At 49.4% G+C, this 141231-nt stretch overlaps 5 protein-coding genes across 13 annotated transcripts; 1 reads left to right on the top strand and 4 right to left on the bottom strand.

Annotated features, from left to right (window-relative positions):
• Positions 1-48190: 48190 nt before the first annotated feature.
• MYBL2 (MYB proto-oncogene like 2) lies at positions 48191-68854 on the bottom strand. Of its 3 annotated transcripts, none has more exons than XM_074842903.1 (14): positions 68791-68854; positions 62387-62480; positions 61163-61234; positions 60681-60773; positions 58726-58946; positions 58413-58569; positions 57373-57642; positions 55726-56112; positions 53934-54073; positions 52830-52929; positions 52102-52215; positions 51418-51534; positions 51058-51204; positions 48191-48951 (listed from the first exon to the last, which is right to left on the bottom strand). In XM_074842903.1, exons 3-14 carry the CDS (start codon positions 61217-61219, stop codon positions 48823-48825), a joined length of 1932 nt encoding a protein of 643 aa, XP_074699004.1. In that variant the 5' UTR covers positions 61220-61234; positions 62387-62480; positions 68791-68854; the 3' UTR covers positions 48191-48822. The 3 variants fall into 3 exon arrangements, with proteins under 3 accessions (XP_074699004.1, XP_074699005.1, XP_074699003.1); XM_074842904.1 differs by lacking the exon at positions 68791-68854 and adding an exon at positions 66877-67002; XM_074842902.1 differs by lacking the exon at positions 68791-68854 and adding an exon at positions 63232-63266.
• LOC141931409 (uncharacterized) lies at positions 65473-66237 on the top strand. Its single transcript, XM_074843495.1, has one exon. It carries the CDS (start codon positions 65480-65482, stop codon positions 66230-66232), a length of 753 nt encoding a protein of 250 aa, XP_074699596.1. The 5' UTR covers positions 65473-65479; the 3' UTR covers positions 66233-66237.
• IFT52 (intraflagellar transport 52) lies at positions 68099-84445 on the bottom strand. Of its 3 annotated transcripts, none has more exons than XM_074842905.1 (14): positions 84163-84445; positions 83220-83307; positions 82827-82956; positions 81887-81962; positions 81729-81800; positions 80758-80884; positions 75390-75476; positions 74645-74713; positions 73790-73944; positions 72685-72772; positions 71507-71615; positions 70863-71008; positions 69650-69689; positions 68099-68925 (listed from the first exon to the last, which is right to left on the bottom strand). In XM_074842905.1, the coding sequence occupies exons 1-14, from the start codon at positions 84279-84281 to the stop codon at positions 68855-68857; spliced, it is 1377 nt and encodes a 458-aa protein (XP_074699006.1). In that variant the 5' UTR covers positions 84282-84445; the 3' UTR covers positions 68099-68854. The 3 variants fall into 3 exon arrangements, with proteins under 3 accessions (XP_074699006.1, XP_074699007.1, XP_074699008.1); XM_074842906.1 differs by having other exon boundaries at positions 68099-68910; XM_074842907.1 differs by lacking the exon at positions 83220-83307 and having other exon boundaries at positions 84163-84267.
• Positions 84446-84744: 299 nt separating this feature from the next.
• Positions 84745-104271, bottom strand: SGK2 (serum/glucocorticoid regulated kinase 2). 4 transcript variants are annotated; one of them, XM_074843350.1, is made up of 15 exons: positions 104149-104271; positions 100030-100170; positions 94466-94535; positions 93106-93163; positions 92274-92323; positions 91614-91671; positions 90929-91012; positions 90491-90622; positions 89614-89726; positions 89032-89068; positions 88434-88520; positions 86985-87080; positions 86675-86830; positions 86218-86307; positions 84745-86000 (listed from the first exon to the last, which is right to left on the bottom strand). In XM_074843350.1, the coding sequence occupies exons 2-15, from the start codon at positions 100079-100081 to the stop codon at positions 85845-85847; spliced, it is 1239 nt and encodes a 412-aa protein (XP_074699451.1). In that variant the 5' UTR covers positions 100082-100170; positions 104149-104271; the 3' UTR covers positions 84745-85844. The 4 variants fall into 4 exon arrangements, with proteins under 4 accessions (XP_074699451.1, XP_074699453.1, XP_074699452.1 ...); XM_074843352.1 differs by lacking the exons at positions 100030-100170; positions 104149-104271 and adding an exon at positions 97409-97423; XM_074843351.1 differs by lacking the exons at positions 100030-100170; positions 104149-104271 and adding an exon at positions 97227-97365.
• Positions 104272-108703: 4432 nt separating this feature from the next.
• Positions 108704-115939, bottom strand: SLC32A1 (solute carrier family 32 member 1). 2 transcript variants are annotated; one of them, XM_074843348.1, is made up of 3 exons: positions 115787-115939; positions 111699-112472; positions 108704-110867 (listed from the first exon to the last, which is right to left on the bottom strand). In XM_074843348.1, the coding sequence occupies exons 2-3, from the start codon at positions 112074-112076 to the stop codon at positions 109680-109682; spliced, it is 1566 nt and encodes a 521-aa protein (XP_074699449.1). In that variant the 5' UTR covers positions 112077-112472; positions 115787-115939; the 3' UTR covers positions 108704-109679. The 2 variants fall into 2 exon arrangements, with proteins under 2 accessions (XP_074699449.1, XP_074699448.1); XM_074843347.1 differs by lacking the exon at positions 115787-115939 and adding an exon at positions 115538-115592.
• Positions 115940-141231: the final 25292 nt, after the last annotated feature.

Below are 141231 nucleotides of genomic sequence, written 5' to 3'. Positions count from 1 at the left end.
TGTTGAAATGAATTTTTTACAGTTGTATCAAAAAGGCACTCTGAGAAGGGGTACATGGCAGTTTCAGCCTCTGCTGCCCATTCCCCTCTTCAGGACCTGTCCCCCCAGCAGCAGTCCCACTCTCACCACAGCCAGGCTCAGGAAGGCAGGGGACAGGGTCACATTGCTGCCTGCCAGCTGCAAAGTGCTCCAGCTTTGTTCAGAGCTCGCTGTCAAAGTGTTTCACGTTGTGCCTTGGTTTTGCTGCATCTTCATTGTTGTTCTTCCCTCTTCCTTCCCCATTCCCCACTTTACATCTCCCCACTTCATATCATTCTTCCCCCTGTTTCTTATAAAAAATGCATGAGTTTAATTTCCCTCAGATGCCCTCTTTGTATCACTTCAAAATTTCTTATTAGGCATTCGGCATCATGTGTATCTCAGTGCTGCTCTGGAGCTGACCTCCCTCGGTGTTCTCAGCAGCTGCTCTGTCTAGATACCTTTTTCGAAGTTGAGGCACATGCACATACTGGGTGGGCTGGTGTTCTGGTGGTTGGTTTTTTTATCATAGTTTATGAAACATCTGCTGTTTATAAATTATTTCTTTTTAATGTCATAATCTTTTCAGTTGCATGAGCCAACAAGCACCCCCGAGCAGCAGAATGGCGCTGCTAGCACTTGGAATTGGCTTCTTTTGCAAACGCTGCACTCAGACGAGGTGTGCAGACCCCCACCCAAGCACACATACACATGCACAGCCCTTTTCTGTGCCATGGGATACTCTTCAGAGTCACCTCCAATCCGCAAGAAGCCCCAGAGACAACCACCGCCTGGGCACAAACTCCAGCCTACATCAATCCCCACACCCAAGTCCAGCACAGACATATACAGTGAGCCGACGCACAAACACACACACGTATTTTGGGAACTCATCAAAACATAGCTAAGACCTTATCAGACAGGCTAATGACCCCCAAAGCAGATCCCTAAAAGCCTCTGACACAAGCACCCAGCCAAGAAACAAACCCACTCGTGCCCAGCCCAGCTCACACTCCTCCATGCAGGGCTGGCAACGCTCATGGACTGTTAAGCCATGCCTGATACTGAAATCCTGCCTACGAAAAGTTAGGAAAGTGAGTACAGGAAAATTATAAGGAAAAGAACCAAAACAAGTAACTGATACATTTGAACATCAAAGCACTCCCAGCCAGCTCTACCCAATTATTTACGGTTTACTCATGGGTTTAATTTTTCTGCTTTGTTTTTTGTTTATTTATTGTTGTTATTTCCTTGAGAGAACAAGAGGAACAAGAGAACCCTTCAGGGGATCAGAAGATTTTCTCGTTCTGCTTAGTGAAGATTCTCAAACGATTTTAAAAACAAGGCAAAATCAAAAGAGGATTATTATCTGCAGTGATTCAACCACTCTCTACCTGAGTGACAGTGGCAGCTTTGCCAGACTGTCCCCCTGACATTGGCTCCTAGCTCTAGTACAAAAGTGGAGAAGAAAGAGCAAGCACTCCTTTTTCACCAAGGAAGGCCTATTTTAACTCACTTTTAATTCTGGACACAGACAGGGGTATTTCAGCCCCACATCAGAAGTTAGACCAGCACATCACTGCAGGCAAAGGATGTAAAAGCCAGCTGGAGCTTACACCAGCTGGTAAGAGCTAGCTGGAGCTAACTGGTTGGAGCTCACACCAGCTTGTAAGCCTGGGTCCTGCAGAGGACTCTGCAATTTGGCTACTTCTTTAAAAGAGCCTCTAAGTCCCTCTGCAAAGGCAGCTGGAATAGGGGAAGGAGAATCCATCCCTGCACTTCCAAATATATCCATTGACGGTCACAAAAGGCTGCTCTGTGGATGATTTCCTTTCTTGGTTTGCTTTTTTTGGGGTGTGACCATTTGTGCCCTGTGAACAAAGGCCAAAATATCAACACACAACCTTCTCAGAGGCAGGAGCAGATTCTGCAAATGCAGGTGGATTCTTTAGAGGCAAGGACAAACTCGGTTAGTTAAACACCCACTGAAGAAGAAAATCACATTTATGCCCTAACCCTAAAACTCTTGTCAAGCAGTTCTCACAGAACAGCTTCTCTAGAGACTCATCCCTGTGCAGTGTAATATCGTCTCAAAAGCCAGTCAGACAAGGCGAACACAAGAACAAAAATGAATTAGAGGCCTTTCATGTAGGCGGGGGGAAATAACACACTGCAAGTGCCAAACCTCCCAGTCTTTGCTCTCAGGGAGGCTGAGGAGAGGTTTGTGTCAGCAAGGACTCCGGAAAAGAAATGCATGCAAAAAACCTCCCAAAATAAGTCTCTTGAATGTCTTCAAATAAAAAAATATTAAAGATATTTTACAAATAAAACAATCAAACAATGAATGAGGAGTGGGAAGAGAGGCAATATAACAAATAATTGACAATTAGGCTAATCCTCAGGAAATTAGCTAATTCCCAGGTAGACAGCAGCTGGGTACTGATTAATTGTTATGCCCCGGAGGTGCCATGCATGTGGGAGGCAAGACCTGCTTCAGATTTTCCATCATGGGCTGAAAATGAGCTGAGAAAAGTACATCCTAGGGGCTTCTCCTCTCTTCCCTCCTGGGACCTGGGCAGCTCGAGGTCCTGCCAGGGCTCAGCCCTCCTGCACTGGAGGGATGATGGAGGGGACGGTGCTGCAGGAGGTCATCGCATGCCTCCAGAGCCCACAGGAGCAGAAGCAGAGAGTAGGATGTGAGCAGTCACTCAGCCTAAATGAATATGCCATGCAGCTGGGGTGAACTTAGCTTTAGTTGAGCTCAGTGCAAGTTATAGGACCAGAACACGTGTGCATGGCAGGGATGAGGCAACACTTCCCATGGACTAACGGCTAGGAAAAACAGCAGAAGCACCATCTTGCCAATAGGCATTATTTTTATCTCCTCAACATTAAGACAAAATGTTATTATCGCATTTATCTTGCATCAATGGAGATATATTATGGACATAAGAGGAGTCTGGTGTTCAGATATGAATTCACCACATCAGATCTGTGTTGCGTTATTCTTTATCAACTTCTTGTATGACATGATTAAGTAACATAATTTTAGTCTTTTAGCCTGAACACCCTTGCTGGGATGGCTTCTTTGAGCTCTTGTGATTTTTTTTCAGCTAATTTCTGAGGGTCAACACAGGCGCACAAGGAATAGGCTGCCCAAGTCACTGGGAAATCTGACAGCTGAGTCTTTTTCTCCATTAGTCCAATCATGAACTTACTGATTAAGGCCCGAGCCCACCCAGCTAGTCATTTTGGATAAGCAAAGAGATGGCCAAGCATCTAGAGCTCGCAGGAATTCCTCTGCTCCCAGGTGGAGGTACCAAAACACAGGGGGAAGCAGCAAAACCAAAACACACGATACAAGCACCAGGGTGAGGTTTTCTGTGCCTTCTGGCAGCCAACAGCTGCCAGTCAATGTAGGTCCTTGTTAAATTGCTCGTTAACATGCCAGGTCTGCACTGCTCTGACTCCTGCCCCCGTTGCTGCCCCAGCGAGACCTCCTGACTCCACATACCTAGACAGCAATTTTTAATCTTTTTTAATTTACCCCTCACTATTTTTCCAAGTAGATGGAGTCTCCTGTAAGCAAAATGAAGCTCCTGACAGTGGTTCTGCTTTGCTGTAGCTCTCAACAGGCTCAGCTGCCTCCAGGCCAGAGCTGCGGTGATGGTTTGTTGTGACAGCGATACTGGATGCCACCATCCTGCCATCATGTTGGCAGACACAGCCAAAAGCTTTGCTGAGGGTGGCCATGCAGCTGCAGCAGACAAAACCCCAGCGTGGCAGGATGTGCAACAAATCCATCCTCTGCAGGAGCTGCCAACGGTTCAGCTCCTCACTAATACGGAGATGAAAGGGCTAATATTTCTTTGCCCCATCGTGAGGTTGAGGATTAATTCTAACTCTGATATAAGCTTCAAAAACAAGTAAATTGGCTGTTTGGAGGAGGGGAAGGGGTAAGGCCAAGGACACATTTGCTCATTGCACCTGCTTTGGGTGTGCGATGCCTGGCCACGGGCACAAGCATCCCAGAGTGAGCTCTTGTGTTTGATACAACGATAATGATTTGAGAGATAATGAACACATCTATTCCAGGACATGGGTTCCTACATATTTAATAGTGATGTTGTAACATTGATTATTTTCCATTTTTCCCTCTCTCCCATTTGAATAGCTTTCCCTTGCACATCTGCCGAAAGTCTGTCTTGGAGATCTCCAGACGCTGTGTGTCAAGAAGTGTGATAGAAATGTGTTTGAGCTAACACCTGACAAAGCAACCCATCCCATCCTTGTGTCAATGGGGTAGGTCTTGTTGTATTTACATTCATTTGCATAAGGTTATCCAGAAAGCTGAGCAGGGGGTGGTGTCGCTGTTACCCCACACACACGAGCAGTCAGTTGGATGCCAGCCGAACCCAGGGACCACACTGCGGATGGCCTGGGAGGTCCATGAGCACGGCTGCACAAACAGCCTGCTCCAGAACAGTGAGGGAGAGGCCAACAAGTCTCCTTGTGCCTCCACTACTGGGTCATATGTCCATGAAAACAGCTATGGCTGCTGATGATGAGGTTTTCACAGGCTCAGGCAGCTTTGCAAAGGAGCCGCGATAGAAGGATGCTGGGGTGGGAGAAGGATCTGGGATTTTGACACAATTGCTGATGCAAAAACACCTGCTTAGGGGTGTAACTTTCACTGTAGGCAGCTCTTCCACTTTGTATTCAAGTGCAGAAATAGTCTTTGCTGAGCTTTTCTGCCTTAAATCAAACTACATCCAGGCTTGCGACACAAGCAAGGTTCTCCCCAGGCCTTCAGCTGAACCCTGGGACCCAAAACTCACCTGTGTGCAGTCTCAGCTTGACAAGAGATAGTACAGCACCAGGAAGGGAAAATCAACCTGTTCTTCAAATATGCAAAGGCACCAACACGCTCTCTCCAGCAGCAGTGCCACCAGCTGTACTATTTGGGGCCATTATAGATAATGGCTTGATTAAGAATTTATACATGAGTTTTATCTTGTTTCTATTGCTGCTGGCAGAAGCAGCCCTCAGCTGAGAGCTAAAACCTCACAGCAGAGAAAATTCAGGTTTTAGCTAAAGGTAAACTCACTTTATTTGGAAATCCCTCCAGGACAAAGTTTCTGGATTGTCTTTCCAAGGGGATGCAAGGTCTATGCCATGGCATAGCCTATGGGGAACACCTTGGGCTCTCACACTGGTGTGGGGACAGCAAAGCCTCTCACCAGGGACTTGCTTTAGTGTCCCCAGTGGGCAGTGCAGATGGGACGTCCCTCTCCAGGGGTTATTGGTGACCCCAGAGGCCAGACCCTCCCTGTCTCGATCCCCACCTCACCCAGGCAGGGGAAAACCTGGCCCTAACCTGTGCCTGGATGCAACATGGATGCAACGGGAGAATCAAGAAGCCAAACAGCTTTGACAGTGTGCTTTGTCTTGCCAAGATGAAAAAAAAAATGAAACACAGACACATACAAGAAAATTCAACTGTTCGGTTTTTTTCTAATGAACACCAGTGGGCTTGCTTTTATTTGGTACTTTAGGCATTTACATATAAATTGCTCTATAATGGCTTTGCCCTCCTTCTCTTCAGCATTTGTTGCTAATGAGCTGTACAAAAGGTCATGGGGCTGAGCTGAATGCTGCTGCGGGGCTGTGGTGTGATCCTGTCCATCAAGCTGAGCTGTGCTGCAGGTCCCTCCTTTTTCCCTCCTGTGCTCCCCACTGGCTCACCAGGCACCCAGGCTACCAGGCACCCAAAAAAGCAAAGAGTCATCTCAAAGATGCATGATGAGTCCCGTCCCAGTAGCATCCCATTCCCAGTGAGATTTGGTGCCATCATGTAGATGACTGTGTGTTACAGTGGCACAGCTGGTAAAGGGGCTTGGGCTCTGCTGGCATGAGTGGCAAGGATATCACCTCAATTTCTTACAAGCCTCCTCCAGCCCAGCATGCTCGTTGCTGCCAGCCTGATGAACCCCATCCTGGCAGCATCAGAGACCAGCATCACCCTGAACAAAGATGTTTGCCTCAAGACATCTCAGGGCATCCCAAGATAAAAGGGAAAAAGCTGCTGTCTGGGCTGCAGAGCCTTGCCCCAGGGACTCCCCAAAGGCAGGAGGAAGGTGGCCGCTGCCCCCCACATGCAGAAGAGGCGGGGGGCAGCCCCGTCTGCCCAATGGCAAGCGCCACAGAGCTGACCTAATTTCTGCCATCTCCCCAGGATGCGCTTGTCTCTGGGACCGGATAAGGCTCCCTTTGATCAAAGGAGACTTGTGCTAAAGTCAGCTTTTGTCCATAAAGAATTAAGGCGGCGGGTGCAGGAGGGAGGGGGGGCTGCACCCACCGCCATAGGAGAGATGGGCAGGAAGGGGCTGGAGAGAAATGCCATTAAGGGCGACAGGCTTTGAAGTGACAGAGCCAGAAGGCCTGTGACATTACCCAAATGCAGAAATGCCTCCAACGACAAGGAAAAAAGAAATTAAAAGGAAAAAAAAAAAATAGCAGAGCAGCTTCATCTTGGAGTCTAAGCTGGAGATCACCTTCGGGGGGGTAGCTGCATCTGCAGGAGCACAGCTTCACCAGCATCTCCTCATTGGAGGTCAGCTGGTGCTTACAACACATGGAGCCCTGACACCTGCTCCCTCATTGTCCAAAGGCTCATCTCTGCACCATTTCCATGTGCTTAAAAGAAGACAATAATTAGCTGATGGACTGGAGAGGAGGGAAGGTGTTTAGGTTTGATGGCATGGGACAGGACAAGGTTGTGTTAGGAAAAGGCGGTGTTGTTACCCAGTGGCTCCAGGTGCCTGGGGCATTGGTGTTTGTCTCACCTTAGGTCTTGCAGATGACCTATAACTTAAAGAGGAAGCAAGAGATAGTGATAAGAAAACCAAAAGTTTTGGAATTACCCTGTAACTCCAGCGAACTCTACCTCTTTGCCACCCAACCACACCTGCATGCCTGACACAGCCAGCATGGCTCCTCCACTCACCCACGAGTCCCTGCCCAGCCCAGAGAGGACTCTGAAACACAAACAAACCCTCTGCCAAAGAAGAGAAAACAACCCCTCTGCCATCGGATGAAGAGGTTTCTGGAAAACTCCTGCATGGACAAAGTCAGACAGTTCATATGCTTATTTGTGTCTCTCGAACACAAGGTGCTGCAATGTATTCACAAGATACGTAACTGTAGGGTATTGAGAATTTTTGCAGAGAATAAGGATTTTTTTTTTTATTATTACAACATTGGTTTAATCTAATGCCTGGATTTGGTCAAAAACACATACCCTGTCTATTTAGATGATTAAGTCTGAACTGAAGATTAAACCTTTAATGACAAAACAGCAAAGGAGAGAGAACATCCTATATCCTCCACAGGGAACGTTTGGCCAAACAACAAAACTGAAAAAAGGCAGAAAATATCATTTTCCCCCTGCTTTAAGCCTAACTTAAGCCCTTGGGGGGTTTATGTAGATGCTTCTGAAAAACACATGCCAAAATGCCAGTGGCCTCTGCTAGGGCGGCTGTCTGCAACACAGCCAACACTCCTTCCTCACACTGCGAAGGTTTATAGCAGATGAGTGTGATGCTCTGTGGATCCCAGGTTTAAGATCAGAACTGTAAGAGTGAGCAGGACTGAGGCATATTTCTCTATGGAAAATTTGATTGTCACCCTAGCATTTTTTCCAGGTCAGCTGCACCATTCCCTTCTTCCCAAATGGAAAGATTTTTGCTTAGAGAGATGTCCCTGTGGCTAATCAAGAAAAACTATATTCTGAATTCTTCCGTACCAGCTTCAGTGCTTATTGGCAAGAAAACTCAAACTATAAAAAATGGTGCTATTATAACACCAAAAAGACAGTCACCCATCAACTGAACAGAATCAACAAGGACATTCAAAAATTTAGTTATCTTTTAAAAAAAAGACAGAACCAAAACATGCCAAAGAGAAAAAAAAAAAAAAAAAAAGAAAGCCTGAAGAGGTGAAAAATAAAAGAACGGTTTCTATTGTTTTAAGAGGGAAGACATACAACTGGGATAAATTTACAATAATAACCTGAAACTTCAATTGAGAGCCGAAATAAGATAAAAGGCAAGCAGGGAAAAGGCACATGTTGGTGCTGAAGGCACAGGCTACTTCAAGGCTCTGCCTCTCATTTCCAAGCGAGAGAAACCTGCGGGGGTGGTAAGAGGGCAAGACCTCATCCCTGTACCCTGGCACAGAGCTGGCTGCACTCTCGCCCGAGGGTGCTGGCAGGGGTTGCCCAACTCCCAGGGTCTCCTCTCCACATGGATGTGCCATGCACAAGACTTCTTGCTCTGATAGCTGCCTACAGCTACCCAAAGGGCAGTTTCGAAGATGATTCTTCACTGTAGTGGTAGACTGTAAATATCAATATATAAAATATAATGTTGGGCTAGATACTAGGGAAAAAAAGGTCCCCTGGGAGACTGGTGTAGCTCTGGGACAGGTCACCAGAGGTGGTGACGTCTCCATCCTTGGAGATTTCCAGGTCGTGGCCACACAGAGCCACATCTGACCAGACCTAGTGGTGGTAATAGCCCTTATTCGAGCAGGAGATTGGACTGGAGATTTCTAGGTGACAATTTATAGAATCATAGAATAGAATCATAGAATCTTTTAGGTTGGAAAAGACCTTTAAGGTCATTGAGTCCAAACATTGACCTAACACTGCCAAGGCCACCACTAAACCATGTCCCTAAGCGCCACATTACGGGTCTTTTAAATACCCCCAGGGATGGTGACTCAACCACTTCCCAGGGCAGCCTGTTCCAATGCTTGACAACCCTTTCCATGAAGAAATTTTTCCTAATATCCAATCTAAATCTCACCTGGCACAACTTGAGGCTATTTCCTCTCATCCTATCACTTGCTACCTGGAAAAAGAGATCAACACCCCCCTCACTACAAGGTAGTTGCAAAGAGCAATAAGGTCTCCCCTGAGCCTCCTTTTCTTCAGGTTAAACAACCCCAGTTCCCTCAGCCGCTCCTAAGATTTGTTCTCTAGACACTTCACCAGCTTTGCTGATTTTCTCTGGACAAAATTTTAGTTATCTTTTTCTTTATTTTTTTCTTTATCTTTTTTTTTTTTTTATCTTTCACCCAACACCTCCATGAAATAAGTCAACCAGGAGGTTGGTTAAAAAGTCTGAAAAAATTCATTGCTGCAGTATTTAAACCAAGTGGTAGCAAGAGGTATCTCAGAGATGCGGTGCTTCACGCAGTGCTTTGCTAACTCCACTATGGGTAATTTAGGAGTTTAAGAAAATAGGGCAGGCATTTAGCAAAAAGAAGATAACTTGTAAGAGATACCTGCTCCTTCTTCCTTGCAAATAAACTGGAAATGCCAGCAGAGGAAGCTACCCCAGACCTGCCAGGGAGCCTACCACCCTGGGAAGCAACGGGACAGTGGAGGTCAGGTCCCAGGAGCCTGGCCACCTCGGGGTGCACAGCCATGGCTCTGGAGGTGCTCTGGTCCCTCCAGGACTGCTCAGCTGCAGAGCTGAGCATCTCCAAAAGCAGTCCCCGGCAGGAGGATCTGTAAACAGCAAATCACTACTGTACGAAGTGAGAAATATGACATAAATTACCACCAATTTAGTATAATTTAGAGGACAAACTTGTCCAAGGAGACAATTAATCATTCCTCAGAACAAAAAGGGAGATAAACAGCCTGAACAATAGATTCCCAAAGCTGGCAAGAGTGTGAAATCCCTTTTTATTAGTAGTATCATAGTATTGCAATTAAAATAGTTGCCTGAAGGAAGGAAAGGGAAGTTTTAACCCAGCCTGTTGGATGATCCCATCACAGCTCCGGCAGGACATGGGGTCTGGATTTCTGACCCTCAAAAAGGCACTGAGGGACCCAAGTGATGGTGATTTCCTGGTGACCACAGGCAACCTGGCCAAGGCAGTTACAGAAAACCCCAGGAGAAGGAGCCTGTGATGGCAGTGGACACCTCAGCCCTTCCCGACAGCAGGCAGCCAGGGGCCAGCTCGGGACCTGCGAGTCTGAACCAGAGCACAAACATCCAAGGCAAAGAGGCGCTTTGGATGGCTGAGGACGGGCTAGTTACAGGCTGGTGAGGGATGCTCACGTCCCACTCATTAGCGGTCTCCCAAACCCTCCCATCTCTCAGTTGATTAGCAGAAAGCTCGTTTGAGAGGGTCAGGGCTTCTCCCTCCCTTGCCCTCCCCCTGCATCCTCGCAGGAAGCAAACCCTCTTTGCTATAATTGATGGACACAATTCACTGCAATTAGTATTTCAGCGGCAGGTATTTAACCCTCAGGGCAGAGCACGGTTGTCTCTCCGGCTTGCTCTGCCTCACTGTGAATTTAGAGCAAGCTCTTCAGATTAGTGTTTGCTTGCTGAGCCATCAGAGCAGGCAGCCCTTTCTGCTCCACCATCCAAAGAAAGCTCACTGGCCAGGGCAGCAAAACGCTCCCTCAAAATCCCCCTTGGCTGCAGAAGCCAGACCAGCAAAAATCCTGGGCCACAATTGTCTGCCTGCTCCAGTAAAAAGGCTGAGGTCCTTTCCCTGCTAAAAAGAACCGATACAGGTCATAAATGTGGGCACTAATGCAAAACACCTTAATGGCCCCAGCACCCAGACTGATATTTAGACAAAAACCAATTTGTTTGTCCTTTAAGTTCCCAGTAATCTGCATTTATTTTAATTGGCACTCATGGCAAGAGCATTTACAGACAGCAGCTGGGAAGGTATAATTATGTTACTATCTTAGGCATACATACAACCTAAGGGTTTTCTGCTCACAGACAAAAAAGAAAAAAAAAAAAGCAAAGAGAAAGAAAAGGGACAACCATGAAGCCATGGACTTCTTGTGATCTGGACTGGACCCAGGACAGCGTGGAGAGCTTTGCACATTGCAAAGGCAGCACACCGAGTGCTGGGAAGGGATTGATGTCTGCCGAGACTCGGAGGGCAGTACTGCTAACGGGGCAGTACCATCACAGAACTCTGCAAGGGAGATGAAAAAATGGCAGAGAACCTTGCAGGGATGAAGAAATGCAAGGATTTCCCTGCAAATAGTAAATGTCTGAGGGGCCTCTTGGGGAATTTGGAACAGAAACAAAAGTCACAGAGAGCTCAATCACATGTTGCAGAATTACAGCAAGGAAGTAAAGTTTTGCAGGCAAAGGGTTGAGTTTCGGGGACTCTGCACTCTCCTCTCTGTCAGGCACCCCTGCCCACATGATGCTGTCCTAAAAGATTTTTCACTCACTGAGACCAGGAACACAGCGTCTACTCATGCACCAGCTGGCTCTGGGAAAGAGCAGTGGTCAAGGGAAAAAATCCTTTAGCCATGCATCCACAGATACAGCTAACCCTCCCACCATCATTTTGAACCCTAGTCCTGTTCTCCAAGACCCCTGCAGCCCTCCTCAGCTTTGTCTCTCCTGCACGCTCAGTTGTAAGTCTCTCTGCCCACACTACCCGCAGGCTACCTGCAATATTTAAGCACAGACACAAAGCCCAGACTGGTGCTGCCTGCCTGCAATTACAGGAGCTGCACAGGCAGTTCAAAAGTCAGGATGAAAGCACCAGCACAAAGTCCAGCTTCATGGCCACCCCCTCCATGCACTAGGCACAAAACCAGCCCTGTTCCTCTGTCAGAGGTGCAGGAAAATATCTCCGATTTCTACCTCTATATTGTGGCTATTGGCTCTCCTCCTGCTCTCAAACACAAACCACAAAAGTCCTCCCCACCATGTAGACACTGTTCTTGTGGCAAAGAAAAACTGCCCATAGGGAACATGATGGCAGCTGACAGACACTGCTGTGTACCACCACCCCGCACTGCTCACTGCAGAGGTGGGCTCTGTATCTGTCAGGTTTTTTCCAGTTATTTGACTGGAAAAAAATCTTCAAGCTTTCCAACTCACATTTCCTTCCGCATTGGGCGGATGCCTGATGACATGCAAACATGTTATGGCATTTCAGGGGCTGCTAGTCATCAGCTGCATGCTCTTGCTGCAAATACAAGGTAAAGCATGTTGACTTTAAACTTCAGGGAAGGCAACTTAAGCCAATACCTTGTTTTTTGCAGTTGGGTCAGTCTAAGAGCATGCACAGAGCCCACATGGTAGCTCAGCACCAGGAGTGGCAGCTCATTGAGCTGCTGTTATCCAAACCACATTTAATCATGTTCGTACCTTTCATCTTTTAATGAGAGTTTGGTTTTCTTTTCCCCCCCTCTCAGAAAATAAATAGCCTGTCTTTACCAGCTTAACTCTGTCCTAGAAAACTTTCTGTCTGCGAATAATAATTTATATCCACAGATTGTTTTTAACAATATCACAACATGCCTCAACAGCTGCCTTAAATCCTCTCTGTCCTGGATATATTAACGATGCAGCTGAAAGCCAGCCTGGCCAGGATATTTAAAACTCAAGTGGAAAAAAGCACCAGGTTAATCATTGGTAATGAAACGATCACCCTGGACAAAAAGCCACGGACCAAAAATAAACCATCACTTGCCCAAATAAATGAGAAGCAAGTGCCAGAATACAAATGGGGGGGTTAGCTGCACGAATTGCCTCAGCCCCCCCATACCAGGGCAGAGACAGCCCCGAGGCTTGGGGCCAGCACAGTGCAGTACCAAATACTGGGGCCAGCCTGCTCCAGGAAATCAGAGGCGATGTCCCCCGCTCCCAGCCCCTCCCCACCACCCAGCTCAGACATCCTTGTGCTGCCATCACGATGTCAGCCAGGCTCGATGGAGCTGACTTTTAAAGTGTAATTTGTTATTCCGTTACGGTCATTTTCTATATTAATTTTATGCGGCATCAAAAGCCCTTTCATATGTTAAACTCTAATTCATATGCTAATACCCAATTTATAGCAAGGTAATTATTTTTTGTTAAATTTATTATTCGGCGTTCATTGAGGAAGGGAGAGGTGGGCAGCAGGTGAATTTTGGCACTCTGCAGCGTGGATGGGCAGGACTGAGCCAGGTAATGCCCTCCTGCTTCCCGAGTATAAACAGGAGCAGGCACCAGCCTTGCCTCCTGCCGAAACCCACTCCTGTGACCGATATGGGCATCCCAGTGACATCTATTTATTTCCTTACTGGTGGCATCTCTCGCAGAGAGCTTGGAACAGTCTGCTTCAAAGCTTTGAAACAGCACCACTCAGCCTGCCAAAGCTGTCCCGCGCCCAGGGCTAGGGCTAGGGACTACTCTAACTGCTCCAGAGCATGTGCCAGGGAAGCAGGGATGGGAGATTTACTGAGAGGATGGGATTATCAAAATATATAATGAGGAGTAACAGAGCGATCCAGGCAGAAATTAGACAAAAATTAAACAGGCAACCACTTCTGCTCACAACAGTCACATTTTTGCCCTGTGCTGCTTTGTACAGTAACCATGGAACAGTGGCTGCAGTTTTCCCTGAACACCTGGCTCTCAGCTGCCCGTGACAGGCAGGAGGGATGGGGACAGCCAAGGATGCCCCAGTCCCTGACCTGAGCACGCAGCCCATGTGCAGCACATTGCTCTACCCTCTCCTCCCACCCCAGGAAGAGTTTTGCATGTCAGCCCAAGCACCCACACCTCTGCTAGAGCGTGTGATCAGAGCTGCATTCAACTGGACACGTGGGAGAGAGCTCCCCTTACAGCTTGCCCCCGTTTCGCAGCCCGCCATCACCGTGACCTGCCCTGGGTGGCATCACCCACCCGGCACCACTCCAAGGGGTCTGGCAAGAGCCGAGCGAGGAAACGTGCGGAGGGGGCAGCGGAGCAGGGATGGGGAGCATATGCTAAACATAAACACGATAGCAGTTTAGCCTTCACCAATTTTTTTTAACAGTCTATTTTCTGCTTGAGGAAGCAGGTGCATTTCCCATCCTTGCAGCATCAACAGCCGACAGGCTGTCGGAGGTGTGATGGCTCCAGGACAGTTACACTGCCTTGGATTTCACATTCCTGACACATCCGATAATTATGCCAAATGAGCTCACCTCATCTTCAGCCTTCTGAGCTGCACATATGAAATTAAGTGAAAGCTGTTAGTGTCGCAGTCGAGAAAGGCAGGAGGCAAAAAGCACCAACCCGCCATGCAGCGGGGATGGGACGGGGCTCATGGAGTCCCCACCACAGCTGCCTTGCCAGATGATCCACCCAAAAAAAGTGAGGACCAGCCCTTTCCTCCCCCCAGCTCAAACCATCACCTAATATCTACCAGCACTGCCCATGGGAGAGACGGTGCAAGCTGCAGAGGCACCGCACTGTTGCTCTCCCCCTTCCCCAGGAGCCAGGCAGCAGCTTCTCCCCATCTCCCCATCTCTCTTTTCAATTAACCCTTTTTCTCAAATCCTGCACTTAATACCCCACCCCATCAGGGGGATTTTGCACATATATATTTTTGGTTCTCCATCTTACATTTTTAACATAAAAACCCCCTATGATTTATTCCAACGATATGAACTAACTCCACTAGGCAAAATGAAGCTGTAACTCCCTCAAGCTAAATTCCAACTTCATTTCATAATCCTTAGATAAAAGCTTAGAAGCCAGAATATTCATTACCAACTTGGGCTCCACAAGCAGCCGGGGTAGTAATAGAATGGAGCAGATTTGACACAGGGGATGTTGCTACAGAAATTAGCCTGTCATAAGATTACAGGGACTAAGTGTTATTGGGTGATAAGGTGTGATGTGTTAATATTAAATTATCTCACCAGTTTGAAAAAAAAAAAAGCAAAAAAAAAAAGCACTGATGAAACTCACATTTATTAAAAGCCCTGAATATGATATTAAAAGATCTCAGATAAGCCAGTTTATTTCTGTGCTGGAGACCAAATTGAAAGAATTCTCCAGGAGGGATTTCTTTGAATGGAGCATTACAACAATAAAACAAAAAAAAGAGTTTTTAATAAATGTAGCGGGACAAAAGAAGCCTTAAAAATTCTAGACTAATCTCTCCAGGGAGGGTTCATTAACCCTTCATTCCCTTTCTTGTTGCATCAAAACAGGGATTAACTAGAGAGTGTTTCCATATGAAATAATGCTCTGTACATCCCAAATTCTCTCTCTGTAGTGAGAGGAGATTAACCCTGCTGCTCTGTGTGACACAAGGCTGGGATAGGACTGTAACAAAGGTTTCTGGAAAAAAAACCAACACAACCAACCACGAGCACAAAGCTTAAGTGATTTGTCCAAGTCACCAGGACCAGCAAGATAACAATGGGGCCATATAATATCCAGTTTGCTTAAAAATTTGATTTGTTGCCGTCAGACAGCAACAAATAACACTGACACCTAACGCACATTTGTTCTGAAGCCGCACGGTTACATCCATCACACACTGTCCCTACTCGCACACTCGCCGGTTCAAGCCAACACTGTGAAGCCCAGAGTGAAAGGACGAGAGCTAAAGCACAGCAGAATTAATGGAGAATTAGGAACAGGAGGGATTTATGAGGCAGCCACAGAGCAGACGGGCTGCTGCAAGGGGACGGCGGCAGTGAGCCTGGATGGTGCTCCGGGGAGCACAGCCTCGGTGGCAGGTTTTAACCTGGATAACTCATATATATATATATATGTATATACACACTGCAGCAAATGCTGAGCTCAGGGAGCTCCCGTCGGTGTCAGGGGGCACCAGCCTTGCCTTGCCAGGAGGATTCGGCTGGAGTTACATCTAGGTTGGAAATTAGAAGAGGTTCTCTAATCTCTTGGAGCAATAGAGCGAGAAATGTAATTAGCTTTAAAAGGCTGCTAAGTTCATTAAAATAAAACATGAGCCAGTACATTCAAGTAGGAGAGATGGAAGCTTCACTGGCGAGGTCCCCCAGCCCCAGGTCCCCAGTCCCCACAACCCCTGTCTCTTCTGCTAACAGCGAGCTGTCCCCCAGGGCAGCCAAGGGATCTCTGGGGAGGGGTCTATAAAGGGCGACTATAGTCCTAGGCTCCCTGGGTCCCTAAAGAGACCTCTAGGAAGGGGTCTATAAAGTCTATAAAGTCCTAAATAACCACTTGTGGTGTTTTCTCAAATCCCAGCTCTTTTTCTTTTTCCCCTTAAAAAAAAATTGTTTTCACCTGATGCTTGAGGAGGGAGGTGACAGTGCTCAGCACGGTGGTGGAGGTCAGCCCTGTGAGGGGCACACGAGCAGCACCTTGCTTGGGGAGGGCAGAGGTGAGCAGACAGACCGCAGCTCCCTCCCTGCCCACTGTAAGTGGTTCCCACCAGTGCAGGTGCCCAGAGGAAGCTGGTTTTCAGATGGGGTCCAAATTACTGCATCCACTTCAATTCCTGAACCTTTAAGTGTTTTGTCCTGCTGTCACCACCACTTGGTCTCTCCATCCCATCATGTTGCCCTCTCCTTATCTAATCCCTTGTCATTGTACAGAGTTGAACTCAAGGCACAGACCCCTCTCTCCTGAGAGCTAAAATCACCTCGGTGGCACCCACAGCAAGCTGGCAATAGGGACTGGCTGTGGCAGCATCCCTCCATGCAGCTTAAGGAAAGCCAAGGACCTTCCCCACCTTCTGCCCTGGGACGAATCACAGCCCTCAGGCTTTAACACAACTTCAGAGGTACCACAAGTGGCCTGTTCTGCCCATGACCCAGCCAACTAAATTATTCAAATCTTTTAAAATCCAGCTGCATTACATCTCACTCCTCTTTGCTCTGATGCACTCAGTGCAGCTCCAGCTTCATGTGAAGCAGGGGAGCTGCAGAAATGAACTCACACTACTCCTGTACCGACTTCTGACCCGCAGATTATGCCATCCTGAGCTGGCTGAGAGCCGTCTTGAAATCAAACCGCTAGGAAAAAGAAGAGATTTTTTTTCTCTGCAGTTACAGCAAATTTTACAGCAGTGGGATGTTTCTGTTCTCTTTGTACAAAGGATTACATTTTTTTAAAATATTCTTTCTGTGAAATCTTTTGTGACCTACGAGCAGTATAAAAATGTAACTCAGGGACGCCAAACAAGGCTATATATCCATTGGGGGATTTGGAAGCGAACAGTGTCGGCACTTAACAAATAATAAATAACCATCATTAATTATTGATCACAACCCCAGCTAATCAAGTTTCACCCCTGTGGTTACCATGATATCAACAAACCCCTTTGATACAGCCTGTGAACGGCCTTGCAGCGCACGCTCGCCTGGCACACGGCTCTCCTCCTCTCCACCACGGGAGCCCGCCGGCTGCTTTGGGGAGGGCTGAGAGCTGATGCCCCCACACACAGCCCATCCGCCACCGGGCTCCCAGAGGATGTCCGCACATCCAGAGCATGCAGAGCTTCCAGGGAAGCAGAGATGCCTGCAATAACAGGCAGGGCACGGCAGGGCTGTAATGGGGTGGGAAAGTCTGGAATTCCAGTGGATGGTCTGCGCTGACGGGCTAAGCACTGAGCCAACACCGGCTTCAGCTATGCTGGGGGTGTTTGGTTGTGCAGCCTGGGAACGGGTCCAAGAGCATCCCCATGAGAGCATCCCCATGATTTCAAGGATGTTCAGCCCAGCCTTGGCAAGCCTCTCCTCCAAAGCCAGACCCCATGACAGAGCCCCGGCCCCACCAGCCACCAGGTTGCTTTTGGCTCAGGGCAACTGTCCACAACGGGACAGACAGGGAGCTGGGCCCCCCGCCGCCCGCCGCAGCCAGGCAGACACTGCGGGCTCTCTGCACATCTGCAGCAGCAGGTCCTGCTCCAGCTGGGAAGCAGGAAGGGACAGCATCTCGCTCCACTGCTGCCTGACCTTATTTCACAAGCAATTTGTGAAAGTGTAATACAAGAAAGCTCTATCTTGCAGTTCTGACAACAGATGACTGCTTGCTCTCTTTACAGGGACGTTAAATCCTGTTATTAAATGCAAGCCATTATCAGGATGTCATCAACGTCTCTTGATGAAGCTGTATACCTGTGTAGACAGCTAGCCCATGTTTGCTTATTTACTATTCATTATAAATGCTCTGGATTGATTTTCCTCATTTTTATCTCCCTGTGGCTGGAGGATTTGTTTTCTCTGTGTGAGTCCAGGGCACTAGACCTTGCTCCCTCCTCCCCAGGGGATGTGTAGGGATGCAAAGCTCTGCCATTGCCATCCTGGCCCAAAAACTGCCCAATATTTGGGCAGGTTGGCAAACCCACTGCTTCTGCTGTTTTACTGATCGCTTGGCTGTGCAGAATTATGAGCTAACCATAGATCACTGGTTGCTTCCAACCAGTATTTAAGGGCACTTCTCACAACCAGACCCCAACCAACCCCAACCCCACCAGACTCCTGTCTTTCTAACCATGACTCTCCTTTCTAATAGCTGTTGGCTGTTAAAGCCCCTGGGGCACCCCACGTGTCTGGGTCTCTTTATAAAGTCTTCCCTAGCGTTCAACCCCATGGTGGGAAAAGTGCATCCCTGTCCCCGCAGGGGAAGAGGAGGGTGCTGGGGACATGTATGCTGCACAGAGGAGACAGGATGGGGCTGCTCAGGGACCAGGCACCATTTGCACCCCCTTACCACCCAAGGCAAAGCATTTTATCCTCCACAGCAGGCCAAGCAGGACTGGGAATTTTCCTTCTCCCCTCCTCATGCCTTTGGTCCATGGTGCATCCCCAAGCTCCACAGATCTCACATTGCTCCAGGGTTTAAGGCAGATTCTTGCTGCCTGACTCAAGGGATGTGGAAATAAGCATAAAATGGGATTTAGAGAGCAAAGCTGTTACTAGGGATAACAGGGAGAAGAACAAGGGATGTCTCTCAAAGCTGAGGACCCTGCCTGGGTGCACACTGTGCTGCCGCCTTGCTATGCAGGGCATTTCGTGCCGGTGTGACAAGGATGCAGAGAAGGAAGAGGGCATCCAGGAGAGCATTTCCCCCAGCCCATGGGGCTGAGCATCCCTTCTGCCCCGGTGTCCCCACTCGGCTGACTCCTGGGGGACAGGGACCCAAGCCCTGGCTCCCACAGGAGGAGAGCAGGGAAGAACCCGGAGCACAGGCTCTTTTCTCTCAATGGCATCGATTACTTCTGTAATCAGCACCTCATTGCCGAAACTGAACATGCATTATTACAGGATTCTAAAACAAAAATAACCTAAGGGAGGGAAAAAGATATAATTCAGAAGCTGTCCTGCTCCCAAACTGTGCGCGTTGGGTCAGTGCCATCTAGAGGCAGCAAACCAGCCGAAAGCACCCAAAAACACCCACAGCCCGGGGTTCACCCAGCGCCCAGAGGCCGTGTGACACCAGCATGTTGGGGAGGGAGACTGGAGAAGAATGCTGCATCTCGCCCCAGCGATGGAGAGCCACCGGCCTTGCTGGAGGCTGCCCCATGGGATGCACAGGCGGGGAGCCAGACCCTGGAGAGCAGGCAACACCGCATCCCGCGTCCTGCATCCCGCATCCCTGCCCAGCACCGCAGAGCAGCGAGGGCAGCCACAGCCCTGCACCACCAACAGCAGGATCCAGGCGTAGCCAAATGTGTTCCCCGCTCACAAGCAGCCCGGCTATTAATATGCATGCAGCTGTATTAATAGAGCTGGCTAAACACCGCCTCGGGCCAGAGGAATATTTCAGCTTTTCGTTTTTATCCCAAATTAGACTGAAACAGCTAAACAGGAACTTTTTTTTCACTGATGGAAAATTCAGGAAAAATATTGAATGAAAAAATGAGAGATGAGCAAATATCACATCTTTCCCATCAGTGGGGTCCAGGTTGGGGGTGTATTTGCCCATGTCACCCTGCCCCATGGGCACCATCTGCTCCTGCCTTTTGCTCAGACACCTTTATGGCTGGTGCCTTTATTTCAGTGTAACAAATCTACTCATGGGACCAAACTGGCTCCCCCAGCCTGGGAATCCTCCACTGAGATGGCTGAAGACACCCCCAGAGTTTATAGCTGGTCTGTAGATGAGTCTGGGACAAAGCTCACACCAAACCCAGCTGCAGCCAGGAAGGGTGACAACAGCTCCAAAGCTGGGACCAAACCCTGTCCCATCATTGAACCCAAAGGAGCCCCTGGTATGGCCCTGAGGTCCCTGCCTCCATCCCCCCAGGAGCAGTGAGGGTCTCCCTAAGTATCTCCATGGTATAAACCTTTCCATTCACTTTTGTTCACTCCTTTTTACAAAAAAAATATGAATTTCTCTTCAACATATTTAAGAGTGAGGAGCCTGCATAATGAAAGAATAAAATTGCCTTCTACCCCTGGAAACCCTGTCCTATTTTGCAATGATTAACTAACTGTATTTGCATACTGTCCATTCCTGGTTAAAGACTCAGGGGGAAAATTTCCAAACACTTTCTAATCTTGCAGAGAGCCTGCATGCAGTGTTGTCATTTCCTGACAACCCCCAGCTTGGCTACATCTGGCAAGCTCCCCTTTTGCTTCCTTTTATTAATATTATTTCGTATTTCCAATTGCCAGCTTGCCCATAGGCAGGGCCCCACCATGCTGAGTGCTGCACTAATGAGAAGGATGATGCCACTATCCATCATATTTGAGAAGTCCTGGCAGTCCAGCAAAATTCACACTGACTAGAAAAGGGGAAACATAACCCCCATTTTTAAAAAAGGAAAAAAGGAAGACCCAGGGATGTACAGGCCAGTCACTTCACCTCTGTGCCCCGCAAGATGGTGGAGCGGATCCTCCTGGAAACTCTGCTAGGGCACATGGAAAATAAGGAGGCGATTGGTGACAGCTAACAAGGGCAAATGGTGCCTGACAAATTTGGTGGCCTTCTATGATGGGGTTACAGTGCTGGTGGATAAGGGGAGAGCAACAAACCTCATCTACTGGACTTGTGCAAAGCTTCTGACACTGTCTCACACAACATCCTTGTTGTCTCTAAACTGGAGAGACATGGATTTGATGGATGGACCACTCGGTGGATCAGGAATTGGCTGGATGGTCACACTCAGAGAGTTGCGCTCAACAGCTCCATGTCCAAGTGGAGAGCGGTGACAAGTGGCGTCCTCAGGGGTCGGGGTTGGTACCGGTGCTGTTTAACATCTTGGTTGGTGACATGGACAGTGGGATCGAGGCACCCTCAGCAAGTTCACCGATGACATCAAGCTGTGTGGTGCGGTGACATGCTGGAGGGAAGGGATGTGCCATCCAGAGGGACCTGGACAGGCTGGAGAGGCGGGTCTGTTTAAACCTCATAGAGTGCAACAAGGCCAAGGGCAAGGCCCTGTACATGGGTCAGGGCAATCCCCAGCACAAAGACAGGCTGGGACATGAGTGGACTGAGAGCAGCCCTGCAGAGGAGGACTTGGGGATGGAAAACTGCCTATGAGCCAGCAATGTGTGCTCACAGCCCAGAAATCCAACCGTGTCCCGGGCTGCATCAAGAGAAGTGTGGCCACCAGGCCAAGGGAGGGGATTCTCCCCCTCTACTCTGCTCTCATGAGACCCCCCCTGCAGTGCTGTGTCCAGCTCTGGGGCCCCCAAAATAAGGACATGGACCTGTTAGAGCAGGTCCAGAGGAGTCCACAAAGATGATGAGGGGGCTGGAGCACCTCCCCTGAGAGGACAGGCTGAGAGAGTTGGGGGTGTTCAGCCTGGAGAAGAGAAGGTTCTGGGGAGACCTTATAGCAGCCTCCCAGTACTTAAAGGGGCTACAGGAAAGGTGGGGATGGACTTTTTACAAGGGAATGTAGTGACAGGACAAAGGGTAGGGGCTTTAAACTGAAACAGGGTAGATTTAGATTAGATATAAGGAAGAAATTCTTTACCATGAGGATGATGTGGCACTGGCACAGGTTGCCCAGAGCAGCTGTGGCTGCCCCCTCCCTGGAAGGGTTCAAGGCCAGGTTGGATGGGGCTTTGGGCAACCTGGGCTAGTGGAAGGTGTCCCTGCCCATGGCAGGGGGGTTGGAACTAGATGATCTTTAAGGTTCCTTCCAACCCAAACCATGCTGTGATTGTTTCTCCTCATGGTGGAACATTGCTGCATAAATCAATTGGCTTTGCATGAGCAGTGTGCTGTTAGACCCCTGACCACACAGGCACATGAGGGCATCACGTTTTTTGCTAAGTTTTTATGCTGATGCTGCCAGTTGGGGTATTAGGGGCACTGGGAATCGCTGCTGCTTTTCTCCCCATAGGATTCGCATGTGAAGGTTTCCCAGGATGGGGTCTCCCTGCACACACCAATGTCAATGGGCTCTTCAAACCACCCAGACATCCCAAGATGGTACCTATCTACTGGTACCTATTAATGAAGCAGCAATAGGTCAGCCCACGCAACCCCAAATTACATGATCTAAATCTTAGACTGTCCCTCAAGGGAAATGCAGAAACTGTGGTGTCTTTGGGGCTGGGAATGTAATCGGAAATCAAAAGGTTTGGGGACTCAGTAATCACCATAGCAGGGTTTTATTAAGCAAATTATTACCGAGCAAGTAAATAAAGCAGCAGGATTCAAAGCAGCAATCAATAGCACAGTTCGATCTGGGGCAGCCTAAGCATGGCTTCACGCATGATTCCACAACACTGCCAAAGCCCAGTGCCACAGCCAGCACCGAGCAGGGGGACACCCCATTGCACGGGTGCTTAAATGGGAGCCAAGTAGAGATTAAAAAAAATAAACACCCCAAAAAACAGCTGGATGAGTGCAGGCTGGAATAGGAGCTTCTCAGGGGTCTTTGCTCTCTTTTACATTGCACTTACCCGCTGGCCCCATCGCTGCCTTTCCCATGATACAGTCCCTGTGTTGTGGCAGCAACACGGGGCAGCACGTGCACACTGCAGGCCCTTTTTCTGCTCACAAAAGCACTGGCAGCACCGATTAGCTGCCCCCTGCTGCAGCCCCCCTTGGCACAAGGCCATTCCCTCCCAGCATAAAGGGAAAGAGCCACACTGCAATTTGCAGAGTTTGTAATCTCCTGCAAAGACTCACATGTTGCACTTTCTCCCCTGTGCAGACTCAGCAGCCAGCACAGAGCACTCAGCCTCCCACAGCAGAGGAAAGCACCCCACAGGCACCCGAGGGAAAGTCTCCCATCTCCTCACTGAGCTCGCCCTGTTCACCCTGGACAAACCAGACCCCAGCATCCTTGCGTGGCTGGACCTTGGCATTGGGTCCAGCACAGCGTTTTGCTTCCCCATGCACATGAGCAAAAAAGCATCCCACGGTCAGCCCACTCCTGCCCGGCGGCCTCAGGGCTGACCCAAAACCCTCTGCCAAGGACAGCACCAATGCAACTCCTCTTGGCATTTATGAAGGTGATCAAATCCCCAATATTTGTTAATAAAGCATGACAGAAGTGAGACGCCTCTCTGCCCCAGCGGGGATGCATCATCACTCCGACGCCTGGAATTTATGTGCTTGATCTGCACAGGCTGCATTACTCAGCAGGGGCAACACAAAAGTGTGGCCAAGCCCAAGGACGTATAAATCTTCACGTGCAGGAAGGCTCTGCAGGACCAACCTGTGCCCGCAGGGAGCAGCCCTGGACAGGGACTTTGTCACTGCAAGGGATCAGGAGCTCTAGCTGGGGATATGTTCACTCTCACAGTCACATACCCACCATCAGCCCAATGAGAGGGTGCAGTGCTTCCCACCTCCTCCTTTTTTTTTTTTTTTTCCTCCTTATTTTCTTTCCCCACCCCTCACCTCATTTGGCAAAGGAGACCAGCATCCATGATCTCAAAGGGAAAGGGTCACTATTTGTCCCAGGATTGTGCAAACACAGAGGAGAGCCCCCCCAGCCCCCAACACACACATATGGCCCCACACTGCTTGATGCTGCTGGAAAGTGGCCGTGTCCAATACGTCCTGAATTTCCCGCTGCACCAGCCCAGCTGTAATCAGCTTTGGATTACCATACCCTTCTAAAGAACCAGACTGATAACATCCCTTCTGTTACCAACTCTCTAAATCTCCCCCGTCACGCAGATGGTTTCCCCCCAGCAACCCAGCACCAATTACCAGGAAGTGAAAAGAACCCCAAAATAGAAAAAAAAAGTTAATAATCAGGTGAAAGCCAGACACTGTTGCAACGAGCAGCTGGTGGCTGGTTTTTTGCAGCAGCAGTACTACAAGATGATATAGAGTGAAATCAGACAGCAGTGAACTTAAAACTGACTGCATTCCCATAATGTATCATTAACCTCTGGAAGATACTGCTGCAAATTGTCTCTGAGGTTTTGGTGGGCTCGAGCTGATGGGACGTTCAGATCGATGGTGAGAAGAGCCACGGCCACCTGAAGCACAGAGAAAAAATGCTGTATGGGTTACAGAGGTTTATCCTCCAGGATATAGTCTGAGTGCTGTTTGAGCACATGAAGAATTTCCCTCTTACCAACAGTCACCATTTTTTCCCAGCCTTCCCTTGAAGCTGCTGTGGCAGCAAGAACATCCTCCACGGCAGCTGGTCCTGCCCCAGTGTTTCAAGCTGCCTGGTATGTACTTCTCATTTCTGATTTTCCAACAAGTCCCCAGAGGGTCCTCATCTGAGCTCCTCCTCCTCCATCAGGATGCCCTTTCATCTCCAGCTTTCCAGGAGGTGTCATTTTCTAAGCAGGGATATGAATAGTGAGGAGCTGCACCTACACCGGCACAGCCACGCACCCGCAGGGTCACAGCACACCTGGGTCGGCTCTTCTCCCCATCACATATTGGAAAGTAGAGATCCTGAAAATCAGATACTGCTGCTTTTCAGCAGTTCTCCTCATTCCACTTTATTTTGGGTTTAAACAACCTTGCAGAAGGGTTTTCATCAATCCAATTGCCTCAAGTGGTAAAACTCAGGTCATGGGGGAAAGACGGAGCCCAAAAATAACTGCAGCAGCCAGAAAACAGAAATAGGTTAATGAACATTTTTTTTTAAGTCTCCATTTTTCTGCCAGCATGGTGCTCGGGGTACATCCCACACCACGGCTGGGGGCACAGAGCAGATCTGTGCTGTGGCAGCCTCTGTAGCAAACAGACCTGGCACGGAGCCGCACAGAAGCAAAGCCTGCCAACTCAGTGACCCAGGATGAGGGCAGGGACAACTGCAGGCTGTCCCCAGGAACCACATTTTGCAGCACTCACTAGTACTTAAAAGCCCCCATGTGCCTGAATCCCATTGCAATGCGCTGGGAGACCAGAGCCTGAAGGTGCCATTGTCTCCTTAGCAGAATACAGTCATGTGGGGACATTCTGGTACCCAGTGCTGTAGAAAAGCTTCGCCTCCCAGGTCACATCTGTGCCCGTGCAGCTCACAGCGAGGGACACGTGGCAGGGCCACCACTAACAAAGCACAGCGTGTCCCAGGAAGGCTCCTCTGGTGACCCTGCACTAGCCATTTCACATCCTTGCTGAGTACTGAGGGCAGAGGGCAGCCAGGAACAGAGAAGACTTTACAGACCAGCCAAGTGAAAGGGAAACAAAGGCAAAAAAAAAGAGCTGACAGTGTGGCGAGAGAAACTTTACAGGTTCTTGCTTTCATGCTTTTCCTCTTGCTGTTCAGTGAATGGGAAAGGACAAAGAGAAAAGCCCGGCGCCTCTGCAGGGATGCTGTGTGCTGGCTCTCGCCGTGACACACAGGCATCGGCACTGCCACTGCACAGCTTTCTCCTCTGGGCAAATCAGCCAATGGTTTTAAACTGTAACATTTTCAAAAGACTGATAAGGTAAATCCTCCAGGCCCCAAGCAAGGCTCTCACTGGACCCCACAGAAGTTTTGCCTGAATACTGCAGGATTATTATAACCAAAATGTTTCTGTGGATTCAAATCTGAGACTTTTCATATACAGCCTGTAGTTGCAAGTTTTGTCAGTGAATGGCCCTGATAAAGCCTTCCTGATTTTACTCCATTTTAATATAATTGGTATTTCTCTCTCTGTAATCCAGACAACTCCTTTTCTATACCTTTTCACACCAGCACTGAGGATTTATTTTTTTCCTCACAAAAGGGAAAAATCAGTTTCTCCACCCTGTGCCCCAAATGCTCCTTTTCCTCCTGAACAAGTCCTGCTGCTCTTAAGGTGCCAAGATGGACCCAGGAACCCCAAAGCTGCAATGGGAAGGGACCAGCACCCCGAGTCCTGCTGCATCACTCCCAACGGGCTGGGAAACACAGGCAGAAGAACAGGAGGGAGTTTTGTACACACCATCTGCATGTTAAATTGCTGCCTGACAAGAGTCTGGCCATGGTGATGGAGGCACAGCAGCAGCCCTAGATGGGTTTGTGAGGCTGGGGTGACCCCAGGAGCTGTGGTGTTGGGTGAAGCACCCCATCCTCCGAGGCTCAGGGCCAGGGCGGTGACAAGCCAGCCCTGCCTAGGAGGACATCACTGGGGACAGGGGCTCACCATGGGCAGCAGTCGCACTCTGCCCTGGCCGCTGTGGGTATTTTCAGCCAGCAGAATTAAGTCTATCCATTCGGCTTAGTGCCCTGAGCTGCTCAGCAGCTTTGCCAGCTCTTTCTGCAGAACAAGGGGTGAAGACCGGGGGGATTACCACCCAGCAAGAGATGCTGAAGCAGCGTCTGGAGGAAGGAATTTCTTCTTGGTGGTCTCTTTTAGGTCATCAGCATTCATGACACCTCCTCTTAGTGATGTCCTGAGAGTTGTCATCACCCAGCAAAGAGGGGGAGTTTAGAAGTTTCTTTTAAAAATTGCCATCCTCTTCAAATCCTTGCTTTCTCTGTGTAGGACTGCAATACTGCAACTGTGATACTTTAGAGAGTATCTCCTATGGATCACCACAGCGGAAAATTGAGCCTGAAAGGATGAAAATAAATTTCTTTGCTGGGACAGTGCTGTGCTGCACCAGGCTCCATGAATGAGCTTTGCCCTGAAGGTCTGAGCCCAGCCTGGGTGGCTCACAGCCCCCAGGGATTAGCTCCTGTCAATACGCATCAGCAGAGCCCCAAAGCAAACGGAAAGGAAGAGGAGTGAGACTGTAACCCCCAGGTAAACGTCTAAATCAATAGCACAGCAGCTCAATGGTGTTTCTCCACAAATCCAGCAAGCCACACCTACAAACGCCTCCAATTTAAAGGCAGATTTCTTATCAGCTCAGCATATCACCGCTCCTCAGGGCGCAGGTTTGTACTGAATGGCATGTGCCTGCTTGAGCTCGGAGAAAAATAGCAGCTGTAACTGCAGAGATGAAGTCTCAGCTGTCCCCAGAGCTACCCAAGTACAAAGCTGGAGGCAACCCTAAGGTTCCTGCCGATCTGTATTTTGGTGCCTGGCCCTCCCTTCTGCCACACCACACAGGGCCATCTAGACACTACCTACATTAGCTCTAGGGAAGAAAAAAAAAAAAGAGTATCCAATGAGGAAATAGCAGTTTTGTTAGCTAGTTGTTTCAGCCAGGCTTCTGCTCAGCAGGGTGTGTTAGCCCAGACCTGTTGGGCTGTACAGCATCCAATCCCAAACTTGGTCTGAAGCTCGATAAGGTACCACCGAGCACCGCCCCGAGCAGCACGGCATGTCCCAAGGAGGGGGATTGATGCTGGGTCTGGCACACAGGCCCCTTGGGTGTGCAGGAAAGGGGAGCTGGAGCCAGTCCCTGCTCGCAGAGGCTGGTGCTCACCTCCTGGGGTGGCCAGCATCCCATCCCTCCCCTCCAGAGAATGGCTCCTCATTGTCAGCTCTTCCCAGCTTTTTAAAAACAGATTCTGCGTTCAATTTAGTTTCAGCCCCTCTGGGGCTAGTGGTAAACAGTACAGTGCTCCCCTTCCACCTGTAAAAATCAAACTCCAGCTATCACTTAGATTTTTATATTCCTCTGCATTTCAGGAACGATGAAATACAGACACTGTGTGCTGATCCCCACGGCTGTGGGTGCCATGCTGGCCACAGCAGCATCCCTCTGCCTGTGAGGAGCGTTTGCTTCCACTGTGCAGGGAGCCATGGCCATGAACAAAAACTTCTCAGACACGGCAATGCATTTCAGCCTTGCGCTTATTACCGCTGTACTTTTACAGCAAAGAGATGCTACAGGAACGAAGTGCTGTCTGCTCCAGGGCCCTGCCTCTGTGCCCGAGATCCCGTCCCCCTGGTCTCTGCCCATGTCCCACAGGACAAACCTATAGTCTCCTTTCCACTACCTACATTTGCACTGGAGTGAAAAGTCTCCCAAAAAGATGTATGGGATTTGATGTCAAATAGTAGGGAAAAACAATTTGGAAAATTGGAAATAACCAACAATGGGTGCCTCCAAGAGCTGCAGACCCCACTGCGCTCCGGAGGCTATGCATGGCCATCAGACCATCCTCGGTGGACAAGTTTCCACACTAGAGTGGTTAAGACCATAACATCTAGAAAGGTTGTTTATTAGTCATAAAATTACGCCACGCTTATCCAAAGAAGCTATACACAGCTCTGATTTCTCTCAGAAGGGTGGGAAAACTGGGTTAATGACACCCTGCAGCAAATGACCCCCCACACGGAGAACTGAGCAGCACAGTCCTGCCCTGAGGAGCTCACTGGCACCCGTCAGTGACCACCTCTGCTGAACACAATTCATTTTTTATTTGGTTTTATTACCCTTCACATGTCTAGACACAGGGGCTATGATTTATAGCTTTCACACAGGAAAATATGAAATCACCACATCTCCCTGTTTAAGATATTTGCAATCACGATGTGCGATCTGCCCCGTTATTAAACACTGGTCCCAAATCCACCAATACAGGGGAAGCAATTTCCTAGAAGGTGGGAGAGCCCAGCTAACCCTCCAATCCTGCATCCAACACACCCCCACATCACCCTGCTTTGCTATCACACCAGCCTGGGACACGATCTTAATCCTGATACAGGACGCTACCGCATCTGATTTACTGCATTCAATAAGGAGAAGGAATTTAAAACAGAAGGTCTATCCAGAGACAAGTCTTGAAATGTTTCTGCATCTCTACCTTTGCCTCCACCACCCCAAAAGCCTGTGACTTGTTTTGAATGGAAGAGGTAATTTGGGGCAGTTTGAAGCTATCCCTGGGGCACAGCAGAAGGCAAGAAGCTGAGTAAAAGTGCACCTTAACTATGCGGCGTCCTGCATCCTTTTCAAACACCTGCATCTTAATTACTTCAGAGAACAAATTTCTGACACTAGAAATGCAGCTAAACTAGCTGGGGTGTCTTTTATGCCTTCCTCGCTCATTTTGCCACTGGTTCCTTCAAAGCAAACCATAAAACCAAAAACATTTCCTTTCATGCACTTGATAGGGGTTTGATGTGAGTGGTGGGCCCTTTCATCTGCTGCTTCATCAAAAAACATTGTAGATAAAAAGACGAAAGAAAAAGGAAACCTTGTGTACATAAGCATTGCTCCGAGAGACTCGCCTGCCGCACACTTGCTCCATCAGCATGGTCCACGTGCTCATGTGTCACGGTTTCACCTCGCCGTGCTGAGCGGGGAGAGGCAGCACCCTGCCTGTCCTGGTGACCTTCGCCCGCAGGACAGGGCTCCTCCATCACAGCCACCTGCAACACCAAAAGCACAGCCAGGATGGAGGCAGGTCCCCAGGCATCTGTTGCAGCTTGCCTCATTAATACAGCAGAGCGTTTTGGGGCACTGCGGTCCCACCCTGAGCCAGCTCAGATATTCCCACAGCCCTTCAGCATCTCAGCTCACCTGGATCGTGCCAGCATAGCCAGGCAAGGGCAGGGACCCCCCAGTCCCTCATCCCCTCGGCCTCCCCCCGCAGCCTCTCAGACTCATTTGCAGTTTTTCCCCGCTTCTTTCCTTGATGTCTAAAGGGTCAGCCTTGCAGGAAGGAGAGGGCAGCTGGAAGTTGAAAGGAGGTTCTTTCATCCCCTTCACACTAAGGAGCTGAGCGAGCAGGGCCAAACAGCACGAGGAGATGGGTCAGGCCAGAGCAGGGCACCATCCCTGCCCCAAGCCTCATCTCACGCTGCTCGTGGCTGTGAGGGCTCCACACATCCTCTCGTGCCTCCCTGCGTGCCTGGCAGCAGCTTCCCCGCCTCACCACCACGCAGGATTTCAGGTGTGCACACAGCAAATTCATCTTCACCGTGGCTTTCAAGCAACACCCTGGGCTGTGTACATGCTACCTGAGCCCAGGTCACAGGAAAAGAGGCTGCTTGTTTTCTCTGGCTGTCCGAGCATTACCCAGCACCAGAGAGCTGCTGCTCTTCCCGCTAACCTTCGTGGGTACCCACCTGCTACAGAGAGAGCATCAGCCAGGGTCGGGTACGTGTGTCCCCTTCCTCGGAACGGAACAGGGGAGGAAGAGGAACAAATAGGAGAGGGAAGATCAGGATGAGAAGATATGAGAGTTGACAGTGTTCTGATGTATCACCGCAGGTCTTAGCCTCAGCGCTCATTATAGCCCTGGGTCTTCAAGTCATGCGAATTAGAAGTGGTTAAAACCAAACCAAAACAACCTTTAATGGAATGGTTTCTTATAGAACAAAGAAATGGCACTTCTGTTGAAAAGTGAAAAAAATCTGTTTTGACTTGAAAATCTTTTGCTATTGTAAGTGAAAAGAGAGGTAAATACATTTCATTTAGGTTTTATCACTACAACTCATTCTGACATTTACATTGTGTTAAAGTTTTAATATTAAAACTGTGCTGCTATATAATATTTAATACAAAAATTAAATATATATATTTAAGTTAATATTTCATATGCTAAAATCCAACTGGCAAAATCCCTTTGCTCCATCAAAGATAAAAGCACCCAGCACTAATTAAAAGTTATCTGATGCTACTGAGGCTCAGGACCAAAAGCAGCATGAAATAAAACCCCTGGAAACAAATTGCAATGATGCCAGTAACATTTGCAAGAGCATCTCAAGGGCTCCTTCACGGACCTGTACTGATGTGGGGACCAGGTAGAAATGACCCTTCCTGCTCTTCACACCTTTGTGCATCACACACCATGAAAGCAGAGCAGGAGCGGCACTGTGACAAACCTGTGGAGAAGTGGCACAAGGAGGGATGGTCAATGGTATTTTGCAGGAAAAATGTTAGCTCTGTAAGCAAGTCACCTCTAGCCAAGGCTTAGCAACTCTGGCTATCCATTGCAGAGGGTCAGGGCCCCAGAGAAGGGAGTGCTGCCTTGGGGCAGTGGGTTTAGACCAGACACCACCACTGTCCCCATCATTTCCCCCAGGACATAACTGAGATGTATTTCTTAACCGTGCCCGTTAACAAAGCAAGCAGCCATGGAGCCCACACAAGAAATCAAGAGGAACTGTGCAATCCTACGGTAAAACCACTACTGGGTCCCAAGCTGGCCAGTCTGCCCTGTGTACCATCATGGCCAGCAGAAAAGGGAAGCTGGTGCTGAGGGTGGAGGTCTCAAACACCCAAACCACAGACTCCAAGTCAAGCCATGCACAGCTCTTTGGGTCTTAGAAGACAGGAGAGTGCCGGTATGTCCTTGTAATCCACAGCTTGTTGGATACCCAAACACCTTGGGGCTATCCAGGATTTACCTCCGCATGTACACAACCACCTCACCCATGGCACAGCCCTTGGTCCTATCCAGGTCCAAAGAGTTCAGATGTTACAGCCCACTAACACATCTCAGAGTCAGAGAAAACTTAGCGGGACACAGGGTACCCTTTTATTCTCCCCATTTCTCAAGTCCCTGATCCAGTCAGCAATATTCCTCCAGTCCCCAGTTGGTCCAGTGAGCATCACCTCCAAAGCTTTCAAGCCTCCAGTCTCCACCAGCCTGGAGACCACCCTCGCTTCCTTCATGCTGAAGAACTGATTTGGGGTAACTCACCACGTGCCTTCAGGACCACGAGCATCCTGCCCATGGCTGGGCAGAGGCTCATTCCCACCAGGGAGGAACTGCAGATGCATGGAGCTGCTCCACAGGTCCCCCTCTCCCCTCAAGCTCCAGTTCCCCAACTGCCTCTGCTTAATTGGAGGCCAGCTTTGAACTGTCTGTGGTTAACAAGGCCTAATCTTCAAACTGAATATATTTAATAGGGCCTGATCTTCATAATGGCTGCATCTGAGGCCCTGAATTTCAAAGCAGCTCCACTTAACAGGACTTTGTCTGGAAGCTGCAATCATATAATAGAGCCTGGTTTTAAACCAGGAGTGTTTAACAGGATCTGATGTTTAAAGTGCATGTATCTAATTGGACCTAATCTTTATAATCCTCCTTTCCTCCCCCTTTTCTGGTGTTTCTTCTCCTCCTTTGCTGCTCTCCCTCCATCCAGCACCGAGATGCCCATCCCTGCTGTGGCAGATCCCTGCCTCTGCCGAGACCACAAGCTGCTCTCGCAGGGACCATCCCAACGCCTTTGAAAATCCTCCAGGGTTTCCCCAGTGCTAGGGGAAAAGTTGCACTCTTTGGAAGGAAAGTCCTCTCCCAGGAACAGCCAAGTTGTTCCATCTTAGAGAGTTGTAACTAATTGGCTGAAACAACAATTTCTTTTCCCTCATCTTTTATGAAATAGGACTTTTAAAATTTATTTTTTCAATCAACTATTTTACAAAATCCAGGCAGAAGGAATCAGCAACTCTTCCAAGCAAAGCAGCCATAAATACACACACAGAGTGTTTCTACAGTAGCTCTGAATAGCCCCATGCCCATCTACATCTGAGTCTGAGATACACCCGCCTCTAATCGCGCTCAGCTCACACTGCCAGGAACACTGCACCTGCCCGGATTTCAAACCCTGCAAGTAACCCCATACCCATCCATGTAGTTTCTGTCATACACAAATATTTCAAGACACATTTTTTCTATGTTTTTAGAGTCCAAGTCTTCAAAAAAATAGCACAAGCCATGGGGCCATACTGGGGCCATACTGTGATTTCTTCACACTGACAGATACAACGGGCTGTGCTCATGGCCGGTGCAAACCAAAGGAAGGGTCACAGGCACTGTGCCTTACCCTCACACTGCCTTTCTGCTGCTGGCATCTATATCCAAAATACCTCTGAGGTTACAAAAGCTTCAATAGTCAATTTTAATACCTGCATTGACTGTGCTTTAAAATTGTACTGTCCACAGGTCAAGTATTTTTTTAGCACAGCTCACATCTAAGGAAGGACATTGTAACCAAGCCATAAAGTTTACTGTCCCCAGCGCTCTCAGCCAGCTGTGGATCACAGAGCACAAGGAACAAAGTTTGATGGGTTTTGTTCCCTGCCCAGCCTGATCTCTGCCACTAACAGAACCGCTCTCTATAAAGGCTTATTTGTTTCCTGAAACACGCTTCAGGCCCCACCGCACAGGGAGAGATGTGCTCTTGAGCTCACCCTGGGGCTGCCCAGGGGTCACAGCAGCCCACCCTGCACCTTGGCCATTATCTGGTGGCTCATTAGTGATTGCAGAATTAAACAAGCCTGTGTCCAGCATGGCTTCAGTCACCTTATCTGCTGATCCCTGGCACTCACACTTTTGCCCAGAGACCACAAATTGTCCACGTGAAGTGGACACGCCTGAGAGCAGAGGCGGTGGTTTAGTGCAGCCAGACAGGGATGCAACTGTGCACAAGCCCTGTGGGAGATGGGACCCCAGGGCAGAGACCTGTGCCTCAGTTTCCCCTGCTCACTCTCCCTGCAGTGCTGGGAGGGGACAAGAACAGGAGGAATTTGTACTTCATGGCCCATTGCTGTAGAACCTTTCAGCAATGCTCCTCAAAGTCATCTACCTGCAATGTGGAGGAAACAAAGAGAAAAATATTCTTGATCCCAGCTGACCAAGAGAAATTAAAGCAGAGAGAAACCAGGGGGTAGTTCGAAGGGCAAGGAAGAAGAGAGCATGCAGCAGATCCAACACGGGGCAGCTCTCCTCCAGCACCTGCACAGCCTGAGCACGAGGACATCTCACATCTCCAGTCCCTTGGATGATCAATGAACCCTTCCCTAGAAACACACATCTCTCCTACCTCCAGCCCCAGCACCTCCCTGGACGGGGCAGCCCAGCTTGAGCCACGCCAGGGGCTTAGGCACCCACATCTGCCCCACGCTCGCACCTCCACCATCACTCACCACCTGCTGGGTGCTCCTGCAGAATTAATTTGCCATGTTTTATTTGCAGTTGAATCAAGCTCTGGCACTGCCCTAAGATTTATGCTTCATGCAAACCTTATTGACAGACAGCAGGGTTGAGAGGTTAGAGAAGCAATATTTCTCAAATTTGCATAAAACAAGGGCATTTCATAATTTAGCTGATGCAGATTTGGATAAGATGAAATTGTTGGCTATTTTATAATTAGATGGCTAATCATAAAATAACCTTTGCAAGTCATCAAAAACCATTATTATACAAATGAATTCCTGCTCGGTACCAAACTTACTTTCCCCTTGTCCTTGAGGATCAGAGACGGTAAAAGAAGACCTTTTTGTTAGAATTCATTCTGCAGCCAGCCCTACATTGTTACTATGTTTTATGGATCACAAATGCTTAATCAATAATGCAGCGCTTTCGGGAATGATGTTCTTTCTCATGTCTTTCTGTGGCTGGAATTGTTTGGCTGGCTGCTCACAAATCTTTCAATGTGGATTCATTGTCTTGGAGATACCCTTCTCCGCATCTCAGGGCAGATTCATCAGCTGAGCTAGAAGGAGTGGGAAAGTTTATTGGGGTAAAAAGAGACGTCCTGGCAAGCAGCTAGAATCATTGCTCTGGGTTCGCTGGTTGACTTGTCAGGTTAATGAATGGCCCTAGGAAGCCATTAAGTATGCAGCGGCTGGAAGATCCCTTCTTCAGCAAATAAAAACAAAGCTGAAGCACTTCTTCCCACCTGCCACTGCTGCTTTTCTCAGAAAGCTGGGCTAGGAAAGGCAATTTCTGCAAAGGGTCCCCCACTGAGCCCAGAACCCCTGCGCATCCCTCACTCCTTGCCCAGCTCACTGGCGATGCTGCTTCCCCTGTGGCAGACATCCCTGCCTGCCCAGGGGGGACCCTGTGTCAGTGCCTGCATGGGGAAATGATGTTTTCCAGAAATTCAAGTTTGCATCCCCAGGGTTTTCCCTACACTTGATTTTCTGTCCCATTACAGAGGAGCAGATAGGTTGCTCCATGGTTAGAGCTGAAGAGTGGGGGTCCAGGCTTCCCAGCACAGACCCCCACACACCTTGTCTCCCCTTGTATCATAATATTTCTCTGCCCTGTTGTGAGAGCAACTCCATTAAGCAGCTCACAAAAAAATCCTGCAGCAGCACTGGGGACTAAGCTCATCTCCAGGCCAGCTCTGACCAAAAACTCACACGGAGTTTCAGCAGCACCTTGGGCTCCTGCTGCCACGCTCATCCCTGCACCAACATCTTCTACGACTCAGATTTTGCTGCAGGATCAAAGCGTGGGGGAAGGAGGCACTTTGAACAGGCACAACCGCTCTAAGGGGGGTTGGGAAAAAAAAAAAAATCAGCAGAAAATTCTTGGACACTTATACATTTGGAGGCAGAGCAACACCCACGTTCTGCAGGGCAGCCCCTGCCCAGGAAAGGGAGTAAGAAAATTCTTTGGGAATAGTCTCTGTAAAACAGAGAGCCACCTAATTCCTGTCATCTCTGTTTAATGTTTCATGTTCATTATAAGAGGAATTATCTATTGTAGTTCACCCTTAATTTGTGTGCCAGTGTGTTTAACAGGTGTACTGACCATGTTTGTCTTTGCCACCTGAGTAAATGTTGAATCTGCTCAGACCTCATGGACAAGCAAGAGCGAGAGAAGAGTGAATTGAGGTCTGGCTCATTATACAAATCATCTAAGACTACCTTTTTCCTCCAATGATCTCAAACCACTTTGGTAAATAGTGATTAAACCAAAGCCCCCCACCCCTCAGCATGCAGGTGGGTGCGAGCAAATACCCAGCTTACAGCAGGTACTGCAGGAGAGGAGTCACCAAGGAGCACGAGAGGCTGCAGGTCCCCGGCCATCTCCTTGCCACCACTAGCCACACTCTGGTCACTGCTCCCTGAAGCGGCTGGGTCATCCAGCTCCTCCCTCACTAAACATCACAACCAGCATCTTTAGACACAAGTTCAGTATAAACTAAACCAAGATCTTATCCCTGCAAGGGCTGCAGTTGCTGGGACAAACCCTGGTAGAAACAGGACTTCCTTCATAGCTGCACAATGAGCACCAGGTTGGGGAGCCAGCAGCAGCGGGGCAGGCCCTCAGGTTTCCATACGTGCAGCACAGAGTTACTGTAGAGCATTAACTCTCTCATCAACTATGCAAACAGTGCCTTTCAAGGTCCATTGCACAAGCACCTTCTCACTGCAGTGTACTTATATTTTAATTAGCAGCTTACGCGCTGATTACCCTATTGGTATCCAGTACTCTATGCAATGTGGCTGGCTCGCTCGCAGCAGGCAGGTAGGCAGCCAGCAGGCAGGCAGGCAGGCAGGCTGCCTGTGCTCACTGCCTGGCAATGGTTGCAGGGTGCTAAGTGCATCCCTCGCCATGCATCGCTCATTGCTCTGGGGTCTTCTTTCTTGAGGGCGCTCCATGACGCATGAGGGAGGTGGGGTCTTTCTGTTATGCCAAGTGGCTCGAAGCACAGCAACGCGAGGGGACTCCTTGACCTCCACCCACAGCCCACCAAGGGAGCAGCGGCTTGCGTTAGCCATGTCAGCCCAGGTGGCAGGATGAGAGCAGTTATCCATGTCCAACGTAGGCTGGCAAAACTTTACAGTGCTGGGAAATGACTGGGTAAGTCAGGCTGGAGATGTCTCATCCAACCTCCTGCTCAACACAGCATTAGCACTGGCATCAGACCAGGCCAGGCTGGTATAAGCATCAAACATGTCAGGGAGGTGCCGTGCCAGCCACAAGGTACTTTACCCTTACACAAACACCATCTGCAGAGCCCAGCACCCACAGCAAGATGCTTGCTGTGTACTACAAGACAGGAGGAAGATATACATCATGGTTCAGCAATTAGATGCAGAGTTCTGGCCAACTCACCCAGATGATTCTTCCCATCAAACCACTTTCAGAAAGAACAACACATTTAAAGCCAATCCTCCTCCATCACTTTCCTGCAAGGAGGCCACCTGAGACCAAAGGGCTCTCCAGGAACAACTCTGCAGGCAGAGCTGGCCCTTCTCTCAGCCTTTAGCATGGCAGATATGCCAGTTGTCTCTTCTGTGGCTGCTACAGGGCTGGGACTCCGGGTTGAAAAGCAAACTGAGGGGTGCCACCATTATTTGGAGCTGTGTGGTCTTACCCTAAGTTCATAGGGAATGAAGGACTTTGAGGACTTTCCCTTCCTTCAACCTCCACTGAAAAATAACCTTTAGGTACAACCATGACAGCAGCCAGAGCTCACGATGGGCCAGTACCCACAAGAGTATCACAGCTGCCCTTGCTAACCAGGACATCACGGGCTTCCTGAGTTCCACTGATCTCTGAGTCTCAGCAAGTCTCTGTTGGTCTGCTGGGACATGAGATGCCACCAACATCTCAGCTGCCAACTCACTCCTGCAACACATCAAGGAGGCAATTCATAAAATAATGTGAAGTTTAGGGGGCTAGGCCATCTCACCCAAAAGCCATCATTTACCTGATAAAGCAAAAGTCTTTGTTTTGTCCTAAGAGGGATTGAGTAAGTTGGAGCAGGTGGAGGAAGAAGAGGATTAAGTCCGTAATCTTTTTTTAAACAAATAAATAAAAAAAACCTTTAAAATGTGGGTCATATATCATTTACTGCAACCTGTCTGCCTACATCTGCGCTCTGCAGCTCAGACATGCATGTGATCCTCCTCTAAACCTGGTGCTAATCCTAAAAGCCTAAAAACTGTTGACCCATCATTATTAATTAGCTTGCCATTACCAAAATACACAGGAAAGATGATCATGTTATTAATTTCTGTGCAACCTGCTGTGATGCCATCTTGGGCAGGGGGAGCCTGACAAAGACTACCGAAGGATTTCCCTCCCACGCCCCGCCAGCACCACGGGAATCAGCTGCTTGCCCGGAGCAGAATTCCAGCTTGGCTGCAGTCTCATCCACAGCACAGGATAGTGTGTCACCGTAGCAAGTGTGTAATAAACATAATTATAGAAGAAACTTATGATTATTCAGAAGCATGTGTGGGCAGAAGCAAGCTCTAAGTGATGTAAAAGCATTTCAGTAACTGCAGCAGTGCTTTCAAAATCTCCCAGTTCCATATTTTATCAGAATAACAGGGGGAGGCATCAGTGGAGGATCTAACAGACCTCCCTCTTTAACCTCAATACTGCCACCAAAAGCTCAGGCTAAGCAGGGTTTACTCACACCTCCTGCTATGGACAGCTGTCTGAGTGTCACAAAGTTGATGGCACTAAGCTGTTTACCCTCAGGTTTGCTGCCAGAAACTGTGTTACTTCTGAGAAAAAGCTGCACTGATCCCTTCCCGCTTCACTTTGCCTCTGCCACCACCCAAAGCCTCAGTGGAGAGCAGGACAAGCAGACCCACTGGCAGCAGGCAGATGTTCTAGGAAAGCTCATCTGGGAGGGTCTCCCTCCTGCAAGGACACTGGACCCTGTCACACAGCCCCAGGCTTTGGCAGGAGCCCACCTGGGCACGCTGGGCCACTTTTTGGCTCGTAGTCTTGAGGCTGCCAATGAGCCCAAGCAGGCTGATGTTGCATTTGATTCACATTATTTATGGCTTGGGTGATATGAAGCCTTACCAGACATATACTCTGCGACACCAAGAGCTGATGTGCAATGCCCAGGGCATGTTTCCTACCAGAGCTATTACGGATTTAAATGATAGCATTTTCCAAGCACTTGTACCAAGATGCTTTCAAAAGCCCTGTGTGCTAAGCCTTAGCTGAATGATCTCTTGCAGAGACGGGGACACAGAAAGGAGAAATATAGTTGATTCCTTATCAGTTACAAGTTACACCCAAAATGGCTTTTATTTTTTACTGGAGGAGGACTTATCCTTAGAAACAGCGACTTTGCCTTCCTTGCCTTTGCTGGCTAATGCAGAGTTGGAGCTCTTTGTCCTTACACAGTTATTCTGCTGTGTTCTCACCAGCTTCCCACCCCGACCCTGCTCCTGGTCATCTCCATCTCCCAAAGTCATTCTGATGTCCAGGCATCACCCTTGTCCCAGGGATGGGGACCCAGGGGCAGGAGTGGAGAGCAGCCAGCCCTGAGCTGGATGGGCACTGGTAAAACCTCCAGCTAGAATCTTAAACAAGATACAGGAGAGAGATGGAGAAAGTTTTGTATTTCATTGTGACTTGCTCCTGATAACTTAGCAGGTCTCCAGCCAGGCACAGAATGCTCCAAAACACCCACAACAGACACAGCACAGCTTTTTATCAAGCAGAAAAAGAGTTCCTCTCCCTTCACATTATCTTAAAAGACACCTCTCAAGGTCACTTACCCAGAAAAAACAACAGAAGGAATAACACATTTTATGCTTATGTGTGCCTTTTCTAACATAAATACCCTGCCTGAATCCCCTGCCCGATGCAAAACCAGGGTGAATTTCTTGGGGACGACCAGCAGAGAGCACCCAGAGAGCATCTCCCTGGCCGCTGGCATCTGCAGCCCAACATCTCAAGGCAAACCGAAATCAGCACACGGGCAGTGGATTAGCCACAGCTGCCTTGGCACAAGCCATCCTCCCCGGGGCCACAGCCTCTGCGCGGGCAGACCAAGAGCCAGCGCAGCACCACATCAGGCCTTTCTCCTCGGATTTCATGGTCCTCCCTCCTATTGCCAGCGGGTGGGGAGGAGGACAGGGAAGAAATAGGATCTCACTGCCTTCTCCTGTGCATCACACAAAATAAATCCAAGATGGATTGGTGACCTACTTTGTCTGAGAGGCAGTAAATAATACGTACCACAACTGATTGCCTTTTAGATCCATCAGCCACGTGTGACAGATAAATCTACCCGGGCAAAGGGAGCTTTCCCACAGCACACCACTGCTGGAACATGGTCCTGGTCTTAGAAAGCCCTGAGGAATGGATCGATGAGAGGTACGTGCCAGAGACACGCAAAGCTGGAGATGCTCAGCAGGTCCAGGGTTGACTGACAGCAGCTGGGGGAAGGGGAAGGTGGGCTGGATGGAGGTATCTGTCACGCAGGCACAGAACCACTTCACGTGGAAGCTCAGCTGATCTGGCACGTTGGTGTCAGGGCTGCTGTGACTGTGCATCATTCCCTGACGTTTAAATAAGGTCCATCCACATACAAGAGCTTTTGGTAGAGGATGTAGGGTAACGTGTAACATAGCTCACGCTGCCTGTGTAACACACAGGAAGGCACTGGCACAAACCTGCTCTTGGGTTCACTGGGCCACCAGAAAGGCTCTGTGTGATGCACTCACAAGGGTTTAGGAAAGACAAAGGTAGTCCTTAGAGAGATTTCCTTAGCAACTCCTTTCCTGACATGCCGGCAACATTCCCAAATCACTGCGTGGCCAAGAACCAGACGTGACCAAGCTGGGTAGCCAAAACACAGAGGGGCTCGAGAGTCATCCACAGGTGTGAAGCCTATCCAGGGAGCTCCCACTGCTGCCACCAGCCAAAGTGGGGCCCTGCAAAGCCCAGCAGGTCCCAGCACAGCATAGCAGCCCCAGCACCATCCCTGCCTGCTCTTCCATCTCCCACAGCAAGGGAGTCACCACCCTGGCTCATGCCAGCCCAACCTGCTGCCCACGACAGCATGCAGCTCCACCACAAGCCCCACACCCCAGCACACCAGACAGAGGTCTGCTGAAGCCAGTCAGTGCCTTTCTGGGTCTAATCAGTCCCTTGTCACCTGTTGCTGCTCCATGACTGGAGCCACAGGGACCAGCCATCTCTCCCACCTACAGCCAGGAACTGCATCCTGAACAGCCACACTGGGGTCATCCCAGCTCCCAAACCTGTGCTTAGGCAGTGCTCTGATCTCTGGCTGCCTCTCCTGCTTATCTAGGGAAACACATAGGAGCTGCTGCATCACGTCTGCACTGAATTGCAGGTCCTGACATTTTTTACAGGGATGCATGGATGTGTGTACATGGCAGGGGGAGATTTGGTTTCCAAAAGAAGAACAAACATGATTCAGCCACTGTTTTAGAGACTGGGAGAGGCTGAGCAGGCAGGGAGAGCCCTGGGCTCTCAACAGACCAGCTGGGGCTGCCACTGAGCCCCAACAACCAAGACCTCTGGAGCTAGAGGAGCTCCCTGCTGCGGGACAAGAGGTGCTGGGCTACAGGACTCTCTTTCATCAAGTTGCAAGACAAAATCCTTGTGTATAAATGGGGTCAGCCCTTGCAAAGTAACCTCACACCTTCCACAAAACCCTTTCTTTGGCTTAAGCTCAAAACAGAGCTGGAACAGTTTCTTAAATAGAACTACGGGGACAAGACCAAGGCTGAGGACTCGAGCAGGCACTGCTGCTCACCATGCCAGAGGGGGTGTGGATGCAGAAGTGTGGGACAGTGGGATCTGGCTGGGTTTGATCTGGAAAATACTGGTAAAACCAGTCTGTAGGAAAGTGCTTTATAAGAATATTGTTGATGAGATGGGATGAAAGAAGAGCCATAAACACCAGCCCAGGCACAGGACGAAGGTTGGAAGCGATCAGACCCAGGTCTTTGGCCAGTGGGTTGCCAGGTGCAGTGAAGGGGGAGGCAAGCTGGAGCCCTGCCAGGTCTGCTCACCAGTTCACAACTGTTAAAAAGCCTCTGGGTGCTCAGACCCAAAAGCAAGCCAGGTGCAACCAGCCAACCCATAAACACCAGCAGCCCCAGGGCAAAATCCAACACAGAAACCCAACCACCACTGAGGTCCCCTGTTCACACAGGGCAGCAGTGACCATCATAACCCTCCATTTTACACCAGCATCCAACGCACCAGAAGGTCGTGCTTGAAGGCAGCATGAGATTACGGCTCTTTCTCCCTCCTCACCTCACCTTCCCCAGGAGCTGGGGGTTTCTGCTGGTGCCACCACTCACACATGCCAACTTTAAAATAACCCCTGGCAGCGCTCACCTGTCCCATTTACACGGGGAGGAAGTAGCAGAAACATGTTTCACAAAGAGCTGGCAGATTTTCTAACCTGCTGTATTTTCCTGCCCTCGGGCTGTGCTCCCATTTATCCGCTTGCGAGATGGATACGGCAGCTCCTTCCTGCACAGACCGCCCGGCACGGTGGGAATAGCTCTCAGTTTCACGGACAAGTATTTATAAGATGTTCATGCTGGAGCCTGTGCTTCACCTACCTGTTTTATTTTTAATCTTTATTTCATAGAGCTCAGACAATTCTTTCGAGGTTCCCATGAATGATCTTTATCCCTTTTGCAGCTCATTCCAATTCTGTGAATAAAATCCCTGGGTGGCCCTGGAAGAAGAAGAGAAAAAGGATGACATTTGAAATGAAATAAGAAACTGAAAACAGAATATATTTTTAACGAAAACTCACAATTCTAACACCAGCAAGCCATAAACAAGCACGTTTGGCATCTGTAGATCCCAAAACCCTTTACAGAGAGAGGTAAAAAAAAAAATTAGATGAATGGGTTTATCTGCATTTCATAGGCAGAGGGACGGACATCCTAACAAGGGGAAGAGTTGAATTGCATATACATATCTAGTGCATCTCACAGGGCAGGGAAATAACCTTGAGATCAACTTGAGCATGTAAGTTATGACATGAGCATCAGACCATACGAAATCACCCAAAAGCAGAGATCCTGAACTGCCCTCAGGATCAGTTTTAACTCTCTTCTCCAGGTGGGGAGGGACCACTTCCACAGCAGGCTTTGGAGCATTTCTTCTCTTCTTGATCCACTCGTTCCTGTAGCAGGAAAGCCCATTTCACCAGACTGTTCATCCACCAGCCTACATCTTCATCGTGCTCTCCCAGCTCTTCATCGGCATCGGTCCTCCTCGGGCTTCAAAGCACTTCATGGATCAACCCGTTTTCTGATCCATGTTGTCAAACCCATCTGGTTACAAGGGAAGGATCATACTTGCCCTTAGTGTCCAAGACGGGTCTGAAATTTGGGTCACTCCCCACTCTGATATCAAACAGAGGGTACTTGCACCCCCCAGGTGATGCTGTGGCGAGTCCTTCACTCCGGAGGAAGGGGCTCTGCAGCGTGGCAACACCCCCCCTTAGTGGCGGGAGCCGGGAATAAGCCTTCAGACCAGAAATAACTCTAATAAGGGACAAAATGATCTCCTGGCTCAACATGGGTCCAGCGTGTAAATCTGGGTGTTAATCCAGCTGCATTTCCACAGCGTGGTACTTACCACAGCCTTCTAAAAAAAAAAAAAGATACGTGACATCAAGAGAGGGGGGGAAAAAAAATTTTCTTCCTCACAAGGGAAGGATGCTGTGTGCTCCCTTAAGGGTAGAGCACGGTTGGTTTTGCAGGGGAGGTAAGACAGGCTTTTCACTCCTTCCCTCTGTCAGGGCAGCCCAGGAGCACCAAGCAGGAGGGAGCTGGGGGCAGGATACAGCCCCACGATGGGGAGGGCTCCAGAGAGCCGTGGCTGCAGGGATTGTTTGGCAGAAATTAATCTGTAAAGAAAACTTAGCAAAAGTTTGAGCAAATAACAATTTTGTGTTTGTCTGCTTCTGCAGGGCCTGAAAAATGGCAGATTTAAACATCAGCTGGGGCTGTTTTGTCTTAATTCAAACCTCGATTTACACCAACCCTGGGAATAGACAAGTACATCAGCAGAATCGAATCTAATTTTTTTTTTTCCTCCCTTTATTTTGTCCTTTTGGGCAGATCTGACACCAATTTTGACACTCATTACCTGCTGCACAATTACAGATAACAGGCTTTATTTTTACAGGGCTGCAGATTCTAATTTGATAGCAGAGTTCTTAAGACCAGCAGTCTCCCCTGACAGAGGCACTTGGCAGCACCATCCCCGGCTGCTCACGCCAGCACCGCTGCTGTCACAGCTCTGCAAACACAGGACCATAAAAACACAGTCTATGTACCAGACTTTGCACTTGAGCTCTGGCTGCCGTAGCGAGGAGGGGAGCAGGGGGCAGGAAGGTGGCTTTGCTCACCCGGAGGGTGGCAGCAAACATCAGCCCAACAGGCTGGAGCATATTCCCCTGCAAAGCAAGACACTGCCCTGGGTCTTTGTCCAAAGCACAGCCAGGTGCTGGGCTCTCCCTTCCCCGATGGACAGACTCGGGTGCTTTCAGCAGCTCAGTGCCCCTGGCCAAACTCAGGACTGAGCATAGCACATCTGCACCAAAAAAAAAATATTGTACCTTAGAAAGTATCTCTGTACAACGGTGATGCAAGGCATCCCTTCCCCTGGGCTGGCTACCTCACTTGAAGCCAAAGTTTGGGGTGAGATTTTCAAAACCAACCAACAAAAAAAAACCCAACACCTAGGGAAATTAGGAATGCAATTTCTATTTATTTTCCTACCACATCTGTTTAGTATTTTGAAAAAAACAATGCCCTAATGTATTTACAAATAAAAACCCCTACAAAGTATTAAGTTTGCCTTTCACAAGCTATTAGGTCACATATGCCTCAGGTGCTGATTTTGACCACTGTGCACGTACAAGCCAGATGCTGCCTGTGGCAAGGGGAGATGAGCCTGTGCTGGTCCCCGGGGCAGTTCTGCTGAGTCTTTTCACAACGGTGGTTTTAACTCCCTGAAATTTCTCTTTTCTAATGTTTTCCAAATGGAAACATTTATTTCCTCACTCCAAACCCTTTGGTTTCCACAGCAAACTGTTTTCCCTGACCTTGTACCATATTTTAATCTTTTATTATTCTGTACTGGCAGAGATGAAGAATTGCAGTTTCCTCGCTCCAGAAACGGGGGGTAGATTTTAAGTTTCCAAAGCACAATTAGTTTCCTGTCCAGCTGCAGCCAGCTCTTAAACACAAGTGGTCTTCATCTCTTGTAAAATCCAAGAGCTGCTCAGCTAATCCTCAGCATGTATCTACCAGGCTAAAATTGTCCTTTTAATTTCCTAAACCTCTAAAGCCACAGGTTAGAGTGTCAAACAAAGCACATGGGAAATTTTACAAGGTTAGTGCTTAGCAACTGCTCAATAAATACCACAAGCAAAGGCAGGAGAGGAGGCACTTTGCTGCTCTGAGTAATCCCCAGGGTCAAAGCATTTTTTGTCAAAGCAGAAGCCCCAGACGCCCACCCTGACCTCAGCATCCCCTTGCACCCATCACAGCATTCAACACGGGGTCTGACAGCCTCTCTTCCTGCACCAAGCTGCAATAAAGCTTGTGAAATATCATCGAGGTGTAAACAAATTTAGTCATCAATGGGAAATTAATCTTTTTTTCCTCCCCAACACAGCGCACCCACAGCCCCAGAGGAGGCACAGCCTGGGTAAACCCTGCTGCCCCATGCGGGAAGGCAGGAGAGGTGGGATGGAGCAGCACCTGGCACACCGGGGAGCAGGGACAGCTCCTGAACCAAGCCGAGGTATCCCCGGTGCAGCCAACAGCCCTGCTGTACCCAGGGATCACAGCGCTGCTCCGGGAGGACAGACCCTCCGGTCACCCTCTGTGCGCACTGCAGCCTTGCCGTGCTGTCGTGGGAACACCAGGCAGCGACAGCTTGTGCTCAAACTCAAACCTCCGTATCACCACCAAGCAATTATTCATCGTTTCATGCTCTGCAATTTACTTTGCTCTATGCCATCGTATTAGTTACCAAGTACTGCGTGTCAGCAAGGCCAGCGGGGCGAGGTTGGGCCGCGCCAGTAATTGCGCCCAGGTTCGCAGCGTCTCCTGCCTGCCCGGCCAGCGCAGCTGCGCCCGCACGAGCTCTGCGTGGGAGCAGGCAATGCGCTTGCTTTGCCAGGGCTGGTTTGTGGGCGAGCCAGGAAACAGGGTACACCACTTCAGTTTTCTTTCCTTTAAGTTACAGGAAATACCCAAAATAGGAAAAAAATACTTGATTCACCGTTTGCATCCCTCCGTGGCTGCGTGCAGGGCCGGCTCTCCCCACAAGCATCCTGCCACAAAGCCCCCTGTGAGCAACCCGCTGTTTGCGCAGTGCTTGAGCAGAATTAGCTGTGAGAAGATGATAAAAAGGCTGTGGAATCCCTGCAACCAGCAGGAACAAGCCCAGCCCTTTGAGGGACACACAGCGGCTCCCATGCTGCAGCCATGGAGCTGAGCTTCAGCTCCATCCTGAAGGAAGCCTGCCAATAAAAAATCCTGGGTGTCCTCTTTTTTTCCTTACCCCATTATTTTTGCTCTCCCCAGCTTTTCCAGGGCTTGTCCCAGCTGGAAGCAACATCCTGCTTGCAGTCAGAGCACTGCCATCACCCAGGAGCTCCAGCTCTGCTATTCCCCTCTTGTCCCTGATAAAAATCAATCCTTTTTCCATGCCTGGATTCAAAGAAGGGGTCATCCGCTCTGCTGAGGAATGCAAAATACCAAAAGCAAATACAAATTTTAAAATAAAGCAGTAACCTGGGGTTTCCGCAGCTTTCCAGCAAGCCAGGCCATGGGAGGGGATTCCTCTCCCACACAGCAGAGGCTCCAGGGACTGTTTCATTCTGGTCTTTCGCTTAAAGCTAAATTAAATTTCCAGGTATCTCTGTGACTGAGGGTTGTGCAGCCTGCGAGGGCTGTGTTACTGCAGAGGCTTCAAAGGGACAACAGCCAGGGACACAGAGCCCTGGACTGAGGGGAGTCTTCAGCAAAACTCCCTCCCAGGGCCTCCAGCTCCAGTCCAGGGACTCCACGGCCAGCGTGAAGTTCAACCTCTGCAAGGTTTTTAGTGGAAATAAAGCAGAGTATTCAAATTAACAGAAAAATGAAGCAAGTGGGGTCTTTTTTCCCCACCTGCAGAGCAGTGCCTACTCCTTCGCCCCAGGACAGCCAAGCCAGGCTGGTAACATCCACACAAGAAGGAGCTTCATTTGCCAATTAAAAGCTAATTGTCTTTTTACTCATTAACTATGCTAGGCCTTGCTCATTTTCCTTGGTAATTTTCTGCCCCTCAATCTTTCTTAATAATCACTCTGCAATGCAGGACACCCAGCACTATCTGGATTTACAGCACCAAAGCAGCAGTTAATACTTCTCAGCCTCATAATCCCTTAATTTAGGGGCAGCTCCCAAACTTACATGCCAGGCTCACGCACCAATTTATTTTCCAGCAGACCCTGCCTGCTCAGGACTCCCAGCTCATGTTGACTCTGGGAAGGAAATGCAATTCTGGGCTTGGTTTTGTAAAGTCACCCAGCACAGGAACAGCCGAGCCCACTAAAACCCAAGCAGAGAGGGATGGTTTTATGACGTTTTCTCTTAAAATAACAACAGAATGGAACCAGCTAGAGCCAGGCTTTCAGACAAGTGGTCCCTGCCGTCTCTCCAAAGCAAACATTGCAGCACTGAGAAACAGAAATAAAAATGACTTCATGGATTCGCTTTGGCCCCAAGCTTGTAGAAATGAAAAATGAGCTGGGTTTCTAAAACTGCCTCATTTCCCAGGATCCAAGGCTTTATTAACAAGTTTGTCAGTAAGGATTTTTTGACTCTATTTCCAATGTAAGCCACAACCTGAAATGAGATTTATACAGCCCTGCTCTGTTTTTCCACCCTGCAAAGGGACTGGAGACAGTGACCCCATTAAGAGGCACAGGGGTGCACAGACCCCCCTCCTCCCCACACCTTTGCTGTGTGGCCACCCCCAGCCAGAGGCAGATCTGCCACGATGGCTTTGGTGGCTTGCAAAGGGCGGCACATCACAGCACAGCCCCAAACACAGCTCACCCAAAGAGCTGTTCGTGTGCTGGTCCAACTGCTGAGCTGCTCTTGTTTTTCCAGCACCTTTCCCACTGCAAAGTTAATATATTGCTACAATTGCCACATTTCAGCCTTATCTATGTCAAAACAGGACACTGTACTACTGATACTGCACTGGCACAGCTACACAGATGCAGCTTTGGCCTCCAAAGGAAGGACAGAAGAGGCTCTGCTACATCACACTCCTGGCACTTGCAGCCCACTGCTCACTGTGGCCTCCATCCACTCCCGCAGTTTTCCAGAGATCCCAGCCACGCTAAGCTCAAACACACTGTGGTACCTTCCCAGAAAGTAGCTAAAATCGTTTTTAAACAGCTGATGAAAGTACACTAAGGGTGGGGGAGAAATCATCCCTTCTGCTCATGCTGAGAGGCTAATGGGAATTCAACAACTTGCCAGGAAAGAAAAGATCCCACACGAAGATCAGTGCTTTGCTGCATCTCGCCACCCCAGCACAGCGCTGCGAGGCCCCGGGCAGGGGCAGAGTCAGAGTCGGAGTGACAGGGTGATGTTAGCACCATTGTTTATTTGAAGAGGGAGCACAGCCCTGGGGAGAGGCGCCCGCCGCCCCCCTTCTGCAGCATGGCAGTACAAAACAGCCCCACAGCGAGCAAGGGGCCGGCTCTGAACACGGGTCACCCCAAAGCACATCTCCGAGTGCACAACACCCTCCCTCCTCCTAGAGTGAAGGGGGAACCGCTCCATCCCCTGGGAAAGCCAGAAGGGGAGACACAAGACATGCAGGAACCTTTGCAAAAGCCATTCCCGAGGTACCAGGGCAGCCACACGAGATCCAGGCAGGCTGCGAGATCAGTCTCCACACGCTGCTCCGAGGTGGAACATGGCTGCATGCTTCTACTTTCGCAGAACCCAGGTCTTGCAGAGAGAGGTCTTGCTGTTAGCTCTCCAACCCTCCCTCGTTTACCTTTCCATAATGATCCTAAAACTTGCATTCCACACATTAGCCAGCAGTTAGCCCAATTTATTACAATATAGATCTACCTGGGAACAGAAGGAAAAATATCCACCCCCACACAGTAAGGCCTGGCAGAGGTCATTGTTTCCTGTGCTTCCCCCTCCCCTCCACTTATAAAAAAATTCTTAAAAATAAAATAATAAAAAAAAGCAGAACAATCCTTCATGATAAGATTAAGGTCCTTGATGTGTGACTCTGTTTCAGCATGCCCAAAAACTGTCGAGCTTTCTCCTGCATGAAGAGTTGGTCTCGGGTTCCACCACAGGCTACGGCTTTCCAAGCCCTGGTCATCTACAGAAGGAAAAGAAAGCATGTGTGCAACAGGTAAGGGAGAGGACAAACACAGTGTTGACATCCTGTTTTGAAAGACTGCAAAAATAAAACTAACAACTATCTGCTACCCAAGGGAAATAAAACTTTGGACTTAGGAGCACCCATCTTGAAACCAGGAGGAACTTGCAGAGCACCAGTTACTCATCACAGCTGAGCAGGTTGTTTCTAGCAAAGGAGGGTTCCGTTCAGCAGTTTCCCAGGTGAATGCTCCACTTCAGGACAACCCACGTGCCCTTTCAGGGCTTTCCCTTACTTGCCTTGAGACAAAAACCCCAAAGCATAAACCCACTAAGGCTCCTTGTGCTGAAGAGATTCCAGAGGGATAGAAAGAATTCAAGAACAGCTTTGGGATTTATTCCCAACCAGTTCAATTCCTACAGGAGCTGCTCAGCCCCAGGTCTAGATTGGTCAAAGCCCATCCTTAACAACAACTTGGTGCCTTCAGTTTCAGCAGGGTCCCACAGCCCACAGGAAGAGCTGAAGATCAGGCGTGCTTCAGTCACTGCGTGCAGAAAGGGCACTCATGAGCTGCTTTTACACTCCAGGAAAACCCCTGCAAATCCTTTGATAAATGCAGCCAAGAGATACACAGTGGAAAGACCCATTTAGATGCACCGCAAAGAACAGGAGCTCGAGCTTCAGCATGGGCTCACGGTAACAACATTCCATGCAGCCAGAGCACAGCTCTGGGGCTGACTGAGGTTCAGCTCACAGCTAGGTGAGCTTCCTTAATAAATTACTGCCACTGCTAGCAACACCAGTCCGGCACAAGAGCCCAGAAACACCACAGACAACTCTGCTACAAGCTGCCTTACTGTCACCTTCAAGTCACTCCCAAAGCTTTATTTATACAGATCTATTAGCTCTCAGAGCAATACGACCATGCCTAGGACAGGAGGAGAAATGGAAGTGGTTAAGTAGCATTTACTTTGAGAAGGGGAAGGAATTACTCTGGTTGAGGAGTACTTATTTGTCAGAAAGCGCTTTCACAACAGACAGCTCTAATCCAGGGACAGACACAATCCCCCTCACTGCAGTGTTTCATGAAGACTGAGCCAAGGCTCCTCAGTGAAGACAATACTGCACCTGGGCTTTTCCTGGGATGTGAAAACACCCCCACACCAGCCCCCAGTTGCAGTTTCACCCCCCACCAAGGAAAGCATATATTTCCCTCCTTATTCAAGCTATCAGAGCTCCCGTGACTCAGTCCAAGCAAATACCTGCAAAATCATGGTCCACATCCCCTTCTCTAAGCCACACTGCCTCACAAAGCAAGGATATACCCCTACTAATATGCTCTACCTGCAAACATACCAAGTGGTGAAGATTTTAAAGAGAGCACAAGAAACTGTTATGCCCCATAGGCATTTGTAGGCTGCTGTGACTCCAGCACAACCCAGACACAACTGTGTGGAGCCAAGGAACAGAGCAGCTGTAACAGCACCAACCTCAGCACAAGCTACAGGGTGGCACACTGTCAGCTGGGGCTCTGTACTGCCACGGGTTCAGGTAAACAGCAGGATAAAGCCAGCCTATGCTGTCTATGGCACACAGCCTTCACCACAACCTGGAAACACCTAAAATCACAGGGGTGGGAAATACCTTTCTGGTTAGCATTTATACAGCCCTTCACAGACTTGCCACGCCCACAGAAACAAAAAAGATGAGCCTACTGTGGTCCACCGAAGGAGTGCTCACTGGAAAAAGGAAGGTTTACTTCACTGCTGGATCAATCATCCAAATTCCCCGATGGATTGGGACAGGATGCAGATTCCCATGAGGAAATCCAGGGCCAAACATGCTAAGCAGGCCACAGCTCTGATCAACCATGGGGCTTTGAGTCCCAGCAGAAGGGCAGGTTTGGAAAGAGACAGGAGGAAGCTGTAGTGTAACACCCCTGGCTCAGTATCTCCAAACCCTGGTGCAAAGACAACCCCGACAGCATATGGATGCCTATGCAGGTGTGCACAGAGCTTCCTCCCCTCGCTCCTCCTCCCAAGGAGGGACAAGGGCTGCACTACCTGCTAACCTTCTGACTGGGAGAGCAGTGGCTGCAGGGCTTACCGGTGCTGGTGGTCTGAAATGGCTCGGCATTTTCCTGTAGGACATTTTCTCCGGCTGCACTTGCACGAAGGCTCTGTTGAGCAAACCGCTGTTGTTCTTCCTGCTCGAGGAGGAAAGGTTCAGGGACCTCGACAGGAAATTCACAGGCTGCAAAGGGGAAAAAAAAAAACCTTATAAGGAAACAAGTTAATTTGCCCTAATAGTGCTGATACTTGGCCTGGCCAAAAGGCCAGCTAACAAATCCATCCCTTTATCCACATTCACAAGGGCAGCTGCAGGTCGCAAAGCTCCCACCACTGCTCTGCACAGGGTTTCACTGGAGCAGAAACCTGCCCCTGCTCTGAGCACAGCACCCCTCACCTGGGCTCTTTTGAAACAGACAGTCTTGGGGAGGGCAGGCACATTTTGCGTCATATCTTCATCCACAATATCCAGGGCCAGAGACTTCCGGACCTTCTTGATGGGACTCCTGCGCAGCTGGGGGACACCAAAGAACAAGCATCAGCATGAATCAACGCGGTGAACTGCCATCTCAAGGGCCCAGGCGACACCAAGCCCACATTGCCCCAGGTCTGCATTGCAGCAGCACCCCGGGGAGAAGGCACGCTGCAGCCCTCCCCACCACAGGGCACAGCAGCTTCCAGCGCTCTCCTCCTGGCACCAAGAGCCACCAGTTTAGAAGACAAAGCCCCTTTCAGAAGGAAAGGAAAGCCACCAGGGCAACCGAGCCAAGAGACTCTGCATACCAGCCCACAGCCTGCCGGGAGCCCAATTTGCCACAGATGCTCCAAGTGTGCCATGGGTCTCTCCTGTAGGATAGGGACACAGCATCTCCTGCCATGCCCAGAGTTCAGCGTAAACCAGGACACAGCTGGCAGTATTTTAAGCAGGCCTTAACCTCAGGCACCTCTTGCCGATTAAAAGACAACAGCCACAGGCCAAAAAGCTTTTGGCATCAACAGTAGCATGAACAAAACCAGCCAAAACACCCCTTAACAGCAAAGGGCAGCTCAGCAGCAGGTGCTAGACACAAAATCAGCTCACCCCTTGTTTCCTCTTTTGTTTCTCCGGCTTCACATCATCCTCTATGATAAGTTCAATGCCAGCTTCACTTCGGAGCACCTCTTTCAAGTCTTCTTCCAGGTGAGGAGTCTGGGGCTGGTGTGAAAATCAGGAGAGAGCACACAAGACAGTCGAAAATCTGTGTGCTGGGCAGACTCATGAGTATTTCCCTCAAGGGATAATGGGGTTGGGGAGCCCACAGTGGGAAGACAAACAGAAGTTACTTATTTACTTCCCAGCTAGAAAAAAATATAACAACATTTCTGCTAGCCTGACAGATTTACAGGATCTCCAGGCATGAGAGGCTCTTATCACCTGAACCCCAAATGTGCCATCAAGAGACCAGTATGCACAAAAGGCCTGGGATACTGGAAACTGCCATCCCCACAATGCTTGCAGTTCCTCAGGGATGCCTAGGTAGATCGTTTCCTTGCTTTTCCTCAAGGTCATCAGTAGCCAAGCACTGCAGCCTGATTCAAGGGCAGGTTTTGGCATTTTTAGCTGGTTTAGAGAGGAGCTAGAAGTCCTGTGGCTACTTACCATGACAAGGTCCCCTTCAACCCTCCCATCTCAGTCTGGCACTACCAAACTGTACTCTGCTATGGCACAGGTAGCAGTTGGCTCACAGCTCTGCTGCAACCTACCCCATGTCCCGTTTACACTCACTATGCTTCTGCCACCAGCAAACAGCAGATCTGCCCAACGCTTACCAGAGGCCTAATTGGTCCATATTTCTCCAGAGCGTTTTTGAAAGGCGTGGGGGTGTGAGGAGTGTTGTCCACCACATACTTCTGATCTGGTGTGACAAACCTGGCAGTAGAGAGTGGGACAGACAAAGGATCAGACATGCTGTAAGCCACACAAAGTACCCCCGTCCTTCCAAGCCCTCTCATTACACGAGCCACGGCACAAGTCTCACGTGGCAGCAGCAACCACCACCTGCCTGGCTGGACTGTTCCTGGGGTGCGAGCAGAGCAAACAGGCATGGAGGAGCCTTTAGCAGGGAAAACACCCTTCAGATGTGTCAGCTACGCTGCTCCGCCCTGCCAGCTACCAAGCACCCTTGTCAGAAAGCAGCACAGCCCCCTGACACAGGCAACATGCAGCTCCGCAGGCCAGCCCTACCCTGCAATGCTTCTGCTGGCAGATCTGCTCAGGCCCAGCCTGGGCTTGTGACAGTCACAGCTGGAGCAGCAGAAGCCCTGGGTGCAAATGCACTTGGAGCAGCCAAGCCAGCTCACACTGCCTGGACAGGGGAGCTGCTCTGGACTGTGGCAACAGAGTGGTTTCTCTAGCACAGCCAGCACCCCCAAACACTGTGCTGCTTCGGTCCACCAGCAAATCACTCCCTGTGCAGACCAGCCCTCCTGACCTGCCTGGTACAATGCCTTGGGTAATCATCGCCCCAAACTGCCCCTCAGGTCAGGCAAAGCAGAGGGTGCAGAGCTAAAGGAATGGATCTGAACAGCTCCTGTTGAGGAAATCAAATCCCTTCCCAGCTGCACAGGGGTCACAGCACAGCAACATTTCCCAAAGATATGTACAGAAGGCAACAGCCCACCCAGCAGCTGAACACAACGGTGGTCACTTGGCTGCGGCCCAAATCAGCCTGGACACTTAGTCCCTGCAGCTCAGAGAGGAGCTGTCTTTGGGGGAAAACACTGATTTAAGGAAATCCATGGGCTGTCCTGTCCCTCTCTCAGTAGTGTCAGTACAAGTACTGGGGGCAGTATGTTTGAATTGGACCAGACTCCTGTGTGGAAAAGGATGCTGCTCAGGTGGGGACGGGGGAGGAGGCAGCAGAAAGGACTTACGCAGAGTTCTTCTGGAGCAGAGGGGTCTTGTCCCTGTGCAGAGGGGTGGTGACAATCACCTTCTGACTGCACACAGGCGTGGAGGTCAGAGACGGGTTCTCCAGTTCTAGTGTATCCTGTTTGGTCCAAAAGTTTAAGAACTGCACAGCACAGGAAAGAAAGAAAGAGAAGACACTCAGTCTCAAGCATCCAGCATAGTATCACAAATCATTACTTTTTCATAAATATGAGGTAAAACTTCAAGTAGGTACAATCCTCCCATACTGAGGGGCACAAGAGGGATCTGTTCCAGTATAAACCACAATGATTCTTACAGACTTATACAGTCTTGTACATAGACACACACGTTAAAGTTGCCAGAAGGTGCCTCACACCTATAAAGATTATTCACTTCCCCTAAGGGAGGAGGTGATATGACTACAAGCAGCTATAGGGTGGGAGAGAAGCCTCTCCTTGCACTGGTCCAGACAAGGCCAAACAAAATGGTGAAGGAGAGGTAATACCAGCCCACCAAAGGTCTATTCCAACCGCAGGCTGGCAAAGGTGAGAGAAGTCTATGTAACAACAGCATACAAGTGAACAGATTTTGCATTGAGCTGTCTTCAGCCTAAACTGTGAGAAAATGACAAACTGTCTCATCTCTGCTAGAATTTTATTTCATAACAGCTAATAAGGGACAACTTTCCTCCCATAAGGGACAAGGTTTGTACCCAAGAACCTATGAGGAGCGAAGAGCTGTGTGTGTTACATTCACTGATGGTTCAAGCTCAGCCCAAAAGGCAGGACAGGTCATTTGCCTTCTCAGATTCAATCCTGGCCTTCCAGCCTTTTACACTCTGCAGAGCTGCACATTTCAGGCCCTGCTTTGATTTCCCAGTTCTTGCTGACCTTGCATTCAAGGTCCACCCTAACCTGGGTGTCACTGCCCTGTGGTGCTCTCCCACATGCCACCCAGGGCTGCAAAAACAGCAGAAATAAAGACCTGAAAGGCACAAGTTGACAGGGTCTGAACAACAGAGCAGCTGTGGGAACTGTGCTGGAGGACACAGCAATGCAGCAGCCTTTATTCTGTTTCACAGACAGAACTCCACCACACCACTAGTGGGTTTGAACACCACAGTGCTCCAAGATGATGTATGTTGGAGACCACATGTGCACACGTGTGTGGACACTGTAGGAGTCCTCACAAAGGCTGAGTGATCCCGAGTCCCTTTTTCAACAAAGACAAGCCCAGGAGCGTTTTCCCAAGCACAGCAACTCAGAGATCTGCACAAGGCATGTGCTACCAAGCCTGCCTGTGTGACTTGGAAATGAATTTTCAACTGGAAATGAATAGGGAAAGCCACTTTTCACTGCTGCCACCGTGCTACCCACAGCTGGGGCAGTGACGCCCTGGGGACAGAAGCACCATGCTCTCCAGTGATCCTGCAGGCATGTCAATGTGCACCACGTCCTTCCTTGGAGTGGGCAAGTACCCTGCCCATCGCACAGGGCAGCTGGGCTTCCCCGACACTGCAAGTGCTCCCAGAGGCAGACACAGGCTGCTGCTCCCACAGGAAGGGCAGAGCTGAAGACAAGCAGTGCCAGAATCCAGCTCTGTGCCTTGTTTTAGCAAAGAGACACCCCATGAATTGGTGCTGCCTCATTCAAGGGAGGAGAAACACAAAGCTGGCAGAACTGATGGGAATACATGGCATTAAAGCAAGTAGATGGAGTAGTAACATTTTTTTTAGCTCACGACCACCAAGTCCAAGCAGAGGAGCACAGCCTGTGCTCTGCCACTGCTCCGTACCTGAGATGGAGAGAAGGGCAGTGTCTTGACAGGGGTGCTCTTAGGCGTCATGCTGTTGCAGGAGTCAAGGAAGGAAAGGCTGGTGCTGGTGGCACTCTCCGTGACGGGGGAGAGTGAGATCTTCCTCTTTTTCTGCCTCTTCAGCACAGAGGGCGGCGTGCCAAAGCTCACCTCTGCGCGCGGAGAGATGGGGATGAGCTCTCCCTTGCTGCTCTTGCTCAGGTCGGAGATGGTGTGGCCATCCAGGCGGTACTCGGTCACATTGGGCAGGGACGCCGTCGGCTTGCTGGGGGTTTGCCTCACCGGGCTGCTGCTGCTACTGCTGCTGCCCGCAGAGGCTTCCTCAGGCAGGTCAAACTGGGTCAGATCACACCAGCCGTCGGGGTCCTGCACACAAGGGAAACTGTCAGAAGCAGCCCAGGAAGGAAAACTGAGCAGCTGACTGGTACAGATGGAGATACAAACTAGGGGGTGAAATAAGTAGATGTGTGAGATTCCACCAGCTTTTCAAGGAGCCTGGCTAAAGGAGGGTTCAAGTCCTCCTCCCCTCTGCTGCCAGCACAGCTGAGAACCAGACCAGGGAAGTGATGCAGCTGAAAGCTGCTGCTTGTGCGTAGGGCAGATTTTTCTATTTATGCAAGTTTGGTTTCCCAGTTCAGTTCACAGCACAGCTGCACAAACAGCTGCACCCCCATGCAGAGGGGACAAAAAAAGCAGCTGGGGATAGGTCTGGGGACAGGGGCTGAATGAAGCGACTGTCAGTCAACACCAAACCACAGTCTTGGGCACATCAGTACAGCTGGACACAGGGCTCTGCTTTAATGGGCACTGCTGAGAGACTAAAAATAACCAGACCAGTTGAGATTGGCAGCTCAACCCCACCAATTCCCAAAGTACCATACAAGCAGGTCCCTAAAGGCCCACAGATGGGCTGTTAAGCCTTGGGAACAGACTCTCTGTCCCCCTATACACATGCAAAGTGGATCCTTCGTGGATAATCAGCTCATAAGCTCCTCAGGCAAGCTAGGGGCTACAGAGACATTTTCTTCTGATGGCAGCAAAGTGCTTTGTTGATTCCAGCCAGCCTACCACTCTGGCATGCCTCTGTCACCCGGGGGATGTCAGCACTGCTCAACTGGCCCAAAATTACTAGTTTCAGTGAAGCTACCTCCACTGAAAGCAAATGGTGGGGTCATCCCAGTGTGAAGGGGTCTGTCCTGCATAAAGTGGGCCTGGCCTATTCCCAGTCTATCCTGTCCTATCCCATCCTGTAACAGGAGGGGAAGGAAAGCCCATGAGCATAGGCCCCAACCATTATGAAAGGGAGAGCTGGAGACACTGGCTGATACAGGAATGCTTGAGATCAGGTTTGCCAGCATTTACAGACTCCCACACCAGCAGAGACCACGCACAAGGACACCTGCCTAGGGGAATTTGCAAGCCCAGCGCAATACTGGCACAGTTGGAAAGGCCTAATCCAGACCTGGAAAGGAGACAGTGGGAAGCTGCAAGCCAATGAATGACAGACCTAGCCCTCCTCAGGATGCCCATGGTGATGAGTGAGGGGACCTGGTAAGTTCACTCAAGGGAAAAGAGTGGGGATCAGTCTCCCTACATTAGCTGCAGGAGCAATGGCCTGTTACTTACAGATTCAATCATATCCAGAGCTTCATTGAAGGCTGGCACAGATGTTGGGTTCAAATAGTTGGCAGCTTCAACGACCCATTTGTATGGTGATGTGACAAATGAAGAGGCATCCTCAGGCACAGCATCATCTGGGGTCCCCTCAGCGTTATGCTCTGCCAGTTCGGCAGCTGGCAGCTCCGAGGGTAACTCCTGTACACCCGTCACTTCCTCATCGCTGACATCCTCTTCCTTTATTTCAGAGATATCAACTGGCCAGTTCGGCAGGACATTCTTTGAGCATACAACAAAAAAAATCCAGCCATTAGTAGAAACCAAGGGAACAATGTCAACTCCTGGGGACAAAGAGCAAGGGTCCCTAGACACGTTCAGCTGTGCCTGCTCTCCTACCTGCCATTCAGTTTGTTTCACATCCCTGTTCTCCCTCACTGCTCTGTGCCATACATCATCTGAGGAGTCCATGCAACATTATGAGCACAGGACTGTTTAACTGAAGATTTCACTTCACAGTATCCCAGGAGAAAGTTGAACAAAGGTTGAGCAGATAGCACTATTCTGTATTTCCTACTTTTGAAGAGCCTGCCTTTGAAAACTACACGCTTTCTTCATGAAAAAATAATTGGGTATACTTTCCTTGCCTCTTTTTTTTGGAGGAAAGGGACACAATGCCTCTTCACCATGTCCTCACACTGTCTGGAGCAGCCTCCTTCTCCCACCAGCAACAGCACAACACAGCCAAAAAAATCTTCAGTCTCCAAGACAGACGAGATTGGCAAGATAACAGTACTAGCAGACTGCTGTCCCCCACCTGGATAACACACTCAGGCTCACACTCCACCTCTAGCTCCTGGAGGGAGAGATCTCCCAACAGTCAGTCTCTTGGAGAAGGCTGGGGAAAGGCACAGACTGTCTATGTAGACACTCGGCTGTGCGTGCCAAAGGCAGCCTGAGAGGCAGCAGAAGGGTGGATGAACAGCTCTGATATGCGTGAGCAGAGCAGGGGGCTGACCCAGCTGCCTGCTGCAAATGTGCTGGTGCAGTACCTGGCTCCCAGCTCTCGTTTGACTTTGGCTCTCCTTGTCATCCACCTCCACGAGGAAGTACAGTGACTTGGACTCCTTAGTTTCACTGAGGAAGCCTCCCATGTCCACTTTCCGCTTGATGGTGGAGTTCCAGTGATTCTTCACAGCATTGTCAGTCCTGCAGAGAAAGCAGAAGTAGAAATCACCATTTACAGCAGGTTTAAAGCACAGCTAACAGCTCCTACACGCTCTCTAGCCCCATCCTGTGAGCCCAACACATGCATCTCCACAGGCCACCCAGCTGTGGAGGCACCAGTGAGCAAAGAGGTCCTACCTCCCAGGCAGCAGCTTGGCAATCTCTGCCCAACGATTCCCCAGGACCTTGTGGGCCTCAAAAATGATGCGATCCTCCTCCTCTGTCCACGAGGACTTCTTCACCTCAGGGTTCAGGTGGTTATGCCAGCGTTCCCGGCACTGCTTCCCTAACCGCCCTTTCAGGTGCTTGGCTATCAGGGTCCATTGTTTGGTGCCATATTTTTTAACCAGTTCAATTACCTTTGAAGAGAGCAGGAGGGAAATAAGGAAATGGAATAGAGGGGAAGGTCAATACAGTCACCTTCAGGCTTTGCTCTTCACCTCTTTTGGGATCAGGTAAGGGCAGACAGAGAAAAGCCCCTTAAGAAAAAGAGCTGGAGGGATCCAGCACTGACAATCAGGTGTACCAACACCTGCAGGAGCAACGATCCAGCTAATTTCTGAAAGAAGCTGATTCCATGCAAACATTTTGCCACATGGCACCTGTGAATGCAGACAACAGCTCACAGAAGATGGGGTGGAAACTGGCAGGTGCACCAGGGGCAGAGGGGCCCAGACTTAGAAACACACGCCCATTTCTGAGCAGGGGCCAACTCCCACATGCTCCAAGGCTCCTCTGCCCTCCCTCCTACCAAGGGGACTGTTGTCACATGGCCAGGTCCATCAGCTCCACACAGGTCTGCCCGCTGGGCGCAGCCTCCCTTTAACAGTGTGCTACACCAAGGGCATGCCAGGGCTGCTGCTCCATGCTCCACTACCACCAGGACACACAGCCAGAGCTCCAAAGCATAAACAAGCCATATTCACTTAAAAGCCATCCACTCTGTCACTTCCCCTTCACCCAGGGCCTTGTCATTTCTGCCTGAGGCTCAATGCAAATGCTTCTGGGCACAGAATCTGTTCTGAGCCCCTGCGGTATGTCCACAGCATAGTCAGGATGAAACAATCTACTACCTGCAACATTCAGCCCACCAAAATCTTAGAGAGGAGGCTGAAGGGTCTTCAAAGAGCATTTGTATCCCGGCCAGCTGCGCTCAGCTGAAAGGTGTGGGTAGACAGGTGATGCTCACAGTGCTCTTGGCCCAAAACAAATGTCCCTACTGCAGACTCATGACTATCAAGCACAGACATATGGACCAAGGACACCAAACAGACACAGGCCAAGAAGCTGGAGCACTTGCAGGGCAAAGGATTGTGCAGTGTCAGGAGGAGAAAGCTGGAGCCCAGCCTGGCCAGGATGGGTGGGCTGGCAGTCAGGACATGCAAAGGGAAGGGGAAAGTAGGCAGCAACCGCTCTCCTGTAGGAAGGTGGAAGGACATCGTGAGAAGCTTCCTTAGGATGTGCTTGACGTAAGACACAGATGGGAGGCAAAAAGGACTGTAACAGCCTGTAATGGGACCAAAAGGGAAAGAAACGGGGGAGCAGAAGCATTGCAGAGAATCTGACAAACTACAATATTTTACAGCAGAAAACATTGGTAAAAGTTGAATTCATTCCAGCTTTTCTTAAGCACATCAAGATGATGAGTTTGTCTGAGCTGGCCCCTCTCAGCTCACTCTGGAACCAGCAGAGAAACAGGGTCCCAGAAGTCACGATTCACCTAGATGACCTCAGACATCCACTTCAGTCTGTCTACTATGGCACCGGAAATGCCAGTTTTATTTTCTTTTTGGTCCAACATGGCCAGGTCAGGTGGAAATCTGCCAGCAGGCAGATGAATTAATTCCCTTTTCTGCTCTCTCCCTTGGCAGCCTACTGTAGCAGTACTGTCTGAAAGGGAAGTGTTCAGCTGAAGAGGCCTGGACCTGCTCCTGCACATCACAACCACAGCTGCATTAGGCTGCTCAGAACAGGTCAGAGTGCTGCTCACAAGGTATCCACCACTACCCACAGTTTACAAAAGGGTCTGACACCTCTGTCCTCTCTGCAGACAGTAACAGTCCAACGCTCAGATACTCTCAGCCCTGACTTACCTTTTGGTCCTCCTCTTTGGTCCAAGGGCCCTTCACCAAGTCTGGATTCAACACTCTCAGCCACCGGTACTGACACTGCTGATCGCTGCGGTTCTAGAAAAGGAATGAGAATAGCCACGTATTAGACCAGAGGCTCCAAAAGCCCCTATAGCAACAGCAGTCCCGTCCCCCCCCCCCCCCCGGCTGTCCCACAAAAAACCTGCAGAAGCACATGGAGAATATATACTATGACTAGGACACTGGGCACAGCGACAGGAGCCTCAATTTCTCACCCCAGCTCCAAGAGACTCACCCTTGAAAATCCTCCAAGCAAGAAGGGTGTCTCCCTGCCCTAAAGAAGCACCATTTCACAGCCTGGAGCTGCAGTCACAGAACAGAGCCCCGCTGTGCAAGGTGCTGCACAGACACAGAGAACCAGCGCAATGAGCACAAGAAGCGACATGAAAACACTACAATTCCCAGCTGGGCAAGGGGTCACTTACAGGAAAGTGACTGGCCAGGAACTTCCAGTCATTCTGCCCGTAATGTCTTACTAACATCTTCAGCTGCTCATCCTGCAAAGAACAAAGACATCCACTTTCACATACTCTGAGGCAACACACGCCACAGGCACCCCTGGGCTGATGGCATCAAGAGAACAAGCTAGATATTTTGAACTGTCAAGAAGGTTTATTAGGCATTCTGCATTCAGGGGAGGAAGGTAGCTCACACTGTTCTTTAGCAGCACTCCAGTGCCTGGAGACCAACTAGAACAGACTGTTTGGTTCTGGGCTCTGTACTAGGGCGAGCTCATACAGCAAACAGAAAACAAGGGCTCAGCTCTGTTCCAGTACAGTCTGGTTCAAACCCTGTGGCCAAGGCTACCTGCTTATTCAGCCCCAGTATACCCCGACCAGAAAATCTATCTCCCACAGCCCACGCACTGCTTTTACCTGGCCAAGAAAGCCAACTGGTTTAAGTGTATCACCACTAGCCTGATGGTCTACTGTCTTCCAGTGTTATGAGCCTCTACAGCATTTCCTTCATGAGCACTGCTATAGCCTACAGTTCATAAAGAGCCTGCTACGGGCATACTTGCCTGTGTGCACTGGCAGGGCAAACAGAAGCATGAAATAATTTCCTGCCCAACATGAGCCCGAGACTTTGATCCCTGCACAAAGACCACCTTACTTGGTGTTCAGACCCCAGGGGAAACAGGACATCTTGTAGTTTTCACACAGAACAAAGATGATGGAGGAACTGGGAGGAGGGAATATAATTTCCCAACTAATTTCAGGCTCTCAGCCAGGATGACTAAGCCATGGTCCCACCAGTCTCAACACTCCCTGCTTTTGCTAGAGAAAAAAGACAGTTCCACTGTGCAATTCAGCTTGCTGGGGCCTCAGCCATCCTCTGGAACCCCTCTTTGCTCACAAGGGCACTGCAGGCAGCAGATATCTCGCTCAGGACTCACATGCTTAAGGTAAAGTGGTTGGAGCTTTTGCTCTCCAGGCTACACTTCAAACTCCCCCAAACCTCCCAGCCTCATCAAGACCTCAGCTCACATCAGCAAAACAGACACATGGTCTTCTCCAGTAGCAAGACAGCAGGAGGTGGTGTCTTGGCCAGCAGGTGAGAGCTGGGGTGGAGGTACCCAACCGCAGGGTACCATGCCAGAGGCCTACCCCAAAGCATCTGCTCTCATCAAGTGCCAGGCTCCCACTCACCTCTTCTTGTGTCCACTTGACTTTGCACCTGCCATCCCGCTGCTCCGGCACATCCGAGTCGGTATCCTGGTAATGCAGCTCATCCTGCTCCTCACTAGAGATAAATAGACAAAGATTGTAATTTCCACCTCTGATAAAAACACAGTAGAGGGTGTAACCTCCACCATGCAGAGCAGCGCTCCAGAGAGTGACATGTACTCTGCAGTAGCTCCAGACCTACTCTCTTCCAGCTCTGATCCCCAACACCTCACAGACATTCACTCAGACATGCCAGATTTAAAGCAGTCCCTCAGCTTTGGGCTCCCGGTGCATTCAAGTAATTTTAATGCTGCTGAGAGCAGGGGAAGGAGCATTTCTCTTGACTTCTGTTCCTGTCTGTCCATCTGGGAGGACTCTGAATCTAAGGACTGGCACCATTTCCCCCCCTTACACCAGCCTCCGGATTGCTGGAGTAAAGAAGAGGGATGCGAGAAGCAGCCAGAAGCCAGCCAGGGAGTGCTGGGCGAGCAGCCCCCAGGGGCTCTGCATATCACACACCCCCCCCCCAGCCTGGCCCTGTCACCCCCCTGCTCCCGAGCGGGCAGAGCCGGGCCCGCGCCCAGCTCCCGGGGGGAGCCAGGAGGAGCCTTTGGAGCGGGGCCCGCGGAGCCCAGGGGTGCGGGGCCGCGGCCCTGCCTGCAGCCCGCCGTCCCGCTGCCCGGCCCGAGAGCGGGAACGGGCCGTCCGGGGCGGAGGTCTGTGCGCGGCGGCGAGGAGCCGCCAGCGGGTGCCCAGGGCTACCCCGCGGCGGCGGGAAGGCGCAGAGCCGGCGCAGGGCCCCCCCGACCGGCGGGGGCCACACTCACCCGCGGCTACGGCGCGCCATGGCGGGGCCGGGGCCGGGCGGCGGCGGCGGCGGCGGCGCAACTTTCCTATCTCGCGCCAACGGCGCCCCCCCCCCGCGCGGGGCCGGGCCGCGCATGCGCGCTGCCTCCTCCCGCCCGCACAAAGAGGCGCGCGCGGGAGGGCGCCCGCCCGCTCCGCCCCCGGGGGCGGCCCCGAGACCCCCCCGCACCGTAGACCCCCCCACTCCGTAGCGCAGCCCCGAGACCCCCCGCAGCGAGACCCCCCCACTCCGAGCGCAGCTCCCCCAGAGCTGCCGCCGCAGGCAGCATTGGGCGCAGGGCAGGAGGATTCCCCCCCCCCCCGGTCACCTCGACCCCTGCAAAACCCGCCGCGGCCCCCCCGGGAAGGCGGCTCTGGGGTGCAGCGAGGGCCCCGCAGGACGCGGCTGAGACTCCGCCCCAGGGGGGGGCTCGCTTCTGCCACAGGACACCCGGCAGCCGCCTCCCATTAAAATGGGGGGGGGGGGCGGAAAAAAGCAGCAAATTAAAATCAACCACCTTCCCCACGTTGCTTTGGCAGCACCTCTCGCTCTAGGGGCGCACTATGGGGTCCCCGGAGGAGAGCGCAGGTCTGGCGCTTCCCAGCAGAGGCAAGAGGCGGCCAGCAGGGCCCCGCGGCCGGGCAGCGGCACTGTCACACCGCGGGGGGAAGCAGCAGCTACCCCAGTGACAGCTGGTCCTGAACTCGCCGGCACTTTGTACAGGTGCGTTCCGGATTCCTGCTGTTTTCACACCGCACAGACCCAGCACACACCTGCTAGTGCCCGAACATGAGCTGTAACGTCCGCGTGCAGCCTGCGCACATGGATGCTCCTGGCCAGTGCTTCAGACAAAACACCACAGAACCGAAGAGAGATGTCACCTTGTCAGGGACCCTCCCTGAGTGTTGTGTCTGGGCAGGAAGGCTCTGTGTGTGTTGTCCTCCTCCTCCTGCGGCAGAGGACTACACCTCCTGCAAACAACCCCCTGCTCTCCAAGGCTGCCTGCTGACAGGCTACAAACACAACCGAGCCCTTACAGGACTCAGCTTACCCTCAGCAGTTAGCCACAGCTCACAATCACTGCCCTGTGCTTAAAAGGAAGCAAACAAACCCCCCCTCCCTCTCTCAAACTAGCTTAATTAGGAAATGAGCCTTTTAATGAATTGCCAGAACTATAAAACTGCTATAAGCAACACTAGCAAGAAAGGATCAAGATCTCCAAGGGGGACTCTCTAGAAGCTGAAGGTAGGTAGTACTTTTTAGTCTATCCTCTTAGCATGTTTTTTATTCTCCTAATTTCTCACATACTATTTTTTTAATTGTCTTTAAGGAAAAATTATTTTAGTCTTTCAAAGAAGACTTTCCTTCTAGAATGACCCTACAGCCCCCCTTGCAGTAAACTTAGGAGCTTTTTATCTCTGCTTTCAATGTGTTCAGAGTAAAAGTAGTTTCAGACCACAGCAAGCTGCCTTCCCCCTCCCTTCCTGCCCCATTCCCTATAGGGGTACCTAGAAGGCAGCTGCTGCCTAAGATGATGGTGAGCCCCTCCTTCCTGGGCAGAGGGGGAGCACAAAGGAGGCTCCTGCCCCCAGAGCAGAGGGCAGGGGTGTGCAGCATGAGACCTGCCAGGAGGGCCTGTCCTGAGGACCTCCCCTAGTGCCATGTGGGCTGTGGGACCCCACAGGTCTGCAGGGGGGGGGTTACCATGTGTGGATAAAAGGTATGGTGAAAGCTGCTCCTCAGCCTCTCCATCCTAACCAGAGCCCAGTTTTAGTGTCTCCATCCCAAAGTGACCCAACTCTAACTTTTATGGTCCTCTGACTTGAGGAACAAGGATGAAATGTCTTATCTCTGGGGAAAACCAGTTCCATCTTAGTAGCACTAACAGATGGAGAGGTTTACTGAGACTCCCTACACACTATACAAAGCTAAGAGTAGTGTACGCAGGCTGAGGCTGAACTCTAGGGAGGCTCCATGATGACCTGTGAGCAATAAACAGGCTGCGGTGCAATTGTGTTGCTCTAGAAGACAATGACAGGCTGGATAACTGTTCTGGATCCTGCTCAGCTCCTTGCTCTCCTAAGCAAGACTGAGACAGGATTTTGCAGAGAACAGTCTTACTACTCTAAGTCTGCAATTCGCTAGAGAATGGTAATGAACAGTAACACATTTATTCTGGCAGGGACATCCTGGTCTCCACAAGCCTGACAGTGGTGGAATTCTGCACCATGCTGTCCACCAAGAGGCACAGTACCAGCATCCTGACCATAAAGGAAATACTGGAAAATGGGTTTGTGGCCAGGGCCTCCAGCCGCACTGATTCTTCTCCTGTCTGCAGTTATTACACAGACAATAGTAGTGCCTCCAAACCAGACACCTGGGAGCTTCTCATGGACTTGGACAATGCAACAAAAGGCAGCTCCCTGTGTGTTGTCAAGCAGTCGGAGTCTCTGAGCAGCTGTGTGAAGACTGACCTGCAGGGCCTGACCCAGAGCATCTCTGACCTCAGCCTTGTCTGCTTCTGCAAAACCCACCACGGTCAGGCTGCCTTTGATCTGTCTGGTTTGCCTTGTGAGCACCCCAGCACAGCCGACTGCCTGATGGACGTGGTGTCACAGAACACCTCAACGCCATGCAAGAAAGAAAAGCACCCCAAACTGCTGGAGAGCCTGCTGTCCAAGAGCACTGAGCTTGTTGGTGACCTCTCAACCCTTGGGAAGATGCCAGCACCCAGGTGGGAGATCTCGGCAATAAAAGCTCCCCTGGATACCAGCCTGTCCCTTGATGTGAGCACCGAGGAGCTGAGGTTACCGGAATGCTCCAAACCGGACACGCCACCCCTGGAGACCTCTGTAGTAATTCCTCTGGCTTGGCCTGGAGCCTTCAAGAGGCACCGTGTGCTGACCCACAGGTCCGCCGCCCCCGAGACCCAGCCGAGCGACCCTGACGCTGTCGCCGTGTCTCTGCACCAGGCGCTGTGAGCCCCGGAGCGCGGGGGGCTGCGGGGTGTCTGCCGGGGCCCGCCTGTGCCGCGGAGCGGGTGGCCCTGCCCGGCGCCAGGGGCTCGCCATGGCACCGCCGGAGGAGCGGTTCCATCCCCCCACCTGGGGCGACTGACCCGGCGAGCTGCTTGGGGCGCTGCTGGGCTGTTGGGGGCAGCCCCCGAGAGCCAGCACCAGCTCAGCCGCAGCCCTCCCGGCCTCCCCTTCCTCCGCGATCGCTGTCTGTTGTATTAACGCAATAAAGAGATAAATTTCACGGTGTGCGCGGTCTCCGGTGCTCTCTGACCGCCCGCCGGGCCTGCGCCTGAGCCCCGCCGAACAGGGGCGCGGGGCCGGCCGGGGCCCGGCTGCCGGTGAGACCCCGCCGGCAGCAGCACCTTCCCCACCCGCGCCGGGAGCTTCCCCACGGCCCGCCCGCCCCCCCCAGGCCCGCTGCGGCGCTGCCGCCGAGCTCCGCGGCCCGTGGGAGGGGGCCCGTCCGCGGCCGCCTCCACCCGCCTTGCGCCGCGACCGGCTGAGGAGGGGCGAGCGGCCGCCACAAGATGGCCGGGCCCCGCCGCAGCCCCCGGCCCGGCCCCGCTCCCAGGTGCTCGGCCGGGGGCCGCCCCGCCCGCCCCCGTTACCTGGCAGAGGGGCCCGGGGAGGTCTCGGTGGCGGAGCGGCGCCGGAACGCGGCCCTGGCCCCCGCCGCCGGGCCATGGCGGCGGCGCCGCCCGGGGGCCGGGGCTGGCCGGGGGCCGGGGCCCGCCGCTGCCCGCGGGGAGCGCGGGCCGGGAGGCGGCGGCCGGGCGGGAGGCGCCGCCGGGGCTGGGGATCCCTCTTCTGGCACACTGGGAGAAAAACAGCCTGGGAGCGGCGGGCCCGGGCGGGCAGCGGCACCGGCCCCGCGCCGCTGGGCACGGGGCAGCGCGGCCGAAAGCGGCTTCCCGGGAGCGGGCGCAGCGCTCCGCAGCCCCGCGGCCGTCACCCGCCGCCAGTGGCTCTGCGCAGGATTCTACTCCTCGTCCCAGCTGGAGGGATCCAGCACCGCGAGCATCTGCCGACCCCGAGCGGGGGACTCCCCAACTTCCACACGCGGGTCCGAGGGGAAGGAACGAGCCCACCCCATCGCACCCACCCCCGGTCCAGGTTTTCTTGCGCTGCTCTTAGAGCCTCCTTCCCCTCACACAGCCACTTCCTCGCTTTCCTTTTTTCCCCTCCACAACTGCTGCGTACAGCAGACATGAAGAACTACGTGTAAAAAACAGCTTTTCAGGGCATTTAGTTTCCTGAAGAACCAATATACACTCCCCCTTCTTCTTTTAGGGACAGACTAAGGGAGGAGAAGTCGTGTTGCACGAGAGGATAGAGAACGAAAAGGGAAAGCAGCGACAGTTGCTTGGAACCAACTTTAGTGAATTACAGCAATAATTTCATTACTGCATAAACTCTGTGGCCAACTGTGTCCCTAACCTTCCAGTGCTGAGCTTTGCTTCTTGAGAACTCTCACCTGCTTGTACTCCTTCAAAATTCTGTCAATCAGTCATAAACTTTGTGTGTACCATACTCCCATGACCACAGCAAGCACTTCTGTTTACAAAGTACCAGTTCAAATACTTCCAGAGGCCCAAGGGACAGCTTTGAAAGACATGGAAACTATTGCCTCCACATACATGTCACACTAGAGCTTATGGCCAAAAAAACATCCGTTCAGTGAAAAAAATACACTCTTTTACTTCAGCTGTCAGAGTGGCACTACAGGCAAACAGTAAACAGGGAGCTGCTTGTATTCTCTGCCTGCTCAGATGACTTTTTTCAAAACCATGTTACAACATCAGAAACAGGTGACAAAACAACTCAGAAAAGGGCCCAGAAAGGAAATGTATTTACAGTTTGAAGTATAAACACCACAGAACAGTACAGACCAGATCTATAATTAGGAAGCAGATCACACAGTTGTTTGGTTCAACTGCAGTTTGTGCCGGTTGACTGATTGGTATTGATACTGCAGAGGAAAGATTAGGCTTGTTGTGTAAATCTGTAGCTGGAACGTACAAAGGACTGTGTGTGACAAACACAACCATACCCTTAAAGAAAAATAAATGAAAGAGGAACAAATGAAAAAATTCAAATGTACTGCTAAGAAAAAGGAATCTCTGCAGTGTAAGAAGAGACAGAACCACTTCTGCCAACATCTCAACTGGGCAGTAAGTGAGCAGGTGCTTCAGGGCAGCTCCTTTAGAAAAACCTGCGCCAAGCTGGCATGCGAAGCATGAAGCGTTGTAAAATCAAAAGATTCTTTGAGGGATAAGAGATGAACAGATCTTTTGCAAGAAGCAGCTTTGACATTAAAACACATGGCAGAGCGAGATAAAGCACAGGTGTCACAAAGGCTGCGTACAAGGCTTGAGTGGGGGAAGAATTTAAGTTGCACAGTTTGGGTGCCAGATTAAATACGAAATTTTTTGGATGTCAAAGCGCAATCTCAGTGTCAATGTAAAAAAAGTCCTTGCAACACAGACACACAGTATTAGTATTGACAAATCTTTTCTTCTCACCACTCCTATCCTTGGCTGTATTTTTGCTGTGCATTGAGCTTCAACATTTCATGGTCAATGAATTTCACTTGAATTTCCATTCTTGTGCTTTACCAAGCTCACCATCTCCCTGGGAATGGGCTAGATAACAAATAACTGTAAGTAAAAATATTGCTGAGTTTCTACACTTTTTTTTAATAATGATCTATTAAATCTGAAAAGTCCTTTTCATCCAAATGCTGTCCCTTCTTTTCAAAACTATGTATTTCCAGTCTTATATGAGGCAGCGATCTGCAACAATGTTATTATTGCTTAATTTCAATCCTTCCCCTCCCTTGGAAGAAATGTTCTCCTTCTATAGTGACAAACCCACCTCTCCTTGGTTCACTTTAGCAGGGAGACAAAAGGACACTGCCTCGGGGTGACAGGATAGCATATTTGCAGCAGCTCCCGTATTTATGGCTGTATTTTCCACAGCTCACAAACCAAAATAACAACCTTTCCCACAGTGCAATTAAGGACTACATGTACAGAGGGAGAACCCACAGTAAGCCTGACTACAAGAAAATAAATACAGGAGCCAGAAAGAAGGACCAGAACCACATTTTCTTAGTATAAGATTTTTTTCATATATTACAAAATTACAGTTTCAATAAAGAAGTAGAAAAATAGGAAATTATTTGGAAAGAGCTTGCAAAATACAAGCACTTCTTCAAAAGGCATTAATTACCCAAACTACTACACATAAATGATCCAAACATTCAGTGGACTACTGGGACAGTCCCAATCAATATACTGAACACAGAGGTTGAAAAAAATGGAAAAGTATGTTTTTACTAAAAGGTCAATCTCAAACTGGTGAAAGCCAGGTCTCAGTTACCATTCTGGAATCCAGCTTCACTTGTGTCAGTATCATGTTCCTTAGGTAAGGGAAATAGAGAAAGGAGAAAAAAAAAAGAAACAAAATAATTTTAATAACAGGGCAGAAATGTCAGATTTTTCTCTTAACTAGACTATTTGAGAAACAGGGAACACTTGTGAGTAGAAACACCTGATCTGCCAATACGTTCCACACAGACTCTGAAGCATCAAATTTACTATAATGAATTATTTCAACACGGCACTACTCGTGAGTAACAAGGGGTTTACATCTACACTGGAGCATTAGCAAGCACTGTGAACATTCATGAGGGCACACCACTGTTACACAACGCACCGTTCATGAACTGTATTTAGCTGAAATTACCGAAACTACACTTGCATGTATTAATTCTCTGTCCTGGTTTCAACTGGGATAGAGCTAATTTTTCTTCTTAGTAGCTAGAATAGTGTTTCAGATTCAGTACAGGATTTGGTATGAGAAAGATATTGACAATACACTGATGTTTTTAGCTGTTGCTAAGAAATCAAGGACTTTTCAACTTCCCATGTCCTACCAGTGCTCAGGTACACAAGAAGCTGGGAGGGAGCACAGCCAGAGCAACAGATCCAAACTGGCCAATGGAATATTCCATATCCATAACATCATGCTCAGTCTATAGATGAGGGTTGGCCAGGAAGCTGCTCTCTCTCTTCCAGGATTGCAATTTCGGGGTTTTCTCTCCTCTGGGGTCACTAGCTAGGAATGGCATGGGCATTGGTCGATGGGTGCTGAGCAACTGCATTGTGCATCATTCGCTTGGATATTCTATTACTATCATTATTATTGTTATTATTTTATTTCAATTATTAAATTGTTTTCATCTCAACCTATGAGTCTCCTTACCTCTAACCCTTCAATTCTCTCCCCCATCCCCGGGCAGGGAAGGGTGAGCAAGTGGCTGTGTGGTGTCTGCCTGCCAACCAGGTTTAAACCACAACATCGCCCCAATCAAAATAAATGAGAGACTTAAATTGAGCGCTACACATTCTACACAGATCAACAGTCATAAGTACTCTGGATCACCCTTCACTGGTCTAATTTATTATACAACAAATATCTTAACACATCACCATACCTCTTGCCTGTGACAAGTGTAGCTGCTACAAGGATACAACCAGCCTCAGTGCTGATACTACCAACCATTCACTTGTAATTCTGTTATTAAAAATACCTGATTCAGTTTCTTAAACTCAACCACTTGGAAGAAGATGTGCTCCAGGATATGTTTGGCATCTTGCTTCTCCTTTGGGAGTTTACTTGTTACTCCCAGGATATCACCGCATTTTCGTATGTAAAACTCCAGGTCATCATCAGTACCTAAACAAGCATCCCAGAGAAGGTGCCAGTTGAATATCACACATACCCGTATCAGCCGGGCAAAAATGTACTATGAATCTCTGCTTGTTGTTGGTATTCTGGGAGGTTAAGTCCTATAACTAAGTTCAGTGGACTAGCCATGATGTATTCTTGCAGCTAGTACCTTCTCAAAATTTTTAGATTTAAAGACCTTAACATTTTAACTTCAAAGCACAAAAAGATGTGAAATAAATCAGCACGAGCGTGCAAGGTAATTTATGTGTGATACAGGAAACAGCAGGCAGAAACATAATAAAATGTAATGTAACAAACTAAATAAAATGTCATGGTACATAAAGTCCTGTTACAGTTTCCAAGGCCTTCCAATTTCTTGGCCCAGGATGAGAGCAGTGGATTCTCATAAACAAGGCCCATGTTTTAAAATTAAATAAAACAACAATTTTCCTCCAAAACCTTGGGACTTTATAAACGTGTAAATAATCAGTCTGCTCCGCTTACATTTGTTTGTAATCTCTGCAAGACGAGCTTTCTCAGAGGAAAAAGTTTCATCCAAGTCAAACAGCTCCAGAGGGGGAGGAGGCAATTCTCTGAAAGCAGGTGGAAAAACCTTGAAGAGAAGAATTAGCAAGGTTTATTGCCAAATATTTTTCTTATACTTTACAGATCTCTAAGACAATAGTTTAAGACTTAGATTGGACTTGAAGAAACCTTTTATATAGTCAAAAGCACCTCCAAAGACCACAGTACAAAGGTATACCTTTTAAAAAAATCTATTTATATTTTGTAAAAATAAGTGAATATTCCAGATGAGTTGAGTCACAAGTACGCCAGAATTATCACCTAGCATCACAACTAGACATACTGCATTTGCAGTTTGTTTTTAGTTTTGCTCCATAAGATCCAGGTGACAGCTGAGATAGCTGAGGTACTGAGCTCGCTGTTAACAGCTCATCTTGGAAACACATTCACATTAATTCTGGTAAGAGTGTTTTCTTCTTCATGCAGTCACCACCTACACCACAAGTTGTACTTGTGTTTTTAAAGGGCAGCACATGAGACACTACTTCCAGTTGCACCCCTGCAGCTGTAAAGATCCCAGTAATGCTTTCTCAGTGGCCAAGGTAAAGAAGGATGGAGCCATGATGGCAAAACTTAAGATACTCAAAGATGCCCACTTTTCAAAATAAGTTTGACACCACCATAGCTCGCATTGTTGCTGCCAGCTCAAATCTCTGCTGGTAAAAGTTTGGCCAGCCCTTGCTGTATAAAAGACCAACATTCCACTTTCTACTTCTCCAAAGGGTATGGGGATGGAAGAAGAGAGGGACAGACTGGCTCCTCCCCGGGCAGCAGTCAGTGCATTACTTACACCACCGCTGCTTTCTGCAATACCACATTCTGTTTTACAGCGAAGGCTGAACCAGCACCTCACAGGACTGGGAGCCACTACTCAGCTAAAGGCTTATATACACACAAGGCCTTCTGCTATAGTACCAGGTGCTACATTTTCAATCTCTGTTGATAAACATCAGAAGTGCAACTAAGTGCTCTTTGATAAAAGATGGTCCCTGTCTTTTTTTTTTTTTTTTTCTAAAGAACTATGGAAATGACACACAGAGGTTTTACATGAAACAGAAGGGTTCTCCATGCGCTGTATGGGCAAAGAGACTACTCACAGCTGGCTGGAGGACAGGTAGTGGAGTCTCAAACTGAGGCTGAATGAGTTGGAGGGGTTCATGTTTCACATTCAGCTGTTCATAAGCTCTGCAGCACAGAAAAAGACAAAGTATGAGAGAAGAAATGATACAACATCCATTTCCACTCGCAGGCTATAGAGATGAATTTTTATGAAGACACCAGGGTCAACATTATGCACAGTCATAGCATAAGAAAAACGGCATGTCTAATTTAAGGAGGAGACCAGAGAACTACGTTTCAGTAATAACTGACTTCTATAGCAAGCAAATTAGTTAAAATTATGACAGAGAAGAATAATGATAGCTGGATATATAAGATGATAAAAAAGGAAGTCACACCTCACTTCTTCAAGCAACTTTTAAAGGGATGGAAGTGCATGAAGAAAAAGTGATCCAGTTCAAAGAGAGCAGACTTGGGATTTCAAAAGGTTTTTCAGGAAGTCCATAACCAAAAGCTACTTAAAAAAAAATTATTTGTTATGAGATCAGAAGGGAGATTCCACTCTGAATTCACATCTAGTGAAAATACAAGGAATAGAGAGTAAGAAGAAAGGGTGTCCACAACAGTGGTTTCATGGAATCTGTGTTTTAAGGCTGCCACTATTCAACATGTTCATACATGATCCGGGTTAACAGATGATTTGAGAGGGACACAGCTGCTAGTGATACAAAAAGTGGTAAAACTGAGCAGCAGATAAACCTCAAGACACAGTTACCGGGAAATGCAAAGATGAATGAAATGCAGCTTCAGTAAATGCCAAGTAATTCAAAAGTGGTAAAACAACTAGCTCTCAGTTATCACTCCAGAAAGTACCCAACATCACTGCAGATAGCTCTACTAACAGTTCACTGAATAAACAGTAGTCAGAAAGAAAGGAAAAAACAACATCAGAAAGTACAGCTAAGACAAGAATCAAGAGAAAACATCACTGTCACACTGTACAAATCAATCTCTGGTACATCCATTTTCAGAATGCTGTCTACAGCTCAGTCCCTTCCGCTCTTAAGCAGACACAGTTAAGCACAAACAGAAAATGCAGAATACAGAATGGTTAAAATAAGTAAATAAATCACAGCTGCTGACTTGATAACTGAAGGGAGGGCAGTTGTATCCAGCTGGTAAAGGGATGTATCAAACAGCTTTGTGAAGTCTCTTGGGTTCTCATCTCCTTCTTGCAGACAGACTCGCAGCTGCTCAGACAGTGCGGCTGTATCTGGGAGCAGGGTATAGTCTGAAATCTGAACAACACACCGATACACACACCTATGATTTTAAAAGACCAACCCATTTACATAGTCTCTTTCTAGTTTATATCTCACCTAAAATCTCATCTAGAAATAATTATTTCACTCTTTACCAGGTATGACCCTTTGCAGTGCAGCTTACTAGATTAGTAAACTGTGCAAACTCTATTCTCTCAGCTGTAAAGCTACTCGCCACACGGACGTTGTACCTGGATTTCTGTTGTTCTTTTTATGCACACAGAGTATAGAATTTTATCACATATGGTATTTCCAAATAAAAATAACGTTTGCAGACATCAGTGAAAAAAACAACTAAAATTGATACAGAGGTTGATCCCTACTCATATACAGAAAATCTGCCTTCACTTCCTGCACGTTCCTCTAGGCTGAGGACTCAGAGCAAAGTGCAGACTCACTACACTGGAGCAGCAAATGATCTCATAAATACGGGCAAATTGGAAAGAGACTTTCACAAATGAAATCTGAAAATGAATAGCAGTCTAAGTCTGAGAGATACAATACCATTATTATTTATGCCTAATCCGTCTACTCGATCTTAGACCCTGTATAAAGGGTCTGAAACAACAACAGCATCCATCCAGCTGTTAACCTTTTTGTGCTAAATACTCAGTTTGCCAAAAGTGGTGCTGCTAGGTCACACGATTATTCACCTTCTGTGATGGATCTCTCTTACCTCAGGGTCCTCCATATCCATCTGGTTTAAATGGATATCCGATGTTGTGAGCCACTGGAAAAGCACATCCTGGAGAAGGGCAAAAATTAATCGATTTCTGGAAGGCCCAAGTCATCCTACATTAAGCTTAAACATTCGTATTAAATCTATTAAATAACATAGCATGAAAAAGAAGAAAAATATGGGTAACAAATATCTAGGGACAAAATAAAAACTTCATTTGTATTCACATATGGAAGCAATGAGCCATGGCAGTGAGCATACTCTGTATGAGGTGCATACTTTCAGGAACACCTCAGGAGGAAACTTCCCTTCCTGCACATAACAACGTTACACACCCCACTTTAGGAAGTGCATTACGATCTCCAGGTATCAGAAGCTATATGTGCAAAAGTTTATTATTAATCAGTAGCCATAATCAAGTACTAAAGAAACTAAGAAAAAGTAGTAAACAAAAAGAACCCCTACTTAATATTTACATATTAGTAACAATAAAGTGGTGAACAGAAGTAGGAAAAGCTTTTCAGAGTCCTGTAACATAAACTATATGCTTAAAAACTCCTTCCTGTTAGTTGTGCTCTAACAAATTCCTGAGGACGTTAGTATTGGGTTAGAATCTCCATACTGAATCCATTTCTTAGCTGCCCTGCTCTAAGATGAAGCTAGTGAGCTTGAAATGCTTTGTAAGTGCTGTGAAGATCCACTAAGGTGTTTTTTTAATAAAAACAAACCAAAACATACTTACCATGATCTTACTGTTTTCTTCTTTATCTAAATATTGATCACTGAACATGTGGGAAGATCCCAGCGCTGCCATCTTGCCACCTTGACTCTATCAACAAAGAATACAATACAGCAAAAATCCTTCCAAATCAGCGTTTGAGAGGCACCCCTTAATGCTAATTACAAAGTGATTTAAAGAAATAGGAAATTTTGGAATAAGTAGTGGCAAAAAGCAGTTTCAAACTTCGCAAGCTCACAAGAGTGCAGCAGCATTGTAAGCGTATATGCTTTTAAGGCTCATAAATTTTTTAAAAATACTGATCTGTATCTCATAAGAGTAGACAGACAATTGTCTGGCAATCAAAAAAAATAACAGTATCATCAACAACAGCTGCACCGAGGTTATTTTGGAGAAAAAGAACATTCTCTTTTCAATCAAGTATAAAAGAATTAAGTGAAATGAATGCATTATTAACTTTCTGCAACCCATTCTTCAGTGTTCAGAATGTAACCTAGAGGCCAGTGACATGTGTGCATGTCAATATAGCACATATTCATGTCAGGTAATGAGAGAAGAGTTTGGTAATTTTATTCTTTGTGAGATAAAATGCAAAATACACAGGTCATCATATTTTAATTTAGCTAAATTAAACATGCATGAAAATGCATTCATGAAATATCTTTGGAAGTCTTCTCTAAGATTACCCCTTAATCCTTCCACAGGGACATACGTAAGAAATAATAAGTTTTCAACAGAACAAGAAACCCTGTGACACTCCCTGCACTGACTGTGAAACTCACAGCATAATACAACCATGAATACTGCTGTAACTAATTTGAAGACACATCAAACAAAGCTCCAGTTTGTTTAACAAATTTCTTATGTTTCATACTCCATGTTTTGCCAGATTTTAACCTGAGTTCTACATGCTTTACCCACAATAGTGTAACTGGGTAGTAGCCTCTGCTCTTACCTTCCATTCCTTCACTTTGTGTTGCTATTCTTTACCATATCTCTTTTTCATTCCAAGAGATCTTGTTTTCCTTCTACCAAGTTTCTCTGCTTGAGACAACCTCTGTCTCTGGCTTCTCTTCTACCCTTGTGTCTATAACTTCCTTGATCCAGATCGGAAAAATTATGCCATCTATTTGACATTCATGTCATAGTATTACATCAAACAAAGAACTATCAGTTCCAGCTGTCAGAGAAGGGGAAGAGCACCTTTGGCCATAGGCTTGCCAAGCTGGTGAAGAAGGCTTTAAACTAAAGCTGCCGGGCCAGGGAAACCTCAATCCATCCCACTCCTACCAGTCTGATGCCAGTGCCAGCAACAGATGCCCAGAGCCTGGAGAGGGATCACAGGTCAGCAGGAGAGCACCTGAAGGGCAGCACAAAGGAATTCCAGCCACTCCAGCCAGTAAGTCGGCTTCATCAGGGCCCAGCTTAACTGCCTCTATGCAAACGCACGTAGCACGGGGAATAAACAAGAGGAGCTGGAGACGTGCACACGCCTGCAGGGCTACGATCTTCTTAGCATCACCACGGAGGTGTGGTGGGATGGCTCCTATGGCTGGAGTGTGGGAATGAAGGATGCAGGCTCTTTAGGAAGGACAGGCAGGGGACACGAGGAGGGGGGTCACCCTCTATGTCAGTGACCAGCTGGAGTGCAGGGACCTCTGCTTGGGGATGGATGAGGAGCTGACTGAGAGCTTATGGGTCAGGATTAAAGGGAAGGCAGGGAGAGGAGATGTTATAGTGGGCTCTGCTACAGGCCACTTGACCAGGAAGATCGAGTGGATGAGGCCCTCAATAGACCCACAGGAGCAGCCTCATGTTCACAAGCCCAGGTCCTCATGGGGGACTTCAACCACCCTGATATCCGTTAGAGGGGCAACACAGGGGGGCACAAGCAACCCAGGAGGTTCCTGGAATGCATTGATGATAACTTCCTTCTTCAAATGATAGAGTAGCCAATGAGGAGAGGTGCAATGCTGGACCTTGTTCTCATCAGCAAGGAGAGGCTGGTAGGGAATGTGAAGGTCAAGGGCAGCCTTGGCTGCAGGGACCATGACATGGTGGAGTTCAAGATCCTTAAGGCAGCGAGGAGGGTGCACAGCAAGGTCACTACCACAGATTTCAGGAGAGCAGACTTTGGCCTCTTCAGGGATCTGTTTGGCAGAGCAGCATGGGATAAAGCCCTGGAGGGAAGAGGGGCCCAAGAAATCTAGTTAACATTCAAGGACGACATCCTCCAAGCTCAGGACCAATGCATCCCAACAAAGAGGAAGTCAGGTAAGAACCCCAGCAGGCCTGCACAGATGAACAAGGAGCTCCTGGACAAACTCAAACACAAAAAGGAAGCCTACAGAGGGTGGAAGCAGGGACAGGTAGCCTGGGAGGAGTAGAGAGAGACTGTTCGAGCAGCCAGGAATCAGGTTAGGAAGGCCAAAGCTCTGACAGAATTAAATCTGGCCAGGAACATCAAGGGCAACAGAAAAGCTTCTTCAGGTACGTCGTGATAAGACTAGGGAAAACGTGGGCCCTCTCTGGAAGGAAACAGGAGACTTTGTTACTTGGTTACATGAAGAAGGCTGAGGTACTCAATGACTTTTCTGCCTCAGTCTTCACCAGTAAGTGCTCTAACCACACTGCCCAAGTCACAGAAGGCAAAGGCAAAGACTGGGCGTATGAAGAACTGCCCACGGTAGGAGATCAGGTTCAAGACAATCTAAGGAACCTGAAGGTGCCCAAGTCCATGGGACCTAATGAGATGCATCTGCAGGTCCTGAGAGAACTTGTGGATGAAGTGGCTCAGCCACTATCTGTCATAGGTGAGAAGTCCTGGCAGTCTGGTGAAGTTCCCGCTGACTGGAAAAGGAGAAACATAACCCCCATTTTTAAAAGGGGAAAAAATGAAGAACTGGGGAACTATGGGCCAGTCAGTCTCACCTCTGTGCCCCGCAAGATGGTGGAGCAGATCCTCCTGAAACTCTGCTAGGGCACATGGAAAATAAGGAGGCGATTGGTGACAGCCAACAGGGCTTCACTAAGGGCAAATGGTGCCTGACAAATTTGGTGGCCTTCTACGATGGGGTTACAGTGCTGGTGGATAAGGGGAGAGCAACAAACCTCATCTACTGGACTTGTGCAAAGCTTCTGACACTGTCCCACACAACATCCTTGTTGTCTCTAAACTGGAGAGACATGGATTTGATGGATGGACCACTCGGTGGATCAGGAATTGGCTGGATGGTCACACTCAAGAGAGTTGCGCTCAACAGCTCCATGTCCAAGTGGAGAGCGGTGACAAGTGGCGTCCTCAGGGGTCGGGGTTGGTACCGGTGCTGTTTAACATCTTGGTTGGTGACATGGACAGTGGGATCGAGGCACCCTCAGCAAGTTCACCGATGACATCAAGCTGTGTGGTGCGGTGACACGCTGGAGGGAAGGGATGTGCCATCCAGAGGGACCTGGACAGGCTGGAGAGGTGGGTCTTGTGAAAACCTCATGGAGTTCAACAAGGCCAAGTGCAAGGCCCTGTACATGGGTCGGGGCAATCCCAAGCACAAAGACAGGCTGGGACATGAGTGGATTGAGAGCAGCCCTGCAGAGGAGGACTTGGGGATGGAAAACTGCCTATGAGCCAGCAATGTGTGCTCACAGCCCAGAAAGCCAACCATGTCCTGGGCTGCATCAAGAGAAGTGTGGCCAGCAGGCCAAGGGAGGGGATTCTCCCCCTCTACTCCGCTCTCATGAGACCCCCCCTGCAGTGCTGTGTCCAGCTCTGGGGGCACCAACATCAGAAGGACACGGACCTGCTTGAGTGGCTCCAGAGGAGTCCACAAAGATGATGAGGGGGCTGGAGCACCTCCCCTGTGAGGACAGGCTGAGAGAGTTGGGCGTGTTCAGCCTGGAAAAGAAAAGGCTCCAGGGAGACGTTATAGCAGCCTCCCAGTACTTAAAGGGGGCTACAAGAAAGGTGAGAAGGGACTTTATATCAGGGGGTGTAGGGACAGGATGAGGGGTAACAGTGTTAAACTGAAAGAGGGTAGATTTAGATTAGATATAAGGAAGAAATTCTTTACCATGAGGGTGGTGAGACACTGGCACAGGTTGCCCAGAGCAGCTGTGGCTGCCCCCTCCCTGGAAGTGTTCAAGGCCAGGTTGGACGGGGTTTTGGACAACCTGGGCTAGTGGAAGGTGTCCCTGCCCATGGCAGGGGGGGTGGAACTGGATGATCTTTAAAGTCTCTTCCAACCCAAACCATTCTGTGATTCTGTGTGTAATGGTTTCCACTGCACAAGCCTATTACACTTCAGCAATCAACCCATCCAAAACACTTCATGGAGATGCAAGCAAATTATATGGATTTCACTTGCAGCATAATTAGTTGTTACAGTTCTTAGAAGAAAACTCTCCTCTCCATACCGATTAGGTGAAGCACACGGGACCCTACATAAAGGGGCAAGCACAGTCTTGAAACAAGAATGCCAACCAGCAAGGTTATAAACCCAGTAGAGTTAAGAAATCTAAGTTATATAAAGCCTTATATCACAAAAAGACAACTCTATCATTAATGCAAATAATTTCAGTATTATCATGGGTGCAGAATTAGGCATGAGTCTATGGATCCACTGGATCTATGTGCAAATACTGTGTGGGTGGAGGGATTTTATTATATGTTACTCTGACAGCTGCAGATAAAACACAAGCAGTAAGTGCACTTGTAAGTTCACTTCATGCTGCTGGATTGTCTTCAATTTACAGAGCTTATTTCAGCCACAACACTGGGGGATGAAGTTGGGCATCCTCAGAAAAAAACAAACCACCTTCCCAACAAAGATATCAAAAAAACCCACAGTAGTGTTAGAAACTCATCTACGTAGTAAAAATGTGTTAACGTGTTTACATTCACTAACTATATTAATCCTTTGTTTGTACCCATCAACTACTACTGGATTGCTGAATTTTTGTTTATAAATTAACAGGGCTGCATGGGTAAGATAACATATAAAAAAAATCTACTGGTTCCAAGGTGACAGTCCTCTTCCTTAACTCAACAGGGCATATTTATGAAGATAACAATAATCTTACTTACTATATGATCACTAAAACAGTGGGGAAAACCCCAGACTTTAAAGAATAACTAAAAATATCCATCTATCAACCAAACAAGTATATAATCTGTGCTGACCATCAAATTAATTCTTCCCTGAACTCCATGCAAAGACATTTCCCATCAAAGGAGGCAGGAGTCACTAGGTTCATCTGCAGTTTGCAGATGCATCAAGAAATAGAATTGGGTTTGTGAGTACTCCCAGAAAAAGCACTCACAATTTTTATGTGGGGTAGGGGGAGAATGCGTGTTTTTTTACATGCAGAATCATACCTCATGCTGATAGAAAGCAAGAATAGGCCTGTTGAGTGGGAAGCAGACAGATCCTGTTGAGAGAATAGCCACTGCTGGTTTCATCACATTCAGTGTGGCACCAAATGGATACACAAACGTGAGAGCTCTGCAGGAAATACAGAAACTCCGTAAGTACCTGCATGTATTGGGTAGGCTGGACATACTTATAAAACTCAGTCTGAATGCCTAAAGTGCAAACTGTAATTATGCACCGGTGGTGGAATGCTTTCAAACATTCGGATCACTGTAACGACATTTCAGTCTCTTTCTACAAGTTTTTCCAGGTTGACAATTTGTCTTAAGTAAGGAACAAAGAACACTCTTGATCTCTGTTTGCACACTCCTGTATCTGAGAGAAGGGTAGGGGTATTTAACTTACAGATGAATATATATTCTGGAACAAAACTACATAAATTGTTTTTACACTTACGTTTTTCCTTGTAATCAACTGCATGGTCATTTATTATCTAAAACTAGCTGCAAGGAAGAGTACAAACATTTATAGTTGTTTACAAAAAAGCTGTATTCTTCTCAATGCCTTTTCACTCCTCTGCAGTACAGAGGAATGGAAAGCTAAAAATTGCAGTGTGTCTATCTTACCCTGGATTAAGACTCTTTAAAAAGATGCCTGCAGCGACTACACACCATCTAGAGGTTATTCATACATACATTGTTTAATCAAATTCAAATCCACAGACTAGGGGCAAAAAAAATTTGGTAGGAGAGTAGTAATTCCTTTCAAAACCTATCACTCCTGCTCTTTCATGGGTTATCAAGCACTACTAAACAGACTGTGTTTTCCAGATGTAACCTTGAGGACCAAGAAGCTGACATAAGAAATATATTAGAAAACTTCAAGACAAGAACATACTCCTGCTAGATTACACACCTGCTAATTCCAAGTTTTTCTAAATAGTTTCACATCAGCTTCCTCAAAGAAAAACACTTACTGTGCGTCATTTCCACTTCCATCTTCATCTGTTGTCTCAAGCACTGTTTTTCTTGCAGCTTCACTGATTCCCCTACAAGATGGTAAAAAGTAAAACTTACTGAAAACAATACAGATTATAAGAGTCAATGTAAAGATTTATATACTCCAAATATTTACCTATTCAAAACTCCATCAGAAATAAGTGCTTCTTTTGGGTGGTGGTACTTGTAATATACATTTCGTACTACAGCATCTTGAAGAAAGGAAAAAATAAAGAAATTCACATCTTAGCTGATCAGTGTGCTAGAAATAGTAATGAAAAGTGAGTTTAGCCCTTGGATTCCTGAGTGTTTGCTTCTAACACCACAAAGCTGGCACGTGGCTCCCAAAAGAATTCAAATCAGCCTTCACTACCATTTCCTTTTGGACATATACATTTAGAATAGGAATATATTTGCAAGTTCAAATAAAAATATGAAAAATAAGCACATCCCCGTGTCTTCTGCAAAGCAGAAGAGGCAAAAGGATAATCCAGTTAAAAGAATATGTATCAAGTTTTACAAGCTCAAAAGCGTGATGAATCGAATATTGTTGATGCAAAAAAAAGCATAGTCTAGAAATGCCACCAAAGATACTAAAAATATTTTACGTACACTGAGACACAGTTGTTTCGGTGGGTTTTTTTTACGGTGGCAGTACAAAACCTAATGAATGGCATTTTATTGGTCTGCTAAAGAAAAGTGCCACTGTTCATTCAGGGTGAGCATGAAATGATTCAATCCATTAAAAGGCATGGAAAAATGTTTTAAATGACAGGCTTTTTAACGAAGAAATGTCACTAGAATTAACTTTTGTTACTAAATACCATTAAAACTAAAAACTACAGCAAAGGAACGGAGATAGTTATGTTGTTGTCAGGTACTCTGCGCATGGAGAGCCCTGAGTGTGCTCCAGTATTACACCATCGTGTGCATGTAGATTTCCAGAAAAACACACCTCTTAGGCCAAAAGCTACTTTGTGACAGGGATCTGCTCAGCTTATATCTACAAAGGCTGAATCTGCACTTTAGATTTTGCTGAAAATAGATGAATAAAAGGTATCAGTGAGCCCCATTACCATTATTGAAAACGATCCCATATTCTTCTAACAAAAAGTTAATATTTGTGCCATATCGGGACTCCCCGCCTTCTCTTAGCATCACCAGGATGGCTCCACCATCCTCCAGGAATTTCTTCAGAACTGAAAACTAGAAGACAACAAAGATCCAGAAAAAACACATGTGAAAGAAGCTACACACAGGACTGCAGGAGGTTATACTGAGATGAGGGAAGGTGAGTGATTCTTATTACTTGCAATGAACTTGATCCTATGAGAAAAGCATTAAAATTTCCATTTGTGTAAATTCATTTGAAGAACTGCTATTCAAAGTCTTCTGTGTTGCTGTTTTCTATTTCACATTAAGGAAATCTTAAAACATAACCAATTTGCAAACAATTATTGACTTCTTACCTCAGCAGCACTGAACTTTTCTCTTGGCCCTGCTGTAATCCACAATTTTACCCCAAACAGTTTCTCAGAAGTGATCTCATCTTTTAAGCTATGAATAGATTAATAGAGACATGTTATTCTTGGATATAGTCCTAAGCCACAACTTTTTTCTCTTTTTTTTTTTTTTTTTTTAAAAGGTCTGGCAAATAAACATAAAGCAAATCACTCCAGTCACTTCACATCCTTTTATCTGGGTTTAAAGTTGACATCTCAAGCAAAACTAATCCTTACAAATTGTAGCCCAGTAAATAGTAAAGCCCCTCTACAAAGGTACTGTGGCAGATCCAGAGCTGGTATAAACCACCACAGCTGCTATTAAACTTTGCACCTGATGAGCTTCTGCTTATTCTTTTTTTGTTGTCCTCTAGACACATTCTGCAATGGACAGATAGGCAATACCATATGCACAACGGCTGGTTTCTTTTTATCCCAAATTCTCAAACAAGAAAAGACTCAAAGGAGTTGAATTTCATCCTTATAATTTACGCTCTCTCTCTTCTGTAGGTAAGATATCTAGAAGCTCCAAAGACAGCTATGCACAGCATCGACACTGAAATTACAGCTAACGCCACAGCGCAACCAATGCGGAAAGGAGATCCTGCCTTACGATACACATCCCCAAAGAGCACTCGGGGATTCAGTGTGGACCAGACGCAAATTTCAGGATGTCTCCAGGGCCTGCAGGTGCCCCGGGCTGCCCAGCGGTGAGGGGGAGGCGGGGGACGAGGCGGGCCCGCGGCCTGGGCAGGCCGAGAGAAGCCTCTTCTCCCGCGGCTGCGAGAAACCCCCGCGGGCCTCCGGTCCTGCCCGCCACGGGCCCTCACACCACAGAATGGCGGCTTCTCTCCCGCGCCAGCGCTCCGAAAAAAAAAGCCGCCAAGTTACTGAGAGCGCTGCTCCTCACCTCTGTATCTTCCAGTTACCGCGGAGCCTTTTCCGCAGGGATTTGTAGCTGCTGGCGAGAGTGAACGTCTCCCCTTTGGATGCGTTGAAGACGATGGCGTTCCGCAGGCCCCTCTCCATAGGGTCACCCGGGGCTGCCGCAGGACGCCAGCTCTCGGGACGTGAGGCGACCCTCCAGCGCCCCTGCTCCCCGCCGGTACCCCGGGGGGTGTGGGGGGGGGGCTCCCCGCCGCGGCGGCGAGCGGGGACGGCAGCCGTTCCCCCGGCGCGCGCCGCCTAGCAACGCGCCGGGCGGGAGTGCGCATGCGCGGAGCGCAGAGGCGGCGGCGCGCGCCATTCCCGCGGGGGGAACGGGGGGGCGGTACCACTGCGGTGGGCGGGGGGGAACAGCCTAAACATCCCCATCCTTCCATCAGCCTGGAGTAGGGACTTTCTAGTTAATTAAGAAAAAAGTTTCAGTGACTCTCCGCGTGCAGCCGAGTGTAGGGGTACAGCCGCTCTCAGGCACAGAATAAGCCCACACCCACCTCCCTGCTCTCTTCACCCCCCCGCACTCCCTTCCCCACAGAGAGATGGAAGCACACCCGTGTATGCACTTTAATACAAACCATGTCATATTTCTGATGACTTCAGCATGTACAAGATAAAGTACAATAAAAAAAATTGCTCCAGCACAAGCTTCCCAAGAGCATGAGCATAACACCACTTCCACCCCTGTGTTGCAGTTAGAAGCTTTTAGCCCCCTTTCTCCTCCCCACAGCAACAGAATAAAACAACTTTAAAAAAAAAAGTGGGAAGTGACATTCACTGGGTGCACTAGCATTTAAATTAAGGCAGAATAAATAACCGTTCTACATCAGTGACAGGCCTTTCCAGACCAGCGCTGGAGCCTGGAGGGCTGCTCCTTGCAGTGTGTTGGTGTGCCTTGGGCAAGTCAAGCACAACTGTGAAAGGATCCCAGCGTCTTTCCCATCCATTCTATCTGGGATTTTCCTCCCACACGCTCTCTCCTCTATAACAGCCTCCTTGTTGCTTCAGCAGCATCCCAATCCTGGACCAGAGAGATGATCCACTCACCTTGGGGAGGGCCTGGCTGGCATGGAAGGCCACAGCACAGGTCAGGATTTACAGACCCACAGCTGCCTTTGGAGCAATAACTGATGAACAGTTTCTCAGCCCAGGATAAGTGGCTTAAGAGGCCCAGTCCACGTAAGGGAAGAAAGCCACTGCTCTTAGTAGTGTGAAGAGTTACCCTGTCTATGGGGGGGGCAAAGCAGTTGGGCATAGCTGGGCAGAGTTACCTCAACAAAAAGTGACCAGTTACAGGGACACAGCTGTTGATGTGAGTGATGGTACATACCTCAACCATAAATACAACCAGAGTGAATACGATTCTGCCAAGTAGCACAAGACAACTCAGGGGGAAAACATAATAATCAGTGTTCCACTTTCCCTGCCAGAGGAACAGTCATGTAGAGGGAAATCCACCAAACAGCAAAAGTAAAGAGCTCTGTTCCAGCCAGTTAGTGTATTAGTCCCAATTTCCTTAAACCATGAGCAAAAGGACAGTACCAATCCTTTTTAAAAAAAAAACAAAACACAACAAACCAAAAACCACCCATGAACATAAAATTCAGTTAACCCATTCAGTTAAAATCTGGCTTCTCAAAGCCTTTATAAAACCTAGATGCCTTCTTCAGTTGGTGCATAAGAAAATCCTAAAAATGCATCCGAGGCACTGGAGCTGCTGGCTGCCGGGTCAGGCGTGTGGGTGATGGAGGTGGAGATCGCTTCTTGGGTGAACTCTGGATCAAAGTGTCGCAGATCAGCTGGACCAGCCTAAACCAAGGAGCAGACACACACACAGTCATTTCAAGTGAGGAGACCTGAACCAACCGCTTATGTTGGAACAGTCTAATACAGCTGCTCTTCCAAAAGCATTGTCACCACTGTGTGTGCAGTTCCTAACCTGCACTTCAGCACCCCTCAGTGCCAGCATAAGACATCTGGAGGGGATTCCTTTTGTACCACTATATAACAGATACCAGACACTCACCACATTGGGGTTAAACGGAGGAGTAATCCTCTTGTGGTACAAGTCATCCCAGTTTATTGGGCTGAAGAATACGTGGTTCTTTATCTCAAGCTGCATAGAAAGCAGGGGGAAAAAGTCAGTCTTCTGCCAACCCTCTTTTTCCAGCACCTGCCAGCTGGTTTCATAGCATTAAGTGGTTGAAGCAAGACTTGGAGCTACCACATATCCATGTAGGGGCCATGTAGCAAATCCCTTGAAGGGATATGACACCACCACACACTGGTGCCCTTAGCTTGCCACCACACCTTGCATCATAGTGTTCCCTTTGGAAATCCAAGCCAACCCCATATGCCCCTTTTAGGGGGCTGGAGATACATCAGCATATAGGGAAAGGCAACGCTGTTATCATGAAAGAAAGGCTCAGAATAGAAAGGTTTCCTATTCCTCCTCTCTCCTGATCCTAACGGAGGCAACCTACAAAGTCTGTCTTGGCACCCAGCCTCCTCTTCTCATCCTTGTGGAGAAGTCCCTGGAGGATGTCACAAGCTGCCACAGTCTTGCTTCCTTGGATCTGGAGTGGCTTGTGCAGAATGTTGTCATACATCTGAGACACATCCCGGCTGTAAAAAGGAGGCTAATTTGAAAGAGAGGAGAAACAGCCAGGTAAACCATTCAGGATTCAGTTGTCTGTGTCAGGTACCATGTGAACACCAGACCAACCTCCCATCACAACTTTCAAAAATAAATTCTTCACCATGTAGCAGAAAACACACAGCTTCCAAACTTACCAGTCCAAACAGCATCTCGTAGAGGACGGCTCCCAGACACCACCAGTCTACTGTCCTGTCATATGGCTGCTTCTTTAGCACCTCAGGTGCCAGGTACTAGGAAGAGTCAGAAATAAATATTTGAGCCAAATTATAAAGGAAGGGCTTTGTCCTCATAAGTACACAGACCTGGCTGCAATTCAAACTGGGCAAATGCATTAGGAAGCACACAGATTCATTTCCTACTGTGCTTTGCTAGACTGTCCACTTGCTTCAGAGCAGCGAGTTTGAAATACACCCACTAAAACCCCCAGAGTGTTCTTCTGGGCTACAGAAGGTTCTCTTCCTATAGAGGGCTTGTACAAATATTTGCTACCCACCACAACTCAACCAGCAAACCTGTCCTGCACTGACACATTACACCCCAAGAGGCTTCTGTGGTTTTGAGAAAGCTGCAGTTTTCAGTCCCAGTAAGTCTGTCCAAAGCAGCAAAACTACTAATAACCACCAACTAGGAGGAACAGGGAAGAATTCAAGTGGCCTGCAGAACAAGCAGCGCATCAAGTCTGGTCTCGAACAGGATTATCTCTGTGTACTATCAGGCTCCCTATCTAGGGCAGGAAAAAACACCCACAACATACATCAAAAACACAAAACAAAACACAAACGTTCCTGCTTGATTTGTGCTGTACTATTGCGTAAGTGGATCCCCACTGAAAGCTGAGGGCTACCACCGGAAAATTCCTTCCCACTTCTACTGAGCTTGAATACTGAAAAGTATCTTGTTTACAGACCCGTCTTCTAGCTCTGAGGAAGAGCAGCAGGACAGGTGTATTACCTAGGCCAAAGTGCTACCAAAATCCCAAGCTCAACAAGAAGCAGGGAAAAAAGCCTCCAAGAAGCCAAACTGGAGATAGGTTTTAGCAAAACCTAGTTGAAGTGCATTGCAGAAAAGGCATTTCCTCCCTCTGAGCAGTGTTCACCCTCCAGAGGTGAGCCTGGTCATCTCCTCTGCACAGGGTGTTTTGCAGCTCCTGCGTACCAAGGACACGCAGAAGAGCATGGCCAGGTCCTGTGTATGTCAGTACCAGCAGGCTCCTTGTTCTGCAGCTCCGGGTATCAGAGCAGGTAAACAGCCTGCTTATAGGCTCCCAGGGTCAAGGTTGTCTCCACAGCCTCCTGGAACAGCCCCAGTTTCACAAGACGGGCCATTTCTAAGTGCAGGGATCCCTGCTTGATAGTACAGCAAATTTAGAGTACTAATCAGCTGTTACAGGTAAAAGTGTCTCTGCTGAGTAAAGGCGGCCTTATCTGAACTCCAGCTTCAAGCTGACAACCTCAGATAGCCAAGGATGGTCTAACTCAGTATTTTGAGATGCTGAGCATCCAGACAAGTTTGAGACCCAGAGCAGCAAGTCTCTGAAGGCTTTCAGCCCCCAGGTCACAGTGAAACCCCAGCACATGCTGTACCTCAGGAGTTCCACAAAAAGTAGAAGTTGTCTCCTCTTGCTCCATTCCTTCTTTGCAGAGTCCAAAGTCTGTCAATACTATGTGTCCCTAGAGAAAAGAGACATTTCAGCTTGACCAACTCTTTCTAGAGAAGAGACAGGATTTCATCTCATGTATGTTTTAGTTCCCCACTGCTCATCTGCTTCCCCCTCCCTCATCTTCTGGACATTCTATAGTACAAGTAGGGGAGCCTATAGAGAAAGTAGAGTCTAGTTTGCATTTTAATTTGTCTACAACTGCATAGCTATGAAGAGATCCAACACTGCTGTGTTTTGCCCTGCTTTATCCCAGAGTCAGTTTATATAGTGGTGATGCCAGAGTAGCAGCAGTGGTGCTTGCTCTTAGCACCCCTGATCCCTGCCCACAAAGTCAGGTCCTAGCTGGGGGGGTCCCCCCAAGTGTGGGGTTCTGCAGAGGACAGGCTCACTCCCTCTTGCAGGATTTGCACAGAAATGCAGTGATGCATACATACAAAAATCCATTGCAGAACCATAGCCCTCTGTTTATGGCTGTGATTCTTTTAAAGCCAGAAGGAAGGCAGCACAAGTTGCGAATGTACCTGGCAATCCAGGAGAATGTTCTCAGGTTTTAAGTCCCTGCAAGACAAAAAGTGCTGTTTGAGCAGATTTGGCCAGATATTTAGGAAAGCCGGATCTGAAACAGCATCAGCTAATAGGATCTAACAAAATTTCCCAATCCAGTTCACTGAGGCCTTCCCAAAGTGCAGATTCCCACCACTGTCGGGTATCAGCACACACACGTGCAAACCTAGAAAGACTGCTGTCGTACAGGATCAGGTGTTAGCCTGCATTTCCCTGCATATCTATGCATAAATGGTTACCGAGAGACAATTTCTTACTTAGAGCTGGATTTATTTTAAATCTTCACACTTAACCATTCTCTCTCCTTCCCACTATCAGGCTGGGAGTATTTATCGTGCATCAGATCCCATGCAGAGAGCACCCCTCTCACAGGATAGAGTGCCAGCAGCAGTCTCTTGTCTGGGGTGAGAGATTCTTCAGCTGCTCCAGTCCTGAATGTTGCAGGGCCCCAGTGAAGCCCTTTTCCTCCCCAGCACTGCACACAGCCTGGCTGGGCAGACTTGGTGCCCCTGCTCTGCCCAGCAGGACACGTGCCTTACCTGTAAATGATGTTTAAGGAATGCAGGTACCCAATTGCACTAGCAACTTCTGCAGCATAGAATCGGGCCCGGGGTTCACGGAAACAACGCTCCCTTTGCAAGTGGAAGAAGAGCTACAGGCAGATGAGAGGGTTGATCATTTCTTCTCTAAAAAACTGAAGGATATCTGGAGCAAGCCCAAAAGCCTGATGTGCAGCAAGTAGCACATGAAATAAGCCCAAACCAAGTGAGTTTAAGCAATCTAAACACCTTCCTAGAAATTGCTTCATTTGTCCTCCTCTTATGTTACCATCTCACTTAAGAATTCATTCCACAGAAAAAATGGTCATCAGCTGATCTAGTTAAGCTTCCTACAACCCACAGGCTGATTATAGTGGTAGTAGAGCCATGAGAAGTGGTACACGCACAGAGCTGATCCCCAATATGAATTCCATTTGAGCAAGACATCCATGTTAACAATGTCTCCCAGCCAGTTTCAGATAGCACAGAGAAAGACAGCTAAAAAAAAAAAAGGCAAGCTTCTACAGGACAGAAAAAGAAATCTAGCACACTGCAATGGCATCACCCAAGCACTAGACTAGGATCCAGAGCTGGCCCACAAGTGGGTTTTGCCTACAGCTCACCAACATCAGTACTTCCCATATTCTCCATAGGATTTTAAAACACCCCTAGCACACACTTTTCTCAGCATCCTTGCCTTGGGAATCATCTGACTAGGGTCATAGCCAGCAAGATCTTCACTCCTCTTGCCAGCAGTCAAAGCAACATTACACTTCAACATCATTACCTTCTGACAAGAAACAGTTTTAGACAATAAAGCAGCATGTTTGGGAAGGACCAAATAGAGGATTAGAATAAGGCCTGTAAGTGCACTCACCTCTCCTCCATTTACATAGTCAAGCACAAAGTAAAGCTTCTCCGAGGTCTGGAAGGAGTAATGGAGTCCCACAAGGAAGGGATGCTTGACATTTTTCAAGAGCACATTGCGTTCTGCCATGATGTGGTTTTGCTACCAAAAAGCAGGCAAGGTGTTAGAGTTTCAGGCAAGGGTCTAGTCCAGTCTATCATAGGGGGTTCACTGCTGTTTTTAAAAACAGGTGGAAGCTGGGAGCCTAAGATGGTCATCTCCAGCCCCAGGAAGGGAACCACTCTCTTCTATCTGACCTGATTCATCTTAGTTCTTCTCCATGTTCCCATGGCACAAAGAAATCCATGTTTAACGTGCAAGTTGTCTACATGAATGCCAGCCACAAGATACCTCAATTGCATTACCAGGACCACTATTTGCAGAAGTAGCCAAGGAGAGCAGACATACCTCCTTTTTCTTTAGGATGGTTTTCTTATGCAAGACTTTCACTGCATAAAAAGTCCCATCACACTTGCGTTTGGCCAAGAGAACCTGCAACAGAAGGTCCTGGTCACGGGTTTCAGTCTCACCTTCTGCCATTCAGTTAGTGTTTCCTCATTAGTTCGATACTCTTTTGAGTGATTACACACCAAGTATAGCTTCAGAGGGTCAGATACAAAAGTTTAAAAGATCAAGCTCCCACCCTGACTTTCCAGCACTTTCTCATTGCCAGAAAAAAAAAGCACATGACATCATGTCCATCTCTTACACATTCAACAGAAAAATCTTGGAGCATTTGGAGACAGTCCCATGTAAAGTGGATCCTTGCTATCTCACAAGGTACAGATTTGTCTGAAGATCTTTTGCTAGCTGAACAAGTCTGACACTTTGAATCAAGTACTGCTCCTCACCATTACCACCCTGAGCATAAAACACCTCACACTTCTGTCCTTAAAGAAGTTGCAGGACAGCTCAAGCTATGAATAGACTGTGAAAAACCCTATCTCAGGTCTCATCTGGTCTCAGTCCCACTCAGGTCAAGCTCCTGAGGAGAGGTGCAAGCAAAGAACACAACTAGAAACTCCTTCAGCAAGGAAGTCTCTTCCCAAGCTGCCTCTAAAGAGCTACAGCCCACCTGTACAAACCCACTTACTTTTCCAAAGCTTCCTTTGCCGATAACCTTCAGGAAGTCAAAGTCTGTTGGCTTGGCACTGTTGGGCAAGAATGAAACAAGTTAATGTTTCTGGGAGAGAAACATGCAACAGCAACACTGCCATCAAAGCAGAGTTCCTTCTTGGAAACATGAGTGTTTGTGAAAGGGATTAAAGGGCACTGGACGGGTGACCCTCACTCCCAGCCAGCTCGGGATTTGCACTGTGTATTCAGTGCACCCAGCAGAGGATGGGCAATCCCTCAACAACCCACCTGCTGAATACAGCCACAGGTGAAAGCACCTGTCAGGACCAAGCGGCATCTTTACAGGCAACACAGTTTATCCCCATTTCTAGAGAACGATACCCAGGGAGCCCACAGTGATGAGGAATATCTTCCCTTACTACTTCTCAAGAGAGATGGGACAAGGGGCTGCAGACATGGGCAGGAGAGGATGATTATGATAACAAGGACCAACTATAGTTGAAAGTCTTGAAAGCTGGTACATTGGTGATACACACGATATTAAAGGCCAAGTAATGTAATTGTTAGGACTTTTGCAGACACCACCCACGCAAGACACAGGGACCAGCTGCATTCCCCTGCCAGATCTCTTGACTGCAACGCTCCACACCCTACCTGGCTTTAGCAGGGAGCTTACTTTGGGTTAGCAGAAGGTCCAAGGTTGATGTTATCAGTTGGTGTTGGAAGCTGGAGAGGATAACAATAATATTAGTCACAAGGACCATGCTGCAGGTTGCACTTTTCTCAATACAGCATCTCTTGCACAAGGCCACTGATAAACACCCATCAGCAAGATACTTAAGCAAACTTAAGTGATGGGGAAAGGGAGAACAGGACTATGCAGTATCATGCCCAAGCTGGAGGCTGCACTAGAGTCTGTGCTAAAGTCCTCATACCATACTTACACGAAGAAAAAATACTAAGCAACTGCTTGGTTCCTGACTTGAGGCTTTCAAAACCTGCTGTGCTGCCACAGAGGAAGGGCACTGCATGTCTCACCACAGCACCAAGACAAGGCACTCCCCACTGCTGTGCTAGGCAAGAAGCCCTGTGCACAGCTCAGACAGAGGTACGCTCCTGTAGCATCTTCCCCAAACCCTGCAGCCCTCTGCCTACTCCCATTAAGGCCCAAAACTGCCAGGTCTGGAGCCTCAGAAGTACTCTTATGCACACTCAGCACCACAGAGGTGCAGACTCCCTCTTCCCAGTGAGAAGGAGGTACATACACAAGTCTTCCTCCTCTTCCTGCATGCCAGGAATCTTCCCCTCCCCAGATGCTGGGAACATTATGCCTTGTATATAGGGCCTCCACTTTCACTTTTCTCCACCCAGCACCACCCACAGGACCAAGGCAGCAGTAAGACTCCTAGCAAGCTAATGCCAGCTCTCCTCCTTGTTTTTCTCCTACAGGCACCAGCCCCTCTCCATCCCAAAGGTAAGGACTTGCTGGCTCAGAGCCATGATCTCACCTGGGTGCTTTTGTCCGGGCTCCGGGAACGATCCATTAAAAAAGCAACTCGTTCAGCACTTGGGAGAAGAGCAAGCCAGTATTGAAAATAGTTCAAGAGAGAAACAGCTTCACACCATTAACTTGCCAGGGACCAGCGCAGACCCCAGTGTGTGCTCCCCTCCATCATAGGAGACCTCAGCTGAGGTCCCCAGCTACCCCTTGGTAGCACCGCTACTCCCAAGGGATGGGGGTGCACACGCTCTGGGGGAGGCAGGGGACAGTGGGTGCATGCTGACAGGAGATTGGGGGGAAAAGGTTTCCGGGTGCACAAGTGATTTGAACAAGCACAAGCATATTAAATGCCACAGTTACCCCTTGCAGAAACTGGTCAGGGCACAAACACCTGAGGACCAGCACAGCCGCAGCAGCAACACAGCATCGGGGTCAGAGGAGGCTGCAGCCCTCCTGGCCATGGCCAGACCCCTCTCGAGGCAGATGCAGCCCCCACCCCACTGCACAGGGATGCTGCAGCACCCATCCCTGCAACCCAGAGAGTGTCCCCACAGGGCAGCCAGGAGAGTCCTGCTGGGTCCAGCCACCCTACGCCATCGGGGCTGGCAGCAGCCAGAGGCCATTCCCCCAGGCCAGGGCAGACCGTGGCAGTCTGGGGCTGTTGACATTGCAGGGAAGAGGGGCTGGCCATGGCAGCCACAGCGCGGGCGCGGTGAGCAGAGACATTAAAGCACAGGGCTCCCGGCTACCCAGTGCAGCTGCTGCTGGGGCTGGAGGAGTTGGACTTGAACAACACTTGTTGGTTCAGATCCACCCTGCTTGAGCATCACTGGGGAGGGATGGGTCCTGCCACTCCAGGGATTCCTCTGCTTGGTTTTAAGGGTTCCCCCACATTCCTTTCAAAAGCCAGGATTAAATAGGTGACAAAAAAACAAAACCAAAACAACTTTGTTCCTGTCTCCCCTGCCCCAGAGAGCTTTGTCCATTCCCCCTCAGCCCCACCAAGCTCTCATACACCATAGGGAGGCTCTGATAACTCTTGTCCCCCACCCTCCACCCTGCCCCTTCCAAAAAGGGGGCCCGAAGATCCCACCAGCCTCCCCCGCCTCTCACCTGTGGGTGCTCCCCCTCTCCACCCCCACGCACTGCCAGGCACAGACCCACGGCCATCCCAGAGCCCCCCTCCTCCGTGGCCAGGCGGACCATGGCAGGAGATGCCGAGTGGCAGCGGGTGCTGGCGGCTGTCCCTGGGGACTGCCCACATCTGGCCGGTGCCAGCCAGCTCCATTCACCACCGAGCCAGCGCAGGGGTTATCGGGCTGAGCTTTTAAAGGGCTCTCATCCCACTGGGAGGCTTTCATACTCACTATGAGCAGAGCCTGGAGCCGGAGGCCTTGATGGTTTGTCCTATCCTCTCACGGCTGTGCTTGATGAGTTCTGTGAGGAAAGTTGAAGCACTGAAGCCGATTAGCTGGCAGCATGATCACAAGTGCACAGAGGCACGTTTGTTCTTCACTGACCTTGCTCTTCTCTCCTCAGCCACCCTCCTCCCCCTTCCACCCACATACCAAAATAACGAGGAAATTATAGGAACCAGGACAGCTCCCCTCCCAGCCCTGCCAGGAGCCCTCAATAGCTCATAGGATGGGGATAAGCACCACAAAACAGACACCCTCTGCCATGCCAGGGAGGCCTTGGGCTAAAGCACCACCACCAAGCCTCCCTGAGCCACCCCTGGGTCCCCAGGAGGGACAAGGAGAGTGCTCACAAGGACAATGTTGTACTGGGATACATCACACATTTGGCACATCCACTGCCCCTTTCATTCAGGACTCTGCGAGTAATTAGGGACATGAATGAAACCTTTCAGGGCCCTGCAGGAGGTAAGCCAGCACACACACATCGCAGCAAGTAAGTGACTTGCCCAAGGACATGCAGCCAGTGCCAGAAGCTGGGATTCCCACCACGGAGCATCCCTGCTGCTCAGCCATGCAGGCAGTTGCCATCACCCATCACCTCTCCCTTCACAGAGGTGCAAAGTCCTGAGCCTGCTCCTCACTGCACAGGCTGAACAAGAGAAAAGCCTGAGAAGTGCAATCTGTACGGAGGAGTTCCTTGTTTTGATTCGGAGGACATAAAAAAAATATTTCAAGACTCAGTTTTACACGCTGGCTCTACCCTATTTCTGCTGCTGGAAGGAAAGAACAAATCAGAACACTCACAGAAACACATGCTTCTCCCCTCCCCATCAAAAACAGCCTTTGTACACACAAGCAAGTTGTCACCCTGGAATAGGTCTTCCACAGACCAAGGAGTTGGCAGCACCAACTGCCAGAGCCCACCTCTCCAGGCAGGGAGTTTGTAGGACAACAAGTTTTGAGGTAAACACAAGCCCATTTGCAGGGCCCTTCGGATCTGCCATATGGAGGGACCTGTGCACCCCAGAGAGCCACTGAACCAGGCACCGCCAGCAGTTCTGGGAGCTCGGTGCAGATCTGATGAGGAGCCAAAAGACAGGCTGTGGTTTTAATGTTTCTGAATGGATAAGGGAGAGCAGGAATTTAAAGAAAAGCCCACAAACCATTCAGTGAGTGAGCTTACAACATCTGGCTGGTCTGAGACCCTGGCCTGGTCCAATACTTTGTGCTGCAGCAGGTACAAGAGCTTGGCCCAGCAGTAAGGGCAGCATGCAGGCAGCACCCAGACAGATCAATCCCCATCTCCTCCCACTGGGCACAGTCCTTATTTCCCTGACAGTCTGGCTTTCCCTGGCTCACCGAGGTCTATTGAAGGTCATCCAATGCCTGCCTCAGGGCTGCGTCTGTCCCACAGGCTGCTAGATAGGCTGGCCAGATATCACAGTCATAGCAGGGGGACATCAGCTCTGCTGTCTCAGACCAGGCAACACTCACTCGGGGCTCAGTGCCAGGGAGGTCACCACAGGATGGCCAGGAGCACACAGGTGTGTGTGGAACAAGCCCCAAGCTGCAAACAGTAGCAGTAGGTCGAGGAGTAAGGGCTCCCACCCCCTGCCCAGGAGCCAGAGCAACCCAACCAAGCCCACGCAGTTTAACACCTCACTCCTGCTCCATACATGCACCTCCATCAGGTGAGGCAGTCTGCTTCCTCCAAACCTGAACCCTAACAAGCTTGGCTTTGGCCCCACGGTCAGCTTGCTGCCACTGACACTGTTCTGATCCCAGACTCAGGAGGAAAATAATGACTCAAGCACAGCTGGACATGTCACAGCTTGGGCATCTAAGGGAGCACATGGGCAAGCCACAGAAACACATCCATCCAGCTTGGAGGTATCTGCTGGCAGCGCAGGACAAGTTCCCAACTTGCTCCACAGGGCTTGGACAAGGCTGATTTAGCAAGGTCTCCACAGCCTGCAGCTAGGCAGGAGCACTGCTGCCGAGCAAAGGCTGCACAGCTCTTCCAGGGCCACAGCCTGGCAGCCCCTTCGTGCTTCCCTCCACCAGCCCCATTCTGCCCCACTGCTTCTTTGTTGGAAGTGAAACTACTCAACAAGTCCCTGCTGACCAAGGGCAGTGTTTTCCAACAAAGCTGTTTCAGTAAATGTACTTGCTCAGAGACAAGAATCTCCCTTTCTGCACTGAAGTACCATGCACATTTTTAGGATATGTACATCCCCATCTCATATCACTTTCTATTTAGCCTCAGAGTCACTTTTCCCAGCCTGAGTCCACCTTCAAAGCCAGGTTAGTTTCTGGTTTAAATCTCCCAAGCAGTCAAACATGCTTTTCCTTATCACTAGCAAACCCTACTCCCCCTAAAGCACAAAGACTTCCTGAGCGCACACACACTGAACAACAGAATCTGAAATAGGTCACGAAAGTACGCTGGAATCCTTGGTTATACATGCCCGGCTGCATCCCTCCTTGTGCTGCTGGGGCAGCAGGGATGCTCCAGGCACAGCCAGGGCCACAGAGAGCATCAGCAAGCAAGTCTAGGAGTTTCCTGATATGATGTGACTATTACACACCAGGAACCAAACCACTGCACCCCACACCCCCCTCCTCAAAAATCATTTCACCCCAACACCCAGGCCAGAGGCATCCCCCAGGCAGCAGGCACCCACTCATACAACATAAAGCTGCTACTTACAAGTTGGAGCAGTTACTGCAGCTAGATCTCCCCCCAACAAACATCCCTCAGTAACATACGTTTTCTTCCCAGCACAGCACAAGCAGCTCCTTCTTCCTTCAACAGTTCTGCCAGTGGTGACCCACATTCCCATGCTAGCCCAGCATTATTTGCTACAAACACATTACTAATGCAACGCGTACCTTGCACGGAGAGGCAACCTCATAGACTCGTCATCTGCAAAGCTGCCTCCCACCCTCTTCCCTGATGTCACCACTCTCAGCATCATTTCCTACCTAACCTAGATTGCAAACCCCTCCGAGCAAGTGCCTCGTCCTCTCCCGCTCTGGGAAGGGCTAGTTGCCAGCATGGAGAGGCAAGGAGGACCGGCAAGCTGTCACTGGGACAGCAGGCGATGCTTTGGAAGAAGCACAGAGTTTGGAGGGGCAAGGTTGAGAGGGGCACCTAAGGCAGCCCACAGCTTTCATCCAGTGCAGGGGCTGCACACGGCATAAGGGGGAGATGCCCCAGTTTCAGCTCAGAGAAGGAGCACAAGGGGAGGTGGGAAGGAGGACTCCTGAAAACACATGCTTTTACTGGCAAAAAAAAAAAAAAGCTCAAGCTTTCCCCTGCTACAGATCTAAGAGATAGCTCCAGGCCAGCACTGAGCTCCACTTTCATTCCTATTGAGACACTACAGCACACAGCAAGTCCAGGAAGAGGTTAGGAAAGACTTTAAAAGACTTCTTCACTTGGGGAAGCTTTCTTAGCTGCCCTCTGCAGAGCTCCTGTCTTGTCCAATTTTCTTTTGCAGATCCTTTCCCCTACACCCCAGGGACACCACAAACCAGAGCAGGAACCCCAGCCAGGCAGCCCTAGCTCTGAGCAAGCTGGAGACCACAGACAAACAACCCCCCAGATTTTAGAGGAAAAACTACATGCAAAGCTGGAAGAAAACAGCAAGTGGCTAAAGCTTGCAGAATTTTGCAAAACATAATCCCATGAAAATAGAGAATAAAGCATCAAACAGACCTGGGAGCACATCTACCTGCAGAGGCTGTGTCCTGAAGCACGGGAAGCAGCCCACAGCCAGCGAGCACAGAGACCCCTCCTTCCCCACACTTTCCATCCTCACACCAGCCCACCCTGCCCCTGACTGCCCTGGCAGACCAGAAGCCCGAGGCTCTTTCCTAAAACTCAGAGGGGAATAGCTTTTTTTCCTACAGCAATTCATTTAGCCCATGAACACAAACCCCCACACCTTCTCAGGTCAATCACAGCAGTGCTGCTGTCTCACTGCAGCCCTTTAAAGAGAGTGGGAAAAGCTGATCAGCTGCAAAAAATGAAGAGACACCTGCTAGGTATACCCAAGGAGTGAGAATTTAGGTGGGGGTGGTAGTTTTGGATGAGGAGGGAGGGGTGCAGGTGGTGGGTAGGAGCAAATTACATCCTGGCAGGCATCTCAGGTGTTAAAAACAATTTTTTACATGTTAGAAAGCTGGAAATTTGTCCACTGTCCTGTGGTTGGGAGGAAGGTCAAAATTGTTATTTGGTTCAGGTCAAACCCAGAAGAAGCTGCTGTTTTCAGTGTCCTCCACAGATCTGGGAAGGCTGCAGCCCAGGGTAGCCAGACTGGCGCTTTGCAGCAGTATTAAATGCAAACATAAACACGCATGGAGGTGTCGGAGGCACACAGTGCTTTGAGAGAACAGAGACTAAGCCCTGAGCAAAAGGAGACATTAGAGATGGGCTCGTGTCTTCTCTCTCTCTTCATGAAAAATAAAGCAGTCGCTTTTCACTTCCATTGTAGTTTCCTATAAAATCTCCCTGTGTGTATCTGCAGCAGGAGAAAAGCCATGTTAGAGAGTGAGTTACGTGGTGGGTGCAAGGTGGGAAGGGCCAAGGTCTGGGCAGACTTCCCCATGGGACAGGTCCTAACCCCAGACTACAGCTGCCAGGAGGAAATCATCCAAAACATCTGATGTGCTCATTGCCATGTGTAACAAGAGAGGGGAAGCAGCATGTTGCTTGAAATATCGTTCTCTCTCAGATCAAAGCCTGAATTTTTTTTTGCTCAGCCAACATCCTCAAGCTATTAGCATCATCAGCTTTTAAAAATATCTCCTATTATTTGTTTATTTTCTCAGGTTTTGCCTCTCCTTGCATTGAAATGGTCAAGCATCAGAATACTTTCAGCAGCTAACTTACATTTTCAAGTCAATACCTTTTGCTTTTGTTTCTTTCAATAAAAACCTTGGTGATATTGACAAAATCTACTTGATTTTATTTTCTACAGAAAGGCATCTTTAATTAAAAACTCATTTTCTATCCAAAGAAGAGAAAGTGGAAGGATTCTGGAAGGAAAAGTTTTTACCAGCTAGAATGCATAAAATACCTAATCTGGAGTGGCCAGTAATGACATTAGATACTGATGGACAAAGCAACAGTTGGGTTGGTTTTGTCCACCCTGCCCGCTCTGTTTGTGAGGGCTGCTGACACTCCAGGGCTGTGCCCACGCTGGCTGGGGCTCAGGGCCAGCTGTGCAGTGTGAAGCTGCCACCCCCTTGCACATAACCACCTCCTGGCCACCCGCGGGCTCCATGTGGCCCTTGCCGGGAAGGGTGAGCCCCAGCCGTCCGTGCCTGTGAGGCTGGGCTGTGGCACGAGCCAGGCTGGAGCCCACCTGGAAGGCACGCAATGGGGCTCTGCCCTCTGCCAGCTGCTCCGCAACCCAACGCCAGCTGGAGACCTCGGTGGGGAGGCCTCCTCCATGCCCTCACCATCCCCAGGGGGTTAGTGACACCGTACCAGCCAGAAGCATTACCCTTTGTCTTCCCCAGGGTGGTGGAGGAAGGCTCCATCCAGGCCATGTGCATAAAGCCAGCAGAAATAGTCCCCTCTCCTTAGGGCTGGGGCAGGAGCTCAGCGACCGGTGCCAGGTGTCCTCACGCAGACGTTTCTCTGGCTGCAAAGGTGAAGGGCACAGGAGTAAGAGTAGAAACAAGCCCTCGGGTGCAGCGCTGGCTGCCTGCCAGCCGGGCATGGCTCTGGGACGCAGGGCTGACTCCCTGACCCTCGTCTGGCCAGCACCCACCCAGCGCTTGGTCTGGTGGAGATCTCTGGGGTCCCTCTCTTTGCACTCCTCTGGAAAGTGCTTTGGGACTGGCAGATAGAGGGCACTGGAAGAGAGATGGTTGGTACTGGTTGGCTGTTTGACTTCTGTACAGCAGAAGAAATTTACCCTACAACCGTTAAATTCACAGATTTCTCTTCTTGGGAAGGGAATTTTGTTATTCGATGCTTTTGAGGATCTGAGACCCAATTCGTCCTCCCTGTACCCAGGGTGACTGCCCCAGCACTGGTGGCTCCCTGGTACAGGAGAAGACATTCCCTGGAAGCACAGGGACACATGGACCACCAGTAAATCCCCAGCACAGGGCAGGTCCTCACCTGGGGATTCAACATCAGACACCACCAGATGCCTGGGGCAGCTGCAGAAAGCTTTGTGCTGGAGACCCCCATGACTCTCCCTGGAGAGGTGTCCTGGGCAAGCAGTTGTCCCCATGATGGAGGACATGAGAGGGGCAGGTAGATGCGAGCAGGGCTAGCCTCCAGCATGCTGCCCACCCGGGCAGCCCTCCCCACGTGCAAGAGGTGAGACTTTCCCTCTTTCCCTGCCCCTGTGCACCCACGGCCATGTCCAGCAGCAGCCTGCAGCGGCGCTCGGCCCTTGCCCAAGCGCTGCCCCTTGCCCACGACAGGAGACATTAGTGCCACGCTGAAGGGCTGATGATTGTGGGAGCACTTGCAGGGCACATACATTATATAGGCACACAGGCATGCGTCCCTACGGGTGCTGCAGGCGTGACCATGCACCCCTTACATCAGGACTGGCCTTGGCCCATCCCCCTGCCCAGCACCTGCAGGCTCCTAAACAAAATCAAACAATTCTAGTAAAGCTGGAGACCTGATGGTGTCAGTGTTGGGTTCTGCCGGTGTTGCTGGTCTTCTGTGCAGGGGTGGTGTTTCTCTGCCCTCCAGAGAACACATCTATGCCAGGAAAACCTCTGGCTGCACCTGGGTTCAGAGGTGATGAGCCGCTCTTGGGCAATTTAACTCCTTCTGTGCACACCTGCTGCCTGGAGTGGACTTGGTCAGACCATGATGGGAGCAAGCCCTGGCCACAGAAAGGTGAGCCCTATAAGGGGTTGAGGGCTGTGTGGTCCTCTGTGGTCCCTCCCGGCAGGGCCTGCCCTGGCCTGTGCTGCTCACCCCGGGGAAACCACGTTTGCAGCTTCTCCGAGGCAGGATACATCCCGTGGACAACAGGTCCAGCCTGTTGTCTCTACACGCAGAGAAGTACCCCTCCCTCTCTCTATTTTATATATAATATTTTATATATTATATTATATATATAAATTTATATAATTTATATAATTTTATATATAAATTTATAATATATAAATATTTATATAAATTTATATAATATTTTATATGCTATGCATCTATGCTATTTTATAGGGAAAGGTATCTTAATCTCCCTATCTAGCATATACAAAACCATAATCATAAAAGTACCACTGAAGTGGAACCACACGGTCCTGAGCAATCAGAATTGCAGGGAAGGGTCCAGATAAGATTAAAACAAATATTTCTCTAGAGAGCACAAAGCAAGTTTCCATTGACCTGCAGTGAAAGGTGACCTAAAATGTTTGGCTACTCAGTTATCTCTGCTGGGTGAGGGATAGGATAGGATAGGATAGGATAGGATAGGATAGGATAGGATAGGATAGGATAGGATAGGATAGGATAGGATAGGATATTCTTTAAAAGGTAAGAGCCTATTTTTTCATCTTAAGAGGATTCATGAAAGACTAAATAGACTATTGAAAACCACTGGGGTTCTTTAATTTTCTTTTTCCCTTTACATTTTTCTTTTAGCTTCAAAAAGCCAGGGTTCTGCCTCAGGCATTGCCTTTGGTTTTGCCAAGGAGTCCCACATGGGTACTGAGAAGTTCCCCATGCTTTGGTGAAAGGAGCCAGGAGGAGGCCACTCAGGATCAGGTTTTTATTCTGAAGGACAGCTAAAGTGGGTTTGAGCAACTCTTGCAACTTTCAGTGCATCTGTTTCTACAAATATGAACAGGGCAGAATATTACTGATCTCTTGTAAAGCCTTTACGTCGTTTGAGGAATAAATGCCTGATCTTATTATTGCCATTAAATGAGTTCAATGGGATTTTCTTGCACCCAAGTGTTTTTTAAGTGTAGGCACAGTCTCAGTGACTAAATAACATGAAATTAGAAGCAGCCTGACTCTAAGCGACCCTTTCTCTCCTGGCTGGCCAGCCTTGTCCTTGAGGAAGGTGCAATTCTGTTTCCTCTCCTCTCCTCTCCTCTCCTCTCCTCTCCTCTCCTCTCCTCTCCTCTCCTCTCCTCTCCTCTCCTCTCCTCTCCTCTCCTCTCCTCTCCTCTCCTCTCCTCTCCTCTCCTCTCCTCTCCTCTCCTCTCCTCTCCTCTCCTCCCCTCCCCTCCCCTCCCCTCCCCTCCCCTCCCCTCCCCTCCCCTCCCCTCCCCAGCAGGACCTCAGGACACATTATAGCCTATGCTTTAGAACCTTTCTTAAAAAACCAAACAACTGTTTTTTGGGGACGAGTGGCTCTTTTCTGCTGCAGCGCAGTCAGTCTGACGCAGGGTGCACACTCAGGGCCACCACCCGCAGCTCAAGGCCTGAGTGTGACCAGCCTGGCAGGGACAAGGGCAGAGAGGCAGTTTCCCGGCCGGATTGAGCAGGGCTTAGCAGCTCAGAGACGGCTCGGAGAGCTGCACTGCCCGAAACCAGGCCCCTCGCTGCTGGCACAGCACTGGGTTTGTTAAAAAAGCTTGTGGGTAAAGCATCCATGGGAATGCCTCCCCTCTGCCCTGCTCCATCCCATCCCCATTCCCAAGAGCTGTCGACTCCAGCTCCACTGCATGGGATACATGTTTGCACCCCTTTTTATCCTCATGCAAAACCTTGGGAAGCAACTGGTGCTGGCACAGCCGGAGATTGTCTCCAGCAGAGCTATACATACAGGATCCAGTGGACAGCCCAGTCCAAACTGGGCCAAGCGCTGCTCCGGGCATGATCACGACCCTGTGCAAGAGCAGCAGATCTGCATTGAAATCTGCTGAGCCCACCCCACTCCCCTGCCCTGGCACCAAGCAGGAACTTGGTGCCCTCCCAGCCCTCCAAGTCCTGCTAGTGAGAGGGTCAGGGATGCCCCATTAGAGGGGGGCTGGACACAACACCCCTGAGCTTCACCAGACCCAGCCTGGACGGAGATGCAGCCTGGGAGATCACAGCCAAAACCACCTGAAATTTCTGGTGTAAACCTCACCCTTCTGGTGCTGGCTGCAAAAGCCCAGAGCAGCCCAAACCTCCTTTCCCTGTGCAAGTGGCTCAGGGACATGGGGACACACACAGTCAGTCACCAGCTACCTCTGCTGATCTGCCAGCTCCTGAAATTACCCAGGGTCAGAAACACTTGTGGCTGCTCCCCACGGGAGCTCACCCAGGCAGGTGAGCTTATGTGGGGCTGCGGACACAGGCGGAGTGATGGAAGCTCCTTGTGATGGAAGTTTCCTGGGGGAGGCACAGTTAATGCAATAAACCTTTCCACCTAGTGCTGTATTTCCACGGGGAGCAAGGAGGCTGCTTGTCTCCTCTCTGGATTCCTCCACAGCTGGGAAACAAACCCACTGCTGGAACTCAAACCCCCTCCGCTTCCAGCTGCTGACCCTGAGCCAGACCCCCAGGGAGCAGCTCTCCCACAGGCCGGTTGGGTCCCTGGCAGCAAGGGACGAGTCCTTGACAAAAACCTTTGCTTCTCCCAAAGGGGTTCAGGGCCTCATTAGAAGAAGGGAAAGTTGCGATCATCCCAGAGAAAGTAAATTGGCATTACCTGCAGAGAACGAGGCGCGGGGAGCCGGGCTCCTGGGCTCCAGCAGCGGGGCCGGTGGGCACTGCCACGCTCCAGCTGCGGGAAGCAGCATGTACCGCTCTCCCTCCCGTTGTTTTTATTTTGGCAATTCGGTCTGAAGGTCGAAGGAAAAGTCCAAAGGAGTGGCTTGTGGCAGGAAGTAAATGATTACCCTGCCACCGCTCTGCAAAGGGACTGAGGCACAGGGAGCTGGGGTGGGAGAGGAAAATCCTTCCTTGGGGGGGATTAGAGGGCAGTTCGCCGGCAGGGAAGTGCGAAGGGTCAGAACAAAGTGCTCTGTTCACCAGAGGCTGTGCTGGGTCACATGCCGGGTCCTAGCAGAGGTAATGAGGCATGGGTCACCTCCCAGACGCCAGCAAGACCTCCTGCATGTGGACACAACCCATTGCTGATCCATCAGCAATCCACGGAGCTTGCCAGCAAGGAAGGAGCTGGTGAGGTGGAGCCGTGTGCCCTGGCAGCACTGTGTCTGGGGCGGGAGATCCAGGGATTTTTACAAGCTTGAACTTTGCAGGTGTGACAGTCCTACAACATCACTTCTGCATGACCCTCCTCTGGCTCCATGCTCCCCGTCCTGGGCCACACGTATGCAGGAACAAGCACCTGAGCAGCTGATCAGGACCAAGCCCCATGGACACATCAGCCCCGAGGAGCCCTCTTGGAGCCAAAATCTACTGCCCTTTATTCATGCCCCCCCAGATTTGATCCCTGTTCCTCTCCCTTCCCTTCTGCAGGTGCCCAGCACCAGTGGTCACCACATCCCTGCTTGCGTGGGTGCCCAAATAACAGTTTGATGGTTGAGTGTGCTGGTGGAGTCACGGCTGGTCACTGGTGGAACCTCCAGATCCTCACTCAAGATACAAAACCCATATGCAGGAGTCATTTTCTGATTACCCAGGAAGGTTTCTTTCATCCTCAAAAGCCCTTTTGCACCTGCTCCTCTTGTGGGAGTGTACCACAATGTAGTCGGTCAAGAGGTCCCACAGCTCTGAGAACACATGAATGGCAGCACAACTCCTTGAGCGTTTGTTAAGTAACTGACCTCTCACCATCAGCATGTGCCTGTCTCAGCTGGGCCTGTGAATCCCAAAGCAGAGAGGAGAAAGAAAAAGGGTCACTGGATGGGGAGGCCATTACAAAAGCCAAAGGGTGAGCTGAGACAGGATTTGAATACACAGACGGGTACAAAGATGTATAAAATCAGATGATGGATAACACAGGTGCCACCATCAAAATAAGCATTTTCTGAAACAGTCTGGACTACGTGATTTGGAGCGTCCAAGGTTCATGAGGCCAAGACAGCCAACCGCCATCGCAGCCAAGGTCTCTGGCTCTGGGTGGGTGGGGAGAAGGCAGAGCCATACCTGTCCCTCTGTGAGCTCTGGCACCAGTGGCAGCATGTGGAGAGGAACAGGCTCAGCCCTCGCCTCGCTCCAGCTCCCAACGATGGTCCTGTTGGGTAGCACGGCTGTGCGGGTGCATGAGGATAACAGAGATTTGATATTACCCTCATGTCTTGGGGAACGAACCCAAATAGAGATCCCTATTTTACTTGAGAAACCATAAAGATACAGAGAGAGAAATAAATCCGTTCCCTGCTTGCGCAGAGACGGCCTTTGTTAGTCTCGTTTTCAGAATGAGAAGGTTTAGGGGATTGCTGCAGCACATGACCAGAAGCTACGAAGCTGCAGACAAAAGCCATTTGGAATAGAGATCAGGCTTCGCCACTGTGCTGGCTTTTCAGAAGATTTCTGCTTTGTCCAAGTTAAACCTGCTGCTATTTGGGGGTTTATTTTGCTCACTCGGCTGCATCCCCTGCTTTAAACGCTGCACATCTCCAGCAACACCTGGTTCACATACACGTTCACTGGCATCAACACAGCATCAAAATGTCTGCTGCAGCAGGCTGGAGGGGCCGCCAGTGTTTCAAGCCCAACTCACAAGGGTTGCACCAACAGCTGCACTCGTTCCAGCCACGGACAAGTTTAGAGGACAAAGCCTCAGCTTATCGCTCCAGCTTGCTGAGCGGGCTCGTTTCGCAAGCTCGTTGCACGTCAGCCACGGGCATGCGTCAGCACCCAGCAGAAACACGGGGGAAAGCGCTTGAGCAGAACTGACAGCGAGACAAAGCCCGTTGGGGCGCTCTGGATAATCGCTGGCTTTACCACAGCTGAAAACTACAGCGAGCCAGACGTTGAGGTGCCCTGTTGTCCCTGGGACCCACACAGCCTGCTGCCAGGCATCACAGGGGAGGCAGAAATGCCTCGGAGAGTCCCTCCAGCCAGGTGATATCTCTGCTCCCCGGGAAGCAGGGGCTTGGGAGGGCTGTGCCTCAGGGATCTGAGGTGCTCTTGGAGAGGCAGAGAGCACTCTCTGCTCGTGCTCCCCTGGTCTGCACCCTGAGGGGTAGGAGCAAGGAGCCCTCAGCTTCCCCTCACTGCCACAAAAAAGGCACAAATCATCTTACAGCCCCAAATAGAGTGAAAGCAGGAGCCATTTCTGTTCACCAGGGGACCAAAAAAAAAAAGAAAAAGAAAAAAAAAAAAGTTGAATTAGGTTTAAAACCTCTGCAAAGTTAAAGCTTCAAAAAACGGTTTCCATCATCACATGCCCTGAACCAGAGAACCTTTGGCCCCTGAAAAACACAAAGACACAGGACAGGTTAGTCTGTGAGCATCCCGCATCCACACGTAGGCAGCTGCCCGCAAGGAGAGATGAGCAAGCGGCGCTACCGCTGCGGCACGGCAGCTGTCCTGCCTGCATCCCTGTGCCTCCTGCAGCCCGGATGGGGAACACGGAGAGACAAGGACCCTAAAACCACCGCGTGCAAAGCAGATGCAAACCACAGATGTGCAGAGGAGCGTGTGACCTGCCACCAGGGCTCCTCAGCTCCCCACTTACTCCCGGGATCCGAGGGGTTATCTCAGCCCTGCACAGGGCAGGGAGAAGGTGGGCTGGATCTCCTCCCGTGCTGGTCCCTTCTCAGCGCCCTGCGGGGAAACAGAGCTGGAACAGAGGGCTCGGGGCAGAAGAGAAAGCAGCAGGCACCGGCCAGGCTGTCCCCGCCATGGCTGGGTGGGTGGGTGGCTTCGGGCCGGGCCGCGCCGTCGGGCGAGGGCGCTGCGCCCCGCCAGCCCCGGGGCGAGCAGGCGGGGGGGGGGGGGGGGGGGGGGGGGCGCGGGGGCTGCCGGTGGGGAGGGTGATCGGGGGTCACCTGCACCGGGATGGAGATGAAGATGGTGAGGATGGGGATGGGGATGAAGGTAGGGATGGGGATAGAGATGAGGATGGGGATGGGGATGGGGATGAGAATGAAGATGAGGATGGGGATTGGGATTGGGATAGGTGTGAGGATAAGGATGAAGATGATGAGGATGGGGATGGTGAAAGGGGTGAGGATGGGGATGGGGATGAAGTTAGAGGTGGGGATAGAGTTGAGGATGGGAATGGGGATGAGAATGAGGATGAAGATGACGAAGATGGGGATGGGGATGAGGTTGAGAATGGGGATGGGGCACAGCTGGATACCCCCGGGAAAGGGGACCAGCAAGGAGGGAAACACGGCTAATCTGGGGGCAGGCACCCCCACACCCACCCATGGCACTACACGTCCCTGTCCCCACGCGGAATAAACCCCACAGCTCCCCTGCGCTTTCCTTTCGGAGGCTGTCCGGGAAACCGCCCGAAATCCTGTTTTCTCCCGGAAGAGACATCCCGCCCCTCCTGCCTGCAGCCCCTTTCCCCGGCCTGTGGCAACCCCCCCCAACTCCCGCCCCCCCGGTACCGCATTGCGGAGCTGCCCGCTGCCGTCGGGGGCAGCTCCGCCAGCTCGGGCCGGGCAGGGGGGGACCCCCAGCCCCTACCGGGCCTCAACACGACTTGGGGGCAATAGGAGGAACCCCACGGGGACCTCTGCTATGCCCGGGCTGCGGGAGCGCTGCCGGTGGGACACCACCCCCCCCCCCCCCCCCCCCCGTCCTCATCCTAGCTATGCAGCGGCAGCGGGCAGACAATGAATTAGTTGTGGTTTTTAAATCGGTGTAAATCGAGGTGTTTTCGGTCACGGGTGCGGAGCTGGGGGATCAGCCCCATGCTCCGCACCCATGGGCAGGGCAGAATTAATTTGGTTCAAGCCAGGGAGTACCCCCAGCCCCTTATTTCGTTTATTTCTGCCCCCCCTCCACTGCATTTGTTTGTTTGCACGGGTTTTATTTTCCCCTCCTTCACAAGAACAAAAATCTCGGCGTACATCTGCAAACTCCCTCCATCCCTGGAGTCTGAGCACTACAGGGTAAAACAAAGCTGGGAGGCAGGGTGAAACCAGCCCCTCCCAGCTGTGGAACGACCTGTTCCCGAAATATAAACTTAATTCCACCGTCGGTGACAACCTAGCGCTGCCCCTCTGTTACCACCGAGGATGTGTGGTACCCCCCGAAACAAGCGGGCACGGGGAGGATGAACCTTCCTCTGCCCCTGCCCAGCTCCTCTGAGCCCCCCACGAACCAGGCCAGCCTCATCGACTATGTTTTCTCTTTATTGTTTGATATATTTATGTACCACATTATATGTTAAAGATAGAATTATTTTTTTTTTCTGATATACATTTTTCATCTTATTTACCACAATGACACCACACGTACATTGGAAACAGCTCCACGGATCTGGTAGATTGCACAGAATGAATTGTGTTGTAGTTTTTGTTCCTGTATCCTGAACGACGTCAAATCCAACAATATATATATATTTTTTAAACTTTTCATAATTTAGAAATAACAATTGTTAAAACAAAACAGAAGTCACCGAGAAGTGGACTCCAGGTCTGCAATTTCAACCAGAGGCAAAATATTGTAGTCGATGGGAAGCGCCGTTCCTCGGTGTGAATTTGGATGGAAGAAATAAGCAGCCCTGACATCTATGTGACTACGGTGTAAACATTGCAGGTAACTGGCATCGCTGGTCATCAGCCGCTGCTTGGACTTGTTGGGCTGGCCGTACAATCTAGGTCTCGTCAACATCCACCTCACACAGTGTAAAACGAAAGTCCCTGCTCCCAGCACCCACGGCTGGTTTGCTTCCGTCTGTGAGCGCAGTAACCCAATCCCATCGGATCGGCACCTGTGTTTCAGCTCCTGAAACACTGAATTGCATATCTGTAAGGAGTATTGAAAACTGCGACTGTTTCCCAACAGGTCACTCGCGGGGGGTCAAGCTTCAGGCAACGAGTGAGGAGATTGGGGTGGGGCACCGGAAAATTTCCTTCCAAAAATTCTAAATAACAAAAAAATATATTTAAATCTTAGCTTATTTAAAAAGACAGCAGGGCAAACACTTTCATCTCTTCTTACTTCCTTTAATTTGCAGATTCTATGACATAGAATTCGTTGGATGCACATAATGAAAATAATGACTCTTTCCATTAAAGGGATGCAGAATTATTTGGCTATGTGGATGTTCAATGCGATTCTCTTACTGCAACTGGCTCTGGCCCCTCCTTAGTCTTCAGCGTTGGTTCTGAAGGCCTCTATGAGGCCTTCTAAAGAGTGGATGAACCCCGAGACGCTGCAGATACCACCTATAACGAAAATGGCGACATCAAAGAAGACGTGGTGCCACAAGAGCTTCCTCCACAAGAGTTTGAGGTGGAAAAGACTGGGGAGCAGGAAACAGAGCCCTGCACCTGTGAGGCTCCCAGTAAGACCCATCAAGAGGGCAAAATGCGGGACATAGATAGCCATGAGCAGGGTGAAGACTACCAGGGCACATCTGAGGGTGAGTCCCCAGGATTTGAGCCGCCCGTCACCCCCGTAGCAGTTGGGGAAGAATGCCCTGTTTCCATCCTGGAAAAGGGACCGCTCCAGGACTTCCACAGCTGCAAAGAATGGCAAGGGGTACGAGAGCAAGGCTTTGGCCACCAAGAAAATGTTGACTACTGCCCTAATGGTGGATGGCAAGTTGTCTGTAATGACTTCCTTGGTCTCGTCAGCCCAGGTCAGGTAGGCGACCAAGGCAAAGAGTCCCTTAAGGATGCAAGCTGCTATGTGAGTCCAGTTCATCATGCAATGAAACTCCTTGGGGTTCTGCATGTTCCCCTCCAAGGAAGGCAGAAAGATCTGAGAGGTGTAGCTGAAGACAATGATGCCAATGGAGATGGGAAACTTCTTTACATCAATGTAAAACTTGACTTTGTCCCAGGCCCAGTCACGTGCCCTGGAGAGGCAGTAGGCGATCACCAAGATGTTGATCACAAAGTGGGCTAATGTGCAGAGCAAGCTGAACTTGGAGACTGCCTTGAGGTTCTTCAAGAACGCACAAGGCAGGAGCACTGCCGTGGCAATGATGGACCATGACTTCTGGGAGACGGGCAGGTTGGGGAAGCTGTTGTACATCAGGTTCCCACTGACCACCACATAGAGGATGCAGGTCATGACCAGTTCAATGATCTGAGCCACGTTCACAATTCTGCCTCCGAGGGTGGGGAAGCGGGGCGCGCAGCACGCGTTCGCTATGTCCACGTAGGAGTCTCTCACCCTGACTATCTCCCCATCCTCATTCTCTTCATAAAGACAGGCAATAAGGATTTTCCCAGTGTAGCAGCAAACCACTGCAGCGAAAATTATTAAAAAGAGTCCTAGGTATCCACCATGAAGGATGGCATAGGGCAGGCCCAGAACAAACATCCCCTAGAAAGAGACAAAATGGAAACCGTGTTGCTGGTCTCACGGAGGGGACCGGGCAGGCGCCCGGGCACACGCAGCCGCACAGTCGCAGTCACACGCACACTCGCTGTCTCGCTCGCACACCATCACACCCACGCAGTCCGTCACACAGTCACGCCACACAAGCACGGCCACACACGATTACACCCACCCCCCCCTTTCTCTCTGACGTACCACCCCCCGGTCACACCCGCGCAATCACACCTGCACACTCACCCACTCCCGCATAATCTCACCCCGGAGCACCCACAACAAGCGAGCACAGTTTCGGCGCTCGGGTTTTGCCCCAATCTCTACCCTCTCTGTCCTCAGCCCCTCCCTGTGCACCAAGACCCCCAGAGCAGCGGAACCCCGAAGGGGCTGGCCCGGGCCCACCCCGACACAGCCCCACCACCGGCCCGGGCGCCCCCCGGGGTCCCCCTTTGCCCCCCGGCCCATGCGCTGGGGCCCTGAGGGGAGCTGCAGTGGGACGGGGCCTGGGGCCGTATTCCGGGAGCGGGGAGCAAAGCAGATATCCGGGTTTGGGGGGGTTTCCTTTCCTTTTTCATACTGTTTTCCTTTTTTTTTTTTTCCTCCCCCGCCTCCTATTTTTTCTCTATCTTTTCCCTATTTTTTGTTTGGTTGTTTTTTGGTTTTTTCCTCCCCTTTTTCCCACTTCTTCCCGAACCGGGTTTGCCATCACCCCGGGGCTGCCGGCGAGCCGGGTGCGGGGCCGGGCGCGGAGCGGGGGTCTCTGCGCGGTGCCCGGCGGTGGCGGCGCGGGGGGGGGGTGGGGGGTGGGGGTGGGGGTCGTACCTGGATGGCGTTGGTGACGTTCCAGCCCGCCTCCCAGGCCGTGATCTTGGGCTTGCCCTGCCCGGAGAGCTCCGAGCAGACGCCCGCCTCCTTGGAGGCGGAGGGCGGGAGGGGGCCGGTGCCGTCCCGCTGGTAGTGGATGTCCCCTTCCAGGGGTGGCTCGGCGCCCTCCTCGCCGCCCTCGGACTTGAGGATGTCCATCTGCAGCCCTTGCCGGTGCTCCATGTCCAGGTCGTCGCAGTGGGCGAAGCCCACCGCCTCCTCGTCGGTGGCCGCCTGGAAGCCCATCCTCGCGAACATGCCGCTCATCTTCGCCTGGGACTTGTTGGACACCGAGGTGGCCACGTTGGAAAGCTTGCTGCGGAGGAGGGTGGCCATGGTGGCCGGCCGGCCGGCTCCGCGGCTCGCGGACCCTCGGGGACGGAGAGACCCGACGGGGCGGGGGAGCGGCGGGGCGGCGGACGGGACCTCAGCGCCGGGCGGGGGGCGGCGGGGGCTGCTCCGAGCCGCTACCTCCGCGTCCCAGCGCAGTGCGGGCGGCTCCGCGCCGGGGTGCCCAGGGGCATGACACCGCTGCGGGGAGCCGCGGGCCCGCCGCCCGCTCCGCGCTGCTCCGCGCCGCTCCGCGCCGCTCCGCCGGCCCCCGCGGCGGGACCGGGGGGCGAGTCAGGCGGGGATGGGCGGGGGGTGGCTGTCAGCAGCCGGCGGCTGTCACCAGGCGGGCAGCGCAAGCCCCTGGCAGAGCGCGCCGCGTCTCCATCGCAGTGCGCCCACCTCGGGGAGAGAAGAGGGAGAGGGGAGAGAATTGCTGCATTTCTGGGGGAGGTACCAGCCTCCCCGGCCAAGCCCAGCCTTCCTCCCCCCCTCCCCGCCCCACCCACGCCCGCCGGGCCCCGCCGCAGCGCGGACTCCCCCCCCCCCCCCCCCAATCCCCCCCTGCCCCCCCCGGCCCGGCTCCGCAGCCCCTGCGCTGCCCGCCCTGCCCCACAGCCCGCCCCGCACCCGCGCCGCGGACCCCCGGCCGCCAGCCCCTTCCCCACGGCGAAACAAAAGACCCCCTTGAAGGGGCGGACAAACGGTTCTCGACCGGTTCTTAACGGAATTTTCCTCCTCGCGCCCCCTTCTTTTTCTTTTTTCTCCCCCCAAAAACGTGCGGCCCCTTCGGAGGCTGGGGACAGCGGCGGGAGCGGCGTATCCTGCCGCAGCCGCGGAGCAGAGCGGTGTGTGGAAATCAGCGCCCAGGGAACGAGGGATTAGCTCTCTGTAACGACTCCTGCGGTCTGTGTGGCCCGAAACCGGAGGGACACGGGTCCCCGTTCCCGCCCGGGGCCCGCAGCCCGGCGGCAGCGCCTCTGCCCCGCGGAGCAGCCCCGGTCCCGCCCTGCGGCTGCGGGACACCGGCTCCCCGCGGGGATGCTCGGCTGCAGACTTCTCCTCTTGGTCCCCACGATCTAATGCCCAGATTCTCCTTTCTCTAAAAAAATACCGACATTTTCGTTTTGCTTCTAAACGCTTCTACTTATCTGTAATTTAAAAGCCTTATTTTTTTTTTCTTTATTTAAAATATTTCCGAGGTGAGCAGCCAACACAGCAAACGGCAACGAGAAATCCCTGTCCTGTCCAGTGACAAGGACAAGTACAGGGTGGCAGGGGAGCCTTGGCATTTTGGGGCGGTGTGTGCGAGAGCACGTGCCCCTCTGCTGCGGGGAGATGGTTTGAATAGTTGTTTTACAAAAAAAAAAAAAAAAAAAAAAAAAAAAAGATTTCCTTGAAGGGAGAAGGGGGAAATCTGCATTTCGTTTGCTGCTTTGGAAGGTAAAAAAAGAACATTTTTTTTTTTTTTACTATAGATGGGCGGAAAAAACCAGCGCTAAATTATTTCCTAATGTCGTTGTTGAGGGAGCGCTCGGGCTGAGGTTGCAGGTGGGATGCGGCACCGAGCAGGGGTGGGGAACGAAACACACCCCCCCGGCTCCTACGAAAAAACCCTTAAACACCCTTTTTTTTTTCCCCCCCTGCCACAATCCAAAAAGAAATTGGGTGCAAAGCGGCTGAAAAGCTTAAAAAAAAAAAAATCCCCGGTGAGGGCTTTTCCCCTAAGAGGGTCTCTCGGCCGCTGCTCCCGCCTCCTTGGAGCGGCGGGGGCTGCTGCGACAGACGGACCCCCAAAAATGGGGCTTTTTTATAGCAACCGCTCCTCTGCGAGGGGAGGAAGGCGCCTTAAGCGAGGCGCATCCTTGGCTTCGCGGAGGAATTATTACATGTCAGTGCACAAATAGGTCGCGAAAGCCAAGCGGGACGCGCTTTCGCCCCGGGTTTAGCAGCGTCCTGCCCGCACCCGCGGAGCGGGGCGGCGGCGGAGTCCCGCCGGGTGGGATTTAACCGAGGAAATGAAAATCAACCGGAGGAGGACCGGGGGCTCGGGCCGTCGCCGCTGCCCTCGGCTGCCGCAGCCGCCGTTCCGTTTCTTTACACTCCTGGCAAAGGACGGCTACGACGAAGGCCTCGAGAGGTTAATTCAACGATTTCTTCTTTCCCCCTCTCCCCCCCCTTTTTTTTTTAATTTATCCTCAGACAATCTCATTGTGAAAGAAGACGTGAAACCTGTTTCTGAAGGCTGCAGGGGGCATCAAGGAGGAAGGAACGAAATTTCACCCGAGCCGCTGTCTGGTGCGTGAATATTTCTTAAAATCGCCCTGGAACATCCCCTCCCCTGCCCCGGCACCCCCAGACCTCGGCGCTGCCGCAGCTGGGAGCCGGGGGGGTACAGCCGCAGCCCCCCGGTCAGCACCGCCGGGGCACCGCGCCGCATCCCCCCCCGGCACCCCTCGACGCCGGGAAGGGCAAGGGGGTCCCAGCCACCGGCATCACGCCAAGGTGAGTTGGCACAAGGAGACGGGCTTTCGGCTGCTCGTTGAGCGTGTTAGGGATGTGCTGGGCTCGGGAGACACCTCTTCGGAAAAAAATAATAAAACAAAAAAAACCCCTCAAACCAAAGTAAAATTAAAATGATAATAATAATAATGAAAACCACGACACAAAACCAAACCAAACAAAAACAAACAAAAAACCCCCCAAAAAACAAACCACAGGGAGCTTGAGAATCGGTGCCGGTCGGGGGCCGGCGCGCAGAGGGTGCCCCGCGGCTGGCGCTCCCCGCACGGGCCGTGGGACCCTCCGTCCCGCCCGAGGACTCGGACCGTTTCTCCGAGCGGGGATGTCCTGGGGGCGAGGGAGCTTTTTGTTCCACTGCTGGCTGTGGCAGTGCCCCCACCCCTTGCCCGAGGGGGCACCCCAACACCCCCGACAACGCACCGGCTGCCTGCCCAGAACGGCGGGCACCGAAGCGAACTGGGGAGAGATGGGGGGGGGGGGGGCGGGGGGATTCAGGGGATGCTGAGGAGTTGAGGAGCTGCAGGCAGTCCGAGGGATGCAGGAGCTGGGGAGCGGGGGTGCCCACTCGGTCCTCCCACGCCCGGTTGTAACGCCGGGAAGCTGACCCCCCCCCGCCGCGCCCCCCCTGCCGCTGGTGGGGCGTCCCTCGGAGCCGCCCCGGCAGCACCCTGCCTTGCTGCCGGGCTGGAGACACCGCCCCGGGGATCCCGCTGCCCCGGGCCGGCGGGAACCTCCTGCCCCCTTTCCAGAGGAAGGAGGAAAAGACTTTCGGCTGCAGCGGCTGGAAAAAAAAGACCCCCTGAACTTCAACCGGCGGCTAAAAGCGGGGATAAAGCACACAGAAAGGCGAGGGGAGGAAAGGGAGGAGAGAACCGAGAAGAGGAAAGAGGAAGAGGAGAGAACGCGAAGCCCGGAGAGGTGGAGAGGGGGGTCGGGGCATTTACCTCGGCTGCTCTCCCCATCGCCGCCCGCAGCGCCGCTCCGCCGGGAGCACGAGTGGGGGAGCGGGGGGGGCTGGGGGGCGGGTGGTGGGATGAGGGATGGAGGGATGGAGGGATGAATGGACGGAGGGATGGAGGGATGGATGGACGGAGGGATGGAGGGGTGGATGGAGAGATGGAGGCAGCCGCGTCACTCCTGGGCTCCCCCTAACTCCTAATTAGCCCAAGCAGGATAACGGAGCCAAACCTTACCCAAAGGTTAGCGGTTCTCGGGGGGGCGTTTGAGCTGCAAATCATTTCAGATGAAGCTAAAAGGAGAGAGCGAGCCTGCAAACGAGCCCTCCCCTCTGCCCGGGGCTGACGCTGGGGGTTTCTGGCACTGACTGCTTTCTCTGCAGCCGCTCCCCGGGGTGGGCTGAGGGTGTCGTCCCCCCCCACGGCCCCGAGCAGCCCTGGCAGGGCTGGGGGGTGTGCAGCCCTGCTTTTGTGGGAACAGCTCGCCCAGACCCCCCTTAACCTCCCCAGGCACTGGCAGATCCAGGAGCCACTCTGCCTTATCTCTGCAGAGCAGGCTCAGGGGGGCTGTGGCTGGGTCTTCTGATTAATAAACTGAGGGAAAAGAGCTATTCACGCTCCAAAATCATTTCAGGAAAGCAGAAAAGGTCAACCCCGGGTGGCTTGACTCTACAGCTCTCACCAACAGCCCCTCTCCAGGCTGCTGGGCGGCACCGCGCGCTGGCAGTTGCGTGAAGGTAGGATTAGGGAGTGGGACGAGCATCACCCCTAGTTCACTGCATAGTCAGGCAGCCAAACCCCAAAGGATTTGATTCCCATGGGCTTTGGTGGGCTGTGAACTGCCTCAAACCCGCTGTGTTGCAAATCGTGTCCACGTGAAAAAGGAGACGAGGCAATTCCTGCGTGCTCAGCTTCATCCTCCTCTGTAATACTCACGAAAAGCGTGGGTGTCTGAATGCAGGCGTGCAACCCTCCAATTCCTGTGCAGCCTCCTTGTTTATGACACAATATTTCCCCACACCCCTAAAACCCGCTGCTGGGCATTGTCAGCAGAGCTGCCAGCTGCAGAGACCAGAAGGCTGGGGGGGTACCTTCTGCCTGACCAGCCAAGAAGCTTCCTCAGCCAGGTCTGCCCAAGGCCCAGCCTGGCCAGAGCAGACCTAACGCAGGTCAGCCTGGACACTCACTCTTGGAGAAGCAGCCACCCCTCCCGGACATGTACGTGTGTACCTAGAGATGTGATGGCAGGAGTCAGAAGCGGTCCATCTTGCCCTCCTGGGTTTACTGCCCCAGCCGTTACCATCCCCGCAGCATCAGAGATTCACCAGCGCATCCTCCGCTCTCGGCCACGAGCGGCTGCGCAGCAGCGAGCTTCATCCCAGCTCTGCCTCCCCGTCCCCCCTCCGGCACCGCACAGGGGACCTCTGACAGGATAATAAAGAGTTGCACAATATACTATAAAAAGGCAATTAGATAAACTGCTGGATTGGGACCAGCTCCCGTGACCTAGTTAATAGCTCTGGGAATTTCGGGAGGATAGGGAAGGAAGAGGCATCGGTGTCAGTACGTGGTGCGGGGCAGCGGGTTTTGGAGGGGAGGAAGGGCTGCGGTGTGCAGCACAGCGCTCTGGAAGGCAGCCCCAGCATAGTGTAGCAAACATCCCTGCCTTGGGTTACACCTTCTCCTTCTTGTCCAGGTTTAGAGCTTGCTGTCAGCGTTTAGGATATAAAGTGAAAACGCTGGATGTGGAATCAGACAAGCTGCTGTTCGGTTTGTGCTCTGGCTGTTGGGGCTGAATTCACGCAGAGTATGGTGTTCAAGACAAAGACAGACGTAGCTGGAATGGCAGGTACTTTGCAGTAAGATAACCATAACAGAGTAAAATCTAAAAGCAGTATCTCCAGGAGAAAACCGGCAATGGATGTCCTCTCTTTATTTAATTTTTTTACTGAACACAAAATGGCTGCCTAAATTATAGAGACATAAAACAAAGACAGAGCATATAAAGGGCTGGGAATATAATAATTTTAGATTAACATGTCTTACTATAAAAAAAATTGCCTGGAGAATACGTAAAAACTAAATAAAGGCTTCTTAATTTAACCTCTCTATTTGCAAAATAGACAACTCGTGGTCTGTAATTTGGGAGACAGTTTGTACATTAATTTCTGTGAATTTTATTTCCCAGAAGGGAAGAGCCCTGATAAACCATTATCATCTATAAACTAAAAATTAATTTGCAAACTTGACCATGACATGTTCTCAAAGATTATTCCAATAAGTTGAAATTAAATTTAACTCATAGTTTGTCCTTATTGTTGACATAAAAATTAAGTGATAGCCATTGGTTACCTGTGACACCAAATTCCCAGATCACCACACAAGTAGTGTTGTTCCCATGAGCTTAACAGCATTTTCATTGACTTAATATATAAAGCTTCATCACTGTCAAATTAAATATTCATATATGTACATGCTCTTGTATTTCATAGGAAACAATTATGAACTAGAAAAGGAAAGCACATACTTCATAGATGCCAAGCTTTTTAAGGTCAACTTTCAAATAAAAGGCTCTTCTGCTACAGTTGTAGAGTCTGAGTGCTGGTTTTCAAAATTAAATTATTGTGCTCCCCAGTCCTAGGTTGGTTGTTTTCCTCTAGAATAATGTTATTTTGTGGATTGCCTTTTTCTTTTTTTCTTATTTTTCCCTGTGATTTTAAACAAAATTGGGATCAACTTGCAATGAAAGCAGAAGTTGCAGGGAACTGAGCATTACCTGTAGCTATAGGCTAACCCGTGGTGACCGCACAGGCAGCATCTGTGCCTGTCTCGCCCAGCCCAGCCCGGCGTATTCCCGAGCAGAGCAGGAATGAGGAGCCCACCTGAGAGGGGGCATCTGTGGCCACTTGGCTCAGTCACAGGACAAATGCTTACAACGTCCCTTGCTTGCTCTGCTGACCCCGGCCTTGCTCCCTGCGGAGAGCTCAGCTCCTCGCGCAGCGGCCTCCGGACCCAGCAGCTGCTGCCTGGATCCAGCCTGCCTCCGCCTGATCCTGGGCCTGTCCTATCCCGGCGGGTAAATGAGGCTTCGAAGCACGGAAGAAAAGCTGCTGTAATGAACAGTGACTGGTCTGTACAGGAAATTTCTCCCTAAGCAGCCTGTGTCCAGGTGATGCCCCAGTACTGGAGAGCTTTTATATCATCTATATTGTTTTTTCCTATGTTTTCTCTTTCTTTATTTTTAATATTATATTTTTTTAATTTTATTTAATCTTACAGGCTGTGAGGAAGGGCATCTCAGAGCAAAGGGAGAGCGCCAGCAGCCAGCTTGCCTTTGGGGTGTTTCTTGTCAGGAGGGCTCAATCTCAGCTAGCTCCATCCCCCATCTGTCCATTTTCCTTCTCCGTTTTGTGTCCGTTTCTGATAAAGGCAGGTCAACCACACAGACAGTTACTTGCATCTCTTGCAAACATCTCCCAGCCCCATCCAAAAGCCAAGACCAGCACATTGGGAAAACCTGGCCCCCACTCTGTGATATTCCTGGCAATTCAGCCAAGGCTAACAAGGAAGGCAGCAGGCACAGGATTGTGTATCCTCCTTTAACAGGCCCTTGCTCAGTATTTTGGAGTGATACAAACAGGCTACACCTAAGCCAGGGACTCCTGCTACCAGCAAAATTACAGTCGGGTCTCTGAGCTCGGCCCCTGCAACTCTTTGTGGAGCCTCACACATGGAGGCTGCTATTTCCGGAGGCAGGATTTGGATGTGCAGCCTCTGCGTGCTGATATCATCAATTAGTTTGCGGGTTTTTTTGCCAGAGGCCAAAAATAAAAGCCATGTAAAGGATACAGTCAAAATCTGAGCCAAGAAAAACACCGTGGGAAGCTGTTGCTGTGTTGTAAGGAAAACCAAAGGGCAAAGTGAGGTACGTTATTGCTCGTTCCAAAGGGAAAAACAGCTCAGCCCACAGCAATACTCCCAGTGCCACTGCGTCTGCTGCTCGAGAGGATGAGTTCGATGGTTTGACTCGCAAACACTCACCTCGTGCTGGTGTACTGGGTACTGAGTGCTGGTACTGAGCTACTGGTGCTTGGGGTGAGGACTGGATGCTGCACTTGACTCGGCTTCCTTTGCTCTGCAGTGCGGGCAGAGTCCTGCTCTTAAAAAAATAAAACAAAGAAAAAAAAAAAAAAGCCCCTATTTGTAGAAAGGCTCCACACACGTTGTTCTCTTTCATCCCACGCACACCAGGGTGAGCACTGCAATGCACAGCGCTGGGAAAACACTCCACAGCCTGAGGAGGGGAGAGCACTGGGCTTCCTGCAGCCACATCGGGACTCAGCGCCGGGCAGAACCAGCCTTCCTGGGACTAACGGTGTATGAGGGTAAATGCAAGGAAATACAGTCACCTACACCTAATGCAAGCCGTAGAGAACCTGCTTATATCTTACACGACTCAAAGAGTTCAGCCAATCTGAGGGTCTTAATTGGCTGCTGCATCCTGTCTCTGCCAAGTGTCTAATCCTGATACAAGGGAGCAGCAGATCACCCCGTGCTGCAGACAGCTCCTCTGTGCCGACTCCGGATCCAGGGACGGGGACAGCACACAGTCATTACTGTCTAAATGACGCATTTCTATGCAGTTTATCAAATACCCTGACCTGGTAAGCTTTCCTGTCAGCGCTTCAGGTTAGGAAATCTGGGATGGGGTAATATTTATTGTCCTCACGAGCAGGCGAGCAGCGAGCCATGCTGCGGGAGCAGCTCCCTGTCCCGGGACACCAAAGGAGTCCAGCCAGCCCTGGAGGGTCTCGGCATCGACCTTATGCAGGGAAGACCAGGCCATTGCAGAGCAACTTTTCTTCTTTCATCTAGTGTGATGTACAGAAAGAAAACAGATATTGGGACATGACTGAAATTATCCCTTGCCAGAAGACAATAAGAAGGGAACAAACAGTGAGCTGAAAATCACAGCTGTAGCAGAGGATGTATTTTTGTGACGTAGCAGCATACACCTCAGCTGTGCAGCTTACATTTGACCCACAGAAAATATTTCAGCAAAATAGAAAATCCTCTGTTACCACTGCCGAAACCCTCATGGGAGGTTCACTGCCAGGCTTCCTGGTGAGCTGCTCCGCACCAGGGAGAGGCCGACACGGGCCTGGGAGGTGCGAGGTGCAGCCAGGCTGGTGCAGGCTGGGTGCTCCTTGCCCAGGGGTCTGCTCGGCTGCTGCCAGGAGCCCCAGGGTGTCTGGTTAATAAGTGTTACAGGGACAAATTTTGTGCCTTTCCGTGAATTTAGCTTAAGCCTTTGAATTAAGAGGGAAAGGCAAAGGGGATTTAAAAAATAGTTACAAATAATAGTGGTTGGCACCTTTCCCCCATGTAAAAAAAACCTCATATATGCATATATAAAAAAAATATGCATACGCAGACATATGTGTTCTCATAATGACATATATCTCCTAGCACCTGCAAAACCGGGCAAAAACTCTCCTATTTCCATTGAGAAAGCTGAGAAACCAAGAACTCACACCCAGGGGATGATGAATCCAGCTCCCTGGTCCCTGCCCCGTGCTCGCTCTGCCCAGAGGTGTTTTTACAGCCACCACCCCAGCAGTGCTCGGTCTTGTCACGGGGACGGCTGCATCGTGCTCCTGGCACTGCCGCATGGGTGGGAAGCACTATTATTCTGCCTTTCAGACACGATAAATGGAGGCATGAAGAGACAGGTACAATGGGTACATACACATCTAACTCCCACATCACCCCCTACAGAAAACTGCAGTTAAGCACTTCATTACGTACATACGTTTTGGCCTAAATTACTAGTGCAAACAGAAAATTATTTTCTTGATGCCAGACATCACACTAATAATGTCTGAATCCCAACCCTGTGCCTTTGTCACGGGAGCATCCACTTTTTGCTTTAGCCATTGGCTCTGATGCCTTTTTAAATGCCCTGCTCTTCCAGCCTGAAAAACCTTATTTTTTTTAAAAAAAAAAATTTGGTTTGGGTTTTTTTGCATTTTCTTTTTATTGCATTGACCCTATTTCAGCTTTAAAAGCCCATCACAGCAAACAGCTCACCAAAGCAGTGATTGCACAGTACCCTGGCATACTTTCCATACACTACAGCAGCATTTCTGCTCACTCTCTCCATCCCTGCTAGCGAGCAGAGGGCGGCAGCATGGGGCAGCTGCCCGAGGCTCAGAGATGCTCATGGTGCCAGCGAGGCCACTGCCACCCCTCCGCTGCACACGCCGGGAGCTCAGCCCAGTGTGGTGCATCTGTTGGGGACACACCATAGGTTTTGGGGGGCACTGCCTTTCCGTGCTGCTGCTCTTCCATCTTACCCAGCACAGGAAGCTCAAGTGTTGAGGAATCTTGCTGTGCTGATTTGCTGTTCCTCCACACTGCTTTCTTCTTGGGGTAGCTCCTAATAGAAAAAGGGGGGCACGCTGCTTCGTGAAGTGTGTCATTGTGTCCCATGGAAGAGTCCATGAATGCACCAGCCTGGCTCACTGTGTCTGTGGCTCAGGAGCTTTCCAGAACCTGTTGGGACCATGACCTTGTGCATGTCCACGTGGCTGGCAAATCCATTTGGGATGGGCTATGGCTGCCTGGCTTCTTTACACTGGTACAGGCTCGGAGCAGCAGGTTCCTAGCCTCTCAGTGACCACGGAGCTTGAAGGCTAAATGGGGCCCAGAGTCACTCGCAGAGCATATTTTAGAGGACCATAGGGTCCATCGCCCTGAAATGATCTGAATGCTGCTGATGCTCAGGTGACCAGACTGGCGTGTGTGGTTTCCTTGGCACAGTCCCTGGAGGACGAAACAATTTCCCAGCCACTTTGAGTCTCCAGTTCTGCTGGAAACCCTGAAGGGAAGAAGGGGTAAAAATTTATTGACTGCTCCATCTCCCCAGGATCTTAAATGACGTCTCCATCATAAAACAGAATGAAGGACAGAGATCCCAAAGTACTAAAGACCCCAAACTGTAAGTTCTAAAACCAGAGCTTTGACTCACCAGCGTGTGCTGTTGTGGTCAAACCATGTCAACCCACCTGAGAACCACGTCTGGTTGTGCTGGGCTAACACTGAAACCCTGACCTGTAAACACCTAAATTAAAGCTGCATTTGATTTGATCTGAACTGTTAATTGTCCTGGCAATGAATGCCCACCAGGTACCACTCCTACTCTGCACAGGGATCCAAGGGTCTTCAGCAAATACAGTAACCAATGTTTTAGCCACCTTTATAACTTTTCATCCATTTGTACCTCTCTTTAGACCTCTGTAAATGCATACCAAAATATTCATTTCACAGGGGAGTCTTAAGCATACTCAAAGCCTTTAAACTTTGAAGAGAAGATAGCAGCCCGTAAACTCAAAGTATTACTATTAAACAGACAGTTCTCATAATAAACCTTTTGGCATCATAACACTATCTTCTTTTAATAGAAAAGTACTTCTTAAGCAATTTAGTTAATTTGGTTTATGACAAAAAGAAATTTGGAGAGTGTATAAGCTCAGGAAAAGAACAGCAGGGAAGGCAGCTTTGTGATTACCTCCCCCTGCACACATGCAAACTGTGGCTGAGATAAATTAATAATGAGATTTAAAGTTACTATTTCTCCACAGAGCATGTCAGAAAACTGAGCGAAAGAAGAGTGCAAGCCTGGGAAAGGAGCGGGTTGTGCAGTCAGACAACAGGACCGTGATTCAGGAACTCTCTTCCAATACTAATCCAATACTTCCAATACTAATCTTAGGATTAACTTATTAATTAAACATGTTTTGGTGATTGCACTGGGTAGAAGATCCTCAGGACTTGTTCCTCAAGACTTGTAAGAGTCATTGAACTTACCAAGCTGAGCACAGCAGCCGCTCAATCTTTCCAGGAGGAGCTGGCATCCTTCTTGACATGTCAGAGGATTTTGCCTGACAAAGCTAGAGGTTTAGTTTTGCCAAAAACTCCTTTACGTGGTACAAACCCCTGATGGGGAGGGGTGAACCTGAGATCCCAGACTCTACCAGCTTGTGCAGGAAAGCAGAGATTAAACTTTCCTGTTCCCATTTCAGTCACTGAAGCTTTGTCACTGTAGATAAATCGTTTGAGCCTGGTTCAGCTCACATCCCAACTGATAACATGACAGAAGTGCCTTGGTGGCAAAGTTAAACCAGAGGGTCTCACTCTCTATGGTCTCTCTAGTTTTAACTTTTTCTACAAACCAGGATGTCTTTCTGGTCATCTGACACCAAATTTCCCTCTGATATTCCCTCTGATACCTTGCTGGCTGCCATCCCAATAGAGCTCTCTGCAGGGACCCCTTCCTCACCCCATGGCTCTGCCTCCCCATGGCTCTGCCTGGCCCAACCACTAGCCATGCTGGAGGCTTGTGCACATCCCAGTTCATCCTCCCCACTTCCACTGTCACTTCTTTTCTGCCCCAGGTGTCATCATTCGTGATGTCCCCCCTCATAACCCATGCGAGGTGACCTGAGCGATGCTGCCTAACTAGAAGGGCTGAAGGTAACACTGACTTGCTCTCACTAATAAGTAATTACTGAGGGGTATGAAGCTGTCAGATCTGATAAATGAACATTAAAATATTCCTTATCTTCTTCCATTTTTCCAGTTTCACTCAGAACAAGGTTCTGCTCACTGAGTCTCAGTCTGGGAGGGCTGAGAGTGACCTTATAAGTCCCCGTATCACAGACAAGCTGCTACAAGTAGCACCTCTTCTTGCTCTGAGTCAAAACTAATATCTGTTCAGATCATCACCCATGGTTTCTCAGTTGTGTTTGTACCCATCAGTCAAATCTTTCTGAGGAAATTCAATCTTTAAAATGATTTTCCCATTAACCTTCACCATAGAAGGTCACCTGAAAGAGCAGTGAAACCTTTGAAACCAGCTCTCAGAGCAACCAAACAGCTGCTTATGTGGCATCTCTCTGGGACAACGTGAGAGGCTAGGGCAGCCAAAAACTGACCATTACTGAAAGAAACTTCCTGAAAGCACAGTTCCAAAGCAGAGAGGAGTTCACAGCAGATAACCCCATGTCCCGCAGAGCTCAGGTGGTGGCTCAAAAGGAGACAAGGGTGACTGCAGAACCATCACTAGAGCTGAAAGCAGGGGAATAAGTCAGTAATTGTGTAATCAGTGGCATCTTACTTTTTTTTAAATGAACCTGTAGGATGAGGATTTCCCCCCAGCGCCCTCCCTCTCCTCTTTTCCCAGAGATCATCTTTCACTTTGTCATGCAATTCCCAGCTGGCCAGCTGCAGCCTGTCTCGCTCCCTTTTCCATTACACACTTGACTGAGCTGAGGACGAAAGGGCCCCTGGATTCCAGTGAGAAGGTAATTAATTGACTTTCTGCTCTCGTTGCTATGCGGCAAAGGTGGAAGCCGCAGCAGCTACAGTTCATTTTTAATCCTGGAAGATTAGTCACAAATGGCATCATTATGGAGATGATCAGCTGTCCACAATAAAGACGCTGGCTCAACTAAGGGGTGCTCTTGGGACAGGAAGGGCTGTGATGAAGAGACCAGGAGCTGTGAGTAACGCACACCCCATTAACCCATCAGCCAGGTACTAGTATTTGTAGCTCCTCTCCTGGGTAGTCTTTCTCCTTTTAATCTTAAACCTGTCCTAACCTCCAGGTCAGGCAGAAATCACAGCCACAGAGCCACCACTGCTTTGGTGGCTGGTGCCACTCCCCAGCCACTCACTCCAGGTAGAAGCAAAAAAGAAATAATCACTTTTCAGAGCTGTAGGTAGAATACGTGGCTGATTCCGCACCGTACCCAGCTCAGGTGAGTGCCTTTTGCTGGTGTGACAGCAGTGCCATGCCCTTGGAGGCACGGTCATCACCAAGATCAGCTTCTTCACAGAATCACAGAATTGTCTAGGTTGGAAAAGACCTTGAAGATCATCCAGTCCAACCATCAACCCAACATTAACAGTTCCCTTAGTGTGCTGGAACAATGAATTCTACCAAAATTTGCTAGATCATTTTTCAGCTCAATATCCTAAAAACTATTTTGTAGCCTAGACAGAAGGACCACTCACACACCGAAAATTACACATATGCTGAAAATATGTTTGAATTTCACTCTAGAGTCACAATGACAATGAATTCCTCTCTTCAACAGCAATGAGTAACTGCAAAAATAAACCCATTTTGCTACTGGAAGAAAGACTGTTAACCCAAGGGGATGCTTCCATTCCAAGCTTTATAAAGTTTATAGCAAATCTGAGTAAGAGCAATTGTTTTGTTAATTGTGCAAAAGAGCTTCTTATTCTTCAAGAGTTATGTATTTGCCTGATGATTTTCAACTAAGCTGCTCTCCCCTATCTGCTAAGTCGCTGTTTAAGCACTTCCTCAATAATTGTGTTCCAGATTTAAAGCAATTTGATAAGGAAAAGCTGCCCCTGGGGGCAGGGGGTTCAGGGGCACTTCTGTATCATGTGGTTGCCCAAAACTGCTCCTGATGGTGTCTCGAACCTGTGCCGGTACCTCTCCTCCCACCGGCAGCACCAGCTGGGGAAAGGTGGGGCTTCTTTGGACAGACCTTACTCTCAAAATCCAAGTGGCTTATTTGGGCACATTCATCCAGATAAGGGCTTCTCACTGCGCTGGAATTTGGGGAATTCATCACGGTTCCCCTGAGTAATCAGCTGCTTCTCTACAGCCCTCTCTTGCTTTCGATGATTTCTCACTTCCCCGCAGCGTGATGCCTCCAGCCCCACAGGGCCCGGCGCGCTATTTGCCTGAGAAGGTCAGCAGCAGAACAAATATTTGCCCTTCCTGTGTCTCATTCAGGGCTTTATAAGAATTAAAGTTTTATTTTATGATCAAAATCTGTATCTCTCACTCTTTTTTTTTTTTTTCCCCTCCTGGTTCCTTGCTACTCTGGCTCCGTTTCCTTTGATTTCCAGTTAGTAACAATGCCATTTTGCCAGCACATGCGCACACATATATAAAACCTTGCCAGGTTCTAAATCTATGTCTTAGTGATAGCACAGGAGAGCGTTGTTTTAACCTAGTATTTCTGGATGTCAGCATCAGCCTAAGATTTGAGCCCTATACACAGCCTTTATGGCCTGAAATAGAAACAAACCTGCTTAAGCAGCAGCATTTACGTAGGTGCCCCATGGTGCATGAGTACAAGCCAAGATAATGGCAACATTACGAACAAGGGGTGTCAGGTCAGACCGAAGCAGTTATCATGCAGCAAGTGGGTTACTACAGCAGAATAAGTTACCATGCATCACCCAAATCTCAGCAGTCAGCTGTGTAGATATCCCCAGCCTCTTCTAGTTGTGCAACAAAACTTGTTGGCTTCAAACATCACCGCTGGAGACCTGACAGTTCAAAAGCACCTGCAGGTGCCTTCACGCCGCTCCGTATGGCTCTCTGCAGGGTGATCCTGACATGGGGCCAGACCCTACACTCACATCAATAACCACAGAAGGGCTTTTTCTACTTGTGTCCCTTGCCTGCAACACTGAGCTCTGCTTTTTCCACTCACCGGTGTCCTGAGACAGAGTGACTTGCAGATGAGGGCTAATTTCTGGTCAGCTTCCACAGCGCTGTGTGAGGAGCGTGCAGGGGCTCGTTGTGAAATGCGCTGAGGAAGGATGGAGGGAGGGTTTACCAGACATGAGGTGAAATCTGCCACTGGAAACAAGGCAGAGATCCTCTCTTGCTTCTGCTCAGGGCTATCACCAAATTTACAACGCCTGTAAAAGCGCAAGGCTCGCTCCCCTGCTAGCATGCCCAGGAGAGCCATCTCATTTCGCCGAGGTGGCAACTGCTCTCCCACATGGACTGGAGCACACACAGGGAACTGTGGAGGGGTCTCAGCTGCAGCAACACCAGGAGTAAAAGCACATTGTTAAAGGTGTCAGTTTACAGCATACAGCTGGGTCGAGGCAGAGATTCATTTTCACCTTTCTGAAATCATTGCAAAGCCTAAAATTAATCTCTTTCACTGTTCTTTGAGCATTGTGAACTGCATTCTTTATCCTTATGTGGTGCTTACTCTGAAACTTAATGAAGGTGACCTGTATGCCCATGTTACTTGTGAACCGCTGTTTTTCTGTGATCCTCACAAACCATGTGGCTGTATAGTCAGTGGTACAGCAGCATGAAAGTGTACAGACAGTAGCAGCATCCCAGGAAGATACTTTCAGATGTTGCCAACCCCTCTTTACATCACCGTGTCCAAGAAATTTCTCTTTGCATCATCAATAGCATTAATACACTTACCTGCATAAGAGCTGTGCTTCCCCCTTCTCCTCCCCAGCTATCGGACACTAGAATACAGCTCTGAGGTGCTCTGTAGAGTGATGCTGAAGAAAAGTCAAAGCTAAATTGTGCATTACTATTTGAACATTTAACACCTCACACAGAATTCATCAGCTTTGAATTTACAACCCACTGTACGTTTCCTATGCTTGAACAGGCATGCTGTGAGTGTGGTTTGCATCCAGCTGCACAACCGCAGCACTTCCCTATGCCCACGCTGAGACCTGAGCTGCCTCTAAAGTGTAGTTTGCCTCAGCAAAAAAAACCGCCTGAGTTGTAAATAGGCATTTCTGAATGGGCACATACCCTTTGGCAGGGTACTGCGTTATGAAAGAAGTAAGCTTACTGCCTGAGCCATAATAAAATTGTCTTTTAAAATGTGAAGGTGGCAAAATGTACAGGTATGCCTTGTATGCAGACATAACTGCTATATATATGAATACAGAGGCTACAGCAGGTCATCTTTTTTCTCATGGAGTTACAGTATGGTGTGATTTGGTTTTCTTATACCCTCAGATTCTCTCTAGGGCACTTTTCTGTAGGTTACTGGGCAGATACTGGAGGTACAGCCACTCATCAACATCCCTCCATACTTACTCCAGTTGCCCCTTTGCTCAGGGAATTACATTGCTCTTCGGGGGCCAGTAATAGAGGAGCAGCCAGCTCCGCCTCACGCCTCTCAGAACAGTTGAGCTGAGGAGTTTCAGAGCAACAGACCCAAAACATTTGGTTGTGCTGCTGATAGGCTGCGCAGGTATTGTTGTGACGAACCGCCAAGTGCTCAGTGTACACAGACCAAGGGGCTGCGATGATGTAGATAGGAGGCCCAAAGCAGCAGGAGGCAATGGGGAATTATTCCTTGCCTTATCTCCTTCGTTCAGCGTACGTCACCATTTCTGCCTTTCCGCGACCTGGCAGGTCCCAGAAGGACACATCTGCCAGTGCTGCTCACTTGATAAGGGACGCTCCATCACGTACATTTGTACAGTTTCTTTCCCTACATACTTTGCATTGCCACAACTGTTATTCTGCATTCTTTAGATATAAGGAGATATGGAAGAAAGCACACGCAACTAACGCTGATCAAAATGCACATATTGGCTGCTGGTGTCACAGCATTCACAGTGAAGACCAGACCTGGAGGCCTGATACTTGCATGTTATGGTGTAACATGCAAATTTATGCTGAATGCCATGACATTTGGTGGGAAGAAAGATGACAGTTACCCCAGAAAAAACTGCACAAAAAGGTGTGGTGTGCCTTTCCCTCTCTGTCTCTCCCTTGCCTGTATTTTAACACCAGAGGTGAGACAGTGCAGGCATTTTGAGATGCTCCCTACAGAGCAGCCTGTCCCTAAGGACACCTGCCGGCAACACACCCCCAGCCTGAGCTGGAGCCTCTGGTTTCCTCTTGCCATTGCATTACACTGTAAATAAAAAGCAAAACATTTTAAGGTACTGTAACCTCCTCTCCTGCACATTCCTATGGCCAACGTGATCTCCATCACCACTGACTCAGAAATCGAAACCAAAAAAGCAAGCTAAGAAAAGGAAGGTCAAATATTTATCTCTATGGACATGTAGAAACCTTATCCTATACACATATGTGCATGGGAATATTTACCTACTTACCCAAGGATATTTACTTGTCTAAGGCTGTCAAAATACCCCCTGCAACGGGAGATCTGCTGTGCCCCATGGGGGAACGCTCCTAGCTAGTGCAAATTGTGACTGTACCCAGCGGAGATGTCCGTCTTGCACCAGTCAGGATCTGTATTTCTAAGAGTCCCTGTTGCACACTTAGCTACAGAATAGCCAGGAAAAAAGAGGGTCAGCCTGCTACATGCATCTCCTCAGCTGGAAAAGAGAGAGACTAGCTCATTTAATGGCCAATGTCTGATTCACAAGAGTGGCTCTTCTTGGGCTGAAGGCCCTAGTTAGCAAACATTGTATGTATCGAAGTCAACGTCTGCAGCATCAGGCGATAGCCCTCAGCTTTTGTGCTTCCCTTATAAGAGGAGCCCAGGGTGAAAACACGACAATATTATGAAAAGTTAGAGGTCCAGGTCTCATTTAAATAAGAGCTGATGGCTGGGGAAACTCACACCATGTAGCAGCGGGATATTTTCTGCCTTTCAAAACCCTCCTCTTTGTTGGGAATAGACTAAAAGCAACTTCTAGACATTAAATTAGGAAAGGAAAAGCTCTGAACAAATAAGATGTGCCTATTTATTCCATTCATAGATAAGAAAAAGTCCATATTCATTCACTTTAAAAAAAAACATGGCACAACACCCTACAACTTTTTCTATGTCTCAGCATGCCTATTCAAGAAAATGGCAACACTAAACCTTTTTCTATTCACAGCTTTTGGGGAAGAATCATTTGTTTGTTAAATATTTTGATCTCTGCTGTTAAACCACTGTGCTCTCAGTATTTTTCTCCATGCACCCTACTCTGGTCCCATTGCAAGAGGTGGGAGAATTTCTATTGTTTTCAGGGGAAGGCAGATCAGGCCCATCGGGAATTTCAGACCTTGTCTCTTTTTTGCATTTCAGGCTTGTGTGTTTAAGAATTGGCTTATTTTCTAGCCTGCTAATGTTTTCAATTATGTGAAGCCCAATTCAATATCTCTACCTGATTGGGAGGCAGCAGGAGTTGGCTTTTTGTGTTCTCTGACCTAGAGCTGACTCCATTTGCTGCCTATCTGACTAACTAGTGAAGCAGAAAATGCACACAATACAGCACAATTAATGACAGAGGCTGAAAAACACACCAGATCCCAGCGGAGAGGAAGAAATTAGGCTCTTGCACAGTGAAGGAGTTTGTTGATGATGTTTTTCTATTTATAACATTTTAAAGGGCAGGGAGGATGAGCTAGGCTTAGTGGAAAATCCTGGCTATTTTTTTTTTTCCTAAAATTAGCTTAATTTTTTTTTAAATTGAAGATGATAATATTAAAATTCACACCAGCTGTGTGGCCCTGCAGAGTGCCAAGAGAGGGAGAGAATTTCTCTGGCCTTTAACAATCTGTCTCTCTTGGCAAACATGGCAAAGTGTTTAAATCTACATAAAAAGAAAAATACTCGTAAAAATTAGTTGTCAAGTGATATAACTTGCTCCTCTATTATGCTGATGTACTACCATTAAACAGGATTTTATGCCAAAGATATATATGAAATACATCATAGTTTGACCCTTTACTTTTTTTTTGCCCATGCAAACTAAACCAGAATTAAAAAGTCACATCTACTTTTGCTCTAAACACTGTGTTTGTTGTGCCATATTGGAGTGGGCCAACTGTTTACCATTATATACCCTAGAAAAATGGCAAACCTGGTGCTGCATTTGTTCTGCTGAGTTACACAAGTGCAGCCAACCCTCGGCCAGATACAAGAGGAGACATAGGCAACAGCTACCTCCCATCACCACCGCTTCAGCTACCACTCGGACTGTAAACGCCTCAGTTTGTAGGAAAACACTAACAATGTGTTAGCAATCACTAATTTCTTTAAGTTTGCTAACGGAATGGGTCTTTTTAACCTCCTAGTCTTTAGCTTTTGCATACAAGGTGCCTTCGGACACTGTGAAAGAACCAGTACAAGCAGCATAAGCTCGTTAATGTGATGATAATAGAGGGAACAGGCCCCAAGGTATCAAAATGAGGTGTAACAAAGGGAAAGAGCAGACATACAGAGCTATCTCAAGACATCATCTTTGTAAATCAGGAATGTACTGATGTATTTACACCAGCCTTCTTTTCAAGCTACTTTCTAAGGAGCAAATTCTACTTCTGCAGATGTCAGTGGGACACAGATAGTCCTTGCTAATATTTTTTAAACACTAGCTGTCACATTTAAATATTCAATCACTATCTTTACTTAATTTTATCTCCCCACCCTGGAAAGCTGCCACACGCCCTGTCCTCTCCCACGGCAAGGGCTTCCTCAGCAGGGCTGTTCCCGTGCTCCGTTGTCCTCACCCACCACCTGTGACAGCTGAGCACGGCACAGGATATTTAGAGGTGAGGCAGCTAGCACAGGATACTGTGGGCTGCAATAGCATCTAACCTCTACTCCTGTTGGCTCCGATCTAACAGCAGCATCGAGGTGAGGAAGCTGAAAACCTCTCTGCAGCACCTTCAGCAGTTATTCCAAGGGGCACCAGATCTACAGCATTCACGTTACTTTTTAAAATAGAAATGCTTTGTAAAAAACTGCACCACATCTAAGTTATATAGAGCCAAGATCTCACACAGCATTAGGATTATTAAATAGTAGCTGTGCTGCCTCCTGAATAAACACACTAACACGCTGCCTGTTGGCTTTCACAAGGAATAGCAAACAAAGTCCAGTACAATCTTCTCTCCAAAGGCAGGGAAGTGCACACAGAACACATCCACAGAAGCTGGTGGCCACTGCAAAAAGGAGCATGCAGGAGACCAAAAGCATCAGAGCTGAACTTATTCCTACAACCTTAATTTAGCATATTTAAGCAGATCCAAAATTCAGCCTTCCACACAACACACTTCTTTATGGCTCCTGTTTCGCATCGCACGTGGAAAGGGTAACACACCATGAGAGAATAAATAGCAACATTTTCATTTATTTTCACTGTTCGTTCTGTGGCCACGAGCTTCATTCACTGCATAGAGGTAGACACTATTCTGAATGTATGAGTGTTTGTTTCCCCACAGGCCATTTTTTATGGCCAATAGAGCAACCACATTTTTCAAGCACTAATAAATATATCTGCACGACAATTCAGTAGGACATGGCAGCATTATTCCCATCTTACCTATGAAGTACAGTGCTTAATTGTATAGTCAGCTCGAAACACACAGGATCTCATTTTTCCCCATGGAGTTTAATATTCTTCAGCAACTGGTATCTTCCAAATCCAAATCCTATCGGCTTTAATTGCAGACAGGAGGAGTTGAACTATTGAAAAATCAGGTCTCAGAGTATCATGTTGTGAAATATTAATGTAGCTCCGCATGTGTTCTTTAATGAGTAATTTTTGAAAAATAAATATTCTTTAGCTTGATAATGTTTATTTTAATGCTGATAACTTTTGTTCATCCTCTCTGGGGAACAGACAGTGTAAACACTCAGCACCAGGCCAGGCCAGGGGTGTGACGGGCAGGAATGTGCCATTTGTCCCCTTCAAACTTCACATCACTTGCATATTTTGGCAGTGAATTTCTAATTCCCTTCTCTTTACAAGACCCACAGAAGTTTGCTGGAGGGTTTTTTGGATTGGTTTTGGTTTGATTTGTGGCTTTTTGTTGGTGTTTTTGTTTGTTTGTTTGTTTGTTTTTAACCTGCTGATTTAGTGATCGATTATTTATTTTAATACAAAAAAATTGAAAATATTTCAGAAATTCCAGTTCCCCTACTGCTCTTCTGCACTTTCCAGCTGTTTATTAGGGAAACATCTCACTGGATCCAAGTGGTAATACAGTGCCTCAAGAGAGCCTGCAAATGGATTCTAAATTGATGTTTAAAAGCCTTCTTTTTTCTAAATGGGAGAGGCTAATGAGTTTTAATTCCTTGGAAGGTCAGCTACTTCAATAAAAAGGGATTTTTTCTATTACTAGCAAGTCATGTGTTTTGAAGACTGGTTTACTTATTTATGTATGTCCTGACCAAAAAGCATTTGATTAAGGCTATATTTTGTCATTCAAGAAGTTATAAGGACTACTGCTGGAGCAGGTTTTACTTTGTAAACATTCAAAAGGAAGAATTGGTGAAATGAAATAAATATATTAGCTAAAGGCCAAAATTTGAGCATTCCTACCATTCATATTCTCGGAACACTAAAAAAATGACAGCATGGCTTAGGAATGACAAGAACAGCAGCAGCTAGGTCTTGCTCCTACACTAAAGCCAAGAATAAAATTTCAGATTTCAATACACAACTCAGCTCTTTACCTGAGCATTACCGTGTCTGCCCCTGGCTTGCAAATCTCACATTAAAAACCAGCTCAATCAGGATTCTGTTGCAAAGTTTTCTGATGGACACCACTAGGTAAGGGCCACCAGAGAAAGCAATCTCAGGGGGACAGGGACACAGCCCTTTTCTAATTGTCCCTGAACATTTAGAAGTTGGACAGACCCATTCTTTATTGCTTAAAAATATGAAGCCAGAAAAATTAATGTCCCCACCAACTTTTAGCTAGTCAAAGCGATTCCTGATGCACACAAGAGGAGAGGCCAGTAACTTCTGCTTTTTCTGTGGAGATCTTGCAGCCATTGCAAATTACTTGTTCTGCCCCAGAATGAAAAAGTGGTGCTATCGCTTGGAGGAATTATGCAGCTTTGTTCAGCCATACTCCAGCCAGAGGAGAATAAGTTATTTCACTGGTTTCCTCTCCCCCAGTCTGGAGAGGACTGTTCTGTGCTAACCTCATCCTCATCCTTTATAGAAAAGGATCCCCAAGGTGAGAGTTTTCCCAGTTCTAAGAATAGAAAAGACAACACTTCTGCCTCTTGCCACCTTCCTTGGGAGAGAACCTGGAACATCACCTAAATGGGGAGGAGAAGAGAGGAAAAACCTGCTGTCCCCCTTAAGGAACAACATACACTGGAATACGGCTTGGTGGTCTGGACAGCTTTCAGCTACTGATGGAGCACAGCAGAGCCCCGAAGAGCACTGTGAAACCCTTTATAACATATCAGCAGAAGCAGAAAAAAGAAGGATAGACCCAAGGGAAGGATGATAACCTGTGCTGGAGCCCATGAACCCCAAGACTGTCCCCCACTAGAACTCCTTCTTGACAAATGTGGTCCACGCAAAGCATCGAAGCTCCCTCCCAGGCACACTGTGGCTCGCTGCTGGCAAGAACGGGATGAGACAAGAAGTTTTGTTTTCTGGTCTCTGTGCCCCAAAGGGAAACACTCCAGCAACAGCTGAGCCCAGGTAGAGGCAACGGCAAAGCTGGAAGAGGCCAACCTTGGAGGGATGATGTGACACACCTCTCCCACCAGTGCTCACTGCATGACTGCTGCGCCCAGTGTCTCTCAGCCACAGTGCTGCTTGGTGAGGACCCTCTGTGCTGGGACAAGAGGGGCTGCTGGGTGCCACCCCCTTCCTTGCGTAACTGAGGAGCTGCAGGGGAGAAAACCAAAACTAGAAGCCTCAGGAGTGAGATTTATTGCTTGGTTAATAACATCCTTCCCTTCCCAGTGACCCCAGCGAAGAAAGGCAGGGCTGAGTGGCTTTATCTTTATTCAGTGCCGTGGTCCTTCTGGGACACTTGAGCGTGATTGCATCATTTTTGGTGTCAGACTTGATAAGACGCTGATTGTGTTTCTGCGTTTTTCCGCGGCGGAGGACTCCCCCGGCAGCCTGGATGGTTAATGGGAACTGACTGGCTCTCCTTACTCGCCAGTGCTGTCCCCTTTGGCTGCCTGCTGTAGCACATTAACACAACAAATTAACATTGTAATTGCCTTTTAACTATTTATCACTGTGGAAAAGGGAAAAAAAAAAAAGAAAGAAAAAAGGAAGATCACAAGCAAGGACCCAAGAGATAGCTTAGGAAGTCAGGTCTCTGTCTGCACTTCCCTTTATTTCTATTTATAGCCAGCCATTAAGTTATGCTAATAAACAGTCAACTGCAGGGTATGGCAAATCCCTTGCTCAGACACAGAAAAAGCACCGAGTTAAATATATTCAGCTTACCCAACTCACAGGACCCATGTGACTGCTACCAAAACCACGGGGATCTAATAGTGGCTTCAGCAGCTTTCACTTAGATCTATTTACACAGCAGAGCCATTGAAAGAGTATGTACGTTTGGCATATATATATATATATATGGAAATCAAGCAAAGGATAAATAAAACAAGCAAAATCAAACAAAATACCCACTTTCAATGACTCAGACTTAATCAATTATTTTGGCAAAGAACAATTCACTGCAGTTCATAAACTGATTCATCTGGGAGAAAACAGCCCTTTTATCCAAATAGTGGCATAATGCATCTGCCACCAATTTCTCCAGAGCAATTGCGTCAAGAATAGCATTTATTGTAACTCTCCCTCGCATACAATTGGTTGTTATGCCATTTTCATGTGTATGCAGCAGTTTCTAAAGGGGATTGCATCAGATCCTCACATAGCCTATATATTTAATCAGATTATCCAATTAAATAATACAGCCTTAAACGAAAAGTCTGCTATTCCCTTGAGCAGTTCTGGGAAAGCTTTCATTACTTGTTCTTGTGCTTAAAATGTACTAGCAGCACTGTCTTCCGCAGCTATTTTTAGGTATCCAGACATTTGTAAAGCAACCATCACTAATTTCTACATGACAATACCTTGTTTTCCTCATAAAATTGCAGCAGTCAGAAATGTCACATTAATCTATAAAGTCACAGAGCACAAAAAAATAATGACTGTGGCTTTATCTTTTCTGATTCTTAGCAAACACAGGATGAAAAACTGATTGCTGTTGATGAGGTTTTTGTAGAGAAAGGAGGGGAATCCCACCGGGGTGATGTGATTGTTGTCTCCCGCAGGGCTGAGGCTTGTGCTAACCTGCACCCTTTGAAATCTGCCAGCACGTACCTGGCAGAGGAGCGTCTGCGGAGGCTGGGTAACCTCTGGGATTCCCTACGACTTCCCCAGCAGCCATCACGATGAGATGTTGCGCGATGGATTCAGTTCTTGGGGTGATTCATCACAATTCATCCCTGGCTGCCCCATCCCGGCCATGGGATCGCAGCTCTGGTTGGGTGGTCCTTCCCTGGGGGCAGATGCTCCAGATTTGAGTCTTTCTACAGCCTTCAGAGCAAGGATATACAGGCAGGGAAAGGCCTCTTATCAACCCTGGGCAGAAAGTGCTGGAGTTTGCAAATCCCCAGGAGGATTTCACACCTAGAAGGTCATCGCAGAGCTCTGCTGCAGAGATAACTTCCAGCAGTAAACCCTACGAGGACAGTAACACCTCTGGTTATTTTTGCTTCCTGGTCCCCATCTTGGTAAGACATGTTGCCTTACTATCGATTTACAGTTTAATCCAATGTCTCCAAATCATGTGTTTTAGCAATGGTTAAATAGGTCATTGGGAGAAAGGCTGGAGGTGTTAGAGCACAGTGGTCTCCAGAGCGGTGCGGGAAGCAAAGCAGTGGTTCAGCACCATGGTTAAGTGAACACAAACACCAAGTGTTATAACACAGTGTTTTCCCAAGGGCAAAATCGGGGAAAAGTGACAAATTCAATCTAGACTGAGCACACTGAGCAGACTAGTTGACCAGACTCTGCTAGCTACTGCAGCACCCAGCTCCCTCCGAAAACCAGTCGCAAGGTCCAGGGATGCCAGTGCGGCAGCTCCGCTCGCATGCCCCAGCGGCACCCCACCAGTGGTGGCCAGTGCTTGGTGTTCAGGGGTGTCTGCCAGCCTGGCTCTCCCAAAGCGCCCAAGCTTGGGCAGATTTGGAAGTGTTGGTCAGAGCCCCAAAATGTGTTCTGTGTTCAGGCACCAGTTGCACCACAGCCGTATGAACAGAATCAGTTGCCTGTGTATGCCACTACCAAGTCAAACAAACTATTCCCTAGCCACTTTTCTCCATCCCTGACACTAAAAAAAATAATTTAAAAAAAATTTTGGTTAATTAAAATATCTATTGTATTTCTTTTCTCCTCTCTACCATCACGCTCCCCAGTAAAGCAGATGAGGGGCATTCACCCCTGCGCCAGCTCTTGGACATTCCCCAACTTCCCAACCCTCTCCTTCCTCCAGAGGACAACTGGGTGGAAAGGGGGATATTTTGCAGTCATTAAAATTTCATTTTATTTTTAACCAGACACGCTGCCATTTCAAAAGCTCCCTGGTGAGAAGGGGATTGGCAGTCTGAGGAAGAGAGAGCAGAGGAGGCGGGGGCCAGTCGGGATGCGGGAGGCGTTTAGCGCAGCAGTTGTAGGAGCAGCGGAGATGCTGTCGGCGCAGGGAGGGGTTGGCTTCTTGCCAGCCTGCTCCGCGCTCTGAAAAATAGCAAAGCTAATAACCTCAATTACAGCCCAGCCTCTCTGGGGGTAGCTGATGATGCCTTTGTTTATCTGAATCCCAATGTGAAAGCAAAGATTGTTTTCTGTCTGCAGGGGCATATGTGGTACAGACACCGGAGAAATAAGTAGTCCACGTAAGGGAAAAAAGTCAACTATACTTTCTTCCAAAGTTCTCCTTAGATGCTGACAGCTTTAATATGCCCTAAATTCTGGCTTCTTTAGGCTCTCAAATATTTTAATTTGGCAACCAGATGTCAGTAAATCACCTGGAAGGTGACTATCGATGTTCCAGCCTCAGCTGAAACAGGCATGGGCTTTCACCCCCATCCAGTGTGGCTGTACCTCGGCCTGCACTGGGGCACTCATCACAAAAACGAGTCTTATGGCTTTTTAAAGAAGCTTGGAGCTATTCTGTAACAGTATGTGAGGACTGATAACCAAAATATTTTTTTCATTAGTATATTAGTTAGGGATGCCTAGAAGGAATAGGTAGAAAGAAAACAGCCATGTCTGTTGAGCTACAGCTCTGTTGAGACATAACTCAAAGAATATTTGAGACTTAGGCAATATTGTTGGACTTCTTGCAATTTTTCTCCCTGGTTACAAATCTAATTTACATTCAGAAAATCTGCAAGGATCAGGTAGAGAAACCACTACCTTCATCATGAGACAAGGAACCAGAAAGTGGAGTACGGCAGCATGTCTGCAGGGTCAAGAAAAAATACAGCATGTTGTAGAGGCGAGGTCTGCCTGTATCACCATGAAGAAAAATTAACTAGAATAGATTTCATAGAAGATGACTGTCACTATAAAATCCTTTGTCATATTTAAGCACTGCTCCTGCTGATAAAATGAGCAATGCTTTTGTTTACGCATGGTTTCTCTCCGTGTGTCACTGGACACAGTGCCCTGCAGGCTCAGCGATTCAGTTGGGTCTGCCAGACGGTCCATATGGATGGTCCTATGTTGCAATCTGAATGCAGTTTACTGTGCTGCAACTTCATTTTCTTTTTCTATGAAAAGCCATAAAAAGGCTTATCAGGACCAGCAAAGTCTGCAATGTTACTCAGTCACAGGTCCCCCCTCCATCTGTCAGCACACCCAAGCAGACCCGTCACCTAGATACTTGCAGCAATATGCCTTCGGGTTGCATTTGTAACAAATTCAAAGCAGGTGAACTTATGTAATGGAAGTTAAATCTTCTCAATTCCCTTATGAAGCAGAGGCAATCAGCCAGCACTCACGGCCATGTCACAAGTCAACCCTGTGTACTGTATACACGCACAAGAAACACAAGTCTTGTTCATCTGCAGTGGCATAAATCTGTAAAGCCATCTAATAATTCCTCGTTCCCACTCACCAGATACTAGATGCAGAGAAACAAACCGCTTCTTCCTGGTATAAGTCAGTAAAAGCACAATGCCACCCATTTTTTGGCAGCCCGAGGTTGGACAGGTTACGGATAACGTTACCAGGGTGTGTTAGATCAGGTTGGCGCAGATTGACTAAAATCCTCGCAGCAAACAAGGATAGTGAGGTTATGCTGTCAATATGTTTTGCCTATGAAAAACCAGAATCTAACAAGCAATGTAACAGCTCAGGTTAGATACCCCTGCCTCAGGCTAGAAGTCAGATCTTTCCTTGGCTAAGAAAGCCTTACAATTTAACCTTTACCTGATCTCACACATGAGTGGCTCTTAAAAAATTACAGCAGAAGAATTGTGAAAGAAGGACGGGGGAGTTACTGTACCTTTGACCTTGTTGCCTCACGTTAAATAACAAGACCCGGAAGGGTAGAGGCTGGGGTCTAGCACAGCCAGGCTAAACCTCACCACAGGCACACACTGGATTTCATTAGCCACAAAGGCATGTTGGAAAATTCACAGGAAGCAGTCATACAAGACCCATAAAACAAAGCCGATGTCATTGCCTTGTCCTCACTATGGAGCTGAGCATCACCCGATCGTGGGTCTCCAGCCACACTGGACCAGTGCTGCATTGCTCACCAGTGATGGAGCCTGTACAGCCCAACACCACAGGCTGCACCTTCAGACTTCAAATCATTCTTTCTACTTTAAAGACAGTAAAAATCGCACAGAACTTAGAGCTGGAGGTTTACCCTGCACATATTACCTGATTTTTCAGTAAAATCACAGAAACACCAAACACATGACTAGGTTCATCAGCCAAACTCTCCCTAGAGGCCGCCAGTCCCCAGGACCCCAAGTCCTCTTCTGCCCCCCTACTCCTGCAGAAACACTTGCTATTCCTGCCACATTTTGGCACAGTGATGACAACTGTGATATTAACGTACCAGGCAAAGGCAGCTGGAGCAGCAACAGAAATAGGAGTGGTGACAGGAATACTGAACAAAAAGCTGGGTTTTGTTTGTATGTTTTCTTAACTAAATAATCTAAGGAACATCAAGGTCAACAGAGGTTTGAAAGGGTGCACTTAGCACAGGTGGATACTCCAGTTCAAAATACCTGCGTGGGTGATGGATCAAATTATAGTTTGGCCTGTCCTCCTGCAGAAGATGTAGTTCTCACTACAGCATCTTTACCTCGTCCTTTGTTGAGGAACCACAGTTTGTCATAGCAGACCCTTGGCATCTGCAGAGGTGCTGGCTGAGCTCTGCAGGACACCCACACCCCAGAACCATGTCACCAAACAACTGCTCAGCATTAACAGGGAGGGTGACCCAGAGGCGACACCAAGCATCCAACGACCAGTGTGGGGCTCCAAGGGAACAGGATTTGAATCACATCCCCTAAAGCAGTGACAAAGCCAGGGTGGAAGTAGCGCTCCAGCACCCAGTGCCACGGTACAAATGCTGGTGTTACTGGTGCCAGAGGGAGATCTGCCCTTAATGTTTGAAGACTAAGTGCGTAACTGTGTGCCCTGTAACTCCAAATTTAAGTAGCTCTGTGTTTAAAAATAAGGGTCAGCTAAATGTCAATGGAACAACTCAACGAGCATAATAAATCGTGCTTCAGTTTTTAAGCTTAGGGAAATTGCAGACAGTAAAGGATGCCCCCCTCCCCCTCAATAATAATGAAAGAAAGAAGAGGACAGTGCAGATACTGTTGATGTTTCTGGGAGATCTGTGGGCTCGAGGTTGATTAGCAGTTAACAATGTCCTTTCTGTGTCAGGAGAAGATAAGCCGGGAGCAGAACACTGCAGGCAGCTGATAGCCACAACTCCCAGATCAAGGTTTGTGGGGGCTGAGGATGCGGAGCAGAAAAGATTTCCAGGAGAAAACTACTTGTGATGCTGAATGGTTCTGAAGTTTGTGAAAAATGCCTTGAGCCTACTAAATAAAAACATGTCATTGAAATCTTCTTCTTAC

Source organism: Strix aluco, chromosome 17 (genome assembly GCF_031877795.1).
Source record: "Strix aluco isolate bStrAlu1 chromosome 17, bStrAlu1.hap1, whole genome shotgun sequence".
Classification (NCBI taxonomy): domain Eukaryota; kingdom Metazoa; phylum Chordata; class Aves; order Strigiformes; family Strigidae; genus Strix; species Strix aluco.
Note: the sequence above shows the minus strand (reverse complement) of the source record. Positions and strands in the feature narration are given on the sequence as shown.

Coding starts and splice junctions, on each gene's coding strand:
- MYBL2 (XM_074842902.1), bottom strand. CDS start 63,251: ATGGCGCGCCGTAGCCGCGG. Junction 51,205..51,417: donor TCTGTTTCAAAAGAGCCCAG/GTGAGGGGTGCT, acceptor TCCCCTTTGCAG/CCTGTGAATTTCCTGTCGAG. Junction 48,952..51,057: donor ATTTCAGACCACCAGCACCG/GTAAGCCCTGCA, acceptor TTCCTTCTGTAG/ATGACCAGGGCTTGGAAAGC.
- LOC141931409 (XM_074843495.1), top strand. CDS start 65,480: ATGCTGTCCACCAAGAGGCACAGTACCAGCATCCTGACCATAAAGGAA.
- IFT52 (XM_074842905.1), bottom strand. CDS start 84,281: ATGGAGAGGGGCCTGCGGAACGCCATCGTCTTCAACGCATCCAAAGGG. Junction 81,963..82,826: donor TGGGATCGTTTTCAATAATG/GTAATGGGGCTC, acceptor CCTTTCTTCAAG/ATGCTGTAGTACGAAATGTA. Junction 75,477..80,757: donor TTGCTTTCTATCAGCATGAG/GTATGATTCTGC, acceptor CTTTGTTGATAG/AGTCAAGGTGGCAAGATGGC.
- SGK2 (XM_074843350.1), bottom strand. CDS start 100,081: ATGCACATGGCCTGGATGGAGCCTTCCTCCACCACCCTGGGGAAGACA. Junction 94,536..100,029: donor CACCCTGGGGAAGACAAAGG/GTAATGCTTCTG, acceptor CTTTCCTCACAG/AACTCATCAAGCACAGCCGT. Junction 89,727..90,490: donor ACTATGTAAATGGAGGAGAG/GTGAGTGCACTT, acceptor ATCTGCCTGTAG/CTCTTCTTCCACTTGCAAAG.
- SLC32A1 (XM_074843348.1), bottom strand. CDS start 112,076: ATGGCCACCCTCCTCCGCAGCAAGCTTTCCAACGTGGCCACCTCGGTG. Junction 110,868..111,698: donor ACGTCACCAACGCCATCCAG/GTACGACCCCCA, acceptor GTCTCTTTCTAG/GGGATGTTTGTTCTGGGCCT.